Raw genomic sequence first — 121,935 nt, 5'->3', positions numbered from 1 at the left:
GCGCGCACATGGGCTCAAATGCGTGCATGCAACCAACACCCCCGGACCCAAGGCAGGTTCGTCCACCCACAGGGCAGAAGTCAGCGCTCACTGAACTCAACAGACCGCAGTTCACCGTCGCCCTCACCGCCGGCACCTCCCACCTCAGGTCTCCATGACGACTGCGAGTCGGGTCCCCTACACGTACAAGCACCCGGCAGAGGCTCCGGAGCACCCCCTGCCCCTGGCCAGCACAGAGCCGGTGCCACTTCCTCCGCCATCGGCCAGTTCCAGTGCCGGGCAGCAGGGGGCAGCAGTGGCCCAGGCTGCTCTTTCCCTGATGGTCTGGGGGCCTGTCGCTCTTTGTCCCTCCGCATTCAAGGCTGAGACCCGTGAGAACCGGCCCAGGTGGGGGTGACGTGCCCATAGAAGTGATAATAGGACCACAGCAGCACTTCCTGAGCCCGTGGAAGGCACGAGGCACTGTTCTCTAGCACCCCGAGAGGTCGGGGTAACCCTTGTGCCCACTTCATGGACGAGGAGACTGAGGCCTGAGGAGCTCCAGAGAGCTCCCCGAGGTTGGGGCTGGCAGTGGCCCCTGAGCCGCTGGGTGGCCTGATGCCTTGGCTGGGTGTTGGAGGACGGCCTGGAGCCAGGCGCCCGCAGCTCGTGCCGGAGCCAGCAAAAGACGTGCGGTGCGGTGCAGGGGGCGGGGGTGTGTGTCAGGGAGACGAGGTCCAGGCCAGGGTGCGGCCGCCGGAACCAGGAGCTGGGCCTCGGCAGGTCCCACAGAGCCAACCCAGACCCCATCCTCCCACTCCCCGGGAAGGTGCGATGGTTCCAGCTGCTGTGGCCTCTTGATTGTCCTTGTGGTCAATGGTTTGTGTTTCTTATTCCTTCACTGTCTGGAGAAGTCTGGGCTGAGGAAGGGAGGCTGTAGAAGGGAGGCTGAGGAAGGGAGGCTGTGGAAGGGAGGCTGAGGAAGGGAGGCTGAGGAAGGGAGGCTGAGGAAGGGAGGCCCATGCCCACCCCCCATGAGACTCCTGTTCCTGTGGGGGCACCTGGGCCTCTGCGCTGCATTGTGGGTGCAGCCAGTAGGGGCGCCACAGCCTGGAGCGAGAAGAGGCTCCCCTCCAGCCAGAGGCCAAGAGGGACACAGCACGAGAGTGGAACCAGGGGACCCTGGACGTCACGTCTCCCCCTGTGCCTCTGTTGCGCCAGGGATGGGGAATGAAGGGCCGGCCTGACTCAACCCTGTCTCTTTCCACAGGAGAAGACCAGGACACTTCTGCAAGGCCACTGCTATGGTGGGGCGAGTCCCAGCAGGTGATGTAGGGGCAGCTCCTGGGGAGGGAGCAGGGAGCGGCTGGGAGCGTCCCCAAAGAAAACTGAGAGGCTCATTCCTGCCCCCAGGGTTACAAAAGAGGAAACTGAGGCTCGGGGTCAGCAAGCCCCTTACCCTGGTCACTTATGACAACTGTCAGAGCCTGGTCCCTGTCCCTTTGGAATTTTTGTCCCCCTACTATGCTGAGGTCAGCCCCAGGGCCTGAGACATGCTAGTCAGGCACTGAGCTACCACGGAGCCACTGAGCTACAACCCCCACCTCTTGGGTCCCTTTAAATATGGTCCCTCCTTGGATGGAAAGTGAGTTCTCCTCGCAGGGAGGAAGATAATGCTAGGACACTTCCTGCTGCCAGCAATAGGAACCCACCACAAACCAGCTTTAGCACAAAAAGGGAACATATCAGCTCGTTGCCTCAGTCAGGATAGGCTGGGGCGTGCTGCGTAACAAACAGCCCAGCTCTAGCCACTTCAAACAACAAAGGATGGATTTCTGCCTCATGAAAACATCCAGCACAGGTACACTGGGAACACTGGTCCTCGCCTCTTCAGGCAAAGACCCCGGCTGATGGAGGAGTCACCATCTTAGTCACCACTGGTCACCGACGCAGAGGAAAAGCACTCTAGGGGGCATTTTGACTATAGTTAGATGCTCTATCCAGAAGTGAGATTTGCCACTTCTGCTCAAAGCTCATTAGCCAGCCCTAGTCATGTGGCCTCCTGTGACCACAAAGGTCCAGGAGGTGCAATCCTGGCATGTGCCGGCAAGGCCCAAAGCTGGAAATAATTGGTGCAGAGCATAATGATTTCCGTACTCATGGACCTCAAAAGTCTGGGAGGTATATGATTTCAGGTATGGCTGGATCCAGGTGCTCAAGAGATAGTCCCAGGAATAAGTTTCCACATCTCGGTCCTGCTTTCTTACACGTCACCTTGGTCTCAGGCAAGCTGTTTGCCCCTGGTTCCCCCAGCAGCTCCCAGGCCCGGGCTCTCCCCACAGCTCAGCAATCCCAGCAGACAGCAGGATGTGGCTGTGCTGAGGTCACACAGGTGCTCCCTGGGCTGGCATCAGCCACACCCACCGGGTGCAAAGGCACTGGCGCCCACGGGTGCTTGCGCAGAGTCTTCGACCTCTTTATCTGGGTCCCCTGCAGCAGAGCTGGCTGAGCGAGGGCTGGACGAGGACCGAGAGCCTCAAGTTCAGCTTCCAAGTCTAAGGATGGGTTTGGTGGGTGCACGGCCTCGGGCAGGTGGCTGTCCTGCCCCCTCAGAGCCTGCGGGTGGGCATGGCGGACAGGAGGGCTTCACGAGAGGGTACAGGTGGTGCACCAGGCGGCCCTGAGGGCCATTCCACAGCCCAACCCCCGGACCTCCTCCTCCAGCCCCCCCAGCCCAGGGCCATCAGCCCTCTACCCTACCCACTCCTCCCCCAGGAGGCCCACTGTGCGCATCATGGCTCCGGGTCTGTTTCCAGTGGTCAGTTTGCGGCTGGAGGTCGGCCGTGGTGGGACAGTCACACCAAGGCAAGGAGAGAGCTACAAACCAGGCTTTATTGAGTGTCTACTATGCACCAGGCTGGGGGAGGTCAGTGAAGCAGGCAGATCTCGGGCTTTGTCTTCGGCGTCCGGCTCTGTCTCTCCACCTCTGTTTGTCCTTCCATCCGTCCGCCTGGCCGTCCGCCCACCTACTTCCTGTCCATCCTTGGTGGCGGCCTCTCTTGGCTCCAGCCTCTGCCGCCCTGTTCACGTGCAGCCTCTCCTTCAAAGGTGGAGTCGGGGAGGGACGTCCGCCCCAGGCCACAGCCCCCTGGAGAACTGAGCCTCCGCTCAGGTGGTGTCTGCAGGTGGCACCTTCCAACTGCCGCTCGGGGGAGGTGTGACAACCACAGCAACCTCAGCCCAAGTGTCCAGGGGGCGGGGCGGGGGGCTCTCACACGAGCAGGACCTGGGGTTTCACCCAGGCGCCCTTCGATGCGCGCGCCCTGCTCCCAGGTCCCCAGTCCCCAGCGTTCCAGAACTTTCCAGGCGCTCACTGAGGACTCCTCCAGTATCTCTCTCAGCAACTTCTCCCAACTGCCTTGCTTCACAGGAAAGTCCTGGGCAGACTGTCAGCAGAACTAACCCCTGCCGCCTCCTCGCCCAGCCGACCCGGCTCCCACGGGAGGGTCCAGGCCGGGTGGGGGATCCCCGGGGCTCCTTGACCCTGTTGGCCCTGAGACGCCACCTCTAGGTGGGCACCCTTGGAGGGAAGGCTGCCTAACTGCTTGAAAATACAAATAGAGGCGTTTATGAATCGTCTGTCACCCACAGCTGGCTCTGGGACTGAAGTGGGGCCAGTGACATGGCTTCATTCATTTTCAACAGGCTCTGAGAAGTCACTGAAAACCGACTGTCCCCGAGTCTCCGAGTCCCCGGGCTGAACACATAAGACATCAGGGCTGGGGGGGCTGGGCCTGCTGCAGGGGCCCGGAGGACGTGGCCTCCGGCCACTGGTTCCTCCGTGTGTCCCTGACGCCCGTGAGTGCACAGGGCGGGTCCCGTGGGCACCGTGCCCACTCTGGGCTCCCAGCGCCTGGCACCGTGCCCAGCCTGTACCTGGTGCTTGATGAATATTTTTGAGGGTACAAAAGGGGATTTTTTTAATGGGCAGCAGAAGCCAAAAAAGAACCCTGGTGGCAGGGACTGTTTCCAAGGGACACGGCTGAGCGGTTCGAGGCCCGGAAACCCCGAGTACCCGCTTCAGAGGGCCCTGGGCCCAGGCTGTCAGTGTCACCTGGTTTCTCACCCCAGCCACCTCTGCACGGGCAGGAAGCTGGTGGAGGGGCTGCTCAGGCTGCAGACTGAACCGCGGCCTCCCCACCCCGGGGCTGGCCAGGCTCCTGTACAGGTGAGGAAGCAGCCCAGAGAGGGACTGCGACTTGTCTGGGCAGCACAGCAGGGGCCCCCTGGGCGGAATCTTCCTGCGCCCTGAGGGCTCACCCCCTCCCCAGCCCTTCCGAGAGGTTGCAGGGACAGCCTGGACGTGTGTGGCTGCTGGACTCTTCCCGGGACCTGGGGCCTGGCTTGGCACCTGTCACAGGCAGTGCCTGAGCCCAGCAGGCTGGTGGAACGGCGGCCATTGCCTGTGCCTGCTGGTGCTCTGTCACAGCCAGGGCCACATGCAGCTGGGGACACGCCACCGCACACCCAGCCACGCACACCGTGAGCCACAGGCCCAGAGGCCCCTTCCCCGGGGACCGAGGGCCGCGGGCCTGTCTCTGCTAGTGCCCGGGTGGCCGTCTGTGGTGGCCAGCTGGGGACAGGGCAGCTGGGTCACCGCCTCGCTAGCTGGCTTGGGCCGTGGGGCCAGCGGGCGGAGGGCTCCTGACCACCCATTGGCGGAGGTAGCTCCGGGGCGGCCCCTCGTCCCCGGGGCCAGCGAAGTCACACTCGACGGGGCTGCCGCAGTCGGAGCCCGCGAAGCCGCTGTCAAAGGTGTCCATGTCCAGGCCGGCGGCTGGGGACCCGGCCTCACTGTCTGGGGCACCCCCTGGGGACCAGCCCTCCTGGTCGGCCAGGGTCAGCTCCAGCCTGTCTAGGAGGCTGCCCATAGGGCCCCCCAGCCCAGGGCCGCCCGACGAGACGCAGCCGCAGGACAGGACCGTGGTGGCCGGGCCCAGCAGCAGGTCCCCAGGGCCCGGCTCCAGGCTGGTGTCCAGGCTCAGGGCGGGGTAGCCATCGTCCCCGCAGCTGCAAGGCCAGGTGCACGGTCCCTCGGCGTCCACCACGGTCACCGTGTCGATGGACACCAGGCCGTACGGACGGTCCCTCTCCTCCCCGAAGGCTGAGCCTCTGGAGCCACCTGCTCTGGGGGAGACCGGGCCCCAGGAGCGAGGCTCGGACACCCCGTCAGTCTCCAGCAGGTCCGCGGGCCCCGCCAGCCCTGGGGACTCCAGTCCCTTGGCTGGACTCCGTGGGGGGACGCAGGCGGGCAGCTCCAGGGTGGACAGTACCACGGTGCCCCAGGGCCCTGGGTCCAGGCTGGGGGCGCAGAAGGGCGAGCCCACCCATCTCTGTGGAAGAGACACAGAGTGAGGTGGGGACACAGGGGCACAGGACAGCAGGGACAAGACATCGGGGGGGAGAGAACAGATCAGGACCTTGATGGCCCTCGTCCATCAGGTCCCCACCTCTGTCCTGCCCACTCTGGGCCTCAGTGTCCCCACCCATCATGGGCAGCTCCTGCCCTCAGTAGCCTGCTCAGTCACGGTGGCCCCGAGGCCTGGGCTCTGCTGGGTGCACGGACAAAGTTCCCAAGTCCCCGTGACAGGGGTCGGAGGCCTGGACAGACCCCTCTCTGTCTCCCCTCTCTGTCCCCCACTCTGTCCCCTGTTCTACTTCCTCCTTGACCATCCACAAGCTCCAAGTTCTCCTGTTTATGTGTCCCCATTAGAGGGGACACTCAGCCCCTGCAGAAGCCTCACCTTCTGTGTTCATGCACACAGCAGGTGCACAATAAGTGTTTATGAACTAATGAGTTGAGTGAATCAATGACAAAGCCCTTGAAGTGCAGATGACAGGGACACAGAATCAATGGGACAGTTGGGCCTCAGGGGAGAAGTAGGCAGGTCCCAGGTCCCTCCCTCCCCGCTCTGGGACCCCACAGCTGCACCAGGTAAACAGCAGGAGCTCAATCAGTGCTCTAGGTTGTCTGGCTCAGCTGGAGCCCGCAGGCTGCCCCTCCCCCCGTCACCACATCCTGTCTTTGGGCCCCTCCTGGGGGTGCCGAGGGTGGCAGAGGGTGCTGGGCAGGAAGGGGTGACAGCAGGACCCCCTCCCTGCCCACCCAGGTCGGGGCGGGGAGGGGAGGCTCAGGCCAGTGCCTGTCGGGAGCCCGTGGGTCTGTCTCTGAGCTGGGAGGCCTGGGGGGCCCGTCCGGGTCTGGTGACAACACACGCTGTTGCCCTGGGAACTGGGACGCCCAGGCCGGGCTCCAGGTCCCACGGGGCCACGACACTCCGGGCCCACAGGGTGGCCAGGGTCCAGATGGAGGTGGGGATCTGGGAGGGGCTCGCTCACCTTGAAGTCCCCACCGTGGCCCTCGTACAGGGGCTGGAAGAACCGCTTCGGGCTGGGCACGGGCGCCCACACCTTCTTACACAGCCTAAGGGGACAGAGACCACCAGAGGCTGTGACCGCAGCCAGAGGGTGGCCCCGACTTGTCCTGCAGGAGACGCTGCCCCTCCAGGACAGTCCTGCCCCCCCCCCAGCCTCTGATTCCGCCTCCGTGAAGTGGGAGCAGGGGGTCTCCGGCCTCTGGCAGGTTCCTGGATGAAGAGGTCCTCGTGTGCAAACACTGCTGTCCCTTCTGAGCCTCCACTTCCAGGGAGGACAGGAGGGGCCGCTCCACAGGGCCAGGGCAGGACCACCTAGGTGCTGGGTGCTGGTCCCCCGCCCGTAATCCGAGGATGGCGAGTTCAAAGCCAGCCTCAGTGAGGCCCTGAGCAACTCAGTGAGACCCTGTCTCTAGATAAAATATAAAAGGGCTGAGGACGGGGCTCAGTGGTGGAGCACCCCCAGTTCAATACCAGGTACCAAAAAACAGAGCAAACCTCTGGTTAAGCAGAGGGGGTGGGGGAGGGTGCTCATGTCACTCCACCAGACAAGGTCACAGCTGTGAAGAGCACAGGGTCCATGCTGCCCCTGCCCCAGCTGTGTGGCTTTGGGCAAGTTCCTTGACAGCTCTGTGCCTTGGCCTCTCTGTTTGTAAAACAGGGGTAACTGCGGTGTATCGGCTCGTGGGCTGCCGTGGGTGGCGTGGGTGCTCTGCACGGCGTCCGGTGCGTGGTGAATGTGAGCTGCCCATTAGGATCTCCATCATGGTGACAGGCCCGTCCCCCAGCCCCGGGGAGGGTCTTGCTCAGAGGGGCCATGGCCCATCCCCCTTCCCTGCTGAGGACCCCAGCCTCACCTCCAAGGCAGGTGGACCTTCAGGCCCAGGAAGACAAGGACAGGGCCCAAGATGACCAGCAGGAGCAGCAGCAGCAGCTGGGGGGGCCCCCAGCCTCCCCTGGACTCTGCAAAGGAAGGCAAATGACCTCATCTCCGCCTGTCATCCCAGCGGCTCGGGAGGCTGAGACAGGAGGATCGCAAGGTCAAAGCCAGCCTCAGCAACTGAGCGAGGCCCTCAGCAACTGAGTGAGGCCCTGAGCTGGTACCAGGAGGGGGTCGTCCACTCCGGGGTCACACCTACCCTCCTCCGGCGGGGTCTGAAAGATGACGGGGTCGCTCCACTCACTCCAGGTCCCCCGGAAGGAGGAGCCCGGCTGGGGCCCCGCCCGCACCTGCAGCTCATAGCTGGAGCCCTGGCGGAACTCCAAGGGCAGGAGGGAGACGCTCCTCGAGTCCACTGAGACCAGCTTTGTCACCGGGCTCTGCGGGGCAGAAAGGACGCTCCGGTCAGGCTTCCCCGGGGGCCAGCCCCTGCCCCTTGCAGAACCGCCTTTCGGCAGCCCCCCGTGGAGGGGGCTGGGGTCTCCTCTCCTGCAACAGGCATCAGGCTCCGGGCCAAGCTGGCCACTCTCAGCAGGGCCTGGGCCTTGGCTGGTGGACTCCCTAACTCTGCTCTTCCCCGGAACTCTCCGGAGCAAAGGGCACCTGTGAAGCCTCCACATTGGGAACAGCTGGCTCTCTAACCCTGGGCCTGCCCTCGGATATGTCTGGGACTCTCCAACTATGGCTCTGCTCAGCAAAGTGGGAACCTTGCAGAAGGTTCCAGAAGGTTCAGGAAGTTTCCGAAACCTCCTCTATTCTGGTTGCATGGGTGGGAGACGGGGAGGGGGTCTCCCCCCACCAGGGAGAACTCAGTGGTGCCTGGGGCTGCAGAGCTCACCTGTCACTCACACTCCCCGTCTCACACCTGGCTGCTCCCTCCCCAAGCCGGGCCACCCGCGGGGTCCTCACCCGAGCCCAGGGGTCCCCGCGGTTCCTGTACTGCAGCTCATACTGCATCCTGCCCCTCAGCGCGTAGAAGTCAGGCTCCTCGTAGTCAGAGCACCAGGAGACGTTGTAGTGTCCCGAGAAGGTGACCGTCACGTTGAAAGGAGGAGCCGGCTTGACTGAGGGGAGACACCCAGAAAGATAAGGCAGGGTGGGACTTAGCTGCAGCCCGGAAAAATCTGGAGGCCTCCAGAAGTCCCCTCCCTCTCCCTGGCCATCGCCCGCAAGGCCAGGGTCAGCAACCCCAGTGACTCTGGGCACAGCCCTCCCCGCCTCTAGGTCTCCGCTGCTCAGACCAGGCGAGGGGTACAGCCTCGGCGGCCACGGGCAGGTGTCAGTCAGAACTGGGGACACAGGTGTGAGGTGATGGAACAGAAAGGGCTGTTCTTGGGCTTAAAAGGGACAGCCAGGACCCGGGCCCAGGCTGGCCAGGTGGAGGAGCCCACACCAGGATTGTCTAAGTATTTCCAGGAAAAAAACAAAACAAGACGCTGTAAAACCTGGGAATCGAGACGATCCTGTGAAATCACTCCAGTTTTGTTTGGTTTTGTTTACTTTGTGGTACCGGGGACTGAACCTGGGGCGCTCAACCCCTGAACCTCGTCCCCAGCCCTTTCCATGTTTTATTTTGAGTCAGGGCCTCCCTACATTGCTGAGGGGCTCACTCAGTGGCTGAGGCTAGCCTCCAATTTGCGATCCTCCTACTTCAGCCTCCTGACTCACTGGGATCACAGGTGTGCACCCGGCCCACAGGACAATGATGACGGCTCCTCAGCCTGGAGCTGCCCTGCTGCTCTGTGCTGGGCAGACTGACCCCACGGGGGCCCTGTGAGCTTGGCTCAATGCCCTCCGCGCCCCGGGTGAAGGTCAGAGCTGTTCCCGTTCTCCATCCCAGTTTGCCTGATGAACTTGGTCAGGACCCGGCCTTACAGTCCTGCCCCGTGTAAGGGAACCAGTTTCCATCCCTGGGGCCTCACTGTCCTGGGGACCATGCTGAACAGCAGAAGGTGGTGACTGCAGGGGACCAGGTGACCAACTGTCGGCCTCTGAAGCCGCAGCCCTCCTCTGCCCCAGCTCTGCACCTCCAAAGGCCACTTGTCCTCCTGGCCCCTTCTGAGCCCCCAGCTCCTAGGACAGAGCCTGGGGCACGGCGACCCTCCATGAATACGTGTCACATTAACAAACGGCCCTTTGAGGGCTTCCAAAAGGGGACTCCAGCCTGCTCAGGTCTGAAGCACCCTGGGGGCGCCAACCTGGGGGGGGGAGAAGAGCAGGCTTTACCCCCCCCCCAGGGCGCTTCCTTGTTGGGCACAGAGAGGTCCTCATACTCTTCCCCTCCCCAGGGTGGCTGGGGACCGGTCCTGGGCGAGTGACCTGCGCTGAATGCCGAGGTTCAGTCCAGGGTGACAGCAAGTGACTGGAACTGCCCGGCGCGTGCCCAGGATGCTTGTGGGTCTGGGGTCCTCAGGGGGCTCAGCGCAGGGGGCCCGGGCCCCAGGAGGAGGGAGGAGGCCAGGAGGGGGAGGCAGGAAGTCACCTCCTGCCCCTGGGCCCCGCTGGCCTCAGACCCTGAGAGAACTGCAAACCTGGAGCCACCCAGCAACGGGCAGTGGCCACCTCCCGGCCACCCGGCCCCCTGACCTCCCCTCTGCTCCTGGGGCTGCGGGGGATGGGCCAGCCAGGCGTGTGCCGGGACCTCGCTTCTCACTGTGAGTGTGCATGTGTGTGCTAGTGCGGGTGTGTAAGTGAGTGTGTGAGATCGTGTGCGTGTGGGTGTGTGACAGCTCAGGCTTCTGTGTCCCTGCCTCCTAGGCCAGGGCTTGGGGAGATGTGGTGGGTGTGTCTGGGTGTGCAAAGCCTGGCTCCCGCCCTCTGTGGTGAACCGCCCGCAGGGCAACCTGACCCGGAGCGTGAACCCCAGACATGGTCACACACACAAGCCAAGGTTGCCTTCCAGACCCTTCTCTGGCCCCGCCCGGCCCTGGGCTTGGGGACACAGGACACAACAGCCCTCCTGCTCCAGCCCCAGGAAGGGGAGGAACCAGGTGGGACTGTGACCTCCGCCGGCCTCTGTGCTCTGTGCGGACAGCATCCCGCGGGCGGGTGGTGGAAGGGCCTTCTCTCTGCTCAGGGGGAAGCAGCCCCAGGTGACCCACACCTTGTCCAGAGTCACACCGACGGGCAGGGCCCAGCCAGGACCAAAGCCCGGGTGTCCCGGGTCCTGGCCCAACTCTTCCCAAACCTCCAGGGCTCCTCATAGGGTCAGCCGAGGCCCAAGCCTCGCACAGCCCGTCAGCCCCTAGTGACAGGGCAGGACCCTTGGGTGGGGACCCAGGACAGGCCCTTTCCAATGGAGCGGACAGCGGCTCCGGGCGGGAGCATGGGCCCAGCTCCCCTGGTCCCCACCAGGCCGGGCACTCACTGCTGTCACCTGGTCCCCACCAGGGCCGGGCGCTCACTGCTGTCACCTGGTCCCCACCAGGGCCGGGCGCTCACTGCTGTCACCTGGTCCCCACCAGGGCCGGGCGCTCACTGCTGTCACCTGGTCCCCACCAGGGCTGGGTGCTCACTGCTGTCACCTGGTCCCCACCAGGGCCGGGCGCTCACTGCTGTCACTTGGTCCCCAGCAGGGCCGGGCGCTCACTGCTGTCACCTGGTCCCCAGCAGGCCGGGCACTCACTGTTGTCAGCCAGGATGAAGCTGCCGCACTCCCGGGAGGAGTTGCCGGTCGGGTCTGTCACGTTGACGCTGAAGACGTCATCGGGCATGAAGTGGAACACGTCCATGTGGCACGTGTACTTCGCGTGGGTGGCATTGTGGCCGGATCTGTGGAGGCTGCAGGAGGTGACCTCGTCCCCCAGTTCTCCGTACTGGTCTTGCCTTCGAGGAGACAGAGGCCGGTCATGGCTGGAGGCCTGGGGCCCAGTGCTCAGGGCCAGGTGCCCCGAGCTCCCGGGGAGGATCCCCACCCCTGCAGCAGCCCTGGGGGGCTGTGTCCAGGCTGGGCTTTGGCACCCCCAGGGGACCCGCAGCACACACCCCATTCGGGGCCCATCTTAGAAATCTGGGCCACTCTCATTTGGATCAATCTAAATCTGTCCCTGTCTGTCCCAGCACTGGGTTGCAGTCCCGTGGGAGGGGACCGAATACCCAGGGAGGCCTGTGTCCAGGGCGAAGGACATCTTCAAGCCTCATCCCCTGTCCTGGGTGGGCTTCTGGGGAAGCTGGTCGGGTGGGATCGGGAGGGATCTGGTGTTTTAACTCCCACTGGGCAGAAGCGATGGGTTCTGAGGGATGCATAGGAGTTCACCAGAGAGTTACATCCCCACCCACGTGCTCAGTGTCTGAACAGGACCGTCCTCTAGGACCATCTGCAAGGTGGGCGCTGGAATCCCAGCTGGCGGGGTCTTTCTTGGAGTGAGATGGCTGAGTGGCCCCCAGGACACGGCCGCTGCTCTGGTCATCACGGACCTACCTGCTGAGCCGGGTCTGTGGTCTCCTTGGTCCAGACCCCTGAACCCTGCAGGAGCCCTGAGCAGCGTCCCCAGGGCCACTTACCAGGTGAGAGTGAGCGTGCCGGGGTGGAGACTCCACGTCTCCAGGACGCAGGTGACCGTCTCGAGGTAGTCAGTGTAGCACACGAGATCCCGGCAGCCCCAGCCTGCAGGGTCGGGGACACGGGCTGTAGGGGGACTGGCCGCTGGAGGATGAGGTGGGGCAGCCCTAGGGCCGGGACGAACATGGGGACCCAGGGGCCCGGCAAAGTAGGCCCAGGACACAGGGATCCGTGTCACCGGGGATTCCTGGGTTAGTGCCGACCTTCTGAGGCTGGCGTGGTGACTCGGCTCTCCTGATGTGAAGTAGCTGAGACTAAGCTGTCCCTGTCTTTGCACCTGTGTCTGGCCCCTGGTCACTGTCCCTCCTTTAGGACATGCCACTCAGGTCCTGAGCCCCAGGCGCAGAGTGGGCTGAGCCAGCACAGACCCTGTCATCCCGCAGGAGAGTCAGGACCTCACGAAGTCACCCACAGCCTTGCAGACAAAGCCTCAAATTCCCCTCCAGGAGGGGACCTCAGAGTCACAGCCTCGGAGCCCGCAGGACGTGACCCCTGGGTGATGTGGCCCTGCTCCCAGGGGGAGGAAACCCAGAGCACCTGGACCTTGGTGCAGAGATCTGCGTCCTCCCGCTGCCCGGGGACATGGCAGCAGGGCCCGGAGGTCCCAGCAGATCTGCCTGGAGATTCAGCATCCGCCCAACAAAGTCACGACCCTCCCACCCTCGCACCCTTGCACCCAGGCCCCTCAGGGCGGAAACGCTGACGAGTCTGACCAGAGAAGCCCCATGGTCTCTAGTCTGTATGATGGGACGTCACTGCCAACGCGTCCTCCCCACAAGTGCTGAAGCTGCTTCCCCAGCCCACTAATGAGGACCCTGGAGGTGGGGGCATAGACCGTCCCCTCCTGGTCAGAGAAAGGTCCTTCCTTCCTCACAAACCCACTCCCACTGTGGAGGTGAGGACACAGGCTCCCAGGCTAGACCTCACCTCTGGGTCCCAGGCTAGACAGCACCTCTGGGTCCCAGGCTAGACAGCACCTCTGGGTCCAGGCTAGACAGCACCTCTGGGTCCCAGGCTAGACCTCACCTCTGGGTCCCAGGCTAGACCTCACCTCTGGGTCCAGGCTAGACAGCACCTCTGGGTCCAGGCTAGACTTCACCTCTGGGTCCAGGCTAGACCTCACTTCTGGGTCTCAGACTAGACAGCACCTCTGGGTCTCAGGCTAGACAGCACCTCTGAGTCCCAGGCTAGACCACACCTCTGGGTCTCAGGCTAGAGAGCACCTCTGGGTCTCAGACTAGACCTAACTTCGGGTCCCAGGCTAGACAGCACCTCTGGGTCCCAGGCTAGACCCCACCTCTGGGTCCCAGGCTAGACCCCACCTCTGGGTCTCAGGCTAGACAGCACCTCTGGGTCCCAGGCTAGACAGCACCTCTGGGTCCCAGGCTAGACCCCACCTCTGGGTCTCAGGCTAGACTGCACCTCTGGGTCTCAGGCTAGACAGCACCTCTGGGTCCCAGGCTAGACCCCACCTCTGGGTCCCAGGCTAGACAGCACCTCTGGGTCTCAGGCTAGACCCCACCTCTGGGTCCCAGGCTAGACCCCACCTCTGGGTCCCAGGCTAGACCCCACCTCTGGGTCTCAGGCTAGACAGCACCTCTGGGTCCCAGGCTAGACAGCACCTCTGGGTCCCAGGCTAGACCTCACTTCTGGGTCCAGACTAGACCTCACCTCTGGGTCCCAGGCTAGACAGCACCTTTGGGTCACCTCTGGGTCTCAGGGTATACAGCACTTCTGGGTCTCAGGCTAGACCCCACCTCTGGGTCCCAGGCTAGACACAGCACCTCTGGGTCTCAGGCTAGACTGTACCTCTGGGTCTCAGGCTAGACAGCTCCTCTGGGTCTCAGGCTAGACAGCACCTCTGGGTCCCAGGCTAGACCCCACCTCTGGGTCCCAGGCTAGATAGCACCTCTGGGTCTCAGGCTAGACAGCACCTCTGGGTCCCAGGCTAGACACAGCACCTCTGGGTCTCAGGCTAGACCGTACCTCTGGGTCTCAGGCTAGACAGCACCTCTGGGTCCCAGGCTAGACAGCACCTCTGGGTCACAGGCTACACAGCACCTCTGGGTCACAGGCTAGACCACACCACTGGGTCTCAGGCTAGAGAGCACCTCTGGGTCTCAGGCTACACAGCATCTCTGGGTCCCAGGCTAGACTGAACCTCAGGGTCTCAGGCTAGATGGTACCTCTAGGTCCCAGGCTAGACGGCACCTCTCGGTCTTGGGCTAGACAGCACCTCTGGGTCTTGGGCTAGACTGTACCTCTGGATCTCAGGCTAGACCCCACCTCTGGGTCTCAGGCTAGACAGCACCTCTGGGTCCCAGGCTAGACCTCACCTCTAGGTCCCAGGCTAGACGGCACCTCTCGGTCTTGGGCTAGACAGCACCTCTGGGTCTTGGGCTAGACTGTACCTCTGGATCTCAGGCTAGACCCCACCTCTTGGTCTCAGGCTAGACAGCCCCTCTGGGTCCCAGGCTAGACCTCACCTCTGGGTCCCAGGCTAGACCTCACCTCTGGGTCCCAGGTTAGACAGCACCTCTGGGTCTCAGGTTAGACCTCATCTCTGGATCTCAGGCTAGACAACACCTCTGGGTCCTAAGCTAGACAGCACAACTGGTCCCAGGCTAGATGGCACCTCTGGGTCTCAGGCTAGACGGCACCTCTGGGTCCTAGGCTAGACCACCCCTCTGGGGCCCAGACTAGACTGCACCTCTGGTGCCCTGGTCTGTGCTGCTCAGTTCCCACCTGGGGAGGTAACCCACACTGGGCCTGGTTTTCACTTTGACCCGAGGGGCAGACATTGCTCATGGGTCAGGCTCCCTCCCCAGAGTGGCCTCAGAATCCTTCCTACCACAGTTCCCCAGGCCACGCCACCAAGGGGCTCGTTCTGTCTTAGGGAGGCACATGTGGCCTGTCCTTGGGACACCCGACAAATGGCTACGGGGTTAGGAGCTGGGGCCACGTGGTGGTGACGGGTCAGCAATTCTACCAAAGGGCAGGAGGTAGCCAGCATTTGCCCCGTTAGCCCCTCCGTCCCTTCCACCCCGTGAGGACCCAGCATAAAGGGCGCCATCTTGGAAGTCAAGACCTTGACCTTGACCTTGGACTTCCTGGCCTCCAGGACTGTGGGAAGTCAATGTCGCCCTTAATCTTTTGCTCAGCAGCACACCCCAGCCCGGGAGAGCCAGGCGCCCATCTCTGCCCTGCTGCTGTCTGGCTGCGTGGCCTGAGCCTCAACCCTGTTCACCCCCAGCCTCCGTGCCCGGGTCTCCCAGGCGGCAGGGGGATGTCGGAGGTGAAGTTCAAGGCTGAGCACGTGTCAGGGGCTTGTTGCTTGGTCCCCTGGGTGTGGCGCCAGGACAGGGGACCCAAACTGGCCGGGGCTGCTGGCCACTCAGAAAGGAAAACAAAAGCCAACATCTGTTTCCTGAGGAGCTATTTGAGGCGCTGGGTCTTTGGGTAAAACCCAGAGCAGCCCTTCTGAGTCAGCAGAGCCGGGCAGAGTTCCCCTGCCCTCCACAGCCCCGCAGCGGGACTCCTGCCCAGCCCTGCTCGCCTGGCTCTCCGAGCAAAGTTGTTACCTAAGGAGAGACAGAGGTTAGACAGAAGGCAGGACTTCCGCCCCTCAGGGGTTGGGGGCTGGCCAAGGCGGACAGCAGGGGAATGAACAGAACCCATCCCCTGGTGGGACTTGAAGAGCCGGGCCATCGGGGGCTACTTGGGCCTCATGTGTCCCGGGAGGGCTCTGGCTGGATGGACGCTGGTTAATGGGGGGCAGCCACTCGACCTGTATGAGTCACAAGTGGACGGAGGCCATCGGCTCTGGGTCCCGACGGCCTCTAGCCATGTCCAGGAGCTCCCTTGGCCAGCGCAGCCCCAGCTGGACTGTGTGGGAGGAGGGGGCCCCCTGCCACCCCCCGACTGGGGGCAGCTACTTACCACCCTGCAGCACCAGCAGGAGCACGGGCACGGCCCAGCCTGGGGGCATGCTGCGTCCTGGGGCCTGCAAGACACACACAGGGCGGGGGGGGCTGGGCGGCAGGCCTCAACCCCCGGCCTCCCCGGGCAGGCCTCAACCCCCGGCCTCCCCGGGCCAGCCTGGGCAGGGTCCTGCGAGGTCTGAGGGGTCCGCGGAGGCTGGCCCGGGCCTCCTGTCCCTTAGCCAAGGTCACTCCCCCCACAGCCCCCGCCCAGCTCCTTCTTCTCCCTCTTAGCACAGGAAAGGAGACCTCGAGGGGGGACACTGGCTCTTCCTCTGTCCCTGCCAGGCCCACTGATGTGGCAAGAGTGGAGTTAAAGGGGCGGGCACTTCTCTGCCCACCCGAGTCCTCTCCCCGTGCTGACAGTGGCCCTGGAAATTGGCTTCCCCCTCACCAGGAATCCAAGGCAGCCCGCCAAGGGGACCGCTACCCCACACGCAGGTGAGGCCACCCGAGAATGAGGCTTCTGACCCCGTCCCACAGCCCAGGTCGGCCCACTGCGGGGCGCACTAAGAAACTCAGTCCCCCCGATCCTGCCCGAGATGGAGACCAGGCAGCGTGTCTGGGAAGAGCCGCCTTCCACGCCCCGGCAGGGAGTGACCCTCCAGGCTGGGGACGAGGCTCTTCTAGAACTTTGCCTGTTAAAGCGGCCAGCTCTGCAGGGGAGCACCGGCGGCCAGTGGGACCCAGGCTCAGGAGCTCCATCCCAACCAGCCCCTGTCCACAGCTGGACCTGGAGCCCAGAGAGATGACCCTGGGGTCCCATCCCAGAGATGACCCAGGAGTCCCATCAGGCACTGCTCTCCTCAGACACTGTCTCTGACCCCTCGATAGCAGTTCCTGATTGGAGTCCCCCAGACCCTACTCTGGCCCCATCGACAGCCCTGTGTGAATTTTTTTCCTAACAAAGTCAACAAGGAAGCCATCCTGGGGGACACCGGCTGTGCAGCCAGAAACTTTCAGAGTACCTGCTGTGTGGCCACAGGACAGCCCCTCGCCCTCTCTGAGCCTCATAAAGTGGAGACTTCCAGGGATTCGTGAGCATTCAGGGAGGTCGATGGCAGAAAACTCTTGACAGTGCCCTCGGACACATAAAGACTCGGCTGAGATCCCTGTAAAACTCGGGGCATCAGAAACGGAAACTCCCAGAAGGATCCAGCCAAAAGTTTCCAAAATTCCTCCCCTTCAAAATTTCGGCCACTGGCTCACAGAGAGATACTGTTCATTATCTATATTTTCTTATATGGATCCACGTAAAAATTAAAGTGCAACTTCATCCTAATAGATAACATGCGTGTTCATGTATTTTTTTATAACAGGCTTTAAAATGAACTACGGTGCTGTCACCATAAGGGAATGTTCGGAGGAACTCCGTCTCCACCTGCGTCTGGGAGCAGTGCCCTATGTGACCCGGGACCTTCAGCCTTGTGCTGTGACTTAGACCACGTCCCCCAAAGTTCAAGTGCTGGGACCTTATCCCCAAAATCCCCTGTGGCTGGATGGTACTTGGTGGGGGGTCTTTGAGGGGTCTTAGGAATACATGAGGGGCATGAGGCTCTCCCCAGAGGCTAAGCAGGTGTCAGAACCTCGCTCTCAGACTCCCCACCTCCAGCATCATGAGCCAAATCCTAGTCACTAAAAATGACCAGAACTGTCAGGCACGGTGGCCCACGCCTGTCATCCCAACAGCCCGAGAGGCTGAGGTGGGGGGGGGGTCGCAAGTTCAAAGCCAGCCTAACATTTCTAACATTCTTTTAGCGATACCCTGTCTCTAAATAAAATATAAAAAGGGCTGGGGATGGGGCTCAGTGGTTAAGCACCTCGGAGTTCAATCTCCAGTATTAAAAAAAAAAAGACCCAACCTCAGGTGTTTTGTTTTAGCAGCAGAAAGTGAACTAAGACATTGTTGTTCCACCTTGAACAGGAGCATCCGCGTCTGCTCTCCCACTAGCAAGTCCACAGTTCTGACCTCGACCGCAGCACAAGAATAGCCCTGTCCAGGTCCCTGCCCAATGGCTTCATCTCAGCCACAGGAAAAAGTCTCCTTTCCAAGGATCAGGGCTCAGCCTCCAAACTCGTTGCCTTAGCTCTGCACAAGCCCAACTCCTGGGGGTGTCAAGGCGCCCGCTGGCTGTGTGGCCCTTGTCATGAGGTGCCCCATAAACTGGAGCCCACCTACGCAGCACAGAGTGGGCACATGACCCAGGCCTGGCCAATTCGAGGGCTCCATTTGTCACCAAGGGCTCCCGGCCACAGCGGCTGGATCAGGGATGGACCTAAAACCAGGCAACACCATTGACACAGTCCTGGGGATTTTTCCCTAGAACTGCAGCAAGGGGACTTTTGGGGGTACCTGCTAGAAACTCGCAGCCATCTTGGTCACCTCCTAATGCCTGCCTGGAAAGGATGAAATTACTGTGAAGCACAGACTCAGAGTCCCCACGACAGCTTTGAGGACCTGGATCCAGCCGTACCTGACGGCCGCATCTGGACCATTCATTGACATGAGCCCCAAAGCCCTTGCTTTGCTCAGCTGTGCCAAAGGCTGTTTCTGTTGCTTACCACCAATGACATCTGATAGAGACGGAGGGAAAAGAGGGCCCAGATTTGAGGATCGTGGAGCAAAATCCTTCCCCTGGTCCTCAGTTACCGTCTCTGAGACGGGAGCAACCCCGGCCTCTGCTCCCGGCCTCTGCTCCCGGCCTCTGATTCCGGGCTGTGAGCGGCGAGAAACTCCTCCAGAGGCCGGATCCCTCCTCCCGCGTGCTCCAGAGGTAGCACCCCTCCCAGCACCCCGGGCCCTGTCACGCCCCTGTGCACGGCCAAGTCCTCTCCCCCTGGCACTGTCCCTCTCCTGTCCTCCAGCCCAGCTCCCACGGCCCACCTCCTCCCTCCCGATGCCATGACGGAATGTTCCAGAACTCTGCCACTCGCACCTTCCCTGGGGCTGTTATCTGCTTGCTATTTCTCATCCCCTTCCCCCATTTTTTACTCCAATCAACATGGCCCCAAAGAAAACCCTGCAGATGACCAGGATGCCCGGGCGGGCGCCACACCCGCTGGCCGAGACGCACCCTCCGCGCCGCCTGCCCGTCTGCCCCCAGCGCTGCCTCTGACGGGCCTGGGCTGGCGGGGACTTCACCTCCCTGGGACAGTCACGCAGTGCCGGGCTCCTGGTCCTGGGGTCCCCTCCGCCCTGCCTGCCAGGCGTCAGGGAGAGTGCCCGGCCTGGGGTAGCCCCCCAAGTGTCCCCTAAAGTAAACAACGATTCACCACGACAGGGACACAGCGGAGAGTGACAGCTTGGCCGGAAAGCAGGACAGCGTGGAGCCTTGGGGACGCCTGTGACCGGCCCAGGGCTCCCCGATTCAGCTTGTCCCCGTTTAGAAGCGGGAGGAAGAGCACCGTGTTTGAGGCCTTGCAGAACCAAATGGCCGGGGCCAGGTTCTGGCTTCTGCCCAGACGGCCGCCCCCCAGCGCCACCTCCCTCTCTGCCCCGCGCCCAGCCCTTTAGGCGTCTTCCCACTCAAGCCGACTCCTGAGGGCCGTGGTGACTTTCTCCCCATGTGAACGAGGCCACTCCAGAAAGAAGCCCAGAGTGTCCTGAGCCTTCCCTCCGTGGCCTCCCTGCAGCGCCCACCTCCACGGCCTCCTCCAGGAGAGAGAAGAGTCCCTGAATTGGAGTCTACAGCATCCCAGCTGTGTGTCCTTGGGCAAGTCACCTAACCCCTCTGATTCTGTTTTCTCATGTGTAAAATGGGGGTCACGGATCTCTGCTGCCGGTTTCTTGTGAGCACAGGCTGCACCCCGCAGGAGGAGCCTTGCAGAAGGGTTCACCCAGCAGGCTCCGGGGCGGAGACATGATTTTGGCCAGGTTTTGGGACATTCTGGGACAGCAGAGAGGCTCGGGGGTAGGAGACCAGGCTGGAGTCAGAGCTGTGGAGAACGTGAAGTGCTTAACTTTCCCATCAGCACAGAAATGCAAACGAAAGCCACAGTGACAAACCATTTAACTTTATCAGATTGGCAAAGAAGAAAAAGCTCAACCCACATCACGTGGAGCCCAGGATGTGCCCTCACGGGAACTCTCGCCCGCCACCAGTGGGACGTAGACTAACATTAACTACCAACATCCATCCTCCTGTGAACGCAGAAGGTCGTCCGTGTGACCCAGGGACATGAGCCAGTGTCCCCCGAGGCCCGGCAACGCCACCCTTCACACTCTCCCTGTGCGTCCAAGAAGGGTCCACGGCAGCCTCGCTTCTAAGAGGGACAAGTGAGGGGCAACCCAGACGTTCACCATCAGGAGAATGGAAACAATACAGGGTGACATAATGGCTCCGTGTGACAGTGAGTCATTTGCCACGGCACACGACGGAGCTTGTGACTCACAAAGAAAACAGGGAGAGACAGAACCCAGGCGCCACCCGCCATGGTGCCCGCTTCAAACCACATAAGACGATAGTTTAAGCAATCACACAGGTGTCCTGAAGGCAGGAAGGACCCACGGAGGTGACAAATGTCAAATCTGAATAGTGTAGAAAAGGGGTCTCAACAGTTTGGAAAAACTGGGTGAAACTACACAGGGTGTTGGTTATATGACTATTTACACCCTTTGACGTGTCCAAACTATCTCACAGGCTGGGTGCAGTGGTGAATGTCTCTAATTCAGCAGCTCGGGAGGCTGAGACAGGAGGATCACAAGTTGGAGGCCAGCCTCAGCAACTTGTCGAGGTCCTGAGCAACTTAGCGAGACCCTGTCTAAAATAAAACATAAAAAGGGTTGGGGGATGTGGCTCAGTGGTGAATTGCCCCTGGGTTCAATCCCCAGTACCAAAACTAAATAAAAAAAATAAGTATAAAAAAAACCCAAAAGTATCTCACCACATTTAAAATGGAAACGAACCTCGGTTTTGTAAAATTACATATGGAGAGAGGCTGTGATGGACTAGCGTTCTACTGAGAACAGCCTCTAAGCAGGGGAAATGCTACATGAGCAACCAACCACGTTATTCAGTACTTGGGAAAAGGAAAAGCCATTGAGATTTTGCCAGTTCCCCTCAAATCGTTGAAAATGAGAAGCACGTCAAGAAATCCAGCATAAATTAATCTCCTGATAAGCTACAAAACTAAGAGGAGATCTTGGCAATTTCACAATACCCAGGCAAGAATCAGGGTTCAGAGCCGAAGGGGAGAGACGGGGCCTGGTGAGCACCCAGTCGGTCAGAGAGGGCTGTGCCTGGGGTAAGGGAGAATGGGGAGCAGTTCACGTCTGCTGGAAGAAGATGAAATATGTCTGGAAAAAGTGAGCTTCATCCAAAGCCAGCATCTGTACCAGTATCTACATCTGTTTCCCTCCCTCCCTCTCTCTCTCTCTCTCTCTCTCTCCCCCCCCACCCCCTCTTTCTGTACTAGGGATTGAACACAGGGGTCTCTACCACAGAGCCACGCCCTGAGCCCTGTTACTTTGTATTTTGAGACCAAGTCTCCCTAAATCGCCCAAGCTGGTCTTGAATTTGTGATCCTCCTGCCTCAGCCTCCTGAGTTGCTGGGATATAGGCGTGCACCACCGTGCCCAGCCAAAGCCTCTATATGTTTCAGACACCATGTCCAACATTGAACTAAAACTACAAGACAAACTAGGAAGGAAACAGAATCAAAGGATAGACAAGAGGAAAAAAAGACAATAGAAGTAAGCATATGGGTGACTCCGAAAAATGACATTATCAAATGTGATTCCAAATAGCCTTGATGAGTGTGCTCAAGAATTCTACCCGAAATAGGGAATCGAAAGAGAAGGAATCCTTGGTACCAAAGAAATTTGAAAAAAAAAAAAAAGAAGAGTAGGAATCCTAGAAATGAAAGAGACAATAACTGAAATTCGTAAGTACTGAAGAAATGGATCTGTGAAATGGAAGGCGGATCGACGGGGAATACCCATATTGAATTATTCAGAGAAAAAAAGAGCAAAAGAGACAGAGGAGACATGAGGTAAGGGTCGAGCACATGTGTGACCAGAGTTAAGAAGGAGAGAAAAGCAGAACTCCCCGACTGATAGAAGACATCAATCACAGATTCCACAAAGCTCTACAAATCCCCAAAAAGATAAACACAAAGAAAACCACACTGAGGCACATCACAGAAAAACTTTTTAAAAAATTAAAACCAAAGCTATAGTAGAAGTACTACAGGGAAAAAAGACATTTTGCCTTCAAAAAAGAAATAAGACTATCACTGATTTTTCTTTTTTCCTTTTTTTTTTGGGGGGGGGAAGGGTACCAGGGATTGAACTCAGGGGCACTCGACCTCTGAGCCCCATCCCCAGCCCTATTTTGTATTTTACTTAGAGACAGGGTCTCCCTGAGTTGCTTAGGGCCTCGCCTTTGCTGAGGCTGGCTTTGAACTCGAGATCCTCCTGCCTCAGCCTCCCGAGCCGCTGGGATGACAGGTGTGCGCCAATGCAGCCAGAGTTAATATGGTCTTATCCATACAAAATCTAAAGGAATCCACACATCCACGCGCACACTCACCTATTCAGGTAATAAATGAATTGATCAAGGTTGTATATGCAGTATACAAAAGTCAATTATATTTTATATACACTGTCAATGAATAAGCTGAAATAAAATTAAGAAAGTAATTTTATTTAAATATCAAAAAGGAATGACAATAGGAGTCAATTTAACAAAATTTATTGGTTCCACTAGTACATGATTATTTAGCTTATAGAGTGAGTCTTGTACACTAAAAATGACAAGCATGGTTGAAAGAGACTACAGAGAGCTTAAATAAATGGAGGACACCCTGCATTCCTGGATTGGAAGAATATTATTAAGATGACTCTCCAAACTGATCTATGGATTCAAAATCATCCCTGTAAAAATGCCAGCTTGATTGACAAGCTGATCCTAAAATCCATAAATGGAAGGGCCCAAACTAGTCGAAAACATCTTAAAAAAGAACCCAGTTGGAGGATTCATACTTCCCAATTTCAAAGCTACTACAAAGCTCTACCAGTCAGCCCAGAGCAGTGGACATAGAGACATAGGTACAGATCAAAGAAATTGAATTGAGTCTAGAAATAAGTCCGTGCTTTTTTTTTTTTTTTGGTGGGGGGTGGGGGCGTGGAGTACTGGGTATTGAATCCAGGACCGCTTAACCACTGAGCAATATCCCCAGCCCTTTTTATTTTTTTATTTTGAGACAGGGTCTTGCAAAGTGACTGAGTCTAGCCTCCATCTTGCAATCCTCCAGCCTCAGCCTCCTAAGTCTGATTACAGGTATGCACCAGCTTGTGTGGCTTTTCAATTGATTTTAACAAGGTACTAAGACAATGGTTAAGTGAATAGTCTTTAGCCAGACATGGTGGTGCACACCTGTAATCCCGGTGGCTCAGGGGGCTGAGGCAGGAGGATGGCGAGTTCATGGCCAGCCTCAGCACAAGCGAGGCCCTAAGCAACTCAGTGAGACCCCGTCTCTCAGTAAAATCCAAAATAGGGCTGGGGATGGGGCTCAGAGGTTGAGTGCTCCTGAGTTCAATCCCTGGTACCCCCAAAAACTAAAAATAAAAAATAAGTCTTTAAAGCACAGGGTGCTGCTGAAACTGGATATCAACATAAAACTAAAAAAATTAATTCAAAATGGATAAAAGATCCATATGTAAAAGGTAAATTTATTGCTAAAGTCTTAAAATAAAACACAGGTGTAAATCTTCGTGACCTTGTAGCAGGCAAGAGTTTTTCTTAAATATGACACTAAAAGCACAAATAAAGAAAAATAGATAGATTGAACTAAATCAAAATTCAAAATGTTCGTGCTTTAAAAATAATATTAAGAAAGTTGGGGGGCTGGGGCTGGGGCTCAGCAGTGGAGCGCTCGCCTCGCACGTGTGTGGGGCCCTGGGTTCGATCCTCAGCACCACATAAAAATAAATAAATAAAATAAAGATATTGTGTCCATCTACAACTAAAAAATAAATATTAAAAAAGAAAGTGTCAAGATGAGGGTGGGGTGGTGAGAAGTATCTGCAGATGGCCCAGATGAAGGGCCTCGGGTGCCAAGGGCCTGGGGTGCGAAGGGCCTGGTGCTCAGAAGAGGTGAGACCAGACTCCAGAAGACAGAGAATCCAATTTAAAAATGGGCAAGAGATTTGAAGAGATGTTTTTTTTTTCCCCCAAAGAAACACAAATAAACACATGAAAAGTGGCTGATCCTCCTGAGTCATAAAGGCACAGCGACATCCCACTCCGCCTCCCAGGAGGGTGACGTCACCACTGTCGCTGTCAAAAGCCAGCTGGGAGCTGGAGAAATGGGAACCCTAGACGTGGCTGTCCCGCGTGGAAACGGTGAAAGCCGTTTCAGTCTCTCCAAAAATCACACACAGGGTGACCAGGGGACCTAGCAACGTCACCCCCAGGTATTAGTGAAAGGAATGGAGCCACGTGGAAGAAGATCACCCTAAAGCCCTGGACACGGACCGTCACAGCAGCGTCCACAGTGGCCACGTGGGAGGCACCAAAATGTCTGTCAGCCCCAATAAACAACGTGGGACATTCATTCGCGGGAAGGTCATGGAGCCGTGACTAGGAACAGGGTCACTGGTGCCGCTTCACCATGAAAACCTTGAAAATTCATGCTGGAGAAGTCAGACACAAGGTCACATCTACATGCAATGTCACCAAGGGGCAAATGCACGGAGGCAGGAAGAGGGTCCCAGGGGCGGAGGCTGTGGGGACCTGGGGGCCCCTTTTGGAGTGGTGAGCTGTTTGGGACTTGGGACGGCCACCCAGCTTGGAAGGCAGAATTGAATTGTCTGCCTAATTGTCTGGTGGGTTTTAAAGTCTGTGAGATGTATCTTAACTATAAGTTTTTCAAAAAGTAATATTTATTCAGTCAAAAGAGACCAAAACCAGCAGAATAGAGAATTTGTCATTGGTGGACCTGAATCAAAAGAAGGACCAGAGTGAGATTTTTAGCTAAAAGAAAATGACTCCTGATTGGAGTCAGGGTACTGAAGGACAGACGGACAAGCAACCAAGAGATTTGTTAAATAAAAATAGATATTAATTGCTAAAATACTAAGACGATGTCTGAAAGTTTAAATTAGGTGCAGAATCCATCCACAAGAATGGGGTCCAAATAGACAAACTCTAGATCGGGCAGAGGGGTGGGGGGGAAGGGAGGGGACAGGGGATCAGCAAGGACGGTGGAATGTGAGGGACATCATCATCCAAAGTACAGGTATGAAGACTCGAATTGGGTGTCAACATACTTCATATACAAACAGAGACAGGAAAAACTGTGCTCTATATGTGTAATAAGAATTGTAATGCATTCCACTGTCATGTATTTAAAAAATAAAACCAATTAAATGTTAAAAGAATGGGGTCCTAACTAAAATAAGATCTATTTCACACTTCTATAATTATATCAAAATGGAAAAGATAAAGTACTAATTTGAGGTAGGTCCTTTAAAAAATTAAGTATGCATGTTCTACTCTGTAAGATAACCACAAAAAGAACTATCAAAGAAATAAAAAACTAAAAAGAACATAGAGCAATGATTTTAAAGTTAACTATTCAAAAAAAAAATGGACAAAGGAGAAAAAAGAGAATCGATCAAATAAAAAATAAAATAAGATACATAGCAAGATGGTAGGCTTCATCCCAAACACAGTAGTACATTCCTTAAGGGTAAATGAACCAAACGTTGGAATTAAAAACAACCTTGGTAACAAAAGTTGACACTAAAAGAAAGTGAAATGATTGGTCAATCCTTATCATGAATAAAATGCAAAACTCCTAAAAAAAATACTGACAAATCTAGTGATATATACAAAAACACCATATCAGTATCACACTGGTTTATTTCAGGAATTTAAGATCAGTTTGACATTCAAAAATCAGTAATCTATTTTACAACGTTAACAGAATAAAGAAGATATTTGCTCTGATCATTAAATGCATTCAGAAAACATTTAATGGATTGCAAAACCCTTTTGTGATTTCTAAAACTTGCTAGAAAATATAATTCCTCTGAACAGGAATATGATCCTGTAATTTGATAAAAGTCACACACACACACACACACATACACAACATGCATAGCTAACGGTATCCTCAATTGAGAAATATTGAATATTTTCTCCCTGAGGGTAGGAAAAAATCAAGAATGTCTTGTATCAGAAGCCCACATCAACACAAGATGAGAAAAAGAAACAAATTGATAAAGAGAAAGGAAAGATAAGTATTTGGAATGGCACCTAGAAATATCCAAGATACCCAACAGATGAACTATTAGAATAATAATTCATAATCAAGGAAACTAAAGATGAGATCAATATAAAAATTTTATTGAATTTCTATAGATCAGCAAAATTGACACACTCCTAGGCAAAGAAGAGAGAAGGCTCAAGTACTAAAATTGGAAATGAAAGAGGAGACGTTACAACCAGTGTCACAGAAATAAAAGGGGTACAGGAGAATACTCTGAATGATTATGTGCCAACAGATTGGGTAAACTGTTTTGAAGGAACTGACAAATTCCTAGAACATATGACGTACCAAGACAGAATCATGAAAAAACAGAATATCTGAATAGACCTGTAAGTGGTAAAGAAACTAATCAGTAATAAAAAAATTTCTCAATAAGGGAAAATGCAGGATCGGATCTGATGGCTTCACTAGAAAATTCTACCAAATATTTAAAGAAGGATTAACACCAATTCCTGTCAAACTCTTTCCAAAAATCAAAAGGAGGAAACACTTCCAAATTCATTCTATGAGACTCCAACACCAAAGCCAGAAAGAGACAAGAAAACTACAGACCAATGACCCTGCTGAATATTTATGCAAAATCCTCAACAAAACCTAGCCAACCAAATTCCACAGTGCATCAAAAGAACTAGACACCAAGATGAAGCAGGATTTATTCCCGGAATTCAAGGATGGTTCAATTTTTGAAAATCAATAAATATCACATACTGCATTAACAGAATAAAGGACAAAAATCACACGGTCATCTTGACTGATGCAGAAGACGCATTTGACAAGATTCAATGCCATTTAATAATGATTTTTCAAAAACTCAACAAATGAGAAATGGTTAACATACTCAATGTTGAGAGACTGAAATCTTTTCCTCTAAGATCAGGAACCCTAAAAATTCTACAAACACTTAAGAACTATGAAATGAATTCAGCAAGGTTGAAGAACACAGAACACGCACTCAAATGTGACTTGCATTTCTATCCACAAACAATGAATAATCCTAAAAGGTGATTCAGAAAACAGTCCAATTTACAATAGAATCAAAAAGAATAAAATGCTTAGGAATAAATTTAATCAAGGAGGAGAAAGACTGGTATACAACATTGTTAAAAGAAAATAGACACAAATTAATAGAAAGACATCCCATCTTCATGGATTGAAGACTTAATATTGTTAATCGGTCAATATTACCTAAAGCAAATTTGGGGTTTAAAGCAATCCCTACAAAATCCCACTGTTTCTTTTTCTTTTCCATGAATATAAAGGTGCATTGGTGCATTCCTATAATCCCAGTGACTAAGAGGCTGAGGCAGGTGGATCGCAAGTTCAAGGCCAGCCTCAGTGACTTAGCAAGGCTCCAAGCAACTTATTGAGATCCTGTCTCTACATAAAAATATAAAAAAAGGGGCTGGGGATGTAGCTCAGTGGTTAAGTGTCCCTGGGTTCAATCCCCTGTACCAAATAATAATAATAATAATAATAATAATAATAATAATAATATAAAAATTGACAAAGAACCTGAATAAACATTTTTCCAAAGAAATAAAAAAATGTGTAATAAGCATATGAGAAGATGCTCGAACTCACTACTTATCAGAGAAATGCAGATCAAAACCACAACCAGATATCACTTCACACTTGTTAGGATGGCCATTATTAGGGACAGAAAAGGGAAATGACAAACATTGGTAAGAATGAAGAGAAATTAGAACAACAATTCTGCACTTTTCTGTTAATATTTTGAAAATTAAAGGTAGAAATGCCAGGTACATAGTCAGAAGAAGAAAAAGTGGCATCTCAAAGAAACATTTACAATAGCCAAGCCATGTAAGCGATCTAAATTCATTGAGAAGATAAATGAGTAGAGAAAATGGGCTACATAATACCAACCATGGAATATTATTCAGCTCTTAAAAAGCAGGAAATATGCTACCTGTGGGTGAAAACTGGGGGCAGTATGTGGGGTGAAATAAGCCAATGACAAGACAAAGATCGCAGGATTCCACTCTCATGGATGTACTTTGAGAAATCAAACTCATAGAAATGGAATGTAGACGGGCAGTTGCCAGAAACGAGAGGGAGGGAGAATGGGGAGTTTGTTTCTTGACAGCTGTAGAGTTTCACTCATGCAAGATGAATACGATCTGTTGTTTGATAATATGTATACAGTCAACACTCCTGGGCTGCACACCTGAAAATAGCTGAGGGCAAAAAAAAAAAAATCTTCCTTATGAATGAAATCCAAGTCTGGGACACTCCTCTTTGGACCATAGTAACTTCTCTCACAGGATTAGCAGAGGAAGATGAGGGAAAACTTACAAAAGTAAAGGCAAGAGCCCTCCATCATGGCCGGTCGCCATGACATCCACTAGCTGCTCAGGAGGCTGAGACAGGAGGACCACTTGATATTAGGAGTTTGAGGCCAGATTGGGCAATAGAGTGAGAACCTATCCACCCGCCCCCCCCACACACAAAAAAATCAAAACAAAGACAAAGCAAAACAACCCAACAACAACCCAACGACAATAACAAAGCCCCTTCACCAGGTGGCCAGCTGAAGTAAGCCATGTTTGGGTTGCTTTTTAAGTATCCCCTCATTCATCTGGAATCCCAGCTTGAAACGTGCATTTATTAGTTATAAAATATGAAAATAAATCATTATATTTTGTACACCAAGAACAGATGAAATTTTAAAGATATGCAAGTGACATTAACATTAAAAACTAAATACCCAGGAATGACTATCGTTAAAGATAGGCAAGACTTCTACACAGAAACCTACAAAATGTTACTCAGATAAATTGAAGGAGATAGAAAGAAGCAGAGGTGCATACTATGTTCATGGATTGGAAGATTTAAAGACGGAAGATGTCTGTTCTTCCAGAGTTGAACTAAAGTTTCAATAAAAATCTCAAGGCTCCAAAAAAAAGTCTCCCGTGGGATTTTCTTTGGTGAAAATTCACAAAAGTATTATAAAATTTATATGGAAATACAGAAAGTTGAAAATAGCTTGGACAATTTTAAAAGAAGCATGTCGAGACTTAGAAATCAGTGATTAATATGTCATTGTCGGCCCCTGGACACAAAAAGCTCTAAAAACAGATTCATATAGGACCACTTGATTCTCAGAAAAGGCACCGTTAAAAAGCTGTGGGGAAGCTGGGCACGGTGGTGCTCGCGGTAATCCCAGCAGTTTGGGAGGCTGAGGTGGGAGGATCATAAGTTCAAAGCCAGCCTCAGCAACTTAGCAATATCATAAGCAACATAGCAAGACTCTGTCTCAAAATAAAAAATAAAATAGGCTGGGGATGTGGCTCAGTGGATAAGGGCCCCTGAGTTCAATCTCTAGTGGCAAAAAAAAAAAAAAAAAAAATGAAAGCAGTAGGGAAAGAACATTAAAACACCATGACATATTATCTGAATATTCATATGGAAAAAGAAACCTGGACTCCCCACCTCACACACCATAGTAAAAACAAATTCCAGAAACATTGTAGACCCAAATGTGAAACTAAAACACAACAAAATCATCTAGAAGGAAACATCATGTTTTAATGAACCCAGTGCAGAAAGCTCTGGGCATAAAGGAAAAGACTGATAAGTTTAGCTAAAAGGAAGAATTTTTGTTCATCCAGATTTCCGGGGCTGGGGTTGTGGCTCAGTGGTAGAGCGCTCGCCGAGCAGGTGTGAGGCACTGGGTTCGATCCTCAGCACCACAAAAAAAAAATAAATAAATGAAAATAAAAAATGGCCACTGACAACTAAGAAATTTTTTAAAAAAAGAGACAATTTTTTTTCCAATAAGAAAATGTAAAAGAAACCAAAATTGGAACAAGAGAAGTATCTACATGGTATCACATATATGCACATTTAGGAATCTTTTCCGATTCACAGACATCTATTTCAAGTGCTGAAAACCATCTGGAGTGAGTACATTGTCGCTCAGTGTCCTCCACGATCCGCTCCCTGTGCCAGGGCTGCGGATCGAGCCCTGGAGCCCTCTGCGCCTGCGCCGGCAGGTGGCCCTCTGCGCTCCCCAGGGCTCCTCCGTGCGCTTCCCAACCTGGAAGGAACCGCTTCCCGCGTCTCCCGCTCTCCCCGGGCCGCGGGACGGCCACTTCCTGGGTCAGTCAATCCGTGTGGCCCAGGTGGGGGCCGCAGGGTGGAAAGTGAAAGGGGTGGGGGTTAAAAGTAAAATGGCCCGTTTCCCAAAGGAACCAAGAAGAAACCAAGAGGCGCGGGGAGGGACTCCCCAGAGGGGCCATAAGCCAGAGCCGACAGTGGCTGGAAGCAGAAGTGTCACTTCGGGACTTCCCAAGAGGGAACACAGAACCAAGGCTGCGAGATCCCGCTGGGTCTTCCAGGGCCTCTTCTGACCTGCCCTGGGGCTGCTCAGTTCTGGGCCTGGCTCCACCTTTCTGTCCCCTCTACCCGCTGCGCACCAGGTGCCAACAGCTTGGTCAGCACGCGGCTCACCTGGTGCTGACACCTGGCATGTGCCCTCTCGGCCACAGAACCCTCTGCTCTGCTGGGCCTGGCAGCCTCCCATGCAGTCCTCCAAATTCAGTCCAAATGTCGCCTCCTCCGTTGGTCTCTGCCCCCCCACGGAGTGAGAGTCGCCCCTTCCTCTGGAGTGCACCCCTCCGCCAAAGCCCAGAGCTGGGGTGTTTCCCTCTCAGCATCCCCGCCTTAAATTCAGTGCCCTGTGGATCTTATGTACTTGAGGAGCATAAAATCGCCAATGCTCCACCTTTCCCTCACCTCAGGACCTTTGCACACACCACTCCCTCTGCTGAGGACGCTTTGCCCCCAGCTTCTTTGCATTTCCATCCTCAGATTTCAACTTCAGTGACGCCTCTTCCAAGAGGCCATTCACTCTGTTGGAAATGGATCTTCTCTGCAGTCCCCAGCCCACACATCCCTGTGGATCTCCTTCATTTAGTGGACGTCTCTGGGCTGAAGCCCAAGCGCCCAGAGGTTGGGCGGTTGACCTCTCTGTTCCCGCAGCATTCCTCGTGCATGGCGCGGGGTCTGGAATGGAGCCCAGGCTCCACCAGCAGAGACGAAAGATGGAGAACGGATTCAAGAAAGCGAGGTGGGTAGGTGCAGGTAAGAAGGAGTAGCCTGAGAGGTCGCAGTTTCCACATCAGCTTCGTCCCTGTCCCCAGAGTCACCCTCTCTCTCCTCCCTCAGCTCCCGGAGTCTGAGTGCTGGTGACGGCTGTCATCAGATTAGTGACAAGGAGCCTCCGGAGGAGGGCGGCGGACGGCCGTGCTCACCTGAGCAGGTTCTCGCGCGGCCCTGGGCCAGAAAGGGGCCTCTGCTGCGAACCCAGGATGGGCCTCGTCCTCCTCTCAGGCTCTCCTGGGCCTCGGCCTCCCAAATGTCTAATGGAGCGGGGAGCCTGGGGGGTGCCCGTGGCGTTGGCCGGCTGGGTCATGCCCTCTGGGGACTGGTGTGCAAGGGTCTCGCCCTGAGCGCTCGGTGCATGGGGAAGGGCCTCCCCCGGCAGCCTCCCGGCCTCCCCCGTGAGCACCTGCTGCGCTCCCCTGGCCCCGGAGCTCGCGCGCACCCCGGGGCGCACCCTCCCCTGCCTGAGTCCTGCGTCCCAGAAGCCTCCGCGCCCAGGCTGCGCCCTCTCCCAGCTCCTGCAGCCCTGCAGCCCCGGGGAGGCGTGAGGCAGCTGCAGGATGCTCTCAACCGCAGCTGCTGGGGCTGGAGGCGGGAAGGCGGGGCCCGGCGAGCAACCTCCCCTCCATCCCTGGCCAACCAGGGCAGGACCAGGTGCTCCTGGGCAGGGTGTCACTAATTCACCCTGGAGAGAGCCGGCAGCCGCTTGGAAACTGAAGCCCAGAGAGGCCCAGAGCCTCTGCTGTGGTCACACAGCAAGGAAGGGCTGGTGCATCTGCCTCCCTGGGGACCACAGGGGTGGCTGGACCCTTCTTGAGGGCTGCAGGGACCAGCAGCCTGGTCCCCATTGAGGGCCCCTGCTGCGACCTGGGGAATATTCTCAGGTTGTCTCAGAAGTTCCAAGTTGACTCAGCACTCTCCTCGGAGCTGTCGTGAAAAGTCCCTTTGGCAGAGGGCCAGGGCAGGGAGTGGGGGTGGTGGCACCTAGGAGCCGTGGGGGAGGGTGCTCCTCCCACTCCTTCCCCTCCCCCTCGGGTTTCTGGGGCCCTGGAGAGCCCGTGAGGAAGGGGGCGTGGAGCAGAAGGACCCTCTTCCTCAGGAAGGTGTGAGTCCCCCCCCCACGCTCAAGATGGCTCCCTGGGTGGCCCGAAACCCCTCCTCCCTCTCTGGGCCTCCGCTCCCCCATCTGTGCAGTGGGGGCACAATCACCAAAAGAGCTGTCACTGGTTGAACTCAGAGCATGTCAGACTCTATGCCAGGTAACAGATATTATTATCAATAGTATTTAAAGTAAAACCACCCAGTGTGACTCAGGAGGCCAAGGCAGGAGGATCGCAAGTTTGAGGCCAGCCTCAGCAACTAAGTCTGACCCTACACAATGTTGTGAGACCTGCCTCAAAAAAAAAAAAAAAATTAAAAAAGGGCTGGGGATGTGGCTCAGTGGTAAAGCACCTCTGGGTTCAATCCCCAGGACCCCTCTGCCCCCCAACAAAAAAGAGTAAAACCTACTGGTCCTGAGCACATGCTCCTCATCAGAGCCTGTGTGCTCCGCTGCCTTTGGCTGTGTGAGTAACCAAGCCCAGGACCTGGGAGGTGTCTGACCCCATAGTATGTGCTCAATAAAAACCCTCTGAACAAATTCTCACGACCAACCTGAGCTGGGTGCTCCAGGTCCTGTTCTTATAGAGCTCCGATTCTTGTTCTTACAGACATTTCCTCCTGTCACAGACAAGCAACCGGGGTTCAGAGAGGTCACAGGAACACTCACTCAGGTCACACGAGCACTAAGTGGGAGAGCTGGGATTTGAACCCGGTTCCGTCTGATTCCAAAATCACGGTCAGCTGCGTACCCGTGAGTCAGCTCAGCGCCCCCAGTGACCACAGGGGACCCCGCTCAGCCTCCCGAGGCTGCTCTCCTCTCCTGCCACCGTCCCCTCCCCTGGTCACCCTCAAGGCTGTGGCCTGCCCTCCCTCTCTCCTCCTGGGGACTCCGGTCGACCTTGCTGGGGAGGTGGGAGCCGTGGGCTCGGGCTCAGCCTGGGTCTTGCTCTCCTGAGCCTCCTCTGTGGGGCCGACAAAGACCCAGACACCCCCAGGGCGGGGCAGGCCAGGCTCCCGCAGGACCTACAGTGGCGGGACCCCACGACCAGGGTCCCCACCTGGCCACGGCCCACTCCCCTGGAATGGATGCCCAACGGTCCTGATGGGGTGGCCCTTCTCAGAAGGTGCCCTGTGACGTGAATCTTCTTTGCCTGTCACCTTGTCCCACAGGTGGTGACCTTGCCGTTGTGTACTCTGAGCTGGGTATTTCCTGGTCACAGTGAACCCGGGCAAAGACGTCCCCGCAGAGCCTCAGTCTTGCCATCTGTGAAATGGGCTGGGTTCTCTGAGGGTCGTGGGAGGTCCTCAAGTCCTGGGATATGTGAGCCCTGCGGCCGGGAGGGCCAGGCAGGCAGGGCTGCTGTGTCCTGGGAACGTCCCCACACCCTCTGCCACTCTTGGGGTCCGGCTTCTCCCCCCATGGCTCAAGGTTCCTCATGATACAAACTCCCTGTCTAAAAGGATACTTGGGACTGCATTGTCACCTTGCTATGACCTTGAGTCCTGACAGACAGCCCCCCCTTGTCCCCGTGTTACACATGTGACAAACGAGGACATGAGGCGAGACCAAGCAGAGATTTGCCTGAGCTCACCAGCCTGGGAAGGCACATGGCCAGACTCTCCGGCCAGGTTTTCCCCAGTCACCACGTGCTCTGAACCCCCCAGGGGAGCCACAGCTGTCCCAGGAGCAGCCTCGGGCTCCTTACGGCCCCTGCACTGCGAACTGGGCTCCTGCTGGGCAGAAACTGCCACCCCTCCAGAGTGTCCTGAGTCCTTTCCCCACACGTTGGCTCCCCTGTGGCTCTCCACCGGGTCACTAAGCTCCTCACTCCCCCTCCTCCACACACAAGAGGAGTGGCCTCTTATCATCTGACCCACCCCCGGGGTTCATGATAAAGACCAGGAGACAGCTGCAGGGTCGCCTGGTTTGACTGCCCACCCTGCCGTATCCTAGTTGAGGCGCCAAAGGAAAATCGTCCTCCGTCTCCAGGCTTCATTTCCTGTGAAATGGGCGCCCAGCCGGGTTTTGAAGGATGAGACAAAATACAGGTGACAAAACACAGACGCCCTGGCCTAGCTGACATCTCTGCCCGCCAAAACGGCCCGGGAGGCTGCAGTCTCCGCCCCTGTGCCCACTGCAGCCTGGCCCACTTGCCCAGGACCCAGGCGATGGAGCCCCTGATTCTTGGAGGCTGGTTTCTGTGGATGGGTCATCTCAGCCATGCCCCTGCCTCGGGGCCCTGAGCTTCCTGCAGAGCCACATCAAAGACCTCCAGTCATTCAGAGCCGGCCAAGCGGGGACTCCAGCCCCACTCTGCCCACTGGCATGAAGCTTCTGAGACTCAGTGTCCCCAGGTGTCACCTGCCCACAGGCTCCGAGCCCTCCTGTTGGGCACTGAGGCAGGTCCTCCTGGGGGAGAAGTTGTCCTGCCCGGGGACAGCGACAGGACCTAGTTACCTGCTCCTGCAGTGTCTTCCTCAGAAACCCATTCCGTGGTCCCGCGATCGGGCGGCCTCCGGGGTGGAGGCGGGTGGCCTCGCGGAGGACGGGAGAGGAGGTGAGAGAGGCGGCAGGGTCCAGCTGGGTGGCGATCCACAGCCGGCCCCGCGTCGGCCACCGCACGGGTCACCCAGGCCGAGGGACGGCGGGACTCTGGGCGGGTGGGGCGCAGGCAGGGCCGGGAGCAGGCGACAGGAGCGCGGGGCAGGGACCCGCTGGCCGTCCGGGGTGGACGAGGCCCGCGGACAGCCTCAGGCGCAGCCCGGGAGAAGCAGGCGGGTGCCCGGGCGCGGGGCCCACGGCCACCCGGCGGAGCGACGCCCGTGGGTCTGCGCGAGGCGGCGGCGGGCGGCTGCCATCCCTGTCGCCGCGGCGGGCGGAGGAGGATGTGGCGAGGCCGCCCCGCCCCCGCCCGCCCCTCCCCGCAGAGCAAGGTGGGGACCGGCCAGGCGGCGCCCTGTGCTCGCCAAAGGTCACCCAGCAAGCCGTGGGGGCCGCCAGGACGACATGTGCCTCCGGGGGACAGGTGACATCATCCCCACAAGCCTCTCAGTGACCACCAGGGAGCCACTTCCCACAGATGTGCAAACCGAGGCTCCAGGCTGAAGGGGTATGGGGACCGCTCAGTGGCCCCACCTCTGGGACACAGAGAAGGCTGAGCCCTGGGGACAGAGCCTGTCCAGGCGTCCTGGAGACCCCCCTGTCCCACCTGCAAACTGGCCTGTCCCATCAGCCACGCAACTGCCTGCCCACTGGGTCTGAGCAGCCCCGGTGACCCCGACTCTCCCCACCTCTGTCTCCTGCACCAGGCCCCTGGGGGAGCCCAGTCCCCATGTCCTTGAAGGCAGAACCCCCGGGGCCCCTGTGGCGTGGCCTGCTTTGCCCTTCTCTCAAATAGAGACACCCAAAGGCTGGCCACAGGGACCATGGGGACACGGGGACTCAAAAAGACACTAGAGAGAAGACATTCACCAGACAGAGAGAGGTTCTGTCTCCTAACAAGCCAGAGGCGCAGGACAGGTTCAAATGTCTCTGGTTGACATTTAAGAGACCAGGGGACAAAACCAGCTTACGCCCAGCAGCCTCAAGAGAGGAACTCGATCATCAGCATGACCACCGCAAGACCGCCGGGCACGGCTCATCCTGCCAACCCTGGGGGCAGGGGGGACTCCTCCACTTTGCGGATGGAGAGAGGCTCAGAGAGACCGTCCCACAAGCTGAGGGCGGGAGCTGGGATTTGAACCCATCCCTAAGCTTGCCCCCGAGTGTGCAAAGGGAATGTGTCCAGAGGGGGGGGGACGCTCTGGGTCCGCGCGGATGCCTGTCCAGCCCCCCCATCCCGCCGTGGACTCAGTTTTGGGGAGCAACTTACAGATGCTCCTCAAGGCCAGTCCAGGGGGAAAGAGAACGCCTCTTGCACTTTATTTCTTGATGTATGTGCCTTTTTCTTTTTCTAGCCATGTTTTGAGGAACTTGGGACACATTCCCCTGTGGTCACTCTGCAGGCTCTGGGTCCTGTACACAGCCCCAAAGACAGGCTTTGCCCTGACAACAGGAATATCTCCCGAGCTCCGAAGAGCAGATCTTGGGAAGGAAACCACCTTGCTCTTTCTTGTTCTCTTGATCTTCAAAGTGAATCTCCTGATACCGCGTCCTGCAATTGGTAGCCATTGAAAGATCATAAGGAGGAGTAAGAGATGACTAATTTGTGAAGGGCTTGCTTTGTACTAGGGGGTGAAGGACTTTAAAGATTTTTAAAGACTTTAAAAATCACTGGAGAGCACAGCTACCATCCTCCTCCATCGTTTCCCCTTGTGCGACAGATGAGGAAACAGAGGTTCAGAGAGGTTAATGATTTGTCTAAGGTCACACAGCTGGTGAGTTAGAAATTGAATACAGTCATTTGGACTCCAGAGCCCACACTTGAGATAACTCACTTCACTTCAAGATAAAAAAAAAAAAGTGGGAGGGTGGGTAGCGACGTGGGCAAGGTTTTAGGCAGTGCAAAGGTACTGAGGCAGAACCCATGTGGCTTGCTCCAAGAGTACAGGGACAGAGTGGCAGCAGAGACCAATGGGGGGGGGGAAGGTCACACTCACTGCATGCCACCTGGGAGGAAAGCAGATTTTGTTCCAGTGGAAATGGGGAGTCATCTCTGGCTTTCAAGGGGTGGTTTAGTCTAATTTGCATTTTCAAGAGTGCTCAGGGCACGCACAGGCTGTGTGTGGGACACAGCAGGGGCCACTTAGTCCCTTAGTACCTGAAAAGAAGATGGTTTGGGGACTGGAAATTTAACAGCTGCCAGGGCCACATCCCCACCCCCAGAAATGGACGTGAAGTGTCCTCTGGGGCGGTGCCTCTGGGTCTGCCCATGTCTCAGGAGTGTGGCCCGCGGAAGGGAGGTGTGGTGGGACCTCTGGGGCCCTCGCAACCCCGGAGGACTCAGAGCTGGTCACCGAGAGGAAGTGGTCTCTCTGCCTTTCAGTCAAGTGGTCTCCTGGGGGAAAAATAATTGCGACAGCCCCTCCCTCCGCCATTTCCTCTTTTTTATTTTTATTTCCACAGCTCCTTTGAGGTATTATTTATATAACATCAAATGCAGCCACTGAATTCAGTTCAATTAGTTCTAGAAAATGTGTCGAATTGTGCAACTCACCATGATCTAATGTTGGGAAATTTCCATCATCACACACACACACACACACACAAAAAAAAAAAACCCAACAATCCCTTGGGCCTGTTTGCAGCCAGTTCCCGACTCCCACGTGCTTGATCGTCCTCTGCCAATTTTTTAAATTGCATTATCATTGTTGGGTTGTAAGAGCTCTTTACATATTCTGGATACTTGACCTTTATCAGATAGATGGTCTGCAAATATTCTTTCTCAGTTTTCTGCAACGTCTTGTTACTTTCTGAGTCCTGTGCTTTCATGTAAAAGAGTTTTGGGGGGGTTGAATCCTGAGCTGTTTAACCACTGAGACACATCCCCAGCCCATTTTCTGTATTTTATTTTGAGATACAGTCTTAATAAATCGCTTAGGGCCTCACTAAGTTGCTGAGGCTGGCTTTGAACCTGCCATTCTCCTGCCTCCGACTCCCAAGTTGCTGGGATTACAGGCGTGCAACATTGCACCCAGCAGTAAAAGAATTTTTAATTTTCTCATCCCCAGGCCCCTCTTTTAAAATTTTTTTTAAATGTTTTGAGCCAGGGTCTTGCTAATTTGCTTAGGGCCTTGCTAAATGGTGGAGGCTGGCCTTGGACTTGTGATCCTCCTTCCTCAGCCTCCCAAGCTTCTGGGATTATAGGCATGTACACTGCACCCAGCAAGAGCTTTTAATGGTTATAAAGCACAGTTTCTCTCTTTCTTTCTTTGTGCTTTTGAAGCACATCTAAGAAGGATCCGTTACCAAATCGAAGGTCATAAAGATTTCTTCCAGTGTTTTTTTTTTTTTTTCCTGAGATTTTTATTGTTCTGTTACTTCTTCTATTTAGGTCTCTGACCCATTTTATATTCATTTTGGTGTATGGTGTGAGATAAGGGTCAAACTTTGTCGTTTCACATATAGATCTATCCAGTTGCCCCAGCACCATTAAATAAATAAATAAACAAGGAATATTTCTTGATTAAATATAAATCACCAAATATAAATATGAATTAATTAACTAAGAGGCCATTCTTTCCCCATTGAATTGTCCTGGCATCCTTATTGGAAATCACCTGACCCATGCCGTTTATTTCTAGACTCCTGACCTGGATGTCAACAGACCGACGATGTCCTTGGTCAAATGTGTTGTCCCTGGGCCAACAGCCCGAGGTCCCTGAGCACAGCGGCTCTGTAGTGAGTCTTGATCTTGTTGTTCTAACAGCTGTTTGGGCTCTTCTCTTGCAATTCCACATGAGCTTTAGGATCAACTTCTTCATTCAAAAGAAAAAGACACCAGTCGAGGTGAAGCATGCCCATAATCCCAGGCACTGGGGAGGCTGAGGCAGGAGGATCACAAGTTTGAAGGCAGCGTGGGCAACTAAGGGAGACCTTGTCTCAAAAAAAAAGTACAAAGGGCCAGGGATGGGGATGTAGCTCAGCCCAGCACCAAAAATAAATAAATAATTTTAATTAATTAAAAGAAAGAACATTGGGATTTTTATAGGGATTGCATTAAATTCACAGAGTGCTGTAAACCTGAAGATCGCCGTCTCAATGATGTTACACCTTCCACTTCACCAAAAATTTACTTGGGTCTTTCTTCTTTGATTTTTTTTCAGTAACGTTTCTTGCAACTCCTTAGTTCTATCTGTCCCCAGGGGTTTTATTGCTCTTGATGCTGTTGTGATGGAAAGTTCTTCCTTGCCTCCTGGGGCCGGGCTGCTCCTCGCTGGTGCCTTGAGACCCCGTGCGTTTCTGCAGGTTAATTTCTATCCTTCCACCTGGCCCAAGTCGTGTTTTGGTTCTAGTCATTTCTTTGACGATTCTTGAGGATCTTCTCTATTTAGGATCACATCGTCTGTTAATCAAGGTCGTGTTTCTTCTTCCTTTCTACTTGGAAGCTTTTTATAGCTGCCTCTTGCTGATCTGTTGGGGTTTGAACTCCGGGTATCGTGTTGAGGAGCGTTGGCCAAGAGGGCACCATTCTCGTTCCCAATCTTAGGGGAACATCTTCCATTTTTCATCCGCTGTGAGGTTTCATATCCGACCCTTGTCGAATTGAAGGAATTCCCTTGGATTCCTATTTTGCTGAGGGTTTCAGTCCTGCAAGGGCATTGAATTTTGTCAGATGCTTTTCTGCATCAATATAAATGATCACGTGGTGTTTGTCCCTTTATTCTGTGAATATGGTGTACCGTGTGGCTTCACCTTATATTGAACTATCCTTGCATTCCTGAGGTTTGGTCCTGCTATATAAACTCTTCAAGGGGCTGTAGGACTCTGTTTTCTGGTATTTTGTTGAGGAATTTTTTGCATCTATGTTCCCAAGAGATGCTCATCTGTGACGTCCTTGTCTGGATTTGGTATCATAGAATGACTTAGATAATATTTCCTCCTCTTGTGTTTTGTGGAAGAAATTAAAAAAGGAATGAGGTTAATTCTTCTTGAAACGTTCCATAGAATTCATCCACGGACTTTTCTTGCCTGGGAGGTTTCGGGTTGGTAATTCAACTCTTATTTTGTGATATGTCTATTGGGGTTTTCTATTTCTTCATGAGTCAATTTTGGTAATTGGTTTTGGTGAGACTTTTAAAGTCTCCAGTGATTCCGTACCGTTTCTAGAAATTTGTCCGGTTCATTGAATTTGTTGGCATACGATTGTTCATCAGAGGATCCTTTTTGCTTCTGTAGAGTTGGTAGTCATGTCCCCACTTCTGTTTCTGATTACATGAAAGAAATCTTGCTTGTATTGAAGCTACCATCAATTTGTATTTCTGTTATATGCGGTTGAACCTATATTTGGTTGAACAGTCACAGATTCAGATTCAGGTATGGACGCAGATGCAGACATAGATCTGAATACATTCCTGACCCAAGAATAGATATAAATATATTTCTTCTCCTAAGGGGAAAGATCAAGCAGGACAGACAAGTAACAATCTCTGTCGAATCCCAGAAAATAAAACATAACACATTTTATCACTCAGGGATTTTTGTTTTGTTTCGTTTTTCTTCTGGTGCTGGGGACTGAACCCAGGGGTGCTTTCCCACTGACCCACATCCCCAGCCCTTTTTTTCTTTTTACTTAGAGACAGGGTCTCACTACTTTGTTGAGGCTGGCCTTGAGTTTGCAATCCTCCTGCCTCCGCCTCCTGAGCTGCTGGGATTACAAGCGTGTGCCCCTCAGGAACATTTAGCAACATTATTATTTCAGTTGTGAATGTTAAAACCAAATCAAACAAGCTTGGCCCAAACGGCCATGTGCTGCGACAGAAGTTGTTGGCCATAAATTTGACAGAAAAAAAAAAAAAAAGTTAAGATCCCAGGGAATGATTGCGACAAGCCAACGTGTCCATCAGGCTGAGGTCACGGCCGGCTCAGCCTGGGCAACCTGGAAATCCCTGGACAAGGGAAGGTGCCGATTGGCACGTCTGCCAGGCTTCCTCCAGGGGTCCTGGGGCTGAGCCAGCTTGAGGTGCCAGTCTCTGGGGTTGGGGGAGGGAGTGAGGACTGGGGGACTGATCAGGGTCTTTGGGTTGGGAAAAAGAACTGCCAATCTTCTCCCGCCCCCTGCTGCTCACCAAGTTCGTCTCAGCTGACAGACAGACCTGCTTTTCCTTGTCAAGAGCTCAAATGCAGTGGTCAGGGAGACCCACCAAGCCTGGAGCTTCTAGTATTGTGATTAATAGGAGCATTTCAGGGGGTTCTGGTTTAGATATGGGGTGTCCTCCAAAAGCTCATGTGTGAGACAATGCGAGAAGGTTCAGAGGTGACGTGATTGGGTTGTGAGAGTCTTAACCTAACCAGCATTAATCCCCTGGTAGGGATTAACTGGGTTGGTAACTGCAGGCAGAGAGCGTGTGGCTGGAGGAGGTGGGTCACTTGGGGTGATCTTGGGGGTCCGTGTTTTGTCCTTGGTGAGAGGACCAAGGTGGCCATGTCCTGAGCTACCTCCCTCCACCACATGGGTACGCCGTGATGTTCTGCCACATCTTGGACCCAGAGCAGTGGGATTAGCCATCTGGGGACGGAGACCTCTGAAACCGTGAGCCCCCCCCCCAATAAACTTCTCCTCCTCTAAAATTGTTCTTCTCAAGTTTTTTCGGTCACAGCAGTCACAAATCTAACTAAAACAGAAATTGGTATGGAGACGTTGCTGCTTTACCTGAACCTGACCCTGCGGTGTGGAAGCTCGGGGAGCTTTTGGGAGTTTGTCCGAGGAAGTTTGAAAAGTTTAGAGATGAAAACTGGAAAGGCTCTCGGGTGTTGTAAGTGGAGCTTAGCGGGAAATTCAGCCGAGAGTCAAAGACCAGAACCTGGTAGGACAGCAGACAATAAAGACTGTGCTCACGAGGTTTTAGCGGAGAAAGATCACTGTTGAAACTGGACCTCAGGCCGTCCACATTAGGTTCAGGCTAAGAACTTGCCTAAATATTGCCCAGGTCCTAAGACTTTGCACAAGGCTCAACGTAAAGGCGATGGGCTAATTGATCTGGCTGAGGAAATTTCAAGGCAACGCAGTCTTGGGGAGGCGGCATGGGTATTGCTGGTGGCTTTTAGCCAAGTTGATCGTGATCATCAGGAGCAGAAAGCAGAGCAGAAAAATTCGAAACACTTGGACTTGAAACATGGGAGTAAAACTGTGGCTAAAATTGTGGTTGTTAAAGACATTTTAGCCACGAAAGAGAAGCTGCTGAGTGCTTTACCCAGAAACAGTAGGGAAGACGGCTTGAGGGTACCTCATGTATTGGCCAGACCACACCTGTTTCAGACTCCAGGGTATGAAAGTTAAAATCCCTTTGAGAAGAGATCCTGAGGGCTCCCAGCTTACACAGTGGGCTTGGGCAGTTCTTTTGCCAGGTCCAGACCCCAGGTACTCCGAGACGTGGCTATTGCTGGAGGTGGAGGCAGAGTTTGGAGTCCACCAGGTGGGGTTGGTTCTGCAGAGTGCAGGACGCTGCAGAGTGAGGAGGTCAATGAGGCTTCCACCAAGATCCCAAAGGGAAGGCGGGGAAGGCCAGGCAAAGTGCAGAATGGATGGAGTCCCTGTGGGCAGCCCCTGAGAGGTCCGTGCATGGAGACAAGAGGCTGAGAGAGGCCAAAAGAGACTAGAGCCAGCAAGATCCAGGGGCAAAGCTACACCAACCCTTGGGAGAGAACATGACCCTGTCCTGTGCCCCAGGTGCTGGATGTAGAGCTACAGGACCTGTTTGTCCAGCTGGATTTCAGTCCTGCTTTGGTCCCATCCCTTCTTTCTGTGTCTCCACCCCTCCATGGTAGAGTAGAAATAGTTACTTTGTACTTTTATATATTGGACATATGTAACTTCCTTTTTGATATTTTGTAGGGGCTCCCCTTGAGAGTTTGCCTTGAGTCTCGGGAGACTTTGGATTTGGACTTTTGGGCAATCCTATAACTGTTAGGACCCTGGGGACTCTTGGAAAGGGACTAAATGTACTTTGCTTTATGAGATGGGGATGAGCTTTTGGGGGGCCAGGGGAAGAATGTTATAGTTTAGATAGTAGATGCCCCCCCCAAAGCTGACGTGTGACACAAGGAGAGAAGGTTTAGAGGTGACGTGGTTGGGGTTATGACAGCCTTCACCTAATCGTGTATTAACTGGGTGCTGACAGCAGGCAGAGAGGGTGTGGCTGAGGAAGTGGGTCACTGGGTGTGCCCTTGGGGTATACACTTTGTCCTTGGTGAGAAGAGCTGTCTCCTCCTCTCTGCTTCCTGGTGGCCACGTCCTGAGCTACCTCCCTCCACCACGCTCTTCCACCATGATGCTCTGCCTCACCTTGGACCCAGAGCTACGGAGTCGGCCATCTGGGGCCTGAGACCTCTGAAATGTTGAGCCCCCAAATAAACTTCTCCTCCTCTAAAATCGTTCTTGTCAGGTCATTTGGTCAAAGCAGAAAAACCGGCTGGCGAAACCAATGAGCATCCTTAATCCCCAAACCCCAAATCTGAAATGCTCCAGACTTGGGAACTTTTGGGGGGACCCCCATGATGGCCACCAAAGGAAAACTTCCTACCTGACCTCAGGGGAGGGGTCACAGTCAAAGTGCAGGGGCCCTAAAATACTGTATAGAATTACCTGCAGGTGAATATAGAACATAAATTAACTTTGTATTATGTCTCATTACCTACTTGCAAATATTCCACAATCCCATCCTTCCACCCTGATCTGAAATCTGGAACATCCCTGGTCTCAGGCAAATGAGACAAGGAGTTTCCTTTTGGCTTCAGCCAGTTTGGACCAGGTTGCTTTCCCTTATAGAAAACTGGTAGAAAAAGCAGACATTCCGCCATGTGGGTTGCAGCTATAGCAGTACTTAGAGGGCAATGCGTAGCCTTAAAACCCAGGTGTTAAGAAAGAAGAAAAGCTAAAAACAAAAAACAAAAAAACCAAAAAAAACACGTTTCAGACATCACTAAGTTAGAAAAGGACAGAAAAATAAACCCAGAGAAAGAAAGAGAAGGGAAATAATAAAGATTAGAGCCAAGAGAAAGAGGAAGGAAACCGACCACAGAGGCGCTCCACCAAGCCCAGAGTCGGGTCTTTGGTGAGCCAGAATGGCGGGGGCGGGAGGGAACCGCCTCTTCGGGGAATGAGGAGGCCCCCTGTGGGTGGCAGGGAAAGAGGCATGAGACCCAGGAGGAAGCCAGAGCCAGGAGGGAAAGGCAGTGTCCAGAGCAAGGAGCCGGACCAACCTCGTCCCACGGCTGCTGGGAGCCACAGAAGGCTCTCAGGCGGGGAAGGGAGAGGCGGAGCCACAGGCCATCAGAAAGGACCGGGCACTTGCAGGGCCTGGGGATCAGCTGCAAAGATGGACCAGGGCTAATTGAAAAGGAGATGCCAAGGAGCGTGCCCCCTTTGGTTTCCGGGAACTGGCAGCTGGCACAGGAGGAAACTGGCTGCATGTCACCTGTCACCACAGCTCCCCCAGCACAAGCTTGCTTTCCTGAGGGGCCTTGGACCCCCAGGCGATGTCTATGAGGCCTGGGGGCTGGGGGTGCAGTGTCCCCCTGCGCTGGGCAGCCCGTGAATGGAGCGTGTCCACGGGAACCTGGGCACAGCTGGGCTGGGTCATTCTGGGGCGGGCAGCCGTCCTGTGCATGGCAGGTGGCTTCAGCGTCCCCTGGCATCTACTCCCAGATGCCTTTTCCCACCAAGCACGATCCTCAAGAGCCTCTCCTCACATTGCCTCATGTCCCTTGGGAGACAAAACCGTGCCAGGCTGTGGACCGCAGAGGGGACATCTGAAGTGCTGTCCCCACCCCCTGGGGACAGGTGAGGCCCTTCCTATTTTTGAGCCTCTGCACCCCACTTGACACATGGGGGTGAGGAGGCCCCCCGGGGTGAGCCTGCAGACGCAAGGAGGTCTCGCGTCCCCGGCCAGGGCTCAACACAGGTGGCTGCTGGGGTCCTGTGCCTCGGGGTCAGTCACTGAGGAGGGGAGGGGCCAGGGGCCAGGATGGCGATGGCACAGACCCCCGCCTGCCCCCCTGTCTCCCACCAGCCGGATCCGCCTCAGGGACTCTTGCTGCCTCTACCTCCAAACCCAGAATCCACACGGAGGCCACCTCCCGGCTCTGGGCCACCAGCATCCTGGGCAGGCGGTTTCGGCCACGGCTTCCCTCGCTGCAGCCCCTGGGCCTCCCCACGGGGTCAGAGTGACCACGTTAGACCCGAAGTGGGGTGAGCGTGTCCCGCCCAGGTTCTGAACCCCCAGGCCTCCCAGTGTCCACCCAGAGACTAAGACAACCTCCCCCCACCCCCACAGGTCCTCCCGCCCCAAAGTCGCCCCCTCCCCTCCTGCTCCGGGGGCTCTGGTCACCTGGTGGCTGCAGCTGCTCTCAGGGCCTGTGCACAGCTGCTCCCTCCCAGGACAGCGCTCCTGTCCCTCCAGATGTTGGTGAAGCGCACTCTCTTACTTCTCCCTCCCTCCCTGGTCACACCTCCCTCCCCCTGTGTGTCCCCAGGAATGTCCCCCAGTCTCCTGGCTGGCTGCCCCCTGCACTCGCCTGGGCCCTGTGGGAGGGCACGGGCTTCCTTCTGGATCCCGGCCCCTGCGCAGGCCCTGCACCTGCTGGGTGCTCGCTGGCTCTCCCCGCCCTCCTCTGGCCAGCCCGGCTCTGCCGCTGCCCGTCACCCCAGGACACACACTGGCTCCTGCCAGCCCTGAGCCAGGCTGGCCACGGAGGACAGGCTGTTCCAGTGCCCAGCCCCAGCTGTGCTCCAGGGCTCTCCGGGAACCGCATCTCCTTTCTGGACAGTGAGCACACATTGAGCGCCAACTGCATGCAGATGCTCTGCCTGGTTTATAGGCCCTTGTGGGAGAATCTGGCAGGCAACCAGCCTCACCCCCAGCTGGACTCACACGGGCACAGCGGGGACCACCCTCTACCTGGGTGGCAGCTCTTCACCCTCTTCTCATTCTGTCTCTTCAAAGCCCCGTGAGCTGGCCTGGCAGAGGCTGGCCCGTCCAGTTGCAGGGCGGGTAGGTGACCAAGGAAAGACCAGGTCTCTCTGCCTCCGCAGAAGGAGGACAGCGGGAAGGGCCTGATCCTCAGAGCAGAGACTGTTCCACGAGGACCGTCCACAGCCCAGCCACCTCCAGCCACCTCAGACGGGGACTGCCGACCCCCTGCCATCCACGCTCCCCTTGGCCCCCATGAAACGTCCCAACCGCTCTAAGACAGTCCTCCTGGGGGACACATATGTGCAGATACAGGTGAGTTCAACACACGAATGAAAACAGCAACAGTGAGCACACATTGAGCGCCTACTGTATGCCAGATGGCAGTATCTTATTCATTCCCCCAAACAACTCTAGGGGGCGGGAGTCATCGCTGGCCCGGATCACAGATGAGGAAACCGAAGCCCAAGGAAATGAAGGAAGTGTCCCTGGTCGCACAGAAAAGAAGACCCCAAATGGCGATTTGGACCTCTGGGGCTTGGGGTCAATCAGCCCCGCGATCCTTCTCACAAACCCCACACCAGCCCCCTCGGGTGCTCAGGAGCTCATTCACGGGCCTGTGTGTGCAAATGGGCACGTGAAACCCCAGCCCTACTCACACCCGTGTGCACCTGCGACCCAAGAGCGCGGACGCAGCTTCCCGGGTACCAGTGCGTCCTGCGACAGGCTGCGGAGGACCCCGCACGCTCCCACCCGGGGTCCCCTGAGCACCCCTGACACGGGCTCCATCTGCTCCTGCACCCGGCGGCCAAGTGAAGGGACCGCCACCTGCTCCCGCTTCCACACACTCGCGGGAATCCGAGGCTCTTCTCCTTAGAGCCACATGGTCCCACCTGAGCCAGGAGCAGGCAGGGTGCAGGGGACAGAGACTGGCATTAGGTCCAAGCATGCCACGTTCCTGGCACCCCAGGCTCTTTCAGTCCCTGAGACCAGATCACGCTCCAAAGGACAAAGTCCACGTGCATTTGCAGATGCGCTACCCACCCACCCTGCAAGCCCTTCTGCCTCCCATCCCCCAGCGCCCCCCCCCCGCCCCCCACCAACAAGCTCTTTCCTCAGTCACCGACCTCCTCCCGGCAGGGCTGGCCCAGGGACAGCGGCTCTTCCAAGAGGCTGCAGCCCAGGGCGGATGGGCCGCGATGACTCGGCTTCCAGGCAGCCGGCTGGGTTTCGGTGCAGCCTCCCTTCCTCAAAGGGCCTCTGCTTTACTGAAAGTTCAAGCTGCCGTGGTTTCCCCACATTCACATGGGAAAAGGTCAAAGTCTCACAAAAATATTTACCAAGCACAGTCAGTCAGTCAGTCAACAAGCACTTACTGACAGCTGGAGCTCAGGGCCTGGGGGGCAGGGGAGGTGGGGAGCACAGACCTCGGGCCACAAAAGGGAGCTGCGGTCAGCCAGGAGGGGAAGAGCAGCCCAGGAGGAGGGAGGCGTTCACACAAAACCTGGTGGCAGGACAGCTGGCCCTGGGCAGACCCAAGCAGCCATTCATGTGGCCCCCACAGCGTAGTCACGGTGCCCCCGCAGCCCAAACCCAGGGTCAACCAGCAAGGGACAAACCAGAGCCCCAGTCGCAGCCTCTGCTGCTCCCCACCTGCTCCGGGGCTCTGCACACCTGTCCTCCCCGGGACACAGGGAGGACGGAGCCAGAGCTTGGGTGCCTGGGTCAGGACGGTCTCAGAAGCATCAGGGACAAGTCAAAAGCTCTTGTTATCCTTCGATGCATGTTCTGGTATATTCTTTCTCTTTTTCTGGGGGGGGGGGCACTGGGGATCGAAGCCAGGGGGCCCTGCCTCTGGACTCCACCCTTTTTATCTTCCATTTTGAGACAGGGTCTCACTAAGTTGCCAAGGCTGGCCTCAAACTTGCGATCCTCCAGCCTCAGCCTCCCGAGTCCCCGGGATTACAGGTGTGCACCACGAGAGCCTGCACTCAGGGCATCTGCCCTGTGCCGGGCTCAGGGCACCTGGGGGTATCTGAGACTGTCCCTGCTGGTGCGGATGGGACACATGGGCACCAAGAAGCCCAAAGAGCAGTACCTACCCAAGGTATGCGGAGCCGGAGGACTTCCTGGAGGAGGCAGCGCCTAACCTGAGATGCAGTGGAGCGAGGCGGTGGGTAAGCCCCGGGGGCCGTGGCTGGGTGGCCTCGTGCAGTGCTGGGTGGCCTCGTGCAGCGCTGGGAGAACGCAGCTAAGCACCCTGGGCAGCAGACTTCCTCAAGGACAGCAGGGGTTCACTCAGCCAATCCCCCGTGACCCCACAGGGTATTCAGCGTCATCAGCTGTGCTGCACAGATGGGACAACACAGAGACAGAGAAGCCACGGGCCCTGCGTCCCTGATCTGCTCAGCCTCCCCACTATTCTACCTGTAAGCCTCTGAAGTGGGGGAATTCTGGGGGGTACCCAGCTATGGTAAACAACTGTCAGTTTAGTTCTGGGTTTAATTAAATGTCAGAGTGTGGGAAGTGATCGGCTCAGATAAAGTCCCTCCTGCCCAGCCCCACCACAGCCCTGCACACACAGGCAGGAGGAGGGGCCTGACGTTTACTAAGGAGGTCAACCAGCCAATCAACAAACATTGGCAGAATCTTTAAGCTCTGGTTCAGCCCAGGGCTGAGACGGTGAAGGTGGGCCCGGGTTGGCTTCTTGTTTTGCTTGACTGAACACCTTGTCTGGTGCAGACCCTGTGCTGGGAAATGGGGACACAAGAAGAAATCAAGTCCCAGTTCCCGACATCAAAAATGTAGTAGGAGATACACACAGGGATTGACTTTCTGTCTGTTTGAAATGTTTCATGATTAAAAATAAATAAGATTTAAAAATCACGGGGAGTGTGCACAGAGGGGAGAACAACCCGGCCCTGTATTGAGGGGGTGCTCAGAGAAATGCCTGAGATATTTCAGGTGGTGACATGCACTGGGGGAGGGCAGTTGGGAGTGGGTGAGAAGGATCATGGTTTTTATTTTTGTTTCTGGAGATGGTGGTTGTGTTGTGAGATTCTGGAATCACACAGTGGTGACATGGGTACAACACTGTGACTCTACTAGAACCCAGTGTGTTATGGATCATGCATTTTTAAATGGTTGAAAGGGTGACTTATATGCTATATGAATTTTATGTCAATAAAGCTTAAACTCATTCTTTGACCAGGAGCCTTGTAGTTGCAAGTGATTAAAAAAAAAAATTAGAGTGTAGTTTCAGGCATGGATGGATCAAGGTGCTCAAATTTTTTTCTGCAGGTTGGAAGCCTCCGCCTCTGGAATCTGCTTGCTTCTCAACCCCAAGTAGGATAAGGGAGCCTCAGTGGTAGTAAAAAAGTGTGTGCGGTGGGGTGGGGACTCCCAGAGGTGGAGCCTTATCAGCTATCAGCTACGAATCGCGAAAGAAAGTGATAGTTCCCGGGATGGATCAGGGAACGGCTCTCATTGGTCAGATTTAATCACATGAGCGCCTGGGAGCCAATCCCTACACGGATTGGGGAAGGAGCACTCTGACTGGCCGCGCCTGAGTCGCGCGCTGTGGGAGCGCAGAGTGACATCAGGTCCGCGGAAGCCACGTGCGGGGCTGGGAGTGGCGAGGGTCCTTCCCCAGGGAGGACCGTGCTGGGCGACAGGGGCACAGAGTGGTCCGGGAGGAGCGTGAGGGACAGGCCAGAGTGAAGAGACAGGCCTGGGGTCGAAACTGCACGAGGTGCCCTGGGAATGGGGCCAGGGCCGTGTCCCAGCGTGGCTGCAGGTGTCACAGGTGTCACACTGAGGGGCAGCCGGGCACCGGGACCTGGTTGCCAGGAGCTCTGGACACTTCCCGGGCCCATCCCGCTGCACGACAGGTCACTTGGGCCATACTTGCATTTCCCCTCCACCCTGATTCCTGAGCCCTTCGTGTTGGTTGACCTATTTCGCTTTCTTTTCAGAGGAGACCTTGTCCCTTCACAAATGGAGCGCCAGCCTCCTTGACCATAAACAGACGGAACTGCAGAGCCCACAGTGAAACCAAAACCGAGTCATTTCAATTCTGGCGACTTGCTGGCAGCCTGCGGAAGGCCCGAGGGAGAGAGAGGCTGAAAAAGGAACAAGTTTCCCGAACTGATGCCCAAGGCCACCTCACATCACCTTCAGGACCTCCGGGACCTGTGTCCCCTTAGGAGCAGGAGGGAGACTCTGTCACCACCTGGTCCTGGTGCAGTGTTAGGATCAGCCCAGGGGCTGCAAGCAGGAGACGGTGTGGTGCATGTGGTGCATGGAGGAGCCAGGGCGAAGGGTCACAGGGACAGACAGTCGGTGCCAGAATCTGCAGATGAGGAAGGAAGGCACGGGCCTGGTGATGCCTGCTGGGTAGGTTTAGCAATCAAGACCAGGAACCAAAAGGAGGATGTCCCCAGAGGAGGACAAAGGGCTATTTTGGATACACTGAGTCTGAGATCTGTGGGTTTGTCCGTGGTGAGATCCGCTCATCGGTTCAAGACGTGTTTATTGAGCACTTACTATGTGTTGGGCCCCAGGTGGGCCCTGGAATTCAACAGTGAAGCAAACGAAAATCTCTGCTCCCTGGAGGCTCCTTCCAGAGGGAAGACTGCGAACTGATCAAAATGAAAAGAGTCAATAACATACACCAATAGAATGATGCTCATCACGTCACAGGGTGGGGTGTACCGGCTAGGCTGCAGGACGTGTCCCCGGGGAAGCTGTGGTCACTGGGATGTGCCCCACCATAGCTGGGGACATGGTTCTGGGGTTGAGGTGAGAGGGCTGATGGTTTAGAACATGTCTTTCTTTCACTCATCCATCAGTCCATCCAGGGAAGCCTCCTGAGTGCATTCTTGGTTGGTCCTGGGGATTGAACCCAGGGTGCTCCAGCCCTGAGCCCCACGCCAGCCCTTTGTATTTTGAAATTGGGCCTCACAAAGTTGCTGAGGCTGGCCTTGCAATCCTCCTCCCTCAGCCTCCGAAGCTGCTGGGATTACAGGAGTGCACCACAGTGCCCAATGGTGTCTGTGATCCCCTCTGTGCCAGGGGCGCTGGGTCCTGGGCTGCACAATCGCTGCCCCGTGAAACTGCAGTCAGTTTAGCGAAGGCTGCAGTTAACTCCAGGGAGAGAATGTGAGAGGAGGGGGGAGGGGGAGGGGAGGGGGAGGGGCGGGAGGGAGGGGGAAAGGGTGGATGGGGAGAGGGGCGCAGAGATCTTCGTTGGCTCTTCTGTTATGTTCCAGGGCCCACGTGGTGCCCAACACACAGTAAGTAAGGATCAGGGGGGAGGGCGAGGGAGAAGGGGCTCTGGAGGCTGAGGCAGGAGGATCAAGAGTTGGAGGGAGGAGGGGGAGGGGAGAGGGGAGCGGAGGAGGTGGGGGCCTTTATGGGGGGCCCTGGATTCTTAGGGAAGGGCAGAGAGGGAGACCTGGGGCGGCTGGGCGCGGGGCAGGCCGCCAGCGCGGAGGGGGAGGCAGTTCTGAGAGGGGAGCAGAGGCCGAGTGCGGCAGGAAGGCGGATGGAGAGGAGCCCTCAGGGCTTCAGTGAAAGCAGGTTCAAGGCCGGGTCAGGCCCACTGTGCACTGAGAGTGGAGGAGGGGTGCAGGGGAGGAAGTGGAGAGGGAGGGAGGGGGAGGAGGGAGGGGAGGGGAGAGAGGAGGGAGGGGAGGGGGAGGGCTACGAGGCAGGCGGAGGGGGCCTGGCCTGCTCTGGGACTTGTGCAATGGGGAGGGCAGAAGCCCGCGGAGGAGGCCGGGAGAGCCCAGGAGCAGGGTGGGGAGGAGGCTCGGCCTTGGCAGTGCAGGTAGAGAAAGGGTTAAGAATTCAGGATGGGGACTCTGGGCTCCTGGGGCAGGCGTGATGCTGGTCTTGCCACTGACATCCCTGCTCTGGAGGCTGAGGCAGGAGGATGGAGAGTTGGAGGCCAGTCTCAGCAACTTAGTGAGACCCCAAGCACTTAGCAGACCCCCTTTCAAAATGAGACATAAAAAGGGCTGGGATGTGGCTCAGTGGGCAAGCGGGCCCCCGCTAAATCCCCAGGACCAACAAAAGGAAGGCTTGTCCTGTCTGGGCAGACACACCAGGACAGGGACGCTGTCACCACCCCCAGCCCAAGGTGTCATGAGGTGAGCCACGGCCCTGCCCTCCAGGGCCCCCAGGTCCCCGCAGAGGGCAGAGGGCAGCAGCGGCCATGGGAGGTGGAGGGGGGTGGAGGGCTGGGGGCGTGCGGCAGGTGGCCAGGACCCTGCCCAGGAGCAGCAGTGGCAGGAGGTGACAGCCGTCAGATGCAGCTGCAAGCCCTCTGTGTGCGGCTGCGACTTGAAGACAGAACTAGTAAGAATTTCAAGGTGGGGGCTTCAGAGTGCTGCATTCCAGGGTGGTCCCCCTGAGCGTGGGACTGCGGGGTGACAGGGGCGCGGAGCTGGCCTCCCCACAGCTGGCCCTGTCCAGAAGCCAAGGTCGGACCCGGGGCTGTGGCCCCACCCCGCAGCTGCACTGACTCCCACAGATTTATCATGTGACACTTCTGCAGGTCAGAAGCTCAGTGTCGTCCCCAGGGTTGCCATCCTTCGGGGGACTCTGGGGAGAGTCCCACCTGTGACCTTGTGTGTCTAGGAGGCGCCTGCATTCCTTGGCTCGCGGCCACTGGCCCTGTCTTCAGGGCCAGCAGCATGATACCGCCAAGTTTCTCTTGGCTCTGATTCCCCTGCGCCCCTCTCACCCCCAAGGACCTGTGATTACAGTCGGTCCGTCTGGATGGTCCAGGATGACGTGCCCGTCTCCAGGCCAGGCCGTGAGGAGCTCTGATTCCATCTGCAACCTTCATTCCTTCTTGCCACATAACACAGCCTGTTCCCAGCCTCTGGGGATTCAGACAGGACGTCTTTGTATGTCTGTTATTCTAATTACTACAATTGTTAAAGCTGCCAAAGGAACTCCATGGGTTTATTTTTTTTAAAAGCATGCTATGGCTTATTTAAGAATCCAAGGGTTGCTTTGATCATTCAATGATGTCTCCAAGGACACAGACCCTGCCGTATTCAGAACACTATCTTTCCTCTCCAAGCATGTCCTCTCATGATCACATGATGGCTGCCAGAGCACCAGACATCGCATACAAAGCAGAAGAAAAGTGGTAAAGGGGCCTTCTCACGCTGCTCTCAGGTTGGAAAGGAGAACTGGGAGCCTGCCCTGTGGTCCCAGGGTAGAGAGGAAGGACAGACAGTTCAGCTTTGTTGACCAATTAATTCAAGCTGAATTGGCAGCAGGAATTCGGCAAATGCCAGTTCCTGGGTGGGGTCTTGTGAGACAGTTATAAAGGATGAGGGGCCAGGGCGGCAGAACCAGAAGCTGGCCGCGGCTGGGGTGGAAGGTCAGCGTGCGGCCAGGCTCGAGGGCAGCCTGTGGCTGGGATCCTGAACAGGTCAATAGCTTGGGTCAGAAACCAGTCTTGTTGGGGTCAGAGGCCCCTCGCTGGCCGGGGACAGGAGCTGGACTCTGGCCAGGATCAGAACGTCGCCTGTGGCTGACACTGAGGTCACCCTGTGGTTGGAGGTCCTGAGGGAGCCGGTCAGGCCAGTGTCCTTCTCTGTCTCTGCCAGTCCCCGCGTCCTTGCTTCGTGTCCTCCTCGGACAGACCGGTGGACGCTCAGCCTCGGGTCCCCAGGGGGGACAGAAGCAGGGTCTGGGCCAGGTCCTCTGAGGCTGGCGAGGGTGGGCATGAGGGAGGGGACAGCGTGGCAGCGTGGTGGCAGGAGGGTGCAGGTCTAGGTGTCCTCGCCTCTGCACCCGTGGGCTCCGCGCCCTTGAACCCAACCAACTGCTGACTGAAAACTATTTTTTTTTAAATTGCGTCTGTTTAGAACATGTGCAGACTGTCCTCGTCACTGCAGAGTGACAGGGACCCCCATGCACAGTGAGAGCGCTCACAGGGTATCTCTAGTGATCTGGAGAGGACTTACCGGGGACGGAGGGTGTGGGCAGGTCACCGGGACCCCCATGCCATTCCATACAAGGGGCTTGCGCATCCGTGGACAACGGTGTCTCTGGGGCACCAGGTGGGGTCAGGCACATCTGCAATCCCAGTGCTTGAGAGGCCGAGGCAGGAGGATCACAAGTTTGAGGCCAACCTTGGAAACTTAGCGAGGCCCTGTCTCTAAATAAAAGATAAAAAGGGCTGGGGACGTGGCTCAGTTGAGTGATCCTGGGTCCAAAGAAAAGAAAAGAAGAAACACAAGCCCAGCCCTAGCCAACTGGAACTGCGCATGCGCAATATACCGAATCGTGTGGGCGGGGCGATTTTTTTTTTCCTCTTGGATCTCTGTGGGTTTTTATTATTATTATTATTATTATTATTATTATTATTATTATTATCATTATCTTTTTCTTTTTAATTTTTTGGTACCAGGGATTGAACTCAGGGGCACTCAACCACTGAGCCCCATCCCCAGCCCTATTTTGTATTTTATTTAGAGACAGGGTCTCACAGAGTGGCTTAGGGCCTCGGTTTTGCTGAGGCTGGCTTTGAACTCGCGATCCTCCTGTCTCAGCCTCCTGAGCCCCGGGGATGACAGGCGTGCTCCACCATGCCCAGCTTCTTTGTCCTTTTTATACGAAAGTAGCATTAAGTTGAGAACGTTGCCATTTCTTTGATGGTGATTTACACCCTCCCCTCCCCCGTCCACAGAGCCTTCGGAATTCCATCCAGAACAAGGGCAGCCGCCCAGTTAAGGCACCGGCGTGGGCAGGCATGCTGCTGAGGGCCTCGCCTGCACCAACGTACTCCACTCCCCCCACACCGCCTCCATGGAGATACTATTATTTCCCCCACTTTACAGATGAAGCAAGCACAGAGAGGTCGCCTACTGGCCCGGTGCCACACAGCTGGCCCTTGGCGCTCCCTGATGCCTAGTATTCCTCAGGCTCTCCTTTGGGGGGCTGGCGGGGTTGTGGGAGAATGAAGGGAGGAGGAAGGTGGGGTTAGGTGGGTGCGGTCTCTGCGGCCGGGTTCCCCGCCCCCCGCGGGACCTGGAGCAGCTGAGATGAAGACGGGCGCTGGGGCCCCTGTGGGCCGCCAGGGGGCAGCAGGAGTCAAGCAGCCGAGCTTTGGGGCGCTTTGCCGGAGGCTTTTCTGTGGCCATCAGTGGAAGCCGGTGAGATCTGAGCCAAGGGCTGAGTGACCTGCTGGGAACACTGGGGCTAATCAAGATCACCTGGTGTCGCAATCTGTCATGTGCTTCCCACGCCACCGCCGCGCGCCTCCCTCCTCTCCTATCTAGGAGGAAACTGAAGCCCAGAGAGGTTAAGTACCTTGCGCCTGGTCACACAGCACCGAACTGGAGGAGGCCGAGGGTCCAACGAGGCAGAGGGCGCGGCCCCGCCCCTCCAGGCCGCACGGGAGAGAAAAGCTGGTGACTTGCCCCTTACATCACGGGCAAGTCCCACGCGGGAACATGGGGCCCTGACGGCACCGGGTGAGGTCAGGCCGCCCCTGCAGCGGGGGCTCGAGAACGCGCTGGGTTTTTTTCTCTCTCTTTTTGGTTTTTAATTAATGACCTCCGTGGGAAAATAATGCCAGAGGGTTGTGAACAGGATGTCAGGGAGGGACTTCTCCAAACCCAGCCGCCCACGGGTGCCAGGTGCCCGGGGCACGGGGTTTCCGGTGGCTTCCGAAACGGGCTTTGAAGAGAAATCCAAGCAGATGCACTCGGGAGCCCCTGGGACCCCATCTTTGTCAAAGCAGGAGTGGGGTGTGGTATTGGGAGGGACCCCCCAAGGGGGCAGCTAGAGGCCCCCCAGAGCCAGCTGGGCCCTTCCAGAGGGGACCAGGCCATCCCCAGCCGGCTCTGATGGTGCCACCAGCACCCTGCCCAGTCCCCACCACGCTGACTGCCAGGAGAGGGGCTCCGACCTGCCACCCCCTCCCCGTGGCTCTTGGGGTGCCACGTGGGTGCAGTCTGTTCCCCCTGGTTTTCCTCCCTTCTAGATCTTTCTCTCTTGCCTTCTAGGCCGAGGTGAAGGAATAAATGTCGTAGGAATCAAGTTTAAATGTTAGTAAACAATTTAGAGCAAAGATAATCGCTGACGGATGGCCATGGAGTGAGATCGTAAGGTCCTCGGTCGCACTGGCTGCCCGTCCAGGCGAGAGGCCACCTCAGAACAAGCCGGGAGATCTTTCTGCTGCGATTTAAACACAGCGGGACCCCCAGAGCTGGGCTGCGTGGGGTCCCCAGGGGGAGCACGGAGAGGCAGAAATGGAACCCAGCTCTGGGGACAGAGGGACAGGGGGGCCTCCTGGTGGAGGTCAGGACTGGATGAGGCCAGCAGGGTGGAGCCCCAGGATGTTACCTGGTAGAGACCAGGGGACACTGGCGAGGTCCTGAACCACCTGCGGACTCTGCCAGCAAGGAGGCTGTCACCAGGGGTGGCACCTCAGCCTCGGGCCTCTTTTGTTTATAACTCACCAAGTGTATGGTGTCCTGTCCTTGGGAACAGGAAGTGGACTGGGGTCATTCCCCTCTAGCCACAGCTCCGTGGGGTTCATGGGACTCTAAAACCCCTCCCTAAGATGACCCTAAGAGGAGCCAGAGTCCCCGCTCCTCCCTCTCCCCAGCCTCCCTTCCTGCAGACTTGAACTAACATTTGGCCCTGGCTCGGGATCTCGGCTTTTGTTAGCTTCAACAGTCACCCCTCAAGGAGGAGCTGACCCTAGGTCCCAGTCACCAGGGAGCACCGCCAAGGGGTGGGCATGAGCCAGGGAGCCGTGAGGGCCAGGGAGGTGCAGGCTGGGGAGGCGCAGGCCGGGGAGGCGCAGGCCAGGGAGGCGCAGGCTGGGGAGCCTGGGGTCATCAGGAGACCCTGCATGGAGGCCCGGAGGAGGCCCAGGGGACCGAGAAGCTTTGGTTTCCAAGCCATCTGCACCTTCTTGTATCGCCACCTGTGTGGCCAGGCTGGGTAGGGGGACCCACAGATTCTATCACCTTTTCTACTTTACAGATGAGAAAACTGAGGCCCAGGCGGGATTAAGGGACAGAGGAGTGAGTAGCCAGGCTTCACGCCCACGGCCCTGGGGCTTCCTTGACTTAATGGGAGATCAGGGGCCAGGTTTTAAGGACATTTTTAAAAGGTCCTTCCTTGGTCAAGGAAATTCTGGGAGGCCTGGCAGTGGGTCCCCTGATGTGAGTCGGCTCATTCTGATGGGGATCTTTTTGTCCTAGGGCAAAAATATTAATGAGGAGGATTTCGACCATCCCAGTTAGTGCTGTCAGGAGGAACGTTCGTTCTCTGCTTCTGCAAGGTGGAAGGGAGCCTTATTGGGGGAACACTTCCAGTAGTTCCTCTTCTTCTCCTTGGCTCCAGATTCTGGGGTACCTTAAGTTCGTGTGGGATTGGGGGAATTGACAGGAGGCTGCTTTCTATTGCACCGGGTTTCTTAGTGCGTAGGGCTCACGGGTGTTTATGCTAAAATACAAACTCCTCACTCTGGCCCCATCATGCCCTGGCCATGGTCCCTGGCTCACTTCTCCACACTTCTCGTGCCTCAGGGACTTTGCACGTGCTTGACCCTCCTCCAGCATGTTCTCCCTCCAGTTCATCCTGGCTTCTTCTGGTCACTGCGGGCTCAGGTCAAATGTCACCTCCTTGACAGCCTCCCTAAGCACCATCAGCACCCTGTATCCGAGCTCTATTTGCTTTCTTTGCAGCTCCTGCTGGTGTTTGCAACATAGGCGCTCAAGATCCCCTGCCCGCCTCCCTGGGACCCACCCCATTGCTCCATCTGCTTGGAATGTTGATCACCTACAGGATGATGAAGATCCAGCCGCAGGCCCACCACGAACCCTTTCTGTGGTCTTGGCACAGTGTAGCAACCAGGGGCTGGGGTTGCGCTCAGCGGTGGAGCGCTCGCCTAGCACGTTCGAGGACCTGGGTTCGATCCTCAGCACCAAATAAAAATAAATAAAATAAAAGTACTGTGTCCAGCTGCAACGAAAAAATAAATATTAAAAAAAAAAAAGGTGTAGCAACCAGGGTTGCCATCTGCCATGAGCGCCTCAAACATGGCCAGCGCTGTCTGAAGTTCCCTCCCGCCTCCAGAGCAGCTGGTATTGCTGGAGAACTGGCGCCTGGAGACAGTCCTCTGCTAGCGACAGACGGCCCGCCCTCCACCATTGACAGACGGCCCTGCCTCCACCAATGAGGGTCGGCCTTCCCTCCACCAATGACGGACGGCCCTGCCTCCACCAATGACGGACGGCCCTGCCTCCACCAATGACGGACGGCCCTCCCTCCACCAATGACGGACGGCCCTGCCTCCACCAATGAGGGTCGGCCCTCCCTCCACCAATGACGGACGGCTCTCCCTCCACCAATGACGGACGGCCCTGCCTCCACCAATGAGGGTCGGCCTTCCCTCCCTTGGATGACAGACGGCCCTCCCTTCACCGATGACGGACAGTGCGCTGGGCATGCGCCATGAGGCGCTCGTGGCCCAGGCTGGGCGTCCTCTGGGTCACGCCCCTCGTCGCCTCTGTCCCTCCCCAACACCCCCGTAACTGGGTTTCCGGGATCACTTGTTAAGTCCGCTGACTGCTCTCGGGTCCCGCCCCGGGGAACCCAAACAAAGGCCACCGGGCACTTAGCCCCGAGCCCCGCTCCGCCCGGGGAGGGCCCGTGTGCTCAGAGCCAAAGTCCCCACCGCGGTGCCGCCGTCTGTTTATTCAATAAACAAAAAACACAGAGATAAAGGACCTTTATTTATACAAAACTCCCGCCCTGTCCTGTTCCACTGTCCCCAGCAGAGACCAGGTGGTAAGGCGACCTTGAAGGCATGCACACTGCCCAGCCCCGGTGCCGGCGGTCCAGCTGCAGGGCGCCCGGCTTGTGTACCTGGGACCCCCTTGCCCCAGGCTTGCAGCCGGCACAGGCAGCTGGCGGCGACTGTCACTACTGGTGATGACCGTGTTTCTGGCCTTGTCTGGTGCAGCTGAGCTGCTGCACCTCGGATTATGGACCCAGAGCAGCTGTGTTGAGGGGCCCCCACCCCGCGCCCTGCAGCTCGTTTCCCACCGTTGCCAAGGCCTCCCAAGCTTTCCCTCCTTGGTTTGCCGGATTCTGGGCTCAGCTTCCAGTTCGGGGAGCTGGGGCAGCACAGGGTGGGGGACAGAGTGCCCTGGGCAGGCCAGGGCGGGCCAGGCTGCTGGGGAAGCTCGGACAAGCAGCCAGCTCCTGGGAACTCTCAGTCCCTGTAAGCGCTGCCCCGGGACAGCTGCCCCGGGCCTTCCACTCAGTGCATGTGCTGAGTCCAGACGGTGCCCGGGGAAGGGTCCGTCTCTGCAGCCTCAGTTAGGCCAAGTTCACGGCTTCCTTCCACAGAGCTCTGGCAGGAAGCTCTGGTAATCTGCCCGCTGGGCTGCCCCCGGGCAGCATTTCCCAGGCAGGGGTCGGCCCAGATCCAACCCACAGACTCTACATCCCGAGGGCAGAGACCCAGGAAAGCCTCAGGAGGAGGGGCCCGTGGAGACCAGGGCCACTCTGGGGGTCTCACTTGAGCTTGGAGCACTGCAGGGGGCCGGGCATGCGGACTGGAAGGACAGTGAGGACTTGCTCTCCTCTAAGGCACCCAAGGGTCCCTGGGGTGCTGGAGCGAGGTGGGCCTCCAGAGGGAGCCCACCTGGCCTGGGGTCCAAGGCCCCCATGGGGCTCCCTGGGGGTGACGACCTGTCTCCACAATGGCAGCCACAGCAGGGGCCGGCCACCACGTGGGCCTGGCCACCCCCCTCCTGGCCTTGGTGCTGCTTCAGGTGGCCACACAGGTGGCAGGTGAGGGCTGAGTAGACAATGCCACTGCCCAGGTCATCCCTGAGGGGGTCTGGGGGTAGCAGGGGCTTCTGCCCGTCCTCTCCCTTGACCTCCGGCTCGAGGCCCAGCTGCCCGAAGAGGGGGCTTGGGAGGAGTGAGTTTTGGGGGCCGTGCGGTGGCTCCATGTCCAGTCCAAAGGTGAACAGGGGCACGGTTAGCGGAGCCAGGTCCCCGGGGAAGCCAGGAACGAGGTTGTGGAAGGGCTTGTAGCCCCGGTCCCCGCTGCCAGCCCCAAGTCCTGCTGTCCCCGTGCAGGGGGCACTGGGAGTGAGCAGGCTGGAGAAGGCCCTGTACCCGGCTTCTCCAGAGGGGCCGGGGCCCGCCCCGCTGCTGTCCTGGGCGCCGCCCTGCCCCACCGCCTGCGCGAGCTCCCGGTAGCCGCTGCTGGGGGCCGAGGCGGGCACCGTGGCCGCCCGGTGCTGCAGGACGCTCTGGCGAAGGATCTGCTCCCAGGTTTCCGGCTCGGGCTGGAGCTCGGTGGGGGGCTCTGGGGGCCGGGGGACACGGGGCCCCTGGGAGGCAGGGCACCCAGCCAGCTGTGCGTCTGGGTCCAGCGCCGCGGGGCCCAGGGCCTGGCTCTGCAGGCTGCGGTAGGCAGGGTTGTCTGCGACGACCAGGGTCCCCTCGGAGCAGCCCGGGCTGGCCGGGCCCTGGCTGGTACTGGCCGGAGGAGCTGGCTCTGGGTGGAAAGGTGGCCCCTTGTCCTCAGAAGCAGCCCCCTCAGGCCCCACGCTGGGGAGGGCACTGTCCCCTCCTGGAGGTGGGAGGCAGCACAAGTCCCCCGAGCCCCGCTGGTGACAGCCGCCATCCTGTGCTCCCAGAAGGTCCAGAAACAGGCTCTCTGTCAGCCTGACCATGATGCCCTCGCAGCCCCCCTGGAAGCCCCCGCTGTGCTCGGGTGATGGGCAGACGCTGGCCTTCTCCTCCTCCTCCGCCTCCTCCCCACGCTCCACCGGGGCCTCCAGCAGCTCCACGCACGGGGCCACGCTGATGTTCTCCGGCCAGAGGACCACGGGGCGCCACGTGGGCTTCTCAGGGCCCGGGAGAGGCCCGCCCGCTGCAGCCTTGGGCTCCTCGTCCCTCTTCACGTCATGCTCCAGCAAACAGGGCAGCAGCTTGGCCAGGCACGTCTTCCAGTGTCTGCAAGGGAGCAGCTGGGTCAGGGTCAGTTGCCCTTGGCCAACTCCTATTCATCCTTCAAAGCCCAGCGGAAATCATCCCTGACTGACCCTGGTGTGCCTCCCGGCTTAGCAGTCAGGCTCCCCGGCTAGACTGAGAACCCCTGAGGGCAGGGCCTGTCTTACTGCGGGATCCCTGGGGCCCAGTTAGAGCCCAGCACCTGATACACACTTGGTCTATTGACTCAGGCAAAGTTCCTAAGGGGGACGGTGACATTTAGAAGGCAGACCACAGCCTAAGCCAGCACAGTGAGAACGCTCGTGGGGTCCACGGGCTGGAGCAGAGTCCAGGAGCTCCCACGAGGCCCTGCGGGGACAGCTAACAAGGACAGGGAGGTGTGTCCTATCTGAAGGCTCCGGAGAGTGGCGATTTGAAAAGAAGCGAACAATCAGTGGGTTTTTAACAGTGATGGCAGCCTCCCTGCTCAGGCCAGACTGGGCACTCCCAGGGGCGTCCAGCATGTGCCCGTCCTGCCTGTGAGACTTGGGGGTCCTAGCTGGCAAGCAGCCCACTCCCCCAAACACCCCTGCTCGGCCCCCTGTCCACACCAGGAAGAGAAAGCCAAGGTGAGGGGGGGCATGGGACTCTGTCCTCAAGGTGGGGTCACTGTCCCGAATCTAACCCTGCCAATCCGCACAGGCCGTGACCCAAGGTCAGGTACGTACGGGCACTTGGTTGGTTCCTGGGCCGGGGGCCGCCTCTCCCACAGCGACACCTGAAACAGAGACAGACCATCAATAGCGCTCCCCGCCTGCCTGGTGACGGCTGTGTCCAGGGGGTCTGCGGTGCAGAGGTCTGGACGTCGGACCGGGTGGGGGGCAAGCACGGGTGGTCAGAGTCACCTGCATTCTCAGCCTCGCTCTCCTGGGAACCACTGAGATTGTCCTAATAATAACGGTGACTCTGGCTGGTGACAGAAGTGGCCGCGGAGCTCTGCCACTGCCACAACCGTGGGTCCAGCCTGCCCTGGGATGAGCTTCAGTGACTGGAGGCAGAGGACGATGCTAGGCCAGCTCTGGGCAGAGGCCCCAGGATGCCCTGTGACCTCCCACCCTTGAAAGCTGGGCCACTGTGCTGGAGGGTGAGTGGCCCATGGCATAGTTACTCCCACTCTGCGAGTGATGGTCGCCAGCCACTGGATCCCTGAAGGAGGCCCAGCCCAGCCCCAACCGCCAACCTGCAAAGGCAGGAGTATGTAAATGGTGGCCATTGCAACCTCTGGGTCTGGGGGTCATTTGTTATGCAGCAACAGCTGACTGATACACTGACGGTATTTGTAACGGGCACCTCGCGTGGGCTTCTCAGTGGATCCCCCACCAGCCAAAGAGGTGAACACGTCACAGCCCTCGAGGGAACCTGAGGCTCAAGTTCAGCAACCTGCTCCTCCTACGCTGCAGCTGAGTGGCAGGGCCAGGACCCAAGCCAGCGCCAGTGGACTCAAGTCCAGTAGGGTCTCTGAAGAATCTAGAGAGGCCTCGTCCCCCCTCCATCCTAGGGAACCTGACACCACTCAGCCAAATCCATGATGGGGAGCTGCCCCTGCCCTGCCCTGCGGGGCTCAGGCTCTCCACTGCTTCCTGGGGACCGAGTGAGGAAAGGGCAGGGCTTCGGGCCAAGGAGAACTGAGATGTGCTGAGGCTTTGGGCGGCTTCCTGGTCTTAAGAGGAAGGCACAGAAAGTCTGCCACCTTCCGTTCCCCACCTCTGAGAGGGGTGCTTAACCACTGAGCCACACCCCCAGTCCTTTTTATTTTTTTTAATTCAAGACAGGGTTTCACTAAGTTGCTTAGGACTAAGTTGCAGAGGCTGGCCTCAAACTTGCGATCCTCCTGCCTCAGCCTCCTGAGCTGCTGGGTTACAGGTGTGCACCACTGTGTCCAGCTCTGCCCTCTCCTGTTTTGTACCGGCCCTGGCCTGGGCAGTGATATAGAAATGACCCAGGCTAAGAGACCAACCCCAGAGGGGCCACCCCAGACTGGAACAGTAGCCCCGGGAGCCAAGGGGAGGGGACAGGAAGTCTCTGGACTGCATTAAGTCCTCCATCACCCTGCCCTGCAGCGGCTGCTGACCTGTCCCCTTGCCTTCCCCAAAGCCAGGGCATATCCTTGGCCTCGCAGGCGAGTGGAGCCATGTTCCCAGCCACCCAGGTCCGAAGCCCCCCACGCTCGGCTACCTGGGAGTCCTGGATGACGATGGCCATGAGGGGGCTGCGGGCCGGGTTGGGGATCTGGTCCCACCACTCTTTCTTGATCCTGAGAGACAAGAGGAGAAGCTGTTGGTCTCTGATCACGGGCCGGTTAACGCTCCGCTCACGACAACTGGCCCGTCCTCCGAGCCTGAGGACGCCTCGGGGACCGTGCCGACAGGTGTTGCTCCGCGGGATCCTCCCGGTGACCCCGTGGGACAGATCCTGCTGCTCACCCCTTCCCCAGACAAGGAGACGAGGCCCCAGAGAATCAGGATAGACTCAAGCTGCAGAGAGACGGTTCTGGGCTTCCTGCGAGGGCAAGCTGTAGGGGGAGGTGTGAAGTGGCCTGAGAAGCTGGGGGGCCCAGGAGACAGCGTCTCCCCCTCTTCCTGCCTCTGTCTGGAGTCCCAGTGCACTGTCACGGGGAAGGACGGTCCACGTCTTGAGCCAGCGTGTGTTTATTGAGCATCTACTACGTACCCCTCACCTAGCCAGGTGCCCTGGGACGTCTGGGAGGAGCCCTGGTGACGTCTGGGCAACTGGCTTTCTAGGTGGGGGCACGGAGGGTGCAAAGGCTCAGGTGGAAAACATGCCCCGTGCCTTCAAAGCACTGCCCAGAGCCTGGAGGGGGACGGTGAGTGGGGACTGGGAGGGACATGGGCATTGGGGACACTGAGGCTCAGAGAGCAGAGGCCAGCCTTGGGCCACTTGGAGGCATCAGTGATAAGACATGGAGGGGACTTGGATGTCCCGCCCACCCATATGCCCAGCCAAGGGTGGGCCCCTCTCAGCCACCTGGAATCCCATGGGGGGACGGCTTGCTAGTTCCATTTCAGAGCAGGGAGGACTGAGGCTCAGAGGCTCAGAGGCTCCGTGACCCACGGAGAGAACTCACTGCAAACAGGCTCCCCCGCTTTCCTCCCAGCCCCCTCCGAGGTGAGGGTGGGCTTCCCAGGTGGGTGCCTACACCCTCAGACTCACTGTCACCCTGCAGAGGAGGAGCCCAGCGTGTCCGTCACCCGCCACCGGGTGCCAGGCTGGGATTCCGACCTGAGTCCCTGACTCCACCAGGACAACTGTCTCTGCTCTCCTGGTTCCTGCCACGTGCCCCAGTGGCTGGGCCAGAGCCCAGGCACCCAGCGGGATAAGGGGGCAGGGGACGGCTCCATCTCCCTGGTGCCACCCCCGTCCCCCACTGCCCGAGACGCCTCCTTCTCCCCAGTCAGGTGCAGCTCAAGTGCCCCATCCCAGGAGCACGCGGAACATCTCTCCGTCCCCCTCCGTCTATTCCCTTCAGGGTCCCTGTACCGTGGACAGAGACGGCTGCATGAAAGGGCCAGGCGAACAGAAGGGCCATCCCCACCCCCTGGCTGGCCGGTGGCATCGTGGCTGAAGCGTGGCACTCACTTGGTGACGCTGTAATAGCAGGACAGGCAGATGGCCATGATGACCAGGCAGGAGATGCCCACGCCCATCGGCAGGCGCTGCACCAGAGGCGGCTGGTAATCTGCAAGTGGGGAGCACAGCGGTGAGCCCGCGTCGTGCCGGGGCCAGCCTGGGGACCCTCCTCCCAGGCCCTCTATGATCTGGCTGCCCAAAGCCCCTCCTGTCTCACTGCCAGCTCCTGTCCCCCTGAGCCCATGGTCACATTTGCATCCCCACCCTCTCTGCTCCACCAAAGCTCAGCGCCACCTCGTGACCTTGAACTTGCCCCTCTCTGGAAGTAGAGCTGAGTGCACCAACTGGAGCAGGGATGCCTGAGCTCAAAGCTCACATTCATGTCATCTTCACCTTCTCCCGGCTCCCTCTCTACCACTGTCCCCTCCCCTGACAGTGTATCAGTCAGGATAGGTAGGTCCAGCTGCAGTAACAAATAAGCCCACGGTTTCCATAGCCGAGCACCACAGACACACACTTGCTCCCATTACAGTCCAGTGCAAAAGTTGCTGTTTTATGTCTTCCTGTTGCCTGACTCTGACTTATTTCTTTGTTTACTTTTCGTCTCCACCTCCAAAAACACTCCTCAAGAGCAGGAACTTCCCTCTGCTTTGTCATTACCATGTTACCCCCAGCATCTAGCCCGGGGCTGGCCACACAGCAGGAGCTCAGTAAATATTTGTTGAAATAATTAGAGAGTGTCCAGAACTTTGTATATTTGCTCTATATTTCCCTCTCCCTCCCCAGGTCAATAGGAGAATCCAAACAACCCAACAGCCAAGCCCCAGCTATGTGGCTGACCCTGGGTTGGTCACTGGAGACAGATGCGAAGCCAGTTCTGCCTACAGAGCTCAGAAAACAGCAACTTTTGCGTTGGACTGTAATGGGAGCAAGTGTGTGTCTATGGTGTTCGGCTATGGAAACCGTGGGCTTATTTGTTACTGCAGCTGGACCTACCTATCCTGACTGATACACTGTCCGTGGGCGATTTGGTTGCATGCAGTTAGACACACCCCAGGATATGAAGAGCCAGGGGGAGTTTCTGGCCACAGAGTAAAAGCGGGGTGTGGAGATTCCAGCTGCTCCGGACCCCCATACTCACAGTTGTGCCACTGAGCGCTGGGGCTCCAATCGCTCCAGGTGCCGTTGTAGCTCTCGGTCCAGGCTCTCACCCGCACCTTGTAGGAGACCCCGGACTTCAGGGTGCTGGCTGCGAGGCGGAGAGTGGGTTCCATGTAGGTCACATTGTAGATGATGAACTGGTGGAGGAAAGGGAGATGTCAGTGCGCCACCAAGGCGGGGAGGGGCGCCGTCCTTCCCTGCTGACCTGAGCCCATCTGCTAGGTGGAAGAGCCCCTGGCCTGGGCATGGGGTGGTGGGTTGATAATGAAAACGTGCCTACTCCCCAGCTGCTGGGATTCAGTGGGTTCATGGGGACGAGCATCTGCATGGGGCCGGGAGCACAGGAAGCCACAGTGTCTGACGCACGGGGAGGGTCCGTGCACCCCCAACCATGGTCAAGGGCCTTGTCCAAACTATCCCTGCTGGGAAGTGACCACCAAGACCTCCTGCAGAGTGAGCCAGGCACCTTTTCTTTTCTAACAAAGGGAGGGGGCCCAGGGACCATGACAGCCAGGCTCAAGATGCCCCTGGGGACCAGGAAGTCATTGTCTTGCGCAGCACCTGTGACATGAATCCGGAGAAGGGGACAGGATGTGGCTGCCCGTATGTGACAGTAACGTCCAGCTACAGGAACTCTCTCCGGCTCGATGGCTTTGGAAAGGCCACAGGGGCAGGGGCTCAGGGCTCCTCCGAACAACACCAAGCCTCTCTGGCCCACAGCCCTCAAGGAGCTGGACGCCACCGATGTCACAGGAGCTTGGGGGCTGTCCTTCCCCAGTCGAGCCTCGGCTGAAACCACAGCCACAGCCAATGCCCGAAAGCAGAGAACCCAGCTGAGCCGTGCCCACCTCCTGCCCCACAAAAATGGACCTCACAAACCATTAGCCCATTGACCATCATCCCAGATGTGGGGCACGTAGGAAAGCCTAAACCCAGGGGCTGGGGGTGTGGCTCCGCGGCACAGCACTTGCCTAGCACACCTGAGGCCCCGGGTTCAATCCCCCCGCACCACCCAGAAAACCAAAACCCCAAACAAACTTGAAACAAATATTACCTTTTTAGAGTTCTGACCTTTTGAGAAGCCCTTTCCCCAAATAACAGGTGAACAATTGGAGCATTTGAAAAAACAGACATATGTATTGCACATGCATACAAAAATTACAGAGGGAGGATCTATAAGTTCTAGATCCTTTTATTTATTTGCTTTTGCTACTGGGCATTGAATCCAGGGGTGCTCTACCACGGAGCCACATCTCCAGCCCTTTCTGTTTTTCATTTGGGGATGTGGTCTTGCTGTGTTGCTGAGGCTGGCCTTGAACTTGTAATCCTCCTGCCTCAGCCTCCGAGTCACTGGGACTACAGGTGTGCGCCACCATGCCCGGCGATCGCCAGCCTAGTCTAAGGCACCTGTGTCAATTCCATTAAAATATTTGCAGAATTGAAAATGTGGGGGCTCATGCGTGAGACCCACTACCCTGATAGGGACGCGGTACCGCAGCATATGGAACCCAAGAAACCCAAGAGCCAATGTGCGCGCCTCCACCTTTCCTTTCCAGAAAGACTCTCGGCCTGTTGGCCCCATCCTGCAGTCCCCTCCCCTCCCCGGCCAGACAACAGCGGCCAAGAGGCTGGGGTGGGCGAGACCAGTATTCCATTCCAAGTTTTTTCGTGCCAGGTGAATTTTCACTTTATGTAAATATTACTTTTAGCCCTGCCCCCCTAAAAAGCTTCAAACGTGGGGAGCAAAATTAAAGCGTGTTCATGATCCATTCTAAAGGAAGGCGGCTGCCCAGAACTCGCTTCCCTGCAGGACCCAGACCCACGCGCCCTCTCCCCCCTCAGGTCCCAGGTCCTGGAGGCTTGGCCTCTGTTTGTGAGTTTGGGGAGACCCCCGGACGCAGGGTGAGCCATGGGGGGATTTCACCACAAGCCGGGCTCAGGGCTGCTGGAGAGGCTGGAGGGGCAGAGCTGGGGGGGCAGAGCTGGGGGGCAGGGCTGGGGGGGAGAGGTGGGGGCAGGGGAGGATGCTCTTTCCTTTCTCCCTCTTTTTGGAGTAAGCAAGAAGCCACCGCCAGGTTATGTCACCAAAGGAGTCCCACAGCCTGGAGAGGAGCAAGGCACTGAGAAGTGTTTTACCAAGACACCAAACAGATGCCAGGGCTTCCAAAGAACTGCTTGTGGTTTGTTTGTCTTTGAATGAAAAGGTCAGAAACATCCGGGGCAGGACAAAGACCAGGGGCTCTGGGGGTCACGTCCTTGCTCTGCCGTGTCCAGGGGGGACCCCAGGAGAGGTGCTTCACCCCCCCCCCACCTTGGTTTCCCTCATCTCTGGGGGTAAGGCCGAACCTGCCCACCGACGGGCGTTCACAGCATAACATGTGCCACCTGCCGCTGGGGACACAGAGTACGTGAACCATTGTTTTCAAAGCTGCAAACAGACGGGTGGCCTAATCTGCTTGCTCACTGCAAACCCCTGACCCCAGACTCTGCAGCCCCGGGGCTCATCCCACAGATGCCATGAGTTTTCATGGCTCCAAATCTCTCCTGCAGTCCCCTCGACCTGGCTAAGCTTCTTTCCCTCTCTCTAGGACACTCCTGCGCGCCCCTCAGTGCCCAGGTCCCATTCCCTCCCCATACACAGCCTTGGCTGGATCCCCGGGGATGATGGACTAACTGCATCCCGCAAAGTTCTAGCATCTCGGTCTTCATCCCACCTGGCCGGAGCCGCAGTGCGGCAGACACAGCTGGACACCTGCCCGGAATCTGTGCCATTGGGTTTAGGCACCCAGTGATCCAGGAAGGTAAACTGTCCCCAGCTCCAGGGTTGACCCCAATCCATGGCCTGTGGTTGGTTAGAGGGGAGCACGTGACCAGCTCTAGCCAGCAACCCAAGTCTTTAGGTGCGGTTCTGTCCTTGGGAAGAGGATGGGGGATGGGGCGGCTCTATAGCGTCTGCCCCGCCAACAGCAGAAGCTGGACTTCATCTTTCTGTCTCTGCCCTGGCCAATCAGAGCACTCCGCCTGCACCTCCCTCCTCTCACGTACAGTGATTGGTTTAGAGCCTGACACAAGATGCAAGCCAGACCAGTGAACATCATCCCTAAGATTTTCCTGGGACTCCTGGAGGGGGGCATTCCAGAAGCACTTTTCCCACCATGGCTTCTGGCTATAGACCTTGGGACACTCCACAATGGAAGAGCCTGCCTAAAGACAAAGTCAACACAGAATAAAGAAGGGTCCTGGATCCAGCTGTGCCTGAAGGTGGCCCTAGAAATAAGCCAATTGGTAACATTTCTTTGTCCTCCATAGGTCAAACTTCCCTCCCTGTCCAGCAGCCCCCCTAGCCCATTCCCTGGACTCTCAGTGAACCTTGCACAGGTCTAGACATGGGAGGACACTTTACTGACCAAACCCAACCTGTCCCTTCTGAGCATCGGCACATCCCCTGCTCTCCGAGCCTCTGCTGTGGGCCCAGCTGCCCCCTCCTGCTCCTCCCCCACATCCTGGCCCAGTGCCAAGTGCCCAGACCCAAGACACAGAATCAGTCCCCAGCTACCCCCTGACTTGGCCAGAGGGAGGAGCCAGTGACAGGAGCTGACCTGGGGTCCTAGGATGGCTGGTGCCTGCTCCCTGCCTGCTAAGGCCACCAGCCTGGGACCCCGGCATGTCGCACAACAGACCTGGCGAAGGCTGCTGTCTTATAATTATAGACGGTGTGTGATCCAGCTCAAGGTCCTGCACCAGCCACACAAGTGCTCTGCCACTGAACTTCATCCCCAGCCTTCGGTATGTTTTTCGTTTTGTTTTGGTTTTGCGGAGCTGGGGATTGAACCCACAACCTTGTGCATTCGAGGCAAGCACCCTAGCAACCGAGCTAGAGGCCAGCTCAATGCGTGGGTTTTAACAGGAACCGCTCTCCAGCGCTGTGCTGGGGGCCAGGATCACTCACGATGAGAAGCACATGAGGGCCCAGCAAGGACACTGATCTGGCTATCTGGTCTTCTGGGGGCAGAGTCTAAGCCTGCAGCCTCCTCCTTTTGACAAAAGGGAAGCTGATGACCAAAGCCACTCCAGGGAGACTTGTTCCTCTGCATGACATGAGCCCAGGTCATGGAGTGACCATCTCGCTCAGGGACTCAGGCTATTGAAGAGTATGGCGATGACCACCTGCAATCTCCTGCATCCCTTTGCTACTGGGAGACACAGATGAGGCCCTTCTGTGACAGCTGAGGGGCAGAGAGCCGCAATAAGGCCCCCTTTCTGTCCCTTGCTGGTCAGGGACCAGGAAGAACAGGGCAGAGCTGGGTCTCTAGGTCCTGGGATTGGGGTCCAGTTCCAGGCCTCGTCTCCAGCTCCCAGCTCCAGAGCCCGGGTCTCTGACACCCCCTCGGGTTCCCAAGAGGCCGCTAGAACCCCATCGCGAGCTCACTCACCTCCGCAGGGTCGTTTTCATTCGAAATGTTGACCAGGTAGGTGAGCTCCTTGTACAGGGTGCTCCCTGGAGGGTACGGATTGCTCCACGTCAGCAGCTTCGTGTCGTGGTCGCTGGTGTGAACCGTGAGGTTCTCGGGCGCCCTGGGTTTCACTGCGGGAGAAGCGGTACCTGCATGAGGGGCGTGTCCGGGGATGCGAGGCCCCGCCCCCGCCCGGCCGCTGGCCAATGAGAGCTTTCGGCGGCTGCATCTCTGCGGCTGGACGGCAGGTGCCACACAGAGAAAGCCATACAGAGAAGGGTCATCGGAATAGCAGCGACCACGCTGCTAAAACTCCACGTGGCGCTTTAGTGGTTATGAACTACCTTTCCACCGACGGGGCAAAACCTAGGAGCAAAGGGACCCGGATGGCTCTGCCAGTTTGATCCTGCACAGCGTGGCCACATCTGTACTATTATTTATTGGGGTAGGTGGCTTCATCCTGAGTCGCCTGTTTGAAAACGGCCTCCTCTTGGGTGATCCCATCCACGAGGTCGTAGGTGTAGATATGCATAAAGACCAACAATCCAATCTGCACATGCTCATCATGATTCTGGCGACCGGGATGGGGAATCCGGGCCTCGTGCATGCGCGGTAAGTGCTCTACCACAGAGTTTCTTTTCTTTTCTTTTTTTTTAAATATATATTTATTAAAATACTTAAAATAATTATATTCATTTTGCATTTTTTTCTTTTCATATTTTTGTTGGTGCATTATCCTAGTAATGAGTTTGGTTGCCATATATTCCTACATGAACGCAATCTGACAATCTACCTCGGCCAACACTATTCCCTGGCACCTCCCCATTCCCTCTCTTCTCCCCGTGTCTCTCCTCCCCTCTGCTGATCTCCCTCCCATGGCCACCAGAGCCCCCATCTTTCTTTTTCATTTTCCACTCTTGAGAACACACACGATCCTTGATTTTTTTTAGTTTGGCTGATTTCGTTAAGGTTCTCAAATTCCACCTATTTTCCCCCACAAATTCCGTGGTTTCATTTTTATTTAGGGCTGAATAAAACCCCACTGTGGATGTAGACCACGTTGTCTTTATCCCTTCACCCACTAAGGGACACCTGGGCTGTTCCATCATTGGGCTTTTGGGAACGGTGCTGCTGTCAACACGAGTCGAGTGCCTCACTGAGGTGCGATGGCTTTAATTCTTTAGGGTAAACACCAAGGAGTGGTGTAGCCCCATCAGATGTTCACCCCCAGGTTCTAAGATTGACTTTAGAGTTCCTGCATGAGGCAATCCCAATAACCTGGGGGCCACCACCCATGAGCAGGACTTCAGGAAGCACAGATGGACAATGAAAGCCACTATTATGCATAATTATAATGTTCCCATAAAAAATAAAGGGTATAATTTAAAAAACCCAAAGAACAAAAGCAAAAGCCTTTAAATTGATTAATTAAAAAAAAAAAAAAAACAAGACTCATTGATGGAAAAGATCAAGTCTTTTGAGAGACCTGGCCTTGAGTACTCTCTCTACTGCTGAGAAGCTGTGCGATTTAAGGAGGGTCGCTCACCTTCTCTGAACTACAGTTTATTCACCTGCAAAAGGGGATAATAAATCTTTTTTGGAAACTGAGACTCGGAGAGGTAATGTGACTTGCCCCAGGTCACACAGCAATAAATTCCTGCTTTAAAATCCTCTTTAAACAACACAGGAACAAACTCCTGGGAGAATTGCTGCGGGGACTCTGGGGACGGGGTAAGATCGGCTTTCCACGAACACTCTACAGAGAGGGGAAGCGCTGTTCCCAGCTCCTTTTGTGATCTGCAGCGGGCGTGTGCTCAGTGGCTGGGCCTGGTGTCAAGACGCCTTCCTGGGCCCAAGACGGGAGGACCGAGGTCCAGGAAGGGGCAGGAACCCCACCAGGGTTGGAGGGACACAGGAACCTCTTGGGTCACCTTCTGCCCTGGAGCCGGCCAGCGCAGGACACCCGCGCCTTCCCCTCCCGGCCCCTCACCGTGGTCGCTGGGCTTGAAGAGGCCATGCCACACCTGCTGCCTCCCGGCCCACAGGACCAGCTGGTAGGTGTCGACTTTGACCAGGTCGTCCATGGGCATGATGCACACGCACGTTGCGCCTGCGCTGTTCTCGGGGATGCACGTGCGGTTCCTGCAGACGCAGGTGCTGAGTGAGGCTGGCTGGGACCCGCAGATGTCCCCAGGACGTCAAGGAAACAGGTGCTCCTCCAGCTTCCCCCCACCCTGACTCGAGGACTGGGTCCGGGGGCTCTCGAGCAGCCAGGGTGCGGTGGGAGCAGGGGACCAGAGTGGCCTTGCGTGCTGCCTCCAGCCCTCCCCCCCACCCACCACGGCCAGCCCTCTGGGCACCTCCTGGTCCCCAGCCCCAGCCCCAGCCCCGCCAGGGCTTACTCGGAGAATTCGAAATCCAGCCAGTAGGACAGATGGAGCTCCGCGCTGCAATTGAGGGGACTGTCCAGCTGCCACTCGCAGGTGGAGACGCTGATGTAATCCGAGAAGCAGGTGGGCTCACGCAGGACCCTCATGCTCCCTGTGGGGACACAGCATTGCCTGAGATGCTCGGAGCCCAACAGCCGGGGGGGGGGGGGGGGGCGCACCCAGGAGGAGGGAACCAGCCCAATGCGGGCGAAGCAGAGGGTCAAGTCCCCAGAGCCGGGCCAGGACCAGGGCACTGGGGCTTCAGGTAGCTGTGGGGCCCGTGGAGGAGAAGGAACCCCATGCCTTTGTACCCGGTGGGAACCCAACCGGGTACAACTTGGTCGAATGAAAGGAAAAAAAAAACTGGGCGCGGGGGTGCACGCCTGCGATCCCAGCAGCTCAGGAGGCAGCGAGTTCAAGGCCAGCCTCAGCAAACTTAGTGAGGCCCTGAGCAACTCGGCCAGACCCGGTCACTACGCAAAAAGGAAAAAGGGCTAGGGGTGCAGCTCAGTGGGTCAGCACCCAGGGTTCAATCCCCGACACCCAAACAAAACAAAAAGAAAAGAAAGAAAAAAGAAACGAGTGCGAGCCAGGGGCCACTATCCATCTGCCTCCTCCCTGTCCCCTTCAGTTCCCATGCCCTCTGCCTGCTCTGTGCTCAGGAGGCTACCTGACCCCCATGGTCGTCTCTGCCCAGGTCCCTTGTCCTCTGGCTTCTAGTAGGTTCGGCCACAGGAGAGGAGAAAGGGAAGGGTGGGCAGAGGCTGGAGGGCCGCATCAAGCAGGGGGCACGGGGTCCGCTAAGTTGTCCCAGAGCTCTGGGCCACCCGGCTCCAGCCTTGAGCTTCAGGCTCAGCACTGTCCCCTCCCGGTCCACACCGATGTGCTCTTGTCCGGCGGACAGGGCTTGCGACGTTAGGGGGAGGGCCCCGTGAGAGGCTTGGGAGCCCAGGAACCATCTCCAGCTCATCTCAGGCCCAACTCCGGCCCCGCCCACCCAACACCAAGCCCCGCCCCTCTATCCCAAACCCCGCCCGTTATCCCAAGCCACTCCCCTCCCAAGCCCCACCCACGTAAGCCCCGCCCATCTACCCCCAAGCCCCGCCCCTATGTCCCTAAGCCTCTCCCCTCCCGAAGCCCCGCCCTGTCTCAAGCCCCGCCCCTCCCGCAGCCTTCTGAAGCGCACGCCCTCCCCTGGGGCTTGGGTGGGAGCTTTCCGAGGCATCCTGGACCCCCCTCTCTCCTGTGCCCCCCTTCCAGCCTGTCCCCAAATCTACCTGCCAGGTGGGCCCAGAAGCCCTGTGTCTCCTTCTGACCTGGGTCCTGGCCCCTCCTGTCCTTTCCTGCGGCACCCGGGACCCTCCCTGGCCTCACCCCTCCTGCCCCTCTGCTCAGACCCGCCCGCGCTGCCCCCCAGGCCCCTCTCCTCCTGCTCCTGTCCCTCCACAGTGGTCCCCCTCGGGTCCTCCACGTCCTGAGCCAGGGGGCTTTCCACTGGGGCCTCTGCTGAGTGCTCCCCCAGGACCACTATCCGGCCCCCACCCCAACTGCCCCCTCATCCCCCACGTCGCCCGCCGCCCTGCACCGGACCCTGTTCCACGTTCTCCTTTTCCACCTCTGATGACCTTTAGCGACAACCTTGAGTTATTTCTTTGCCCTTCAAGGACAACCGTGAACTTCCACGAAAATAACTGCACTCAGGACCATTTGTCACTGGCTGTCCCCTCCCCCTGCCACATAAGGGGATCTCTGCTCTGTTCGCTGATGTGCCCCAGGACCTTGGCACACCGTTAAGAGTCAATAAGTGGACGGTAGTGAGATGGTGACTTACCAACGACTGTCACCCACACCAGGATCAAGCAGCTCACAGGGGACAGGGGGTGGGAGCAAAGCCACCCCATGGGGAGATGCCAGGGCGCCTGTGGAGAGAAAGTGGCGTTAGTGCTGACTGGGGTTCTGGCTCGCTCGCCCCACACAGTTTTCCCAGCCCTGGGCACTTGTGCCTCTGTCCTGAGGCCCCCAAGTTCACTGCACTCTATAGACACCAGATGCCACCCAGATTCACAGGGCAGAGGCTCAGCCTGTTCCAGGGGAGTTTCTTCGTGGGGCACTCTTGGAGAGCCGTCCCCACACATGCACGATGACTTCAAGTGTAAGCACCAGCTCTGTCACTTACTGGCTGTCACCCTTAGGCCACCTGTGTTTCAGGGCCTGGTCTCCCTCATCTGCCAAGTACTCTCCAGGAGAGCCCCGTCTCGCTGGGGTGTGGCGGGGGTCACATGCGTGGAAATGTGTGGAGCCCTTACGCGGTGATGGGGACACAGCACAGGGACACAGCGCAGGCTGGAGAAGTGTCCTCAGCCACCTGAGCGCATCCCTGCTGCTGAACAGCAGCGCCCCGTCCAGGCAGTCTGTGAAGAGGGGTGTGGTGCCCACTAGAAAGTCCAAGACCAGGCGCAGGCCCTGTGGGGGCAGGCGACGGCTTCGTCTCCCCTCTCTGTCCCCTGTGGCTGTCCCCTGTGGCTGTCCCCGTGGCAGAGGAGCAGGAAGCTCCCGGGCCTCCTCCTAAGGCCCTCACCTCTCTTATGAGACACTCGGTCACTTCCCTCGGGCCTCCTCGGTGTATGTCCCTGAGGATGCAGTTCCAACACACGGACTTGGGGACACATTTAGACCATGGCCCCCTGTTCTTGTCCTTCAGAAAACGGCCCCGAGGCGGAACCCCAGGAGCAAGACGTCAACTCTAACTCCTTGTAAATGTGACGTGTGTCAACTCTAACTCCTTGTAAATGTGACGTGTGTCAACTCTAACTCCTTGTAAATGTGACGTGCTGGCTTAGCGCCGCCCCCCGCCAGCCATGTCCCCCCAGGCCCAGTGTCCCCTCCCCACTTGGGTCTCTGTGTTGGGGTCTCTAGGTTGGCAGCTCGGGTTGGGGGACCTGCGTCTTGAGGTCTTTGGGACCCTCGGGCTTCTTTTCCTGCCGCCCAGGATGGCCCCGGACGCCCCCCAAGGTGCGCAGCATCGGGCTCGGCCACAGGGACGACTTCCTGCCCCCCCAGATCCCTAACCCCTGCGGGAAGTGCCCCGCGACTCCGCCCCTCAGGAGAGGCCACCTAGTGGGCCCCCAGCCCTCCCACCTGGCCATGGGCCCTCCCAGCTCCAGGAATGAACTGCGCCCATCACACTCAGGGCGCCTCCCCCCACACAACCTGCCTCCCTCTGTCCCCTCCCGGCTCTTCCTGTCCTCTCAGAGCCCCCAGCCCTCACATCTGAAGGGCACAGTGACACACGCACCTCCCTAAGGAGTGATTGGCACCTGGGATGGAACCCAGGGCTGCTCCACCACTGAGCCATCCCCAGACCTTTTAAGATATCTCATTCAGAGTCGGGGTCTCGCTGAGCTGCTTAGGGCCTCGCTAACTGGCTGAGGCTGGCCTTGACCTTGCGATCCTCCTGCCTCAGCCTCCGGAGCTGCTGGATTGCAGACGCCTGACTGAACCGTCCTTATAACTCTCCATTCATCGCAGTTGATGGTCACTCAGGCCCCCGGGCACCTCCTAAGTACAGCCCATGGCGTTTGACGACGGGCCACATCCTGAGGACTTCACCGTGTGAACCACACAAACCTAGGTGGCTAGGTTCCTCCTGGTGGCCTCTTGATGCCACCAAGAGATGATGTGAACTGAGATGTCTGAGGCCCTGCTGGTGTCACGTGACAATCTGTTATGCGATAATTTCTTTAAAAATCCGTCGCAGGCGAGCCCTCTGCCACAGTGACAGACAGGAACAGAGGCGCTCCACTGCCACTCCTCAAACACCACTCGGCCTCTGGGGGACCGGAGGTGTTGACACCCGTGTCACCGCAAGCAGGGGAGGAGCACTATCCTGGGCCAGCTGCAATGGTGACAACGGTGTTCTGCACAGAGGGGACTCCGAGCTCCTTGGGGAAAGTGCCAGGGGACTCTGGGGACCGTCCTCAAGGGACGATGGGACCTGGCACCAAGACCAGGAATCAGGCTGGACGGGCCAAGGTGGGCCAGTGGAAGACAGCGAGGAACTGCAGCCCTGGGCCAGGGACAGCCAGAGAGAGGAGGCGAAGGTCCGCTGGACCCGGGCCCCTGCGGCCCCCTGCAGACCCCGAGAGCCACGGGTGGATGGCGGAGGCGCCGGACAGCAGGACTGACCTCACCGAAGCCCGCAGGCACTGCTCAGCTCGCGGTCAGAGTGGCCACACTAACGTGGCCACCTGTGCTGTCCCTGCTGAAGGCGCGACGGCAAGCACAGACACCAGACAAACTGGGACAGGGGACAGCAGGGGAAGGAGCGAGCGCATGGCCTCGGGGACAAGGAACCCCGGGGAGCCCCCCCCCTTTCTGCAGCCATCTGTCATCCCCAGAGCCAGAGCAGCTGGGCGCAGGGGCCTGACACACGCTGTGCCTGAAACTTATCATTTTTACCTCTTGGTGCCAGGGAGGCTTCACCACTGAGCCACGTCCCCAGCCCTTAGGTATGTATTTATTTATTTATTTGAACAGGGTCTTGCTAAACTGCTGAGGCTGGCCTTGAACCTGTGATCCTCCTGCCTCAGCCTCCCGAGCCGCTGGGACTACAGACATGTAGGTACCACTGTGCCTGGCTCTGTAACTGTTTCTAGAACAAATTCACGTTGGATGGGATGTGGGGTCAGCCAGGGGTGGGAGGAGGTGTGACATCTTCCCAAAACCCCGATTTGCCCTCCTTGCTGAAGGTCACACTGAGGATCAAGGAAAGGGGTGTGAGCAGGGTGTGTGCCGCGGGGTCCCCGATGCCTGTGTCCTCCACGCGGCCCCAGTGACTTTCATGCTCACAAGTTCACCCATGCTCACAGTATCCTGCGGCAGAAGACACAGAGGCGTCCCGTCAGCCCTCATTCTGGATGACAAGAAACAGAGAAGTTGGGATACACTTCAAGGTCACACAGCAGGACCAGCACAGTCAAGTGCCCCCCTCAAGGCAGAGGGAAACGTCACCCCGTGGCAGTCAGGGTGGCTACCTTTGATCTACTGCCAAGGACACACCCAGACACTCAAGCGCACGTGAGCGCACACACGGGCTCGCCTGGCGGGGGGGACACGTGGGGTGGCTGTGTTTCGAGGAGCCATGGCCTGATGAGGTCTCGCTGGGGCAGAGGATCAAAGGAATTAGGATAAATGACAGCCCCAGGATCAGGGTCAGGCCTGTGGCCAGACAAGTTCAAGTTCAGGGTCTGCACCAGGGATTCCTGGTGGGCGGGGTCTCCCTCCTGGGCCATGGCCCTCCTGGGCAGGGAGGCCCGGGAGGAGCCGCCTCTTCTGGTACCTTCTCAGGACGCTGGCGCCAGGGTCAGGGCGGAGCGGGGCTGGCCCACGGCTTCCTCAGACTCAGCCAAGTCTTTGTGCAAACAACCCCGGCTCGTCCAGCGCCTGTGCAGACGCTTGGCTCAGGGCTTCGGAAGCCCTGCGTGGGGCTGGTCCAAGAACCTGCCAGAGGGCGGCTGTCCCCACTTTCTGGATAAAGAAACTGAGGTCAGAGAGGTCAAGTGCCTTGCCGGTTGGCTCCCACAGCTGGCCGGAGGGCAGGGCTAGTTCCAGGACCCCAGTCCGTCCGCTTCTGAGACCGAGGTGCGTTGCAGTAGATGAGAGCCTGCAGCTTCTCCCAGAACTGCAGGCTGGACCCCAGAAGATGACGTGAAATGAGCTAGAAGAACCCTAGGGCATGTCAGACCGGAAAGTGGCAGAAAAGCCGTGGGGGGGTTCCATTTTAATGGTGCTGCAGCAGTTTAAGAAAAAAAAAAAGTCACCTGAGGTCATATGAATAGAGGTCTAAGATCCAGCACAAAGGAGGTAAGAGTGTCCAACTGTGTGTCCCTTGCAAATGAGGACTGCTGTGATCACAACCAGCACCGAGAGGACGTGACACCCCAGAGAGTCTTTACCTATGTCCTTCAGCCCCGTCGTTCACCTAACACACAGTATTTACCACACGCCAAGTTTTCTTCTAGTCGTTTTACGCGTATTAACTCGTTTCCATTCGAAACAGCCTTATAAAGCGGGCATTATCACTTTCTCCTTTTCCTGATGAGGGACTCAAGACAGAAAGGTGGGTGACCTGCCTGAGGTAGCCCAAGTGTGACCGGGTTACGATTTGAACCCAGCACTCAGGCCCCTCAACCACTCTCTCTGCCTGGAACCCCACACCCTGAATGTTCTGGGGTCACTGACCCATCTGCATATCTGATGCCATATGAGCCCTCTCCCTAGCAAGCGCACACAGTTAATATTGCTCTCTGTTCAGGGGTTCAGGGATTCCCCCAAAGCCCAAGTGTGGACTCCGAGTCAAGGTCCCCTCCTCTGGGCAGTGGCAGCCATGAGGGTCTTCTGGCAGGAGAGTGACATGATTTTTTCAAAACCCGTCCTGGGGCTGAGCGAGGTCTCTGGGGAAGGGCAGTTAGCAGTCTCTGCAGACCTGTGCCACCCTGTCTCTCCACGCTGTGGCCAGAGTCATTTTTAAGCCATGCACCATATGTAAGAGCCTTCGTATATAAAGAGATCTTACAAATCAACAAGACAAACACTCCTTTAAGAAAAATAGGCAAAGGACATAAATATTTCATGAAAAAATTGATGCTAGAAGATGTGAAATAGCCACCCTCAAGATGCTGCTCCTTTGTGAAGCTCAAGGTAGCTAGTCGGACATCACGCATTTGTCTGTGCATATATTTTTGGTCTCTCCCAGCCCATGTCACCCTCTAAGTTTCCTTTTTATCCTCCCTCCCTGCCCCCCAAGCCTCCAGGGGCCCTTGGAGCCCTGACACAGCCCAGCTCCTTCCTCCCGGGAAGATGGAGCCCCCAAACCTCTTCCACCTCTCAAGTCAGCCTTCCCTGGCCCCAGCCCCATCTGCCCGGGGCTTTCTCCTGAAGTCTGTCACCCCACTTTGTTTATTTCTGTCACTGCTTATCACCATCTCTGATCACATTAGTGAGGTTAAGCGTGTGAGTGTCGATCTGATTTCAGGATGTGGATGGCAAAGATCTGGTGGCAGAGAACGTTTTCAACTTCCCTACATCAAAAGAAGGGAAAAGGGGCTGGGGGTGGAGCTCAGGGGTGGAGCATTCGCCCAGCCTGGGGGAGGCCCTGGGTTCCGTCTACTGTATCAGGACAGCGTGGCAAGGAAAAGATGAGGAAAAGGTAGCCGTGCACCGTGCGTAAGAGCCTTCATATATAAAGAGACCTTACAAATCAACAAGACAAACACCCTCTAAGAAAAACAGGCCAAGGTCATAAATGGTTCATGAAAGAAGTTGATGCTAGAAGAGGTGAAATAGCCACCCTCAAGATGCTGCTCGATGGTGAAATTGAGAGCGTAAGAGATAGCGAGTCAGACATTACGCATTGGTCTATGCATATGTTTTTGGTCTCTCTCTATGAGAATGTGAGAGGGCAGAAATGTCTCCCCCGGTCATTGCTTTGTCCCCAGTATCGACAGCAGTGCGCGACACCTACAGGCCACGTGCTCAGTCAGCACCGATTAGTGAGTGAGTGAGTGGTAAAACCTCAGCGACGACACTCCATCATCTGTTTTAAACCAAGACCACCTACCAGGCTCTTGCCCGTGATAACTGCAGTGTATGGTGCTGCTTCTGGGTTCCAAGTGCGCACAGTGCATTCGTCACTCGGTTCTTACAGTCCTGTGAGGCAGGTGCCATTAACACCCATTTACAGATGAGCCGATGGAGGCCCAGAGAGGTCAGAACACCTTCTCGTGGTCACAGAGCCAGGATGAACCCGGGCAGCTGCCCGGCCCCTGGAAGATGCTCTGATCAGATAGAAAAAGTGAGGCCCAGAGAGGGCAAGGGGCAAGGTCAAGGTCACGGAATTAGGAAGCAGCAAGGTCAGTGGACACCCCGCCACTCACTTTACAAAAGCATCACCGGGAGGTGAACCGCGAGCCTTGGGGGGTCAGAGCGTCCGGGCCCCTGGTCTTCAGCCCCCTTGGCTGGAAAGCCTGTCCCCAAGATGGGCGGGTCCTCGGGCAGGAAGCAGCCAGCGTGACGGGTAGCACTTTGCAGAGGAAGTGGGGCGCGGACTGCGGGTGGCCTCCGGAGCACTGACCCCTGGGCCTCCCCTCTGGGGCTGGCCTGGCCTGGAGTCCCTCGGCCTGCAGGACAGCTGGGCCGGGCTGGCCAGAGGCCAAGGACACACTGATCCCGGGGCAGTGCCTGACCAGTTCCCAGAAACGGCCACCACGTTGGCAGCCCCCCCTCCCCGGGTGCTGAGCATGGCCAGGGCCCCCCAACGCCCTCAGCTCCGCCCGCCTGGCCCGGCTGGTGGGAGGGAGGGACGGCCACAGCCCCGTCCTGCTGCCCACAAGCCCAGCGGACAGAGGTCAGCCCCTCCCTGGGCACCTGCGGTCCCCTCGCAGGCCCTCACCACCCCCCACCCTCTGCTCTTGTTGCAGGAGTTTTCTGAACACCTACTGTGTGCAGGTGACACCAATGCCACCACCACTCAGTGGTCCGTCCCTTTCTTGTCACAGGTACTCGGGCAGACGCAGGCCCCTGGTGCACTTTGAGCGGGGACATAGAACAAGGTTTTTAAGGTCCCCGGGCTGGGTGCACAAAAGCCCAGGGGTGGAGGGTGGCCAGGGACAGGGGGGCTGCTGCCCTGGTCCCAGCAGGGGCCACGGGGCTCCCAGGGGCTGAGGGCAGAGGGACGAGGGTGGCCCCCGGGGACGGCTGGCAGCTTGCTGTGGGGGGGGGATAGGAGACAGGACGAGGATCTGGTGACTCTGGGGGGTAGGGACTGCGGGGACCCAGCCTCTTGGGGGCTCAGGTGGCCCTGGGTGGGGGACCGCCTGGTCCTAGAGGGTCAGGTTTCTCCGAGGGGGTCACAGAGCTCTTAGGACCTCCCCTCCCCCATGGTGCGATCATCAAACCCAGTGACAGATTCTGCAGGGTCCCTGGGGAGGGAAGCAGGAGGGACTGGGGGCTGGTGGCCTCGCTGCAGAGGTGGGGGGCGGCCGAGGGCGGGGGCAGGACGTCCTGGAGGTCTGCAGGCGGGTTCTGGGGTCATCAGCGAAGGCCAAGTGCACAGGGACAGGGACAGGGGAGGGCTGGAGACCATGGGCCTCCTTCACAGGACAGGGCCCGGGCCAGATGTCCCTGGAGGGGCGCAGATTGTCGCCACATGCCCAGGGCCACCCTGAAGCACCGGGACTCTTCCTGCTGGCTAGACTAGGGGCCGGGCCCCTGGGGAAGCCCCAGGTGACCCCTCCGGGTCCTAGCCATCAAGCCCGGCCCTGAGCGCGCACTGAGGAGCGGTCCCCGCCGGCCACCCAGGGCCAGCTCCTGCCCGCCTGCTCCCTGTGCCCGGCTCACCGCGGCCTGCTGGGCACCGCGTCCCTTACGCTCAAATCGCCACAACCTCAGGGACCCCACTGTCCTGGGCTCCGGCGCGCAGTGGGGCGCCTCCCCGGCGCTGTCCCCCAAAGTGGCTCCCCCCACCCCCACCCCCTCCAGGCACTGTCCCCAGGGCTGGAATTTTCCGCCTCGCAGCGGCATAAACACTGCCCGATTCTGGCCGGGAGTCCCCTGCAGCAGGCACAGAACTGGGCTCCCCTCCAGGCAGCCGGACGGCATCTCCCCGGGCGTCCTGCACAGCCCAGGGGCAGGGACCAGGAGGCTGGCGCCAGGAGCTGATGGCAGAGTGGCCAAGTGACATCCGGCTCCTGGTGGACAAGCCCCCCGTGTGTCCCCGGTCCCACTGGCCATTAGTGGCGATGCCCTGAGCCCCTCTGAGCACGGGTTCCCCCGCCCCCCGCCCCAAAGAGCGACAGCTTCTCTCACCAGGCTGCTTAGGAGCCTTGGACCCTCCCTTAACCACCCGACCCGACCAGAGGAGCACAGCAGGTGGGTTAATAGCATCCTCATTGTAAAGATGGGAAATGGAGGCCCAGAGAGGTCCAGGAACCTGCCTAAGGATGCACAGCCCGTAAATAGTGGGGCTGGGATTCGAACCTAGACTTTCTAATTCTGGAGTCCATGGTACTGTGCCCAGCACCCAGGAAGCATTCACAGACTCGATCCTCTACTACCTGCCTCTGTTTGCCCCTCTCAGTAAGCCCAGTGTGGAAGATGGGGCCCCACATTCCCCGGGCACAGAAGAAGAGACTGAGGTTCAGTGGGGTCAGAAATTTCCTGCGATGATGAAGCAGGAAACTGTCAGTCAGGACTGGAGCTCTGTCACTGCTGGCCCAGCCCTCGCCCGGAGAGTGTCTGTTTCAACATGAGCAGGACTTTGCCCCTGGCCAGCCCAGAGCCAGGGACGTGTGGCCACAGATTAGAGTTCCCTGTTTGCATCCTGTCTGGGGAGGGGGAGGTGCTGTCTCTGGGTTCTTCCTGTTATCTCACCCACAGTGCTCCTCACCTGGGAGGGGACACCCAGACACGGAAGGCCTCCACGTGGGCAGGGACCCCAGAGCATCTACGACGCAGAAGCATGCCCCGGGGACTAGGTGCAAGCTCCACTCTGATTGGCTGAGAGATCCTACAAGCTGGGGTCCACTCAGAGCCTCAATCTCCTCATCTGGGTGATGGGGACAGGACCATTTGCTTCACTGGGTGATTGCAAGGAGGCAAAGAGACCATGGCGTGGTGGGGGAAGCCTAGGACAGCGTTGGTGGAGTGGGTGGCAGAGGCTCTACCCTGAGGTCGACGTTCGCCATCACAGCCCAGGCTGACGGGTCTCAGGGACACAAGTGTCTTCCTGGGAAGCAGGCCAGGCTCAAAAGAGCACGTGGCTCCATTTATATGCAGCTTAAAAGGAGAGGACCTTTCCTGGGGTTAGAAGTCAGGGGGGTGTCCTGGGGGAGGGGGTGCAGCCAGAGGTGGCAGCAGGGGACCTTTGCAGGGGCTGTTAAGCTACTAATTCGTACAAATGCCTAGACCTTTACCCCCTCTGTGCTCTGCACACACAGGTTGCAAGAGAAAGGCAAAGAGCCAGGCAGAGGCTGGCGCCATGGCACACGCTGTAATCCCAGCAACTTGGGAGGCTAAGGTAGGGGGATTGCAGGTTCGAGGCCAGCCTCAGCAACTTGGTGAGGCCCGGTCTCAAATAAAAAATAAAAAAAATTAAAGGATGTAGCTCAGTGGTAAGGCTCCCTTGGGTTAGATCCCCAGTACCCAAAATATGTGAATAAATAAATAAAAATATTTTTGAAAAGCCTGGCAGAGACATTGCTTGCAATCTCAGCCACTCAGGAGGCTGAGGTGGGAGGCTGAGGTGGGAGGCTGAGGCGGGAGGATGGCGTGAGCCCAGGAGTTCTGGGACAGCCTGGGCCACACAGTCTCTTAAGAAAAAGAAAAAAATGAAAAAAAACTAAACTTAAAGAAAAACAGCTCCGCAGGAAGGAAGCCGCGGGGCCTGCCGTCCAGGGTGTGGGGTAGTCAGCAAGGACCTGGGGACCTTGAGTCCTTGAACCCTCTGCATGACTCTGGGGTCCCCAGGCCTCCCTGACGGGCCTCCTTCCCTCCTCTCACCTGTCCCCAGCAGCAGGGGTGGCCGCCTGGGGCAGCTCCACGCAGGTCGCCCCCCCTGGAGGGAACTGACGCCCCAGGAGGACCCGGATGGAGACCTAGCAGTGGACAGTGGGCGCCTGACAGTGCAGACCTGCGCCTGACCCTGACCCCGGCGCCCACTCTCCTCCTGGGCACAGGTCCCGGGGCTGCCAGGTCTCTTGGTTTTTGAAAAGCAGCTGGACTCCGCCTGCTTACGTGTGTTGTCCTTTTATTTTATTTTGGGGTCCTGGGGATTGAACTCAGGGACATTCGACCCCTGAGTCCCCCCCAGTCCTGTTTTGCATTGTATTTAGAGACAGGGTCTCCCTGAGTTGCTTAGCGCCTCGCTTTGGCAGAGGCTGACTTTGAACTCTCGATCCTCCTGCCTCAGCCTCCCGAGCTGGGATGACAGGGGTGCCCCGCGGTGCCCATTTACATGAGTCATCTTGATGGCCCTGAAGTCCCACCGTGTGGCCCCTGTGTGGCTACAGTCACCAGCTGGTGCCCTCTGGGGTGGGGGTTGACTGTCCCGAAATGCTAGAGGCCCTCGCACGGGGGAAAGGGCAGGGACGGACCCCACTGCAGCCCAAGCCCTGGCACCTGCAAACATTGGAGGCCGCCCTCCCCTCCCCCTGCTCTGCTCACTGGTTGCCATGGTGATGAGGGTCCCCATGCCCTGCCCGGTGTCCCTGAGCTGCGCCCCGTGTCCGAGGGGATTCCTAAACCTCTGGAAGCCCCACGGCCCCCTCCCCACTGGGGAGCCCCTTCCTGCCCCGCCTGGCGGTCCCCAGACCTGCCCCAGGCTGCCCCCTCCCCACTCAGGTGGCTTCCTCCTGAGGACGTCCCCCAGGGCCTCGGTCACCTTCCTCCTGCCCGGGGCTCTGCCGCCCACCCTCTCCCTTTCCAGGGCAGGGCTGGGTCTCGCTCGCGCCTCCTGGTGAGGGGCAGAGGCACCCACCTACGGTGGCCAAGCCAAGGTCACCCACGGCCTTGTGACGCGCTCACCCATGACTTACTGCACCTGTGACCGGTCTGCACGGGGCTGTTCCCAATGCCTTTTGTATTCCTTCTCATGTTTATATGTGTTTTTATTTTATTTGGCTGAGCTGGGATCAAACCCGGATTGAACTCGTGACCGTTTTAGCTGATAAGCCCAACAGGAGCCCGAGTGAGATGTGGTGGCCACCAGGTAGGAATGTGGGTTGCATCAACAAAGGTCTGTACTCCAAGTCCAAGGAGGCCAGTGCTCTATCACTGAGCCCCACCCCCAGCCCCACCTACCTTATTGATTTTCAGGAAAACCTGGAGAGAAAGGCAGGTCGGGTTACACCCCCCTTCAAGGATGAAGAAACGAGATCCCAACAGGAAGATGATCTGCTGGAGATTATGGTCACGCACAGAGACTAAAATGCGAGCCTTGTTTCTATAAAACTAATCTGATGCCCCGGGCTGTGGACATGGGAGGCTGAGGCAGGAAGGTCACTAGTTCATGGCCAGCCTCAGTGACTTAGTGAGGCCCTGAGTGGCTCAGCGAGGCCCTGTCTCAAAATGAAAAAATTAAAAAGGGTTGGAGAGGGGGCTTAGGGGGTCAGCACCCCTGGGTTCAATGCCCAGGACCAAAAAGAAAGCCAATCTGGGCAGACTGGGGGCAAAGCAAATTCCTGCCACTTTAGGGTTGAACCAAAGAAAGTAAAGAACTGAGAAATTAAACAAGAAAAATGCAAATCAGGATAACACAAAGGGGCTGGGCAGGGGCTCAGCGGCAGAGCTCGCCTGGCATGTGCGAGGCCCCGGGTTTGATCCTCAGCACCACATGAAAATGAACAATAAAATAAAGGCATAAAAAGTGTCACATCTGTTAGAAAATTAAAAAAGAAAAATAACACGGAGAAGAGTAATATTGATATTAAATAAGATGGGATTCAGCCAGGCGCGGTGGCGCACACCTGTGATCCTAGCAGCTCAGGAGGCTGAGGCAGGAGGATCGTGAGTTCAAAGCCAGCCTCGCCAAAGTGAGGCCCTAAGCAATTCCGTGAGACCCTGACTCTAAATAAAATGCAAAATAGGGCTGGGATGGGGCTCAGGGGTCAAGGGCCCCTGAGTTCAATCCCCAGAAACCTAACCCACCCCCCCAAAAAAAAGAAAAAAGATGGAATTCAAGATATTGAGGCAGAAAAGGGAGAACGTGGAGGTTTGTAGTGATAAGAGGAGCAATTCTCCAAGGAGTTGTGAGAGTCACGCAGCTTGCTCTACCCCAGGGCTATGTGCCCACAGCACCGCTCCAAAATGAAAGCAGAAAATCAGCAGAAGCCCGAGGAGCCGGGTTCAGATCCTCCAGTGCAGAAAGACACAGAGGAACCCAGAAGACAGAACAACGCGATTAGCGCCCCTGAGCTCATGGACGCGGTTCTAGAACTTTACACACCACAGAAAAATACATCCTTTAAAAGTACAGGAGGAACATGCAGGAAAAAAATGACCTGAAAACCCTACAAAGACCTCAGCAAATTCTCTGTCGTGGGGAGGGAAGTCACGTATCTTGATCTTAATGATCATCATGACCCAATTTCAAAGTCAACAAAATGACTTAGAAAACAACCCCAAATATTTTAAAAGCCCATGACACTTTCAATAACTCTTCAAAAGGAAATTGAAAGGGACATTATAAACTATTTGGATGGTGGAGGTCGGTGGGACCAGAGTTATCGAAGGAAGCCAAAGCAGCATTTCAAGTCAAAGTCATAGCCATTCAGCCCAAAATGGAGTTAACTGGAAAACAAGAAACCCTGAGAGCAATGGTTAGCCTCCAACAAGGAATCTCAGCAAAGAAGGATCTCTGACGGGCAGACACTCATGTAGAAGAAAAAGATGAAGGATTTAGCTGACGAGCCCAAGTGGGACATAGCTGCTACAAAGCAAGAATGCAGGTCGCTTCAACAAAGATATATACTCTAGCTCCAAGGAGGTCATAGTCTTCTCTTGTTTGACTGGGAAGGCTTTGGAAGAGGCTACGGATGGCTGAATTGAATTATGTCCCAAGCCAGACTGTGATCATCTCTTCAGGAGGATTGCAAGTTCAAAGCCAGCCTCAGCAAGATCGGGGCCCTAAGCAACTCGGTGAGACCCTGCTAATTAAAGGAAGACTTATAGGAAGCGTAGTTCTGCACGGGCCACGGGTGTGTGTTCTGAGAGAGAGAGAAATCCAGGGCTCGGGGGGGGGGAAAGAGGGAGTCACTACCCCTAAGGGGCAAGAACTAGACAGAGCCAGAAACTGGAAGCTCCCAAAAGCTCATTTGGCTCAATCTCAGGAAAGATGCTCCCCAGCTGCAGTTGCTCAGCTGTGGAGTCCACGGCCTCTGGAGGCCGGCCTCTGCGGGATGGAGGGGAGGCCCAGCCAGGATGGGCACCCCTCCCCCGACGGTTTCACTTCCTCTTTCCAGGAGACGGAGCCCTTCCCTGGCTACTCCAGGAAAACCTCAGGGCTCCCCAAGTTCTCTAAAACAGATGAGGCACCCCCTTATTTCCAACCACGAAACTGGTCAGGGCTGCTCCCCGAGCTGGCGGGAGGGGGCCGGGGTGGGAGGCGGGGGCTTCTGGATCAGCGGCCCCCGCTCTGAACCAGACTCTGCCTGTGACTGTGGCAGCCAGTGAGTGTCCACCCGGGCCCCGGGTTCCCCCTAGGGAACTGGGGGCCATGCCCTGCTCACCCCCAGGACTCCTCCCTGCCTGGTCCCTGACCTGGAGCCCAACTTCCGCTCTCCTTGGCGCCCTCTGCCCTCTGCTTTCGAGCGTGGGGAGTTGCTCAGCTCAATTACCACCTGTAAGACTACTGGGGGGCCCAGTGCCACGGACTGGCAGGTCCAGCCAGCAACTGCGACAGCCACTAACCTATCCTTCTCCTGTGCACTCACTTCCACCCCACCCCACCCACTTCTTGGTCTGGAACAAACCCACCAAGCCCGTTTCACCTCAGGACCTTTGCACACGCCGTTCCCGCTGCTGCCTGGTTCCCCCCTCTGTCCACAGAGCCACGTGTCTTGGGACTTCAAGTCTCAGCTCCCTCCTGGGTGTCACCTTCCCCACTAGACTGTCAATCCCACGAGGGCCCTTGCTACTGGGTAACTCTCGAAGGTGTCCCCAGTCCCTGGTCTGTCTGTGGCGTGAGCATGAGCCCCCAGGCTGCTGCGGCTGCCACCCAGGACACGTAAGAGCTGGTTATCGTCACTCTGTCCACGGGCTGTGCCGGCTGCAGGCTGCAGACTCCTTAGACGGAGCCCCAGGCCCGCCCCCCCAAGCCCTTGCCAGGCTTCCCGGCCTCTGCCAGCACCCACTTCCTCCCTGTCCAGATGTGGGCCCAGCTGGAGATGGCCTGGGCGGGAGGTCATGGCTCTGGATCTCTGAAGCAGCCCGGAGAAGGTCAGGAGGCCCGCGGGGGCCCAGGGGGAGGATGAGTCAGTCTGAGCCGAACCTGAAACCTCAGGGCTTCCTCCACTCTTCCTGGAAAGGCGAGAACTGGCACCTCAGACGCAGCTGTGCCCGCAGCCCGGGTGGCCCACGCCAGCCGGAAGTGGGGTCCCTGGCACTCCTGGGGTCCCTCCCCGGGGTCCCCTCTTCCCCAGGCCTCGTCCCTTGTCTCTCAAATGCCACCTCCTCCCAGAGGTTCTCCCCGATGCCACCTGTGCCCGGCTTGACATCGGTCCCTGGCACAGGATGATGGGGGTCCCCGACCCTCATGGGGAATCCAGGATCAGAATCAGGTTGCAGAAGACCCTCGGGGTAAAATACCAGGAGCTGTGCCCGCCCAGGGCTCTGCAGCAGCCTGCACCCTCCCGTGAGCACCAAGACATGGGTGTCGCGCCAGGGGCGAGGCCGAGGCCCTCAGAGCCGCACGGTTGGTTCAGGACACGATTTACTTCCAAATACGTTACGACAAACTCGATTTTCCGAGCTCCTGGGCTTCAGAAGGACAGATTAAGGTCGTGGATCCGTATACATTTACTTTTTTTGCTTAATGCCCGTCTGAACTGCAGGACACCAAGGGCCTGGTCTAACGCTCTGTCACCAGCACCTGGCACATCCAGGTGCTCAGTAAACCCTCAAAGAAGAAATGAACGAGGCAACCGGGTGCTGGACCCGGAGCTGCGACTCCATCCCAAAAGGGGAGAGAGAGAGAGCAATCGCAGAGCCCCTTCCACAGGCAAGGTGTCTGTAAACACTAGGTAGTTTTTATGGCCGGACGCGGTGACGCTCACCTGTCATCCCAGCAGCTCAGGAGGCTGAGGCAGGAGGATAGCAAGTTCAAAGCCAGCCTCAGCCTCAGTGAGGTGCTAAGCAACTCAGTGAGACCCTGACTCTAAATAAAATACAAAATAGGGCTGGGGATGTGGCTCGGTGGTCGAGTGTCCCTGAGTTCAATCCTCAGTACCAACCAACCAACCAACAAAAAAACCTATGTCATGAACACTCTCATTCCAAATACCCATGACAAACCAAGGGAGGCTCAGAGAGGTCGAGCAACTTCCTCAGGACGGCACAGCTACGAAGCAGCAAGCTAGGGCCCCTATCTTTGAACCTGTGCCCTTCTTTCTGCCTCAGAGACCCAGAACTATCTGCTGGGAAACCCAGCCAGTCCTGAGGGATGCTGCTGGCCCGTCGCCTCTGCAGGACCTCACCCCTCCTCTGGGTGCCCTGCTCCTTCTCGAGGCAGGTCAAGTCTGTGCAGCGTCCCAGCAAGCCCCAGCCTCCGCCATTCCCTGCCCAGCAGAGTCTGGCCAAGCGTGCCTGGGCAGGTCTCCACCGTGCCACCGAGTCCCTGGTGGCACCAGCAAACTGGCGACCAAATGGGAAAGATCGGGGGCTGGGAGGGAAGGTCGGGGTGAATCCTGCATCATTCTCAGATGTGGGAACCTGGGCGAGGCCCATACGTCTCTGGACCTCAGTGTCCTCATCTGCCAAATGGGTCAACTCAGCCGCCACCCCCCCTGGGGGTTCCTAGGAGGTGCAGACACCGCCGATGCGTCTATTTAACAAGCACACAGTGCTGGCTGGGCACCAGGCTCTGTTCTGTATGTTGGCCACAGTGGGACTCACGGGATCCTCATTGACGGGGCATAAGCCGCGTCTTTCTCCGGGTCCCCAGTGTTCCCAGAAGCGAGCTACATGGTAAGTAGCAAAGCCAGTCTTAGAACCTGGGGACCAGGCTCCTAACCTCTGAGCTCTACTTTCGGGCAGGTAGGGGCAGACAGAAACACTCACTGTGGACCTACTGTGTGATGGGAATTGCATTGCATATGTTTGAATATCTTTTTTTTTTTTTTTTTTTGCAGAACTGGAGATGGAGCTGGGGCCTCCCACATACCAAGCAGGTGCTCCACCGCTGAGCCGTCCCCAGCCCCGTGTTAAGAATCGGGGTGTCCTGCACCTCCATGAAAACCCTATTCCTACTCATGCGAGGAAGCTCTGCCCCAGATACAGTAGGGGCTGGCGGCCAGCTAGCCCCAAAGCCATCAGGTCCCCATTCCCCCAGGGGTGGTGAGGGCTGGGCAGGGGGGGGACTTGGGAAGCGGCTCTCTTCTCCCTCCCTGGACACTTAATGTCCTCTCCCCTGCAAACTCAGGAGGCCGCGTGCCTTAGCTGTGGCCACGCCTGGGCTTTCTGCGACTTGGTGACTGCTGTCTGAGGCCTATCACCCACTGAGTCACTGCGCAGACACTGGAAGGCCTTGGGTCCCCAGACCTGCCAATAACCGGGCATGTGGAACTGGGGCAGCTCTCTAGGGGTTTGTCCTCCCCAAGGCCCCCCTCCAGACCCGGAGCAGGGCGGGGCCCAGGAATCTGCCGGGACTCTGATGGCTAGCGCACAGGTCACCGCACTGACCCGGCTGCTGGGCCGGCCCCACCTTCCGCAGCTTTGGCCTGGCCCCTCCTGCTTCCCAGAGCAGACTCAGGAGTGCCCTGTGAAGAAAGCCTGTCCGCCTGCCTGGGAGAGTTGGGCACACCTGCTGGGGTCCCTCTGCCCAGGAAGCCCTCCTCAGCACTCCCCATGGCCACATCCACAGGGGGGAGCTGCTTCACAGCCAGCGGGTGCCCAGGCCGGGTGAGCCAGGCAGGGGCTCGGGGATGCTGGCCAGCGCCACCCCCACCCCATGCTGGGCCCCTGTGCCCTCATCTGTGTCATGGGCTGTGGCTGTCTGGAAGCCCCTGGCTGCTTGGGGCACCCTGGGCAGACTTGCCTCGGGGTTTCCCCTCTGCACTGTAGGAAGGGACTGATGTCCCTGCAAATGCCCAGGCTCCTTTAAAAGGCCACCTGCGGTGGGAGAAGCCAAAAACAGAGCCACAGCTCCCAGAGTCCCGGGGAAGGGCAGGGAGTAAGAGTCCCCGGGCAGGGCCAGCGCTGGCCTGGGGCACTCTCTGAATCCCAGCATGAAATTGCGGGCCCTGGGTCGGGCCTGGTTCTGAGAAATGCCGACCTTACTAAAAGAGAAAGAGACGGCGCGGGGGCGGAGCGAGAACCCGGGTCCCGGGCACCGCGGATCTGAAGGCCGGGAAGGGACCCGGGAATCTCCATTTTACAAAATTCCCCGGGAGGATCCGCTCCTGCGGGCGGTTTCGTGCGCACAGGGAGAGCTGGGACGCCGTGGTGGCTGGCGTTGGGCCCCGGGGTCCGGTCCGATCGGGCTCCCGGACTCGGCGGTGGGCGGCACCTCGGGCAAGTTAGGCGAGCCCCGGAGCCTGCGCGTCCTCGTCGTCGGTTAAATGACCATGACAGATCGCCCCCGACCGCAGAAACCTGCTTGCGGTTTCGCTCCGTGCCTTCAGCGCTCAGGACAGAACCCGAACCAAGTCCCCCAGGAGACGATCGCTGTGGCCAGGTCCGTGCGACACCGGGTCCCTGGACCTGGCGCCCGACTCCGCGGTCCTCCCGGCTCTCCCCACCTCCGGCTGACCTCCCGAGCGCAGAGCAGGGCGACGGCCCGGGGCGCAGGGCTGCGTGGCCCCAGACCGCCCTAACCCCACGCTCGCGACATTGCCAAGTCCCCGACGGGGGCTGCGCCTTTCGGGACTCGCCGGGTGCCCGAGCACCAGGGCCAGCCTCCCCGGGCCAGGCCAAGGGGACGGACCCCCGAGGCACGCGGGGAGGAACAGGCTTGGGGTTCCGCGGGGGCCCCAGCGGGCAGGCGTTCCCAGCGCGGGGTCGGGACGGTCCCCGAGGTCCCCTCCGCCCGGGGACCCAGCCCTTCCCGGGCTCCCGACGCGCGTCCCGGACGATCGCCCCGCGCTCCGATCCGCGCGGTCCCCGGGTCCTACCTGTGCGCCCCTGCTCCATTCGCTGTTCCGGCGCCCAAGCGGGAAGAGGCGACACTGGGCTGCCGGCCCTGGCCCGCGCCGCGCGGGGTTTTCCTAGGCTGGGGACCCGCCCGCCCGTCTTCCTGCGCCCCGCCCCGCCAGGACATTTGCATGCCCCGCCCAATCTATTTGCATGCACCGCACCGCCCAGGTCATTTGCATGCCCCGCCCAGTACATTTGCATGCCCCGCCCCGCTCCTGGCAGCCTCCGGGTGGAGGGAACCGATCTGTGCCCCTGTCGCCGTCCGTGAGAGTCACCGTCTCCCATGCAGCAGCCGAGATCGCCCCCCCGCGGACCCAGAGCCCCGCAGTGGTCCCCTTGCCCTGGGGACACAGTGCGAGCTGCAACCAGGCCTCCCAGGTTTAGCTGGGCCTGCCTCCTGCCCGGTCCCCTTCCCCGCCAGTCCCCTGGCCACATCTCTGCGGAGGGGGCCCTGGCGTTCGGGGCTGAGGGCTGCGCAGTCCGACCCCCTCCCCTTTCCCAGCAGCGCGCCTTCCAGGTGCCAATGTTTGCTCTTTCTCTGGGCGAATGTTTGCCGAGCGCCCGCGCTGGGAAAATGCAAAGAGCAAAACAACCTTCAGTCCACGGTGGTCAGGGCAACCGTGGGCCCTGGGCCAGCCTCCGCGGACGCGCGCACTTCCCCCCTCCTCGGGGTCACCTATGAGGATGGTCACCGCTGCCATCCATTTACAGTAGGGAAACTGAGGCACGGGGCTGGTAAGACCTTTGCTCAGTGGAGCTGGGATCGGAACTCAGGCTTCACAGACGGCTAGGTCACTGGTGGCCATAGAAGCCCAGATGGAGCCAGATGGTAGGGAAAGCAAACAAAACTGAACAAAGCATTTCAGCTAATGAAAAGTTCTAAGAAGAAAAATAAAATAAAACAAAGAGGGATCTATCTATTAGGGTGATGAGGCAGGCCAGGGAAGGCCTCTCTGAGAAGGGTACAGAAAACCTGAAGAGGCCCTGGAGAGAGAGCATATCTTAGAAAGCAGGGACAGCAAGTGCAAAGGCCCTGGGGTAGGAACCAACTTAGTTTGGTGGATGGTGGAGCTTCAATTGCTCGAAGCCAGGATGGCAGTGGAGCTTTGAGAGAGGTGAGAGGGAAAGAGAGATGAGGTAGACTCAGGCTGCGCACAGGAAGGCCAGAGAGTAATTTGACCCCTGTCCTCAAGGAGCTTCTAGTCCCATGGTGGAGGTGAACTGCTCAGAGACAGGGAGGGCCCAGAGGGATCAAGCCACATGGGGGAGGGTGAGCTCAGGAAGCAGCGGAGCTGGGGTGGGTGAAGGTCATCTTCCTAGGGGACAGGTCACAGCACTTGGATTATTCTTTCAAGCACTCACTCTGACTTGGCCCTTCTGTGTGCCTCACCCTGTGACAAATGCAGATGAGGAACAGACCAAGGCCCTGCCTCTGGGACCTCACGACCACGTGGGCAAGACCCTAAGTGATGGTCCAGTGGACCCAGTATTGGGAGTCAAGGTTGGCTTCCTGGAGGAGGTGGCTTCTGGTTGGGGACCCCAAGCATCAGTGGGGATGAGGGAGGAGACAGGACAGGTGGAGTGGGCGGCAGGGCGAATAACGGGGGTGAGACGTGCTGTGGGGGCGTAGGGGACCCACCACCCTCCAGCCTTTATGTATGGACACCTCGGTGTGCCAGGCCCTGGGCTGGGGTGGCAGAGAGTGAGAAAGACACGGCTGGGCTTCCTGGGCCCCGGGGGTCCGCTGGGCAGCCCCAGGTGACAGGCACCATCACACCACGGAGGGAGTGCAGTGACCCAGCTGAGTGGGACAGGCCTGGGGTGGGCCTTCCTTCCAAGAGGAGCAGGACCGTCCAGTCCAGGGGTGACCCCCACTCCCGTCCCCACCCCCACACCCCGCCCGTCGCAGCCCCTCCCCTCACTGCCCTTCACATGCTCCAGCGCAGTGCACCTGGGGCCCCAGGCGGTCTAGACCCCACCCTGCAGGTCCTCTCCTTCAGATGGAATCTTCTGGGGCCCTGAGTCGGAGCCCAGTCTCACTTGGAAGGCAGCAAAAGCCCCCCTTAGTCGTCCCTCGGGAGTGGGTGGCTCAGGCTCGCAGCCTGTTTTCTGAGTCTTTCAATCACCCTTCGCTGTCTTCTCGCCCGTCACCTGTGTCTGGGTGCCAGCTCTGGCCCCCACTGGGCTGTGTGGCTTGGGCCGAGGGGGTCTCCCTCAGGGGGCCCCACCATCCTCTCCGTTCCGTGGAGACGGCGCTGGACCCATCTCCTGGGGCTCCCTCAGGGGGACTAGCGAGGTGCACGTGTCGGTGCTTAGAACAGCGCCCACTGTGCCTTGGGCCCTTCCTTGGTAAATATTTATTAGAGCAGGGATAAGAAACACTTAATCAGAGCCTCTCCTTGAGCCCGTGGCTGAGTTGTGAAATGACATTCCAAACAGCCCTTCTGAGATCGGAAAGGATTGCACAGACGTGGTCAGATAGGAAGACGTTGGGGAAGTCTGGGGGAAGAATTATGGGGATTCTCTGTGCTCTCCTTGCAACTTTACTGTAACTCCAAGGTTATGTCAAAATGCAAAGTCGGAGAAAGCAGGTCATTGTTCTGAGGCCCGAGGTTTATCTTCTCATAAACTGTTTCAGTCATCAGCCATCCAAGCTGCCTGTCAGGTCTGGAAGTGGGCCTGGGGCCTCAAAATAATAAAAACTGTCTCCCAATCCAGGGGGTTCCCAAGTTCTTGCCTCATCACAAGTTCAGCCCACATTACATCACTACACAGTTAATCGTGTTGGAACCTATCTTTCTGTTTAAAAAAAAAAATGAATAGACTCGCCAGGCGCAGTGGTGCAATCCTGTAATCCCAGAGGCTCGGGAGGCTGAGACAGGAGGATCACAAGTTTGAGGCCAGCCTCAGCAACTTAGCAAGAACTACAGCAACTTAGCAAGTCCCTGTCTTAAAATAAAAAATAAAATGGGCTGGGGATGTGGCTTAATGGTTAAGCATCGCTAGGCTTAATATCTAGTACAAAAAATAATAATAATAGACTTTATTTTTGGGTACAGTTGCAGCTTGGTGGAGGAACCCTACAGCATGTCAGACCGGAAAGCGGCAGAAAAGCCGTGGGGGGGTTCCATTTTAATGGTGCTGCAGCAGTTTAAGAAAAAAAAAAAAAGTCACCTGAGGTCATATGAATAGAGGTCTAAGATCCAGCACAAAGGAGGTAAGAGTGTACAACTGTGTGTCCCTGTGCGCAATTTCATTTATTATTAACATCTTGCATCGGTGAAGTGCAATGAGGTGCAATGTTGGCGTTTTATTATTAAAGTCTAGAGTTGACGTTAAGTTTCAGTCTCTCTCTGTCGTCCAGTTCTGTATTGACAAATGCACTATGTCACATATCTACTGACAAAGTGACATAAAGAATAGTTTCTCCTTCTTAAAAATTCCCTTTGCCAGGGCTGGGGATGCCCGTGGGTGGTGGAGCACTTGATCATCACGCACGAGGCCCTGGGTGCCAGCCCCAGCTCCGGAAACCAAGAAAATAGCCCTCATGATCCATTATGCACCTCAAGCCCTGAAACCACTAAACGTTTTCCTGTCTCCATAGTTTTGCCCTCATTCAAGATGACACAGGGTTGGAACTAGTCTGTAGCCTCTTAAGACTGGCTTCTTTCACGAGCTTTTAAGATTCCTTCATGTCTTTTCCTGAGCTGTTTCACTAGCCCTGCCATTCTGAATACTGTAGTTTTATAGTAAGTTTAAACTTACTTAAAAGATTAAAAAAACTTTTAAGTTTGTTCTTCCCCTCATGACTACTCCAGGTCTTTTGATTTTCTACCTGATATTTAGAATCAATCTGTTGACACAAAATAACTTTCACAATTTGACTTTCTGGGGTTCTGATCCAGGTTGTGAGAATAAACTTGGGAAGAAATATCAGCTGAACAATATGGAGTCTTTGTATCCATGAACATAGACTACCTTTCCATTTGTTGAGCTCTTTGGTTTCTTTCATCAGAGTTTTATAGTTTGCCTCAAACATATCCTATACATATTTGTTAGGTTTATACTTATGTGTTTTTCATTTTTTTTTTGTATGTATGTTTATGTGACTGGCATTAAGTTTTAATTCAAATTCCAATTTTTTGTCGCTGGTATATGGGAAAGCAATTGACTTTTGTCTATTACTCTTGTAGCCTGAACTTGTGCTACAATGATTAATTCTAGGAGGTTTCTGGTTGACTCTTTGGGATTTTAGCATAAAGATAATAATATCATCCACAAAATGTGTTAGTTAGTCAGCTTTCTCTCACTGTGACAAAACACCTGAGAAAAACAGCTTAAAAAGAAGAAAGGTTTATTTTGGCTGGTAGTATCAAAGGCTTTAGTCCACGGTCACTTGTTTTGTTGCTTTGGGGCCTATGGCAAGAAGAGTGCTCACCCCATGGCAAAGAGAAAGAGGAAGGAGCTGGGCCCCCAAGCACACACTTAACACCCTCACTTCTCTCCACAAGGCCTGGCCTCCCAAGATGTCCACTACTTCCCAACAGTATCATGGGAGCCTTTGAAGGACATTTAAGATCCAAACCATAACACAAAGACACTTTGGCTTCTTCCTTCTCAGTCTACAGACTGATTCTTCTTTTCTTTGTCTTGTTGCATTAGGTCGGACTTCCAGTATGATGGTGAAGCGCTGGGGAGGGGACGTGGCTGCTTTGTCCTTGATGTTTAGGGGACAGCAATGGGGTTTCTCACCACCAAGCAATGTGTTAGCAGCAGGGTTTTAGCAGATGGATTTTTTGTCCAGGTCGAGTTTCTTCTTCTCCCTCCACTCTGCTCCTGGGTCCCTGAGGGTTCTTATCAGGATGGTGTTGGATGTCATTAAATGTCTCTTCTGCACCTATTGACATTGGTGACTTCTTTCTTCCTTAGCCTGTCGATGCGATGGGTTATATTAGTTGACATTTGGATGTCGAATCAGGCTTACGGGACTGGGATGAGTCTTGCAGGGTTGGAAGTCAGAGTTCAGTGCCCACGTTATTGGGTCTGACTCATGAACATCTTTGAGGACTTTGGCCTCTGAGTTCATGAGGGATAATGGTCTGTAGTTTTCCTTTCTTGTAGATACTGGTTTGGGGTTTCAGTAATAATGTACTGCTGGTCTCACAATCAAGTCAGATTCTTTCTGCTTCTATTTTCTGGAAGGGATGGTAAAAAAATGGTATTATTTCTTCCTTAAGTGTTTGGTAGATTTCATCAATGAAACCTTTCCTTTTTGACAAGTTACTACTTTTGGGGGGCTGGAGGTACCGGGGATTGAACTCAGGGGCACTGGACCACTGAGCCACACCCCCAGCCCTATTTTGTGTTTTCCTTAGAGACAGGGTCTCACCAAGTTGCTTAGGGCCTCGCTTTGGCTGAGGCTGGCTTTGAACTCACAATCCTTCTGCCTCAGCCTCCCTAGCCACTGGAATTACCATGCCACCGTGCCTGGCATGATTTTGTTGATTTCTGCTCTAATATTTTTTTAGCTCTTCTTTTTCTAGTCTCCTCGATGGAAATTTAGATCTTCGATTCTAGCACTTTCTCCTTTTATTGTATATGCATTCCACACTACAAATTTTACCTATACACCATTTTTGCTAGATCTCCCAAATTTGGAGAGGCTATATTTTCACTCAGTTAAAATGTTTTAACATTTTTATTTCGTCTCTGCTTCGTGTGTTATTACTTAGAAATAGGTTTTTAATCTCCAAATATTTAGGGACTTTCCAGCTATCTTTCTGTGATTGATTTGTAGTTTATTATCATTGTGGCCTGAGAGCATTCTTGGTATGGTTTCTAATATTTTAAATTTGTTAAGTTTTTTTTTTTTTTTTTTTGACACCAGAGCATTGTCTAGCTTGTCGAATGTTCCATGAGAACTTGAGAAGAAGGCATGTGCTGCTATTGTTGGATTCAGAATCTACAAATGTCAATTAGAACCTGTTGATTGACAGGTTGTTCAGCTCAACTGCATCCTTACTGACTTTTCTGCCTTCCCGGATCTGTCAGACTCAAAAGGAGGCGTCAAAGTCTCCAACTTCCAATTATTCAATAATATTCTTATCCAAATAATCATGGATTTGTCCATCTCCCCTTAAGGTCTATCCGGTTTTGCTTCATGTTATTTAGACTCTCCTCTTTTAGTCAGCTATTTTGCTGCTGTGACAAAAAGACCCCGCAAGAACAATTTTAAGGAGGAGAAGTTTATTTGAGGGCTCAAGGTTTCAGAGGTCGCCATCCCCAGTCAGCAGGCTCCATTCCTGGGGCTCCAGGTGAGGCCGAACATGACGGTGGAAGAGGGTGGCAGAGGGAAGCAGCTCACAGGATGATCAGGGATCGGAGAGAGTCCACACCCCAGACGCAGATATAGACCCCAAAGCCACGCCCCCAATGCCCACTCCTCCAGCCACACCCTACCCACCATCAGGGGATTAACTCGCTGATTGGGTTAAGCCTCTTATAACCCAATCTCTCCACCTCTGAATGTTCTTGCATTGTCTGTCACATGAGCTTTTAGAGGACCCTTCACACCTAAACCATGACACTCTCTGATTTTTTAGCTACATCTACATTGAAGACTTTTATTGGAGAAGCATTTGATTACTCTTAGTTTGGTATATCCCTCCTGGCACTTTTAATCCAACTGTGCCTTTATATTTACCCTTAGTTTCTTATTAACATTTAGTTGGGTCTTTTTTTTTTTTTTTTAAATCCACTCTAGCAGTCTCTGACTTTTACTTGGTGTATTTAGACCATTTACATTTAAAGTGATTATTGACATAACTGAGCTAATATCTACTATGTTGGAAATTGTTTTCTATTCATTTCATTTTTTTTGTTCTGTTTTTGAAAAACAATCTTCTCTTTTTCTGCCCCTTCTAGTTTTAATTGAACATTTGACGTGATTCAGTGTGCTCTCAACATTTCGGTTTCAGTTTACACAATTCTTGCTCTCTGGTCATTCTCAGCTTGGCATTACAGAAAGGCAAGAAGTGCAAGAAGTCTAAGAGATCATTCTGAAATTTTAATTTGGACCTGAGTCATCCAGGAGAATTTTTTTTTTTTCAGAGCTAGGGATTGAACTCAGGGCCCGGCACATGCTAGGCAAGTACTTTGCTAAATCCTCAGCCCTAAAAATGGAATTTTTGATCCTGGAAATTTGGGTACCTTCCCTAGTGAATAGTCAAGGTTTTATTTCCTAGTTTTGCATTTTCCTATTTTAAAATAGATTCCTATTTAAAACTCATATGGGAGAAGTTTGAAGGCAATAGAACCCCTGGAAATCTCAGGACTGTTATTCACGTTGAATGCTCCTAGATTAAAATCACAGCTGTTTCTGAGAAACAGTTCTCTTAAAGAGGTCTGAAATATCTTATCAAGAAACACTTTAAGAAGCTGGAGTTGTGGCTTGGGGCTGGGGTTGTGGCTCAGTGTACAGCACTTGCTTAGCACGTGTGAGGAGCTGGGTTCAATCCTCAGCACAACATAAAAATAAAATAAAGACATCTACAACTGTCTATCTACAACTAAAGAACATTTTAAAACTCAAAGAAATACTTTAAGAAGCATAATCCTCATGATTGGCTTCATATGACTATATCAGATAAGGAGATTTATGAATTTCGTCACTTCCTCCTTAGTCAAGGCGAAGATGGCTCAGTGTCTGAGGACCGGGTAAAGTCTCCTGCTCTAGGGTTTTGCTTTTGAATACAACAAATGAAGTATACGTGAGAAAGAAACATCTAAGATGGATTTTTAGTTTATCAGTGGATAAAACACATAGTACTGACAATTTTCAGTGGTTGTTGTAGAGTTTGCGATATTTGTTAACAACCTCGTCTGAAACCATTTTTCAAATAACACTATCAGGTCACAGAGTGTACAAGAGCCTTATAACCAACTAGTTCCCATTCCTCCTTCCCATCCCTATCCCATTCATTTTATTCCATTCATTTCATTTATCCATCTGCTGTAACTGCCCAATGTATTGCTGTTATTATTATTATTTTGAATTAAGAGTGATTAGATCAATTAATTTTTTTAGAATTTTTTATTCCACATTATTTCATTGGTTCTCAGATCTTGCTCTTATGTAGACAGAAGTTTCTGACCCAGGTCCTTTTCCGTCTCTCTAAAGCATTTCTTAGAAGGCGGACCTGTTGGCAACAAATTCCCTTTGTTTTTATTTGTCTGGGAAAATCTTTATTTGTTCTTCACCTTTGAAGGACAATTTTGCTGGATATAAAATTTTAAGTTGGTGGGGTTTCTTTCAACACTTGAAATAATTCGCTCCTGGGGCTTAAACATGGATGTGCACCTGAGGAACTTCCGGATCCGGGGGCCTGAACATGGACGCCTGAAATGCTTCTGGATCCAGGGTCTTAAACCTGGACGTGCACCTGAGGAATTTCCAGTTGCTATGGCCTAAACATGGACGCCTGAGGAACTTCCGGATCTGAGGGCCCAAAGATGAACGTGTACCTGAGGAACTTCGGAATCCTAGAGTCTCAACATGGATGCGCACCAAAGGAACTTCCGGATCCTAGAGCCTAAACATGGACGGGCATCTGAGGAACTTCCGGATCCGGGGGCCTAAACATGGATGTGTCCCTGGAACTTCTGGGTCCTTGTGCCTGTAAAGGGCAGGGCGTGACTCTCACAAGGGATGTGGCCCATGAAGGGGAGCCGAGTATGGGGCCTGTTGGGGGGCAGACTGAGCTGTCACACCCTGAACTTGAATGTGACAGTGGCCTCACTTCCCGACCGTCCCCTGGGTGTCACTTCGTCCCCTTCCAGGTGGTGCCGGGGAGGAAGTGAGACCAGGCACAGGGGCCAGGCCCTGAGGAGGGACACCATCTTTCTCCTCACTTAACCAGGCGCCCGGCCTGGCTGGGGACGGGGACGTCTTGTGACACTGGCTGCCTCCTGCATCCCTGCCCCAGGACCTCAGGGACCACAGGCGGGGACAGTCATTGACATGATTCTCCCCTGGCCGCTGACCCTCAGCCCTGGGGTCTGCCCAGGGAGAGCTCTGTCTCCCAGAGGGTCAGGGGGCCCCTGTGACCTGCTTGCTCCTTACCCACCGTCATCCTGGGCGAGCAAAGGTCAGGACACCAGACGCTACTGAGAGTGACATCTCCTGGATGGGCGGCTGGGGACTTTGCCTCTGTCCCCAGGCCTCGGACACCGCATGATCCCCCCCCCCACTTCCCCAGAGACAGAAAATAACACCACACTGCCCAAGACTTATTTTTAAGCTTTGGATTCTGAAATTTTCCTGCTGCCACCTTCTTTGTGAAGCCAGTTTTCCAACAGAGACAATATTCCAGGGGAGAAAAAAATAAAAAACCAACATGGAGTCAATCAAACCAAGCTGACACATCTGGTCCTCCCAGAGAAATCTGGATTGAGGGGAGAACAGCCATTCTCAACTGGCGAAATAGTGAAGTTCCCTTGTCCTTATTTTGTGTAAGCAAAACAAATAATCTGATGTTGACTCATCAAATTATTTTTGCTGAATGCTTGGCTCATAGGAAAACTGATTCTGTTTTATGGAATGAAGTGTTACCTGATTTTAAAATGTAAAATGAAGCCAATTAGGATTGTTAAATTCCACTGTCATAATTCTGTTCTTTGATAGCAGAAATAAATAAACCTTAAAAAAAAAAAAAAGAAAAAAAGGAATAATTCGCTCCTGTTGACCTAGACAAGTGTTTCCTTTTTAAGAAAGCCGTTTTTAGGTGTGATTGAGTTTTATTTGCCTTCTTTTTGATTGTCTGTAGCTTTAAACATGATATTTAGGGTGGAGACATTTTGGGTACTTTTCCTGCACGGTCTTCTTTGGGTTTCCTGGACCTCTGGATCGATGTTTGTCATTCATCTGGACAATTCTCAGCCGTTACCATTTCAATTATCAATGTTCTTTTCTTGTTTTCTTCTCCTTGAGATATTTTTATGACACATACACACCACTGCCGCCCCTGACCCACGCGGGCAGCTGAACGAAGGTCCCTTGTGTAAATTTATGGTGACACAAATTAAAACACAGACACAATTTACTTTGACCCAAGCTTCAGGACAGCTCCCCCCACCCCCCAAGTCTGGGCCTGGTTGCAGTTTTCTCCGCAGACTATGTTTTCTGTCTTGCCTGTTAGCAGGTTTTATCTATTTTCTTTTTTTCTGAAATCCAGTTGTGGTGACTTGAGTAATAGGAACTGAAATAGTTAGGATTTTAGTGGGAGGTTTTAGGACCCTCTGGCTAGGAACTGGGCTGGGACCCCTGTTTGCTGGGGCCAGCGATGTCAGAGGCTACGGCTTGCTCGTTGTTTCTCCTCCCCTCCCCTCTCTGTTTGGCTTTCCTGAAGGACTCCTTCTTAAATAAAGTCCGTCTGTGGCTCTCGCACTCACCACTGGCTGGAATTATTCCGGAGCCTGTCAATGAGGTGGTTGGGGGTTGGGGAGGGAAAGACTCTGTGATATAATTAGGTCTCGCCATCTCAGTGGGCCTGAGTCCCAGGCCTATGACTTCAAGATCATTTCTTTGACCATTTTTTTTTTTTCTTGCCTCACTTGAGACAGGAAGGCTACGGAGCGCTGGCTTTAACCTCATTTCCCTCCTCGGGTCAGATAAGGCTCTGATAGAGTACTTTCCTCTGGAGGGAAGGCCTTTGTTAGGAGAACGCTTTGGGTGTATTTCCTAATCTCATTTCCCGCCCCCTGAGTGTACTTAAAAGTGGTTATTCCCTCCCTGTGTTTCCTGAAGCGTGAGGATATTTTTCTTTGATCTTTCAGAACGTGCTAGACACCTAGAAGTGAACCATGCAGGTGGGAGGCTCCTCCAAAGACTTGGTCCCCCAGAAGTTTCCAACTTTCCAAGCTGGTTCACACACTCAACCTCATGCCATTTATCAAAATCGCCATTAAAGGGTTCCTACCAGTGATTTGGTTCTGATACCCTACATTCATCTGCTTATCTGGATTTTGGGGGGTGACCATTTGCTGGGTCCTCGATTCTCCAATGGATCTAAGAAAAGTGTTAGGCTTTCCACATCAGCGTTTCTCCTGGGAGCAGGGCGGTGAAGGGTGCCACCTCTGGACGTGTCGGAAGTGTAACGGGAGCCCCACCTTCCAGTTGTAAACAGTTTGGCTCCCACGGGGAGCAGACGCTGAGGTCAGGATTCTGATGCAAGCAGCCATCCTGGGAAGACCAGCAGAGACCTAGTGATCCTCGGGGAAGCCAGACGGGGAGGGCAAAGAGTCCCCCCAGGTTGGGGTATGGATCAGGGAATCACTCTTTTCCCCTGGGCTCAACTTTGCCAGAGAACTCTGGGAAACAGTGGAGAATGGGCACCTCAAACCTATTCCACCAATCGGGGCAGGAGCTGGGGTCTTGAGACACCTACTTCTCTCAGTCATTGGTTGTTGGCTCAGATGATCAATGATGATCCACGACGGGTTGAGCGTGGTTCTTGGCCCGGGAAATGGCAAAATGGTGGAATGCCGGCAAAGGACCATCGACAGCAAGGTTGCTCCGTCTCTCAAGTGAGGAATGACGTCCGGAGGGTCCCCCACCCGAGAACCAGAGATGGACAGGCCGGAGAGGAGGAGAGGGAGAGGAATAAGTGTGGGATCTGAAGAAAGAAGTATTTCCAAGCGTATTTAAAGCATCCCTCATTCTCCCCCGACTCGATGCTGGGTACGTTGAATTCCCAGGTGTCAGTCAAGGGGAGAGTGGCAGGGCACAGTTAGCTGTTAAAATGTGTCCTGTCCTTTATCACCTCTCCCACAGAAAGGTACAGTCTGGTTCCCTCCTCTGCACTGTGGTATGGCCCCTGGGACTCTCCTAAGGAAGAGGATACTTGGTGATCATGTGACTTCCAGGGCTGGAAAGAAGCTACACTTGTACCTGCAGTGCCCCTCCCCCTCCCCCTCCCTCCCCTCCCCCTCCCTCTTCCCCCCTCCCGCTTCCTCCCTTCCCCCTTCCCTCCTTCCTCCCTTTCCTCCCTCCTCTTTCTCCTCCGTTCCCCCTCCTCCCCCTCCCCTCCCCCTCTCCTCCCCTCCCCCTCTTCCCTCCCCCCTTCCCCCTTTCCCCCCTCCCCTACCCCCCCCCAGCCTGTGAGAACTCAGCTCCCCTGGAGCCACCGTGCTGGACTGAGCACTTTGGAGGATCGCCCAGGGCTGGAGAGAGAGGCCTGAGGAGTCCCAGCTGCTGGGGACAGCCCAGCCCAGGCCCAGAGACGTGAACAAGCTCCTCTTCCAGATGCTTCCAGCTGCCAGTTCTGGAGTCATCCCAGCGGCCTCCGAGGGGCGTTGAGATGAGCGGCGCCCTTTGAACTCTGACCGAGTTGCAGAATCAGGAGTGGAATCAACGTTGCTGATGTTTGGAGGAGCCGCGGAGCAGAGCCCAGACAGGCTGTCTCCACTGGCCCCGCCAGGCTGCGCCCATAAGCAATCAAGCGCGGCTGGGTTTGGGGGGAGCTTGTTGTGCAGCCGCCGAAGCTGGGTCAGCTGGGCTCCTAGGGCGGCTTCCCTCAGCCTGCCACAGACCCCGGGTGGCTGGACCAGGACTCTGGATCATGGGGACCCTGCTCCGGCTTCCTCAGCCTCCCTGGGGCCGGGGCTGGCTGCTGACCTTGTCCGACTGAGAAGACACAGAGATCTGTGTGTGGGGGGGGGCTTCTTTGGGGGCGTTGTTGGCTTTCCTAACAGAAAAGGTCCTCACACAGTGTCTTATCATCATGAGGGAAGGCCAAGTGACTGCCAAGTGGGACCCAGCATCGTCCCAGGCCTGTCATCCCAACAGCTCGGGAGGCTGAGGCAGGAGGATGGCAAGTTCAAGGCCAGCCTCAGCAACTTAGCAAGGTCCTAAGCCACATAGCGAGACTCGGCCTCAAAATAAATAAATAAGGCTGGGGATGCGGCTCAGTGGCTAAGCGCCCCTGGGCTCGATCCCAAAATAAGACAAACAAACAAACAAAACCCCTGCAGGCTGGGAGCCCTGACATCCGGGCCACCTGAGTCAATTGCAGTCACAGCCGACATCTAGCCTTCTTGTAAGTCCTGGTTTCTCTGAGCAGCAGAACCACGCCAGTTAGGATGGACCTGTGGCCTCCACGTAACTGGAGAAAACGTAGATCTGTTTAGGCTTCTGTTCACGGAGCATTTTCAATTTTGCTTTGTAACAGAGCAGATGCGGGGACCTCCTGACGGTTGGAATCATCTGAGAACTCTCTGCTGACTCGGCTCAACGGGCGTTGGTGGGTGACCTGCCAAGAACCCTGAGTCAGGCTCTGAGGACGTAGCCAGAGACTGGTCATAGGGGCCGAGGATTTGTCCCTTTTGCTGCTATCCTTGGGACAGAATGACAGTGGTTCCTATTTTATTATGTTAGGAAAGGCAGGTTCCACAAACGGGCTTTCTGTAAAGGAAATGGTGGTGATGGTGATGGTGATGGTGGTGGTGGTGGTGGTGGTGATGGTGATGGTGGTGGTGGTGGTGATGGTGGTGATGGTGGTGGTGGTGATGGTGATGGTGATGGTGATGATGGTGGTGATGGTGATGGTGATGGTGGTGGTAGTGATGGTGGTGGTGGTGATGGTGATGGTGGTGGTGATGGTGATGGTGATGGTGGTGATGGTGATGATAGTGATGATGGTGGTGATGGTGACGATGTGATAGGACCTGACGTGCTGCAGCACTGCTATGTGCCTGGTCTGTCGCAGGCTCTTGCCATATATCAATCCATCTCCATTTTGCACATGAGAACCCAGGGGATGTTGTTCAGCCCCCACAGTTGGGCACTGTTGAGTGGGCACAGCTTCTTGCTGGAACCTGACAGATTCTGGGGGTCCCCTTCGCTTGCTGCAATGGGCAAGATCCCCCCCAGAGCAGTGCGCCGCAGGCCTAGTGATTCTGGCTGAAGAGCGGCGGACACCTGCTTGCTTATGTCACTGACTTCCAGGAGACAGATGGGGGGGACATTCATGAATTACGCTGGTCTCCTGTCCCCGCTTTCTCTAGGCCACCACCAGATTAGCTGGCCCAGTTCCCAAAGTGGAGTGTGTCCCTCTCGGCTGGGAGCCGACCTGGGGCTGCCTGTCACTGGGGTGACAGCAGGGTCCTCAGCCTCAGCACCGTGGGCACCTCTATGCACTGCAGGCTCTCTCTCCATCAGGATCCTGGGCCTCCTCTGCCTACTGTAGCATCCCCCTTAGTTTCGACAACCGTAGTCACAAGCCATGGCCAAATATCCCCTGGAGAGCAAAGGATCCCCAGGATTACAGCGACTGTGTTAAAGGCGACAGACTTTGGACCTACATGATGTCATCGACCTCAGGACTCTGAGAAGACTCTCCCTTCCAGACGGCGGGTCCCCAGGGGTGGAGACCCTGTCCAATTTGTCTCCCTTCTCGTCCCCTGGGGATCCTCTATCGCTCATAACAGTGAGGGGTCAAGCAATAGTTGTGACACGGAACACAGAATTGGGACGAGGACCAAGCTAGAGCGTAAACAGAAAGCCTGGGAGGGCCCAGGAGGGGGGACTGAATTGGGTTCTGTTACGATGGCGGCAGAGGGAGGTGGGCGCCTGCCTGAGCAAAGGTTGGGGTGCACAAGGGTATCTCAGGGAGGGTTGGGGGAGGCAGGACAAGTAATGCAGCCCAGGGCCTTGTTACGAAAGGTCTTTGTTCTAGTCTGGACGCAGGGTATCTGGAAAAATCTCCTGTGCGAGGCAGAAATGTTGAGAGCGGAAATGATTAGATCAGGAGATCTGTAACCTAATCAGGGGATTGAGCCAGTTGATGGATTAATAATTTGAAAGGACGGCTCTGCTGGGGGTAACTGTAGGCAGCTGGGGTGGGGCCCGAGGAATTAGGTCGCTGGGGGCATGACCTCGGGGATGATATATTTGTCCCTGGCTCCTCTCCCTGTTTCCTGGCTGCCGGAGTGGACCGCTCTCCACCACACTCTCCCGACATGATGTTCTACCCCGGGCCCCGGACAATGGACTTGGCTCACCATGGACCGAACCTCTGAAACTGCGAGCCCCCCGATAAACTTTTCCTCCTCTAAGTTGTTCCCGTCAGGTGTTTTGGCCCCAGTGAGGCACAGTTGACTCCTACGGTCTTGAGCAACCTCTGGAGGGTGTGAAGTCTTCCAAGGATTCCAAGCCAAGACCTTGGGTTTTAGAACAGTTCCTCTGGTAGCCGAGGGCGTGGACGGTGAACCACGGGGAGACTCGGCTGTGGATGGACTGGCAGGTGTCACGGTGATCTAAGGGAGAGTGGAGGCCGAGCAGAAGGATTCGAGGCATAGCCAGGCACCGTGGCTCACGCCTGTGATCCCAGAGACTCAGGAGGCTGAGGCAGGAGGATCGCAAGTTCAAGGCCAGCCTGGACAACGTAGTGAGATCCTGTCTCAAAATAAAATAAAAAAGGCTGAGGATGTAATTTAGAGGATGTAATTTAGCCTTTGCCTAGTGTGGCTTGGGCTCAGTCCCCAGTGCCACTTTAAAAAAAAGAACAAAAGGTAGCAGCACCCGGCGGGTGAGCAGGACTTCTCCAGCTCAATTCTGAGACCAGGGACAGGGTGGCCCCAGGGATAAGTCAGAAGCAGCAAGAACTGAAGGTGAGACCAAGCCTTGGGTCACTGATCTGAGCCTGTTATCCACAGTGAGAGATGGTCTTTCTATTTTTGGCCTCCATCAATCTCTCCCTCTCCCTCTCCCTCTCCCTCTCCCTCTCCCTCTCCCCCACACATACACATATACACACACTCCACATCTATCTGTCTGAAGCAAAGATCTACAAGGCCCTGTCTCCCCTGCAACCAGCTATTCACTTTATTTTCTATTCTGCTCTATCTTATTCTCAAAATGCTGATCAGGAGCGAAACAAGAGCAAATGTATGGATCTCACTGATGGGAGGTCCCCCACTCGGCCAAGCTGACCTCCAGGGGTAGAAACTGTAGGGGGGCTGCCTGGGGTGCAGACCGGCTGGGGCTGGGTTGACTACAAAGAAGGGAGAGGAGCTGTTCCCCGTCTTGATTCCGCCGCGGTCACAGGGCTCAGGCCTTCATCAAAAATAAATACATAAAAATAAATGCCACCAGGGGACTTCCCGGGGCTGTGGCGGTGTTCTCTATCTTGAGAGGCATTTGCATGGCACAGGTGAGCGCCTCGGGTCAAAACGCACCCAATGGGCCGCTTAGGATGGGTGCAGGGCACTGTAGGCAAACTGTACACCAAAAAGGAGGGCAGAATGTTAAGTTTTGATGCAACTTACTTTTAAAGTGCATTAAGAAGCAAGATCGATTGAGGAATGCAGCCAGGAATGGAAAAGTTCGTATTAGAAATATTATTTTATGTCAAGACAGTTCGCTCAGAAAAGAAGATTTTTCTTTTTTTTTTTTTAATTTTTATTTATTCTCTTTAGTTATCTGTGCCAGTAGAGTGTATTTTGACCTATTATACATACACAGAGTACGACTTCCCATTCTTGTGGTTGTACATGATGTGTCGTTACACTGGTCGTGTGTTCATATACGGACACGGGAAAGTGATGTCCAGTTCATTCCACTGTCTTTCCCATTCCCATCCCCCCTCCCTTCTCCCCACTCCGCCCCCTTCCCTGTGAGTCAGCATTCACATATCAGAGAGAACATTTGGCCTCTGGTTTTTTGGAGATTGGCTCATTTCACTTAGCATGCTAGTCTCCAGTTCCATCCAATTACCAGCAAATGCCATAATTCCATTCTTCTTCATGGCTGAGTAATATTCCACTGTGTCTATGTACTGCATTTTAAAAGAAGTCTTTTCAATCAATGGTGCAGGGCCACCCTCACGCAGATGAACAAAGTGGGATCCTGGCCTCGTTCACTCTGAACATATGAAGGACCTAAATGTAAGAGCTAAAGTTTAAAACTCTTAGGGAAAATGTAGACATAAATCTCCCTGACCTTGGGTTAGGCAAGGTTGTCTTAACTATGACAAAAAAAGTAAAAGCAATAAAAGAAAATGTAGATAAGTCAGAGACCATCGAGTTTAAAGGCTTTTGTGCTTTACAGGACTCGGCCATGGTGGGTGTGGTTTGTCCCAGGCTTTGACTCGGTGTGGTGGTGCTCAGGGGCGGGAGCTTTATTTTATTTTTGGTACCAGGGCTTGAACCCAGGAGTGCTTCACCACTGAGCCACATCCCAGCCCTTTTATATTTTATTTTGAAACAGAGTCTCACTAAGTGACTGTGGGCCTGGCTAAGTTGCTGAGGCTGGCCTCCAACTTGTGATCCTCCTGCTTCAGCCTCCTGAGCCACTGGAATGGTTTGTGCCTCCACGCCTGGCCAGTGGTAGGACCTTCAAAAGACAGGGTCTAGTGGAAGGTCCATAGGTCATGGGGACATGCCCTTGAAAAGGATTAAGGCAGTTCTTCTGGAGCCCTGAGTTAGTTCTTCCCAGAATGGGGTGTTATATAACAGTTCCTCCTCACCCCGGCTTCCTGTCTCACCTTGTGGACACTTCCTGCCATGATACCATCTACATGAAATCAGAGAATCTGGCACCATGTCCTTGAACTTCCAGAACAATGAGTTAGATAAGCTTCTTTTCTTTATAAGTTACCCAGCCTCAGGCATTTTGTGGTAGTAATAGAAAACGGACAAATACAGACACCATCCAAGTGAAAAGAAAATCCATGGGACAGGAGAAACAATTTTTGTAAATCACATATGGAATAAAGGACCTGTATCTAGAATATATAAACTGCTGTAATTCAATAGTAACGATGCAAACCACTGATTTTAAAAGGGGCAAAGAACTTGAATAGACAGTTCTCCAAAGAAGATACCAAAGTGGTCCAGAAAAAAAAAAAATGCAAAAACACTCAACCTCATCAGAGAAATGCAAATGAAAGCCAAAGTGAGATCATATGGCACACCCACCAGGATGGCTATTAAAAAAACAAAACAACAACAACAACGAAAAAAAATAGGTAATAACAAATGTTGGTGGGGAAGTGGAGAAATGACCACTGGGATTGGAAAGGGTCTGGCAAGTGCTCACGTGGTTCTGCCTGCGGTGCTGTGAGCCAGCAGCTCAGCTCCTAGGTGTAAAGCAGGAGAAATGAAAACATACGCCCACATAAAGTTCTGAATACAAATGGCCAAGCAGCTTGACAGCAGGCCGAGGCGGGAAGGACCCGGATATTCACCAGCAGTAAATAAAAGGTGATCTGCCCACAACAGAGATAGCATTTGGTGATAAAAAGACACATGCCATACGATGAATCCTTAAAACATCATACTGGGTGAAAGAGGCCAAGGTAAAGGGCCACCAGTTCTATGATTTTATTTATGCAAAATGTCCAGAACGGGCAAATCTATGACAACAGCTAGTAAGTTTGTGGTTACCTGGGCCTGGGAGACTAGGAGACCAAGGTTGAGAGGTCCAGGACTTCTTCTTGGGGTATGAAAATGTTCCAGCCTGGTACAGTGGTGCACACCTGTCATCCCAGCAGCTTGGGAGGCTGAAGCAGGAGGATCACAGATTCAACGCCAGCCTCAGCAACAGCGAGGCCCTAAGCAACTCAGTGAGACCCTGTCTCTACATAAAATACAAAACAGGACTGGGGTTGGGGCTCAGTGGCTGAGTGCCCCCGAATTGAAACCCCACCCCCCCCCAAAAAAAAAAGAAAAAGAAAGAAAATGTTCTAAAATTGGTGGTGATGATGTGGACACACCAAGGCCATTGAACAACTTTCAAAAATCAGTAAGAAGCGCCCCGTGTGGTGGCACACGCCTGTCATCCCTGCAACTTGGGAGCCTGAGGCAGAAGGATCATGAGTTGAAGGCCAGCCTCAGCAATTTAGCATGGCCCTAAGCAACTTAGAGAGACCCTGACTCAAAATAAAAAGGGCTGGGGATGTGGCTCAGTGGTGAAGCACCCCTGGGTTCAATCCCTGGCACCAAAAAAAAAAAAAAACCAAAAACCAAACAAACACCTCAAAACTCAATAAGCAGAAAACAAAGACTCCACTTTTCAAAATGGGCAGAACTTGTAAGCCCAGACATACAAACATGGACATACAGCAAATAAACACACGAACAGAGGCTCCACATCATTAGCCATTAGGGACATTAAAAACACAGCAAGAGGGCCCGGCCGGGCCAGGCCGGGGGCTCGGAGGCAGAGGGGGTGCCTAGCGGGTGTGAGGCACCGGGTTCGAATCTCAGCACCACATAAAGCAAAATAAAGACGCTGTGTCCACCTCTAACTAAAGAAAAAATTAAAAAAAAATACAATAAGATATCATTGCACAAATATTCGAGTGGCTAGAGACTTTTTAAATAGTGACAATACCAGGTAACAGTAAAGGACTGGAGGGACCCCAGTTCCCCTACAGCGCTGATGCGGGTGCAAACGGATACAGTTGTTAGGAAAAGTTTCTTACGTAGTAAAATACGAGCCCCTTGCCCCCTTCTAGGACTTACCCCGGAAAAAGGAAGACCTAGGCCCCTACACAAACCCTGTCTGCAAAGGTGCGCAGGGATTTTGACTGTGACGAAACGGAAACAATTCAGATGTCCCTTAGCTAGCAACCGGGACAGAGAAAACGATCCATCCACCCAAGGGCATGCGACATGGCAATATAAGGACATCTGTGGTACAGAGGACACCCCACACGCACGCATCTCGGATGCTTGATGCATTACGCATTCCCCGGGAAGCCGCACTCACATGCTCCATACCATGTGGCTCTATTTATAGGGCCAAGTATAGGGACAGAAAATAGGCCAGCAGCGGGGGGTCAGGGGTGGGAGGCAGGGTCGGCTGCACAGGGCATGGGAGAACTTTCTGGAGGCAGTCAACTCTTCTGGGTGGCTTACGGTGGCAGCTGCTGCGCTGGGTTTCTCGAGACCCATAGAAAGGACCGTGCGTTCAAGAGGACGCACCCGGCTGTCCACACTTCAATTGTAAAAATGCCTACTCAGGGTGGGGTCTCCGCGGAGGGGACACGGGGACTCGCTGGACAACTCTCTTGACGTCTTAGTGGGTCTGAACACGTTCATAATCATAGGTTTGGTGGAAAAAAACATCAAAAAGATGTTGGGTGGCGGTTGAGCATGAAGAAATGCCCGCGGACGCCCAGGAGACGGGAGTCGACTCGCTCCGCCTTTCCCAGCTTGGCGGTGACTTTGAAAACAGCTGCTTGAGACCAGATGGTGGCATCTGACCTTCCCCTGGGCTCCTGGTCGGTGCACTGCACTGGGCCGATGATGTCCCCCTCTTCAGGCCCCGAGATGATGGAGGTCCCGTGGGAGGCGGGGGCGCATGCCCTGCTCCTTCCTATCCTCCGAGGGGCGCACCTTAGAGGGAAATGCCACATCCTTCCTCCACGTCAGCCTGGGTGGAGCGCAGAGGGCAGGGATTCCCGGAAGTCACCAGTGTGGATGACAAGGGCGCGCCCTGTCCCATCAGCTAGGTCAGATTTGGGTGTCTCCCCTTCTCTCTGGGTGAGCAGAGGCTTCCCAACAGGGACAGAGGGTCCCTTTCTCACCAGCCTTATCTCGGGGGACACAGGGCCAGGCTTACTTTAAAGTATTGATGGAACCCATCCCTGTATGTGCCAGATTATTGAAGTGGTGGGTAATGTCAACTTATAAGGGGGACGTGAACCAGGAGGTGTTCCCATTGGGGAAGCCCCCAGTGGGTCGATTTCTGCCTTTGTTTTGTTTTGGGGGTGGGGGGTGCTGGGGGTGGAACCCAGGGCCTTGCACTGGGCTAGGCAAATGCTCTACCATCTCATTCCATCTTCAGCCCTATTTTTTCTTTTTATTTAGAGTCAGGGTCTCCCTGAGCTGCTTAGGGCCTCGCTGTGGCTGAGGCTGGCTTTGAACTCGCGACCCTCCTGCCTCAGCCTCCGCAGCCCGCTGGGCAGCCCTATTTTTAAAAGCTGGTCTTCCTGCCAAGGTTTTGCAGCCTGAGATAAAACCATGCCCTCCTCACCGGCCTCATCCCTGCACACTCCAGCTCTGAGGAGGAGCCGTACCTCTTTCCCCTTCCCATAAACCTTTTCTCTGTCCCCACCCCCACCCTGGAGAACTCCTATGCACCCTCCAGTGCCCCTGCTCAAATGGCCCTCACCCGTGGCATCCTGGCTGGACTTCCCCTCAGGACAGCAGCAGCGATTCTTTTTCTCTGCATCTCCACCAACCTGCCCTGGCGGCTCGGGGTTGGGATGGGTTTCTCTCTAAATTCACGAAATGCCCTAGGAATTTATGGCTCCAAATAAAATCAAGTCTGAAGCTAAGCCCGGGAGCCCCAGAGTATAATAAATGACTCTCCGTGGCTGGCTGGGCTCTCCGGTGTCACCAGGGTGAAACGGGGTGGGGGCAGGGCGTCATATTATTGAAACCCGTAGGGGGGGCCTCTGGTCACTGATCTGCCAAGGACACCGCTGCTGCTGCTACTCTCTGCAGCTTGGGGCCTGCTCTCCCCATCAGAGGCCCTGCATGTCCCCTTCCCCCCGCCCTTTCCTCCCTGGGAGGTTTCACTAGAAACAGACCTTGGCCTGGCTGCCCAGGGGAGGGGGCCGGGGTCACTGAGGCCAACACCCTGCTCCTGTGGCCCAGCGCTGACCTCACCACGTCCCTTCTCACCCTGCCTGGCCTTCTTCTGAACTGTGAGTCTTTTGAGGTCCAGGAAGACCCATTGATCTTGGTCTCCAAAAAGTCTTTCTCACTGTGGGACAAGGACACATTTCTGTGAGCATCTCTGGATGTCCCCTTCCTTGTGGTCAACATGGGGAGAACAATAACGCCCTGATATCGTCGGGTCGAGCCGAGCAAGCCCTCAGGAGCACAGTTCACACTAGTTTACACCACGGCTTTTTCTTTCCATGATTGTGACTTGCCGTGATCTGTAGATGCCTACAGAGCAGCCATTCCCTCTCCCTTTTCCAATATAGAGGCTAAAAATGCAGGATGCTTACCTTCCCAGCCTCCCCCCTTGCAGCTGGGGCACTAGCAGGTGACCCCCATCTTGGGCCAACGGGACTTGAATGAGACTGTGTGGGAGACTTCTGGGAAAGATTTTCCTCCCTGGTTAAAAAGAGACAGAGATAGAAAGAGAGACTTTGGACATTGTTATGGAGGAAGGAAAAGCTTGGTGCTTGGTGCATTTTGTGATCAGGAGGGCAGAGAGCCCCTTGGGACACTGTTGAATTTCTGCCCCAACCCCGGAACTTCCTACCTTAGAACATTTTTTTTGTTGTTGTTGTTAAAAATGATCTGAAATGTCTTTATGATGAAGGCCAAAAGTATTCTTTGGAGCACATTGTCATAGAAATTTGTACTCACAAATGGTTGTAAGAAAGTGGTAGCATCAGGATGGAAATCTTGGACTCCTGAGGCCCAGTTTCAGTGGGTCAGTGAGTGCCCCTGCACCCAGCCCCTCTCTCCAATTCAGGTTCCGAGCAGCACAGAGCTGGCTGCCCAAGAGTCAAGGCTGACACTTCTTGGTCCACAGACTCCTGCTTGGCCTCGTGGAGCTTCTTCATGGAAAAGAGGGTGAATACACAAAAAATAAAGTATACAGCTGGTAGGGCGCTTGCCTAGCATGCAGGAGGCCCAGAGTTCAATCTCCAGGACTACAAAACATATATTTAAGAACAAGAGGCTGGGCACAGTGGTGCACGCCTGTCATCCCAGTGGCTCGGGAGGCTGAGGCAGGAGGATCGCGAGTTCAAAGCCAGCCTCAGCAACTGAAGGCGCTAAGCAACTCGGTGAGACCCTGTCTCTAAATAAAATACAAAATAGGGCTGGGGATGGGGCTCAGGGGTCAAGTGCCCCTGAGTTCAATCCCTGGTACTTCAAACAAGAAAAAGAAAGATCAAAAGATAAAGGAGACACAGAGACAAGCACCGTGAACCATCTGAAATCCTCGGGCTGTGCTTCCATCCAGTTCCGCTGGGCCACCTGGAACCTGTGTCGAGCCCTGGTGACAGTCTGCTCTTGGCCCACAAAGAAACCCCTATCTGTCCCTGACCCTTGCTTATCCTTCCTCTCTGCTGCAGACCCCGTCTCCATGTGGCTGCGGAGCGGCTGCTGGGCTCTGCTTGGCTTGTTTCTGGTTAACTCTGTGGCTAGGAGGCATTTCACGGGAAAGACCACTGCACGGCATCTTTTTACCACAACAGCTGCTGGTCCCACGAGGGGCTGGGGCTGGGGGGGGGGGTTCCAGGAATAGCCCGAGGGCTCCTTGCACAGGTGAGTGAGGCTGACGGTCAAAAACAAGCTGGAAAGTGAGGAGTGTTTGGATGTGGTTTGAGAGTCTTGGTTGGTCTCCACCAGACCAAGGAGCAAGGGTCTGGGAGTGCGAGAACTACTTGCCTGGCAAGTTCAAAGCCCTGGGTTCCATCTCCTACACCAGAAAACAAAACATAACCCTGACCCCTGAGTCCCTCTAGCTTCTCCCTCTTGCATATGCCATCTGCCATATTTTGATGCAAACAGGAAGGCCCTCACCAGAGGCTGAACAGATGGGGCTGCCCAGTCTTGGACTTACAAAATTGAAACAAATCTCTTTTCTTTATAAAGTACTCAGCCTCGGGTATTTTGTTATAGCAACAGAAAACAGACTATAACAAATGGTGTCATAATACATTTAGAGCATCTGATGGGCCTCCTGGAATCAAGAAATGTCATTTCTCTGTTCTAAAATTTTCAGTGGCTGGTGTCCTCTCTTTTATGTCATCACACTTCTGTACCATGTGACCATAGTTCATCTCCTACACTGATGGGTGCCTTCCTGTCACCTCTCCTCCTGGACCATTCTACTCCAGCTGTGCTTTCTGTAGTCAATAGTGACAAGCATCACCAGATTCATTTTCAAATTCTCATCCAACCTCCTTCCCTCTGCACCCATTCATTTTTCATGAAACGGTCTCTTCTACTAATTCACACAATATTCTCTCTCTCTCTCTCTCTCTCTCTCTCTCTTTGATGGAGGGTACTGGGGATTGAACTCAGGGGTCTAGTGCCTCTGAGCAACATCCCCAGCCCTATTTTGTATTTTATTTAGAGACAGGGTCTCACTGAGTTGCTTAGCGCCTCGCTGTTGCTGGCTTTGAACTCCCGATCCTCCTGCCTCAGCCTCCCGAGCCGCTAGGATCACAGGTGTGCACCACCGCACCAGGCCCCCACTCCTGACCTCTCTAATCAACTCTTCCTCTTACTTCTCGTCTGTCTTCTAAATCTCATCATTCGCCACATCCTTTTCTTTTCCCTATAACATTCTCCTTGTTCTGCTCATCCCTACGCTTACTTTTCCCGTCTTGGACACACAACCACTATGAAAGCCATCACAACACACAAGGAGATGGAGTCAGCAAGTGTTCCCCCCCCCAGATCCACTCGCCCCGGCTCCTCTTCCCAGAATGAACCTCAGTGAGTGTTGGCTGACCTTGTTCTCCCAGGGCACGATTTGATGCTGTGGTGTTTGTCACGACAGCTCTGTGGGTAGTTTTGTGGACATTTCCCCTTGACGTCTCTCCAGCCCCCTCAACCTCAAACCTGCCTCAGGCCAAAGTCGGTGTCTTCGCAGGCTCGGTTCTTTGTGCCAAGCCTCAGTGCAGTGTCACCATCCCATTGAGCAAGCTGGAGATAATGTTGTCATCTTTGACTTCCTTCTCTTCCTCTTCCCTGTTCTCTCTCATGGAAGACAGTCATGGTCCCCCAGGGCCTGTCCATGATTTCCCCACCCTGCAGCCATGTCCTGGTCTAGTCCTTCACCATCTCTTACCGGCACTGGAGTGATGTCCTCCCACCTGCTTTCCCTACTTTTCATTGTTTTTGGCAGCCTCTGTCAGATTCCTATGCAGTACCACGACTTAGACATAATGATTTGGGGGATGTTTGTTAGAGCGACATTACCTAGCCTATCCTGACTAACAGATACCCAATACATTCCAATAAACTCTTTTGGCTTAAATTATAAACTTTACCAGCACTGAACGGTTTTGTTCTTGAATCACAGTTACTCATTGCTTCTCTCCTTCTCTCACACTCCATTCAGGCTACAGTGGTGCCTGGGCACCTAGAGATCCTCCTGCCTCAGCCTCCTGAGCCACTGGAGTGACAGGTGTATGCCAGTAAATCCGCCTTCTCACCCACACTCATGCTGGGACAGGGGTAGGAGCCTGGGAGCTAACTCAGGCACAACATTCACAGTAGCTGTCCTGCCTGCAATGGTGGCCCCAGGTGAGCCTGGCGCCCAGGATTCACGCTCTTGGGCCGCCTACCCCCCCCTCAGAACCTGCACTGAGATACTTTAACTGATAGAATGCAAAGGAAATGCAGCTGCTGATCTGGACCTAAGCCTTCAGCAGGCCTGGTGGGTTCTCAGGGTCATATTCTCAGGGTCCCCCAGCCTCCGGTACGAGACACCCAGCCACCTCGAGGTGACCATGTGATGGGGAAGTGCACACTGGCTGCAGCCTCGGGGAGGAGAACTGAGAGTCCTGGCCAGCGCCGTGGGCAGAGGCTCCAGATCCATGAGGTCATCTGAGCCATGCCCATGGGTCCCACCCACTTGTGTCCCGACACCCAGAGGAGCCAGACCCGCTGAGTGAGTCAGGGTGAAAGAACAACCGCAGGTCACTCCTCCAGGTCCAGTCCAAGAGCCTTCTCCTCCCTGCCCATGGTGGCCACTCCTCTGCAGCTGCGCTTGGTGTACACTGCCCTCAGCCGGGGTCAGCTCTCCTCCTCACCAAACACATCCTGTTCTTCAGGGACTCATCTTGGCTGCCACTTCTTCTGTGGAACAGTCTGGATTCTGTCCACTCTGAATGCTGGGTATTTTGACCTGTTTGGGAATATTGGGTGTTTTCAGACACAATCCACGAGCCCGCCCTTTCTTATTTTAACAGCTCATCAATTTTGTTTGGATGAACTATCTCTTAAAAAATATATATATATATATATATATTAGTGGAACTGTCAATCAAGTTGTTCGTTTCAGGCCCTTGGGTGGGACCTAAAGCCTGGCTGGGCCAATCAGCTGCTTCCTCTCCCTCTCTCTGGAGCAAATCCTAAGAAGAGGGGACAGAGAACTGAAGACAGATGCCAGGCCTGAGCCGACCTCCGTGGGCTGCTGCTGGGGGGCCTCCCAGGCTCCTCTGACCTGTGGCCTTCCCTGTGAGCCCGTGAAGCAGTCTGGAACAGACAGGGGTGCTCCCCACGCACCCCATTTATTCCTCTGCATTTCCCAGGCCCTGGCTGTTAGGTCGGGCCATGTGACCAGTTCTGACCCATGATATCAGAGTGGAAAATGACATCTAGCTTTCAGGCTGAAGCTGTTAAAAACAAACAAACAAACCCGGTGCAAACCTGGGGTCACGTGGGGCTGCGTGTCTGCGGTGGCGTGGCTGCAAGGTGGCGGACCGTCCACGGGTCTGGGTCAGAGCCTCCTCGCTCTAGTTCCGAAGGCCTGGTCTCCACCGTGGTGCTCTCAGGAGGTGAGGGGAACTGTCAGCTGTGAGCCTCTTGGGGGATCACTAGGGATCACTAGGGGTATGTCCTTGAAGGCACAGGGGGACCCCACTCTCTTCCTCTTCCTCTCTTTTGCTGTCTGGACAGGACTTCAGTGGTTTTGCTTCACTATGTGCTTCTTCCAGCTCTTCTGCCTCACCATAAGTCCAAAGGTTATGGGGTCCAGAAATCATGGGTTGGGCTTCCAGAAATGTGAGCCAAAATAAAATGTTTCTCTTTATAAGTTGATTATCTCAGGTATGTGTTACAGTGAAGGTAAGCTGACCCACATGGGCTATGTACCATGACTTACATATAATGATTCGGGGGATTTTTGTTAGAGCAGCATTACTTAGTCTATCCTGACTAATAGATTCTCAATACCCTTCCAATAAATTCTTTTAGCTTAAATTATCTGGAGGCAGTTTCTTGAACCTAAAACAACAAATAAACGCTACCAGCACTTCACAATTTCTTTCCTGATCTCACTTACTAAAGTGCATCTATTTCATTTTTCCTTATCAGCTGAAAACGACTTGACCACAGGGGCTATTAAAGTCCATCCTCACAGGGCGGGGGATATTGGTCAGTGGTAGAGCACCTGTCTAGCATGGGCAAGGCCCTTTGTTCAATCCGTGTATTGTAAATAGTTCTTCTTTGCATCTAACCAAGCTGCCGTAGACTTACAAGGCTCTTGGTAAATATTTATTGTGAAGAAGACAAAAAGTGAATGAAAATGAAAAATTTGATGAGTCAACTAGATACTTCCTTTTCAACTGTGGTTTCTTAATCCATTTTCAAGTGACTTTTAATTAAAAGAGATTTAAAAATATGATTGTACTTCTACTTGTGTTATGATAAATGGCATACATAATAAATTAACAATAATTTTTTTAGTTGTCAATGGACCTTTATTTTACTTATTTACATGTGCTGCTAAGAATCGAACCCAGTGCCTCATGCGTGCTAAGCAAGCGCTCTACAGCCTCATTTCCCATAATAAATGTTTTTTTGTGTGTGGGGGCAGGTACCAGGAGATGAACTCAGGGTCACTAAACCACTGAGCCCCATCCCCAGCCCTATTTTGTATTTTATTTAGAGACAGGGTCTCACTGAGTTGCTTGATGCCTTGCTTTCGCTGAGGTTGGCTTTGAACTCACGATCCTCCTGCCTCAGCCTCCTGAGCCTCTGGGATTATAGGCATGCACCACTAGGCCTGGCCATAATAAATATTTTTAATCATTTTATAATTTTAAAGATTTTGTAAGAGATTACAACTCTATTATTATGATAGCAGCATTCATACATATATATATATGTACATATATATATATATACATATATATATATATATAAAATCACATATAGTCATAACTTCAAAAACCTTTAAGTGCCAAAAGAGTAAAATGCTTTTGAAACATCAGAACAAAATTCACTGAGCTCTTAAATCTGTTGGACACAATATAGAGGGTTTTTACTCTTCCATCTTCCAACCCAATCCAACTCCTAATCCTGATGACTATCTTCTAATTATTGGCAAAAGGAAAAGTTTGTTTTTTTTTTTTTTTTTGGAAAACTTTGAAAATCATGATTAAATCAGGAAACAAAACCCAGGACCCTGAAACCATGAAGATAAACCATGGAGAAGAGGAAATTACTACATTTTTGTCCATTTAAAAAGAAACACATGTGAAGAGGGAATGATTGACAACCTGCTCCCAGAGAGGGAAGAAGAGCGGAAAGAGACCTGGCTTGGCTAGAATAAGCTTTAAGAGCGTGGGACTCGGGTCTAAGGGATGGGTGTAGGTGTGTTGGAGATCAGAGCTTCCCCAGCCTTCACAGGCTTGTCATTCACCTGTGGATCCTGTTGAAACAGAGCAGGGAGCCAGGTGCAGCGGCGCACACCTGTGATCCCAGTGGCTCAGGTGGCTGAGGCGGGAGGATCTTGAGTTCACAGCCAGCCTCAGCAAAAGTGAGGCGCTAAGCAACTCAGTGAGACCCTGTCTCTAAATAAAATGCAAAATAGGGCTGGGGATGGGGCTCAGTGGTCGAGTGGCCCCTGAGTTCCATCCCTGGTACCCCCAAAATAAAATAAAATAAAATAAAAGACAGAGCAGAGCCTCAGATTCACCTTGCTAGAAGTCTCTCAAGGTCACAGGTAAAACCGATTCTGCTGGCCCATAGGCCATACTTGGAAATTAAAAGCAGAAAACTCTTGTGGTTATAGACACTGCATTCCAAGAGCTCTTCCAGGGCCTGATCCGGGGTCTTGATCGGCTGGCCCTAATTCAACCTTCAATCGCTTTCTTCAGGTTGGTTAGGAACTCACTGAGACCTTGTGTCTTATCTGCAAATTGATTCTCTGGAAACCTCATCTTTTTTAGATAAGAGGCAGAAACACGGAAGTGGGCGAAACAGAGGTCTGAGAAGGAAAAGCAGACTTAACGAATTTTCTGTAACTAAGAACGTGTGCCCTTGACTGATATTGAGCTTTATTTTTTTTTGGCAACTTTTCTAAAAAGACCTGCCATTGGTTTGTTTCGTCCATACAGCATGAAAAGCAGGCAGATTAGTAGTGCCACTCCCGGGGCTGAGGCCGGAGGCAGGAATCTCACTGGAGCCCAGGCGTTCAGGGCTGGCCTGGGCCACGTAGTGAGGCCCCACTTAATAATAATAATAAAAACGTTGTTGATCGTAAGGAGAGACCAGGCCACTGCTAGCTGGCGGAAGGAAAGAGATGGAATATTATCAGAAGCTGACCCCAGAATTAAAAAGTCAGGTAATTTGGGGTATTCCCTGAGCCACTGTTCGGATCTGGA

At 55.3% G+C, this 121,935-nt stretch overlaps 2 protein-coding genes and 1 long non-coding RNA gene across 20 annotated transcripts; 1 reads left to right on the top strand and 2 right to left on the bottom strand.

The window, feature by feature from the left end:
• Nucleotides 1-2,851: 2,851 nt before the first annotated feature.
• Nucleotides 2,852-58,071, bottom strand: Il21r (interleukin 21 receptor). 11 transcript variants are annotated; one of them, XM_058582638.1, is made up of 13 exons: nucleotides 57,791-58,071; nucleotides 53,952-54,145; nucleotides 52,722-52,852; nucleotides 50,509-50,603; nucleotides 48,066-50,314; nucleotides 15,854-15,917; nucleotides 11,857-11,959; nucleotides 10,979-11,178; nucleotides 8,263-8,417; nucleotides 7,553-7,733; nucleotides 7,271-7,376; nucleotides 6,379-6,463; nucleotides 2,852-5,372 (listed from the first exon to the last, which is right to left on the bottom strand). In XM_058582638.1, exons 6-13 carry the CDS (start codon nucleotides 15,900-15,902, stop codon nucleotides 4,644-4,646), a joined length of 1,608 nt encoding a protein of 535 aa, XP_058438621.1. In that variant the 5' UTR covers nucleotides 15,903-15,917; nucleotides 48,066-50,314; nucleotides 50,509-50,603; nucleotides 52,722-52,852; nucleotides 53,952-54,145; nucleotides 57,791-58,071; the 3' UTR covers nucleotides 2,852-4,643. The 11 variants fall into 11 exon arrangements, with proteins under 11 accessions (XP_058438621.1, XP_058438619.1, XP_058438620.1 ...); XM_058582636.1 differs by lacking the exon at nucleotides 57,791-58,071 and having other exon boundaries at nucleotides 53,952-54,276; XM_058582637.1 differs by lacking the exon at nucleotides 57,791-58,071 and having other exon boundaries at nucleotides 48,066-48,310; nucleotides 53,952-54,276.
• LOC124099446 (uncharacterized) lies at nucleotides 55,297-57,959 on the top strand. 5 transcript variants are annotated; one of them, XR_006853952.2, is made up of 4 exons: nucleotides 55,297-55,463; nucleotides 56,986-57,026; nucleotides 57,207-57,356; nucleotides 57,693-57,959. It is a non-coding gene; the product is annotated as an uncharacterized LOC124099446 (long non-coding RNA). The 5 variants fall into 5 exon arrangements; XR_006853954.2 differs by having other exon boundaries at nucleotides 55,297-55,468; XR_006853953.2 differs by lacking the exon at nucleotides 55,297-55,463 and adding an exon at nucleotides 55,475-56,731.
• A 652-nt stretch (nucleotides 58,072-58,723) lies between the features above and the next one.
• Il4r (interleukin 4 receptor) lies at nucleotides 58,724-92,652 on the bottom strand. 4 transcript variants are annotated; one of them, XM_046454547.2, is made up of 10 exons: nucleotides 92,536-92,652; nucleotides 74,487-74,574; nucleotides 72,629-72,767; nucleotides 72,217-72,368; nucleotides 70,206-70,357; nucleotides 65,753-65,909; nucleotides 64,621-64,720; nucleotides 63,199-63,277; nucleotides 61,692-61,741; nucleotides 58,724-60,987 (listed from the first exon to the last, which is right to left on the bottom strand). In XM_046454547.2, the coding sequence occupies exons 2-10, from the start codon at nucleotides 74,554-74,556 to the stop codon at nucleotides 59,487-59,489; spliced, it is 2,400 nt and encodes a 799-aa protein (XP_046310503.1). In that variant the 5' UTR covers nucleotides 74,557-74,574; nucleotides 92,536-92,652; the 3' UTR covers nucleotides 58,724-59,486. The 4 variants fall into 4 exon arrangements, with proteins under 4 accessions (XP_046310503.1, XP_046310505.1, XP_046310504.1 ...); XM_046454549.2 differs by lacking the exon at nucleotides 92,536-92,652 and adding an exon at nucleotides 85,246-85,269; XM_046454548.2 differs by lacking the exon at nucleotides 92,536-92,652 and adding an exon at nucleotides 85,188-85,251.
• Nucleotides 92,653-121,935: the final 29,283 nt, after the last annotated feature.

The sequence above is a fragment of the Marmota monax genome, unplaced genomic scaffold, assembly GCF_021218885.2.
Source record: "Marmota monax isolate L192 unplaced genomic scaffold, Marmota_monax_Labrador192_F-V1.1 WCK01_AAM20220418_F8-fsc00086, whole genome shotgun sequence".
Lineage (NCBI taxonomy): Eukaryota > Metazoa > Chordata > Mammalia > Rodentia > Sciuridae > Marmota > Marmota monax.
This window is presented reverse-complemented; position numbering and strand designations above follow the sequence as displayed.

Bases quoted from the DNA above. Each gene is read 5' to 3' on its own strand.
- Il4r (XM_046454547.2), bottom strand. From the start codon at position 74,556: ATGGGGTGGCTTTGCTCCCACCCCCTGTCCCCTGTGAGCTGCTTGATC. The intron at 72,768-74,486 runs GTAAGTCACCAT...GTGTCCCCACAG, and splicing joins GGTGTGGGTGACAGTCGTTG to GGAGCATGAGGGTCCTGCGT. The intron at 65,910-70,205 runs GTGAGTGAGCTC...TTCCTCCACCAG, and splicing joins ATGAAAACGACCCTGCGGAG to TTCATCATCTACAATGTGAC.
- Il21r (XM_058582638.1), bottom strand. From the start codon at position 15,902: ATGCCCCCAGGCTGGGCCGTGCCCGTGCTCCTGCTGGTGCTGCAGGGT. The intron at 11,960-15,853 runs GTAAGTAGCTGC...CCGACCCTGCAG, and splicing joins CCTGCTGGTGCTGCAGGGTG to GCTGGGGCTGCCGGGATCTC. The intron at 7,377-7,552 runs GTAGGTGTGACC...CTTCCTTTGCAG, and splicing joins TCAGACCCCGCCGGAGGAGG to AGTCCAGGGGAGGCTGGGGG.